Here is a 137,430-nt window from a genome sequence, read left to right as displayed (position 1 = left end):
AGGGGCAGGGCGGGGGCCGTGCGGAGGGCACCACCCCAAAGATCCCTTCCCTCTTCTCATCCCTTCTTCTAGTCTCTGGGGACCAGGAGGGCCAGGCGGAGACCCCACCGCCCTGCTCACCCTGAGAAAGAAGAGGCTTTTCCTGGAAACTAAAGCCGTCCCCGGGGAGCAGAGAGCAGGGCAGGGACCTATCTCTGGGCTCCAGTCTCGGCATCCACAACCTGTGCCTCTGTGGTCACCCACCTCAGAAGGAGACAGGGGGCCAGGGCTCAGGCCCGGCCCCAGCGCTCACGGCCGTGCGGCCCTGGCAGGTCCCTTTCTACTCCTCCAAGTTGACATTTCTTTCCTGCGCTTGCCTGCCAAGGTCTTCATGAGAACCAAGCGACACGGCGCACATGAACTGGCTTAGGAAACCATGGAGCCCGGGAGGAGTGTTCTCAGGAGCAAGCTGTGGTCTTGGCGCCCACACCGCCTACCAGACGGCGAGAGGCTGCCGTTACAGCAACAGCAAGACGGGCCCCGCGTGGCTGACCGCCTCTGAAAGCCTAACCATCACCCACCCTGAGCAGTTGGAGGGGCTGGAGGCCTTGAGAGGAGGGTTCGCTCCCCAGCTGGCAGGCTCCGGAGGCGCTATCACAGGCCCACATCACATCGGGCCTCAGCCTGTGGTCTGATCTGGGCATCGCCCCGTCGGCCCAGCCTTCCGGTGGCACCCGGCAGTTAGACGGCGATTGCGGTCTGCTTCCTGCCAGGGCTGGTGCAGCAGCTTCTCCTGGTCCTCTCCTCTCTTGGGCTGCTCACCCACTCAGGGCTGGCAGGGTGGAGGAGGACAGGTTGAAATGTGTGGATTTCAGGAGGCGCCCGCCTCTCTTCCCCTTTATTCTGAAAAGGTGTTGGTAAAATTCTAGAACCTTCGCTGCTCCCCACCCCCACCCCATGTGATCGCTGGGAGCTCAGCGCCAAGGCTGTGAGCCTTGGGTTCAAGGCCAGTTCTGCCGCTCTGCGGGCACGTCACCCCCAGTGAGCCACCTCTCGGGGCTGGGTCCCCGGTCCCCTGTAAACCGCGGACACCTTCCTGTCCACTGCTCCGAGAGTGGGGAGCACAGGGCAGATGTCAGCGTGAGTGCTTTGAAAACTGTGCCGTTTACCTGCAAGGAGCCTGACTGTCATAGACTGAGGAAGACTGGCCACAGCCCTGAGTCTGGGCAGGAGGCAGGGAAGACGGGGACAGGGCAGGAACTATGCAGGGCTCTGTGTCAAGCACAGCACGAAGCCCTCTCTGACTCTCACACAACCCTGGGGATGGGTACGATCCTCCCCATTTGCAGGGGACCACCTAGCCGCAGCAGAGTTCAGTCATTTGCCCCAGGTTCACCTCTAGGGAGGCCAGCAAGCCCATGTTAGTCTAACTCCAGCGTCTGTGATCTGTGGACCCCTCCAAGGCTCTAGACACTCCATTCTGGGTGTGGGCATAAGATTAGATAAACTGGGGTAGGAGGAGAAGAGGGCTCTGGAGAGGGGCAGGGAGAGGCCCGAAGGCGTCCCTGCGCTGCGAGTGCCTGGCCTGCCACGGGTGCAGGGGCTGCAGCCAGCCCATAAGGGGCCTTCGTGCAAATTCGGCAAAGGTAGGTGTGACCACCAGCCTTGCCTAGTTGCACTTGTGAAGTGAATAACAACTACAACTGCACACAGCAGCCCTGGGAGGCACTCTGCAATTTATTAAAGAGAAGAAAAACCAAACACATTCCAGGATAGAGATTTTGTGACTTGTTCCCCGCTCCATTTCCTGGCCTCTGAGCCCAGCCAAGGGGCCCCTCCCATGACTTCCTCCTGGCCGCCAGGAGCTGCAGTCTGGGGGCTGGCGACCCAGCCCACACCCCTGAACCAGGTGTATCTGTGCCTCTCTTCTCTGCAGGCCTGGGGACGGATTGTGCAAAAGTGGTACCACAACCTGAGGCCAGAGGCTCGTTCACAATCTAGTTATTAATTACTCTGTTGCTTATTATCTTGAGCATTGCATCAGGGGCAGGACCGTGAGAATGGCTTTATAGGCATTTACGTTAGTATCAGTTTCCCCTTCCCCGCAGACACACACAGGTCTGGATACAGCAGTAAGTCCTGCCAAAAGTCAGTCTCTCAACACTCCTGGCACGTTCAGGTCAGCCTTTCCAGAGTGGCCAAAGCTGCCCACTCAGGCAGGCTCCCCAGTGCAGACCCTGAAGGTGGGGCCTGTTGCAGAAAAGCTCCCCTCGATCCTTGGGCTGCTGCACTGCCCTGAACTCCGGAACGCTTAGAGAAAGGAGAGTCGAGATTCCACATCTTACCTCACGTGCCCAGGGTAGTCCCTCCTCCAGTCAGACTCCCATCCCTCTTGCTGCACTTCTAGTGTTTTCCCTCTTGTTTGGCCGTCCTCGTCTCTGGCTGAGCAAAGAGCGTGAGAGAATCTACTGGTGGGGATAGCGGTCTCCTCTTTCAGTCCCGCCTTGCAGTGGAGAAGTCAGCCCACGGGGATAACGGGACGAGACCTTGAGGCCTCTTGCCTAGGTCTCTCCCCTCATGCCCTCCTGCCCTTCGCTCGACCCCTCCTCCCCCCTCTCTGGAGAGTGTAGTGGCACAGCTGGCAACTAAACCCCTCTGAGCGTCTTGGCCTCCTGATCCCGGCTCCGTCCACCTGCTGCTGCTGCTGCTGCTGCTGCTGCGGGAACAAGATGAGTGAGCGAGCTCTGAGCGCCGCCTTCTACTGCCGGGCAGGGAACCACAGCAACCAGGGCTTGAGTGACTCAGATGAGGGGCCTCAGGCCCCCTGACTTCAGCTCCGCCTCCCTGGGCAGGTGCTTGACCTCAGTTTTCCCATCCGTAAAAGGAGGTGGCACCTGCCTACGTTAAAGGTATTTGTGAGAATCAAACCTGCTGATCTTGGTGAAAATGTTTGTAAGTCGTTAAGTATAGCACAGGAACGAGTAATTATCTCTCACCATCACCAGCACGCTAGCCTCAAAACCCCTGCTCAGAACTCCACTTCCCTGGAGTTATACCACTGAACTTGGATCATGTTTGACCTCTGGAATGCGGTTCTAGCCTCGACATTTTTGCACCTGCTGATGTGTTGCTGAATCATGTTTTTTCACCACTTTCTAGTTCCCAGAGAAGACTGTAACCTCCACGAGGGCAGATAGACACCTCGTATGTCCTTCCCCATCTCCTAAATTACATTGAAAAATCTGTATATAAGGGAGAGTGAACAAACATGCATTGAGATTCTCCTCTAAATGCATTATTTATGCTGTAGTCTTGCATTCTTCCCAACAAGCTTTCTGTATAAAAATAAAGACTCTGGGATTAAATGACTTGCTTGCAGGCATAAAGTGACTGGGTCCTAGCACTGAGCCTGATCGGTAATTGTTATTTAATAAATGTTTGCTGAAGAAGCGAATGCCTGGATGCACAGTAGACGGTGCTGGGTCTGCCTGATTCCAGGGCCCACACATTTTCCACCGGAGCAGCTTCTCACTGACTAGCTGGGAAAAGATCTCCAGGGGCCGTGGAGCAGGCAGAGATCTGTAGCCTCTGGCTGTCACCCCCCATTCTCCGCCCCCTTCCCGGCAGTTAGCCCCTCAGGCGGTCTGAGCTCCTGAGAGTTTTTCACTGTGACAGAATCACCTCCTTGCTCCAGGCATTTTAGAACCCAGCGCAGTTAACTAAGTGTCTTCCCCACTAAAGACTTCTAGGGAAGTGGTTGGGTTCACTCCTGGAACCCTTAGGGGGAAGGAGACAGCATCACCTTTTCCACCTCTGCTTCGCTGCCCTGAACGAGTCCCATCAAGCGTTCCACCCCCAGCTCCAACCCCTCCCGTTACTTAGGTTTCCACAACTAAGCCATCGTGGCTCCAATTCTAGGCTCCTTGACTGGGGGAATTCTGCTGATGCCCTGAAAATCTAAGAAGCCACAGGACTCAGTTCTGGCCTTTGAGAGCAATGTCGGATGGGTTTCACTGGCTCTCAGAGCTGGAAAAGACTACGGTGTTCACCCAGGCTCACCCTTACCTGGTGCCTCTGAAGTGAAGTTGCTCATGTTCAACTCTTTGTGACCCCATGGACTATAGCCTACCAGGCTCCTCCGTCCATGGGATTCTCCAGGCAAGAATACTGGAGTGGGTTGCCATTTCCTTCTCCAGGGGATCTTCCCAACCCAGGGATCGAACCTGGGTCTCCCGCATTGCAGGCAGATGCTTTACCATCTGAGCCACCAAGGTAAGTTCGGTTGAGTTCAGTCGCTCAGTCGTGTCCAGCTCTTTGCAACCCCATGAACTGCAGCACATCAGTCCTCCCTGTCCATCACCAAATCCCGGAGTCGACCCAAACCCATGTCCACAGAGTCAGTGATGCCATCCAACCATCTCATCCTCTGTTGTCCCCTTCTGCTCTCAATCTTTCCCAGCATCAGGGTCTTTTCAAATGAGTTAGCTCTTCGCATGAGGTGGCCAAAGTATTGGAATTTCAGCTTCAGTATCAGTCCTTCCAACGAACATCCAGGACTGATCTTCTTTAGGATGGACTGGCTGGATCTCCTTGCAGTCCAAGGGACTCTCAGGAGTCTTTGCCAACACCACAGTTCAAAAGCATCATTTCTTCGGCACTCAGCTTTCTTTATAGTCCAACTCTCACATCCATCCGTAACCACTGGAAAAACCATAGCCTTGAATAGATGGACCTTTGTTGGCAAAGTAATGTCTCTGCTTTTTAATATGTTGTTTAGGTTGGTCATAACTTTCCTTCCAAGGAGTAAGCATTTTTTAATTTCATGGCTGCAATCACCATCTGCAGTGATTTTGGAGACCAAAAAAATAAAGTCAGCCTCTGTTTCCCCATCTATTTGCCATGAAGTGATGGGACCAGGTGCCATGATCTTAGTTTTCTGAATGTTGAGCTTTAAGCCAACTTTTTCACTCTCCTCTTTCACTTTCATCAAGAGGCTCTTTAGTTCTTCTTCACTTTCTGCCATAAGGATGGTGTCATCTGCATATCTGAAGTTATTGATATTTCTCCCGGCAATCTTGATTCCAGCCTGTGCTTCTTCCAGCCCAGCGTTTCTCATGATGTACTCTGCATAGAAGTTAAATAAGTAGGGTGTTAATATACAGCCTTGACGTACTCCTTTTCTTATTTGGAACCAGTCTGTTGTTCCATGTCCAGTTCTAACTGCTGCTTCTGGACCTGTATACAGGTTTCTCAAGAGGCAGGTCAGGTGGTCTGGGATTCCCATCTCTTGAAGAATTTTCCACAGTTTGTGGTGATCCATACAGTCAAAGGCTTTGATATAGTCAATAAAGCAGAAATAGATGTTTTTCTGGAACTCTCTTGCTTTTTCGATGATCCAGCAGATGTGGCCAATTTGATCTCTGGTTCCTCTGCCTTTTCTAAAACCAGCTTGAACATCTGGAGTTCACGGTTCATGTATTGCTGAAGCCTGGCTTGGAGAATTTTGAGCATTACTTTACTAGCGTGTGAGATGAGTGCAATTGTGTAGTAGTTTGAGCAGTCTTTGGCATTGCCTTTCTTAGGGATTGGAATGAAAACTGACCTTTTCCAGTCCTGTTGCCACTGCTGAGTTTTCCAGATTTGCTGACATATTGAGTGCAGCACTTTCACAGCATCAAATTTCAGGATTTCAAATTCCAGCTCCACTGGAATTCCATCACCTCCACTAGCTTTGTTCATAGTGATGCTTCCTAAGGCCCACTTGACTTCACATTCCAGGATGTCTGGATCTAGGTGAGTGATCACACCATCGTGATTATCTGGGTTGCGAAGCTCTTTTTTGTACAGTTCTTCTGTGTATTCTTGCTACCTCTTCTTAATATCTTCTGCTTCTGTTAGATCCATACCATTTCTGTCCTTTATTGAGCCTATCTTTGCATGAAATGTTTCCTTGGTATCTCTAATTTTCTTGAAGAGATCTCTAGTCTTTCCCATTCTATTGCTTTCCTCTATTTCTTTGCATTGATTGCTGAGGAAGGCTTTCTTATCTCTCCTTGCTGTTCTTTGCAACTCTGCATTCAAATTGGTATATCTTTCCTTCTCTTCTTTGCTTTTGGCTTCTCTTCTTTTCACAGTTATTTGTACGGCCTCCTGACACAGCCAATTTGCTTTTTTGCATTTCTTTTTCTTGGGGACGATCTTGATTCCTGTCTCCTGTACAATGTCAAGAACCTCTGTCCATAGTTCATCAGGCACTCTGTCTATCAGATTTAGTCCCTTAAATCTATTTCTTACTTCCACTGTATAACCATAAGGGAAGTATACCTGAATGGTCTGGTGGTTTTCCCTACTTTCTTCAATTTAAGTCTGAATTTGGCAATAAGGAGTTCATGATCTGAGCCACAGTCAGCTCCTGGTCTTTCTTGTTTTTGTTGACTGTATAGAGCTTCTCCATCTTTGGCTGCAAAGAATATAATCAATCTGATTTCGGTGTTGACCATCTGGTGATGTCCATGTGTAGAGTCTTCTCTTGTGTTGTTGGAAGAGGGTGTTTGCTATGACCAGTGCATTTTCTTGGCAAAACTCTATTAGTCTTTGCCCTGCTTCATTCCGCATTCCAAGGCCAAATTTGCCTGTTACTCCAGGTGTTTCTTGACTTCCTACTTTTGCATTTCAGTCCCCTATAATGACAAGGACATCTTTTTTGGGTGTTAGTTCTAAAAGGTCTTGTGAAAAAAAAAAATAAATAAAAGGTCTTGTAGGTCTTCACAGAACCGTTCACCTTCAGCTTCTTCAGCATCACTGGTTGGGGCATAGACTTGGATTAATATGATATTGAATTGTTTGCCTTGGAAACGAACAGAGATCATTCTGTTGTTTTTGAGATTGCATACAAGTACTGCATTTCAGACTCTTTTGTTGACCATGATGGCTACTCCATTTCTTCTGAGGGATTCCTGCCCGCAGTAGTAGATATAATGGTCATCTGAGTTAAATTCACCCATTCCAGTCCATTTTAGTTCACTGATTCCTAGAATGTCAACGTTCACCCTTGCCATCTCCTGTTTGACCACTTCCAATTTGCCTTGATTCATGGACCTGACATTCCAGGTTCCTATGCCATATTGCTCTTTATAGCATCGGACCTTGCTTCTATCACCAGACCCATCCACAACTGGGTATTGTTTTTGCTTTGGCTCCATCCCTTCATTCTTTCTGGAGTTATTTCTCCACTGATCTCCAGTAGCATATTGGGCACCTACTGACCTGGGGAGCTCCTCTTTCAGTATCCTATCATTTTGCCTTTTCATACTGTTCGTGGGGTTCTCAAGGCAAGAATACTGAAGTGGTTTGCCATTCCCTTCTCCAGTGGACCACATTCTGTCAGACCTCTCCACCATGACCTGCCAGTCTTGGGTAGCCCCACACAGCATGGCTTGGTTTCATTGAGTTAAACAAGGCTGTGGTCTGTGTGATCAGATTGGCTAGTTGTCTGTGATTGTGGTTTCAGTTTGTCTGCCCTCTGATGCCCACTCTCAGCGCCTACCATCTTACTTGGGTTTCTCTTACCTTGGACATGGGCGTCTCTTCAGGGCTGCCCCAGCAAAGTGCAGCCGCTGCTCCTTACCAAGGTAAAGAGCCCTGCAAATGTTCCCGCCATGCTGAATCTGCTCAAAGCCGCTTGGGTCCTGCCCCTTGGTGAACTCACCTGTTGTCTGGCTCCCTGAGACTCTCCTCTGGTCTAGGTTGGCCCTCTGAAGCCATTCCCTTCTGACACTGACCTTGCCTGCAGAAAAGCTGACATGTTTTCATGGCAGAACGGACTTGGCATTTGTCTACCTCTGATCCCTGTTCAGCTGGATCTCTCTGCTTCGAAGGCAATTTTGGTGTCTCCCCTGATTCCCTGGGCACCTGGGTGGGGCTGGGAGGAGGACTCAGGAGGAAATTTAACTCCAGAGGAAAGTTCTCTTTGTAGAAGAGTTTCTGTTTCTTCATGGTCAGAGGGAAGTGTCCTGAAGAAAGTACCCTTAAAGGTGCTGGTGTTGTTTCAGAAATTTCCCTGTATGGGTTACCACTCAGATTGGACTGTCCCCAGCTGCACAGCGGGGACTGCGTTTGCCAGCGATTTTAAGGCTCCACCTTCTAGCAGTGACCCTCAGGGCTGCCTCGGGACCTAGAGGCCATGGTCGTTCCCCAGCTTGAGGTTTGAGAGGGAAGAGGGGGCTGTCCAGTTCTTTCAGCGTGCTCGTTTCCTCCCCTGTGCCCGAGGAGTGTTCGTGACGGTGGAAATACGGCCCAAGAGTGGGCACAGACACCCCCTTTCAAACTGCTCCATCCTATTTCTTCACCCGAAGCGCTCTAAACCTCTCAGTTAAGGAGGCCCTGGGGGTGGTTTTCGTGCTCCGGCCGCCGATCTCCCAGTCCCTAACTTCTGAGCAGAAATGGGGTGTAAGAGTCCCCACTAGGGCGCAGCCCATGGGTGATGGCTTATTCCTCTTTCTTTATTTTATTCTTTTCCCTTAAAAAATAATATTTATTGATTCTCTTCTTTCCATTTACAAAAGCGATCTATGATCCACTACAGAAACATTTCCCTAGCCTCCTGCCACCCTATCAAAATCATTCATCCCATTCACTGAAACCCAGAGTTCATTTTGGCTATGCCCTCTTAAAATCATTGCTTTTCTGTGGCTATTCACCTAGTTTTAAAAACTTTTCATTCTGTAGTACTTTTAGATTTAAACAAAAGTTGCAAAAGCAATACAGATTTCCCATATACCCTTCAAGAAGTTTCCCCTGATGTTTTGTGTAGTCGCTAAGTTGTGTCTGATTCTGTGTGATCCCATGGACTATAGCTTGCCAATCTTCTCTGTCTATGGGATTTCCCAGGCAAGAATACTGGAGTGGGTTGCCATTTCCTTCTCCAGGCGATCTTCCTGATTCAGAGATCCAACCCGTGTCTTCTGCATTGTCCCCGTTACTGCTGAGCCACCAAGGAAGCTCTGATGTTAACATCAGAGTGTAATAATCAAAACTGAGAAATCAACACTGGTGGAGTCCTATTCACTAACCTGTAGACTTTATTCAGATTCCACCAGGTTGTTTTTTTTTTTTTACTAATGTTCCGTTTCTGTCCCAAATCCAATCCAGGATATAGGACTGCAGTGTGTGGGAGCACTGATCTTCATTGTGAGATCCTTAGTTGCAGCTTGCAAACTCTTAATTGTGGCATGTGGGATCCAGTTCCCCAGCCAGGGACTGAACCTGGGCCCCCTGCATTGGGAGCTTGGAGCCACTGGATCACTAGGGAAGTCCCAGTATAAACCTAATTTTTAACAATGTACACCCTACTGTGCATACTATTTTGTGCCCAGCTATTTTTATCAGTAATATATCATAAGCATTTTCCCATTCAATTAAATTCTTCTGTTATTATCATTTTTAAATATAAATTTATTTATTTTATTAGAGGCTAATTACAATGTTATTATCATTTTTAATGGCAGCATAATGTTCCATTATGTATGGATGTGAGAGCTGGACCATAAAAAAGGCTGAGTGCTGAAGAATTGATGTTTTTGAATTATGGTGCTGGAGAAGACTCTTGAGAGTCCCTTGGACTGCAAGGAGATCAAACCAGTCAATCCCGAAGGAAATGAACCCTGAATATTCATTGGAGGGACTGATACTGAAGCTGAAGGCCCAACACTTTGGCCACTTGATTCAAAGAGCCGACTCATTGGAGAAGACCCTGATGCTGGGAAGATTGAAGGTAAAAGGAGAATAGTCTGGCAGAGGATGAGACGGTTAAATAGCATCACAAACTCAATGGACATGAATCTGAGCAAACTCTGGGAGATAGTGAGGGACAGGGAAGTCTGGTGTGCTACTGTCTTTGGGGTTGCAGAGTTATACACAACTGAGCGACTGAACAACAATGTTCCATAATGTTCCATTATTTGCTATAATTTACCTAGCCAATGGCTTATTAGTCTACATTTAAATTGTTTCTAATTTTTCACTGTCATGAAGGATGATGAGATGAACATCTTGAACATACTTCTGATATACATCAGTTCAGTTCAGTCGCTCAGTCGTGTCTGACTGTGACCGAATGGACTGCAGCACACCAGGCTTCCCTGTCCATCACCAACTCCTAGAGCTTGCTCAAACTCATGTCCATTGAGTCGGTGATGCCATCCAACTATCTCATCCTCTGTTGTCCCCTTCTCCTCCCACCTTCAATCTTTCCCAGCATCTGGGTCTTTTCCAGTGAGTCAGTTCTTTGCATCAGGTGGCCAAAGTATTGGAGTTTCAGCTTCAGCATCAGTCCTTCCAGTGAATATTCTGGATTGAATTCCTTTAGAATGGACTGGTTGGATCTCCTTGAGATACGTATCTCTAGTTATTTTGCCACAAGAGAAATTCTAGAAATCAAATTCTTATGTTCAGAGTTCTTGGGTTTCATCCCTCCCACTTCAAGGTCCACAGTGAAGATGTGGGCCAATTGGTGGCTGTTATGCTTAAAGAGACTGCTGACCCGTCACTCCGAGGCAAACAGGGGAAGAAGTAACAAGCCCTCTCCACCAGGACCACAGCCTTTGGATGGTGGAGATGGGAGAGCAGGTGGAAACATCAAGGGAACTCTAGGTTCATCATGGCTTCTCAGCCTTCGTTTTTCAGGCTAACCAGCCCCAGCTGGGTATCTTATCTCTGTAGAAAGAGGAAGACACTTCCTCTGAGCCCAAGGATAATGGGAAGGGGTTGTAGGTGGGGGATGGAGCAGAAATTGCTAATGCATTTTTGCCAGCATCTTTGGTTTCTCCAATATCCAGCCAGACTATTAGCAGTTCCCCAAGGAATGCCTTGCTCCTCACGTCATCCCCCATTTCCTATAAATGGGAAGTGGCTAGGGAGTAGGTTGTGTGTGTGTGGTATGGGGGAGGGGGAGCAGAAGAAGGGGAAAGGACACGGTGGTTTTTCCACAGCTGACTTAGTGGGGCTCTGAAACCCAGAGAAACTGTTCCTAATCCAGAACGACCCAGCATCGTGGGGAGGGTGTGGATGTTAGGACTTTTGTTTAGGCTTGGAAGTCACTGGCCAGGACTGCCTCTGCCTCGTTTCTGGGGCTCAGAGACTGTGTATGTGAGTGTGTGTGTGTATAGTATCAGCAGTAGTAATTGGACTGGGTGATTGCCTCAGTTCATCTGAAAATGGTACCCATGTCTTGCATCATCACGAGGAATGGATGAGTTTATGCATAAAATGCATTTAGAAGGGCGACTGGCACAGTCAGTAAAAGTTAACTATGATTATATGAGGCTACACCAGCAGCAAAGGGGAGGGAGCATCTTGCCAGCAGAGGGTCCTCCAGTCCCCTGCGCTGGGTGGGGCCTAGACAGTCCTCCCACCTGGCTTGGTAAAGAAGGGTCACGGGCAGTGCAGACGGGTGAGCCAGCAATCATCCAGGTGGCCAGACCCCTGGCGGGGGCCAGGATCTCACAGGACACTGTCAGCTCACTCTCCTGAGCCCTCCTCCCCCTTCCTCCTGTCACGGGCACGAAGCATGCAGGCTGTCCTAGTCAGCTGGGAGGGTGGGCTCCTGCTTCCTCTTGCACCCCCCCCCCCAGTGCTCCTCCCCCAAGCCTGGAAAATACCACCATCCACGCTCTCCTGGCTCAGTAATTTTCCAACTGACCTGGAATTCCTCCTGACTGCTGCCCTCTTTTCTGGGGCAAGAGGGACAGCAGCTCAGGGACCCAGGACTCCACCCAATCCTCTCTGCTGGCCACAAATGGGTGTGCCAAAGGCTTTGGAAAGCGATTGCGGCCCCAGAGGGTCACCTGCTGGGAGGCTGGGGGAGGGGTAAGTAAGTGTACCCAGAGAGGCAACTTATTCCGCCAGAAAATAGAGTAGGTTCTCGTTTTTCTCCCTCTCCTCTCCTGTGCCCACTCTCCTCATCACCATCAGCAGGGCTCCACTGTTCCTCTCTCCCTTCGAGATTTCCCATTCTTCTCTGCCTTCAATCGGAAGTTCCCTTAGAGACCCTCTGGCCAACTCCTTCTTACCCAGCCTCAGAATATGGAAGGGACTTGCTCCCACATCCTGCCTGGTTGATGTTAGGGCCAGCCTTGGAGCCCTGTGCCCTCCCTGGTGCTGAGCCCATGGCTACAGTCAACTAGGTCCTCCCCTTCAAAAGCATCTTCCCCCTGATTTTACAGTATTCAAATCAACAATACACATAAATTGGAGTGCTCTCCACTCCACGGAGGAAGAAAGATACAATCGGGCCCCCCACCCCAAGAGTAGCCTGGGCCCCCAGTTCTCTCCCACCTGCACAGTTCAGTCTTGTGAAAGGCATCCTGGAAACAGGCATCTTCTGGGACCTTGCTCAACAGCTGATAAAGGGAACACTGTACTGTCAACGTATCCTATCCCCTCGCCCCTTTCCCGATACACACCCTTAAGCAGAAAGAAAAAAATCTGAAATCTTTTTTAACTTCAGGAAGAGGGACTGAGTGAGCCATCAGGAAGCTCTTTCTGCTTCCGAGAACAGCAAACAGTAGGAAGAGTAACTCGGGGAGAATGCGACATCTCTTGCAAGGGCTGGTCCTGGGTGGGTGGGGTGCGGCTCGGCCCGGGGGACCAGGGGCTGGCCGGCATAGCTCGCGCGGGTAATGGCTGCAGACCCGCCGCGGGGAGCGGAGGCGCCCCGAGAAGCCGGGCAGGTACTACCTAAATGTTTTGGTGGCGAGGGCGAGGGCGAGGGGGCGGCGCACTGCCCTAGGTAATGATAGTCTGGGAGCCACGCGGGGGCTGCCCGTCGCGGTCGCGGCTACAAAGACAGCTCGGGGACCTCCCGCTTTCCTCCCCGGGGACCGGCCCCACCCCGCCCCCTCCCCGCAGCCCCCCACCTTCGGCCCGCCTCGCCCCGCCCCCTCCGGGCCGCCCCAGCGCGCATGCTCTCTCCCCCCGCCCAGTAACCTGGAGATTTAAAAGCCGCCGGCTGGCGCGCTGGGGGCTGCGGGGGGGACGAGCCCGCGCGCGGCGGCCGCGGGTGACAGGCGCCCGCCTCGGCCAGGTAGGGGCGCGCCCGCCGCGCTCCGCGGGAAGGGTCCCGGCGCGGGGAGGGGCGCGGCGCGGCCGGGCTCCGCGGCGGCGCGTGTGTTGCGCCCTCGGGGAGGGGGCGGCGCGGTGGCCGTCCCGCGCCCGCGCGCTGGCCCCGCGAGTCCCGGGGGGTGTGCCGGGCTGCGGGCTCCCGGGGCGCGCCCCTCGCCCTGCCGCGGGCGGGCTGCGGGGGCCCCCGCGGAGCCGCGCTTTTTCTCTCGCGGAGGCGGGCCGGGCTGGAGGCGCCGGGTCCCCCGCGTCCCCGACCGACCGGGCGGCGGGGCGGGCGGAGAGAGGCCCCTCCCCGGAGCCCCGGGTCTGGCCGACTGCGGGCTCAGCGGCCGCTCGCTCCGGTGGCCTTCTCCCGCGTCAGAGTTTTCTTTGGAAAGTTGCGTTTATTTTCTTCCCTTGTCTCGGCTTCACCGGAAAGGGGCAGGGTGAGTCACCGGGGCGCGCGCAGCCCTGGACCTGGGAGCCGAGGAAGGGGCCGACGGCCGGAACGCCGCGGGGTCCTCGGGCGCGGGCGGCTTGCCTGGGGGCGGTGGGGGGTTATGAGGGAGGGAAAGGGGGCTGGGCCCTTTCGCACGTTAGTCCCGGGGCTTGGTTCCGGGCCGAGAGCAGGGCTGCAGCGTGCGCGCCGTCCTGAGCCTCGGTTATCCGTCAAAAGAGCAGGAAAAAGAAAGGGCGTCCCTATTTCGCCTCCGGGGCTCAGAGGTGCTGAAAATCCTGAGATCAGCCAACAGGTGTGCTGAGGTGGTCCCCGGGCACCCGCCACAGCGTCGCAGGGCTCCGGGCCAGGCCTCCCGGGGAAGGCCCCAGGGAACTGCCGGGTCCGTGGGTGAGGACCAGCCCTGCCCCTGTCCGCTCTGGTCCCCGGCGCTGCATCACTGTGCGTTGACCTTGCCCTTGACCCCTGAATCGGTGTCTGCCTTCCTGACCGGCACTCTTGACCTGCTCCGCTTCCCGCCCTCCCCCGCCCCGAGGGCCACACCTCCCTATCTTTTTCCCCAGGGGTCAGACTCGAGGGTACGGAAGCGTTTGGCCCGGTGGGTACCTGGTGCAGACTTGTTCTTCAGCTGTAACACAGACCCCATCCCGGCGAAGCTGCCGTCTGCAGCTGGCCGCAGTCCGTGGACCAGGGCCTAGAGTGACCCTTGCTGGGCTCCCGAAAGCGTTGTTCGGGGGCTTGGTGAAGCCCTGGGGGGCTTCTGACTGCCTTTCCGGGCGCACTTCGGAGAGGGGCAGCCTTGGTGTTGGACGCCCCTGCGCGGAGGCCCGGCCGCGGGCGGGAGTATGGGGGTGGGGAGGGCAGCGCCAGGAAGTGTAGGCTGCTGATTGCCCCAGCCTTTCCTATAGAGCAACTTCTTCCAGTGTGAGATTGCAAAGTTATTTGAGATCACAGCCAACAAATGCGGTTCTCATCCTTCCATTCCTCCCTTATCTCCTCTCACCAGGCTTGTCCGAAACCAGGACTCTGTTCTAAAAGTGCTCAGAAAAATGGAACTTGAGTCCACAGGATGAATCTGAAGGTAAAAATACAGCTGTGAGTACAGCTGTGGACGTTGAGGCCCCAATTTAGTGCAGGAATGTTGAGGGTGGGAGTTTCCCTGTCTGCTCATGGAGTGTGCCCCTCCTGCTCTGCAGTGTCCTACAGGAGGATGAGGAGCTGCCCAGTGACCCTCGGGGGCCACTGAGATACCGCCAGGGCGCCAGGTGCTGGAGGGATGGCGTGAATACCCCTCTCTCAGCCTGGGCAGGGCTCTGGAGAGAAAAGGGAGAGAGGCCGACTCCTCTTGAGGACTCTGAAAGGCAGATTAAGCTTTCTTCAGGACTCTTGGAGCCTGAAACACAGTATCATAGATAACAAGCCAGACTGTCAGGTGTTTAAATCCTGGCTGCTCCACGGGCTACAGGATGAAGGGCAAGTTAGGTAACATCTTTTAAGTCTCAGTATCCCTGGCTACAAAATGGGGATGACAGTAATAATGAAAATTCCTACTCTGTAGCTTTGTTATTTATTAAATAATAATGGAGCAAATATAAATATAGGTACACATCAGTTCAGTTCAGTCGCTCAGTCGTGTCCCACTCTTTGCGACCCCGTGAACCACAGCATGCCAGGCCTCCCTGTCCATCACCAACTCCCATATCTAAAATGTAGGAAGCACTCCAGCTTTATTAAACCATGCATACAGAGCACTGGACTGTGTGCCTGATAGGTAACAAGTGCCAGTTACAGCTAACTGGTGTTAACTGTATCCATTGTATGTACACATGTGCCGTAGCAGACAACAGCACCCACCCTGGGCCTCTGTTCTTGGGTTCTGCTGTAGACTTTGTTTCGTTGGGATCAAGGCCTTCTGGACTCTGGGGAGTCTGTATGACTAGTTAAGAGCCTGGGTTTGAATTCCGTTACCTTTTATTTACTTACTTAGCTGCACCGGGTCTTGGGTGCGGCATGCAGGATCTTTAGCTCTGGCATGTGGACTCTAGTTCCCTGACCAGGGACCGAACCTGGGCCTCCTGCACTGGGAGTGCAGAGCCTTAGCCACTGGACCACGAGGGAAGTCCCACAAATTAATTTTGCACAAATTACTTCACCTTTCTGTGCCTCAGCTTCCTCCTCTGTAAGATGAGGATAGCAATACCTGCCTCGCATTATTGTGAGAATTAAACAAGCTGATGATCTCAAGCTCTGAGTACCGGCGCTGCAAGTCAGCTGCTATTGTTGGTAGCGATGGAGGCAGTCCTTGTGGTTCATGCTCAGGAACCGAAGTTTCTGAATTATACCGTATACAACTGTATGTAAGCTGTAAATGACACATTTGCAGTTGAACCTGCCCGGTGCAAAGAACTCAGCAGGACTTAACGTCCTGGTCTCTTCCCTGTCAGTACTGTGCATGGCTTGTTTTTCGATCAGTCCAGAAACCCCTGCCCTGCCTGTTTCCTCAAGTTGGAAGAAAGTGCCATGAAATGATGAAGGTCCAGTGCCTGAAAGGTTAAATGCCTTCTATGCAGAGAAGACTTTTTTTGTTCTGGTTTTTAGAGAAACTGTGTGAGAGGAGGGAGTGTTCTGAAGTTGCTGTTCTGCTCTGTCCTCCCGCCCCAGCCCTTGGAACCCTTTGCTTTCTGGAGTCAGGAAGAAAAACCCAGCCTGGCTTTCTGTGTGTTAACAGTCCGGGGCCCTGTTTGCTGGATAGCAAGGGTGGAGGCTGGACCAGTTGGTACCAGGCCCAGTGTCTTGAACGCTGATGCCACTTGACTCCCAGCAGCAGAGCTGGAGCGTGGAGCTTTGTCCAGTGTATTAAGTGTCCCCGCCTGGGGGCAGGGGCTGGTGACAGAGCCATCACGGGATGGTCCTGATGGCTGACCGGAACTTCCTGTGTAAGCCGTTTTTGTGATACATGGTCGTGTTTCCTCCCTCCTGGGAAGAAGTCCACATTTTGCCACAGACCCTGAACGACTTGTGGGCCTTCTTGCTTCCGATGTTGGAGACAAGCCTACCTCACCTGTTGGCCTTGGTTTCTGTGTCTGTAATAAATGGAGATGATTGTATCCACCTTACAAGGTTACGGTAAGAATTAAATGAGATCACCATGTTTAGCAAGGAGGCTGCACAGACCAGGTGCTTGGCGCGTTTGTTCTTTCGCCTTGTTTGTTGATTCTGGAGGTCATTCTCTAAGAAGCTGGGATGAGCCAGCCGGAATGGAGTTTGGAGACCAGCCTCTGGTCTCATAGCCTGTGGCCCCTCAGTCATCAGATTCAGGCCAGATGAATGTCTAGGCAGAGAGGATGCCCCCAGCAGCAGTCAGCCGGAGACAGCCCCCCTTCCCCAGTGCTTTCCCTTATGCCCCCGCCTCTCTCGTCCCAAGGATACTTGAGTTAGCAAATTCTGTTCAAGCTGGGAGTGCCTGACCCATCCCTGGGAGTGTGGCAATCTAGATTCCTGCTCCTGGCTCCTGTGGCTTAGAGCCGAGCACCTTCAGTGTACCTGGACACGCTTGTTGGATCCCATCAGACAGGAATCCTGAATCAGCCTCACCTTTAAGGCCGCTGGTTGAGCACCTCCCTTGGCAGGGCCGGAGCAGGGACGATGCTCCTTGGTTTCTAGGAGCTGAAGGGCTGGTGGAGTGGGAGACAGGGAAGGACTACAAGCCAGAGACCAGGAGGACCATACCCATCACTCAGTGTCCAGTGAGTGTCATCAGGGTTTGGGAGAAAGGGGTCCTTGGCAGCTCGAGGTTCAGGTAGCCCTGGGGGACATGGGGACTTCTGCTGGATAAGATTTAGGTGAAAGGGAGGGGAGGGCCAGGGCCATTGAACATAATGGCTGCTTTGTAAATAAAAACAGGCCCAGTGCTTGTGAATATCCCATGTCCCATGATTTGGAGTCTGGTGTTCTTCCCACCACACCTGACTGGGAAGGGGCTAAAAGGAGAGGCGGGCGCATACAGCAATCCCAGGCTCCCGCGGCAGTGTTCTGTGGATATTGCCTTTTGTGCATGGTTCCCGCCTGCTGACTTTCACGGCTCAGCCTCTTCCAGGAACCCTGGAGAGCACGGAGGGTGCACGTCTGCACCACCTCATGGTGCTTTGCCTGCATCTTGCCCCTTCTGAAGGGTGGCATGGGTTGTTTCCCAATCCCCAGCCCCTTCACAGCGGGGCTTGCACACAGAGGGGCTCAGTGGTGGTGGGTGGGCAGGTTTTAGTCTCACTGACATTTCTCTGGGGGAGGTGAGGTTGTAATCCATGAGGCACACTCTCTTCAAAGGTGGGCAAACTCGGGCTCTTTAGCAGCAACAGAAAAAACGCCTCTTTCTTGGAGCCGCTCACACCCTGCTCACCGCTAAGGGGACTGTTTTGAAGAACATATCCCTAGGACTGAGTCCAGCCCAGAGCCCCCTCTGGTAAATGGGGCTGGTCACAGACCCTAGGATCAGTTCCCTTCAGTTCAGTCGCTCAGTCGTGTCCGACTCTTTGCAACCCCATGGACCGCAGCACGCCAGGCCTCCCTGTCCATCACCAACTCCTGGAGTTTACCCAAACTCATTTCCATTGAGTCGGTGATGCCATCCAACCATCTCATCCTCTGTCGTCCCCTTCTCCTCCTGCCCTCAGTCTTTCCCAGCATCAGGGTCTCTACAAATGAGTCAGCTCTTTGCATCAGGAGGCCAAAGTATTGGAGTTTCAGCTTCAGCATCAGGGCTGAAAGGGCCTCAGAGACCATTGAATTTGAGATCCAGGGGTGGGACCAGCACTGTGGTCTAACTCCCAGGCCCAGGGCTCTCTGCTCCTTAGTAGGTCTGCCCAGATCTCCGTGCCCTGGTCTCTTTCCTATATCTGTTACCTCCTCAGGGAGGTCAAGCTCAGGGTGGGGGTAGGGGGACAAGGATGTGTATGGCTGGGGAGAGCCGCCTGGTCTGGCTGGCTGGCAAAGTGCAAGTTTGCTGGGAGAGAGGCTGGTCAGGTTTCACTTTGCAGGGCTGTAGGGAGCAGGGGGAGGGGACTCCCCAGCGGCCTGAATGCCCACTCCCCCTTCTCCTGTGCTCTTCTCCCCAACCCGACCCCGGGCCAAGGGGTTCTTTGTGTACCACTACCCCCGCCTTGTAGGGAAGTGTTCATTGTGGCCCAAGTAGAGAAAGAATTTAGCTACTCTGCCAGGAACAGAGTCCAGCTCTGGGAGGGAGTAGGGGAGAGGTCAGTTCTGCCCCCAGATGGGTTGGTTACTCGGATCAGTTTCAGGTGACCGCTGACCCTTGGCACTCTATGTACTTGAGCGATATGTAGGCAGGTAAAGGATGGGCTAAGTGTAGCTGGGGAACCCTTTTCCACCCGGTTGCCCTTGGCTCTCGTTGGTGGAGGGCTAGGACTCCCCCGCCAGTGCCATGCGGCATTGTCGGTGGGCGCCTGTCCATGGTGAGCACCCCACCTGGGGCCAGGGGGCAGGTGTGAGATCATATAGCTGTACAGTGGTAAAGAACTTCAGACAGCATCTAGACTAGCACTCATTTTACGGTGTGGAAACAGTCCCAGAGAGGTATTTCAGGATACACAGCTGTAAAAGTTGCTGAAACTGAACTACACTGTCCAGGCTCCTAGTTCAGAGCACTTTCTAGAATTCAGGAACGGTTTGAACTTTGCATTCAGCCGTTTTTACCTGTGCAGCCTGGGCGTGTATTTCTCTGAAACTCCCCTTTCATCCTTGTGAAATAGAATGTTAAATACTTTGTGGGATTGTGCAAATGGTATGAACTGGAGAAGATACACCAGGTACATGCAGACAACCTCCTGGACAGTTAGCAAGTGTCGGCTGATTATTTTCCGCGGCTGGGAACCACACTGTCCCCTACCTGGAAATGTTTACCCCAGCCTCCATTTCCCTTCACAGCCTCCAGCACCAGGCGTGTCTGCCCAGTGACCTCTCCTCACCTGCTGGGGCCAGCACCTGGGGAGGCGTTTACATTCCTGGCATTCTTCTAGCCTTTGGGGGCCCCTGCAGGAGCCACGTGGGTGAGGGGGGTGGAAGCCGAGAGGAGACGCAGAGTTGGTCCCCTTGCGACCTCTGCTGCTCCGGTTGGGAAGGAGAGACCCCCTCCCACGTTTCTCCACGAGGAGGCCCAGTGCTGCAGGGACTTGCAGGTCCTTGCTCTCACACACAAGGCTTCGGTGGTGGTGGTATTCATCTAAGTTTCCTCACCTGTCAAATGGGTGCAACTCACTGTAACCGTCTCATCAAGCCAGTTGGAAGACTCAAACGCTTGGAAGGGCCCCTGGCATGTAGTAGACCTCAGTGTTAGCTGCTGTTGGTCATTGTAGGTGAGGAAACGGGGGCTTAGGGAGGGCAGTGAACAAGGTCCCATAGTTACAGTGAGATGCGGAGTTGCCAGGCAAACGCAGGTCTGGCTGATTGTCAAACCTTGGCCACCCTGGAGAACCCACTGAGTTTGGGAATGTCTGGGTTCAGAGAGCTGCCAGTTGACTGACTGTCTCCATGAGGAGGGCGCTGGGTCAAGGTGGTCCGGAGGGACCTTGGGTCGGTGCTGTTTGCAGGAGGGGCGTCTGATCTGGAGGCCCGAGGCCTGGTGTTAGGTGTGTGTCCGTTTTGACCGCCCCATGGGGTTGCCAGGTGACTCTGGGAGGTGTGCTAGGCCTAGGCGGGCCCAGGTGAGGGTCGGCCGACCGGCCGCCGCCGCCCCGTGGCTGCATTGGCCGGTGGAGGTGGGTGGGCTCTGGGCCCCGGGTCCCTTCCCCTCCCCTCCCCCGGCCTCCCCGTTGCTTGTGTGTCTCAGAGCCGGGTCTGGGGCTCTCAGACAGGCAACAAAAGCGGCTTCCCTCTGTGGCGCTGCCACCTGTTGGGTTTTCACACGTCGGGAGGGAGCGGGGGGAGGGAGCCGCTGCCCTTTTCCCAGTGTCTGCGGCCGCCCCCACCCCCCACCCCAGCCCGGGGACTGGGGGTCTCTGCCGCCCAGCGTGGCGGGGCTCAGGGGCTGGGCGGGGCGGGGGCCGCAGCAGCTGGAAGGGGCCCGAGCGGGCAGGGGCCGGGGCGGCAGCCGAGGGGGAGTTTGACGGATTACTCTGTGGCCGAGAGGTCTCTCCCTAATCCCCCTTTGTGTCCCGGCTCGCAGCCCCGCGCTCGCTCTGACAAGCTGCTAAGCAGAAGGCTTCCCGTCCGAGTGAAGAAAAGGCGGCGCAGCAGGGCGGACGCTAAATCCCCGGCCCTGGGCCCGGGGGCGGCCGGAGCTGGGCTGCAGGCGGTGGGGGAGGGCCTTCTCTCTGCCGCGGCTGCAGCCCCGGGCCTCCCGCTCTGCGGCTGTGTTCCGAGTAGAGCTCCCGCACGTCCTGGGGAGCCTGGGGGTCGTGGGCCTTGGCTTCTTATGCAGATCGCTCTTGCCGGTGGTCGGGTGGGGGTTGGGGAGCAGACCCTTGCTTCTTTGGAAGCACACTTGAGCCTGGAGAATGCAGGCTGAGCGTGTGCTGGAAGACGTGGAAGCTGCGTGGAGCCTCGGCCCGCGTCCCCTTCTCCCTCGCTGCCCAGACAGGAGGAATTCCCACAGCCCAGCGGCCCAGGCAGAGAGATGTGTCATGGTGCAGAGTTCACCACCTCTCAAGCGTGTTCATCTCCCATCTCCTGTCTGGCCAGCACGGGCTTTCTGGGGTGTCCTAAGGCTCCTGTGGAGAGCTCATTTTGGGGGTGCAGGGGGCTAGGTGTTACGAGGTGGGACCAAGGGCACTGGCCCCTTGGGACTGAGGCAAGGGGCTGGATGACCCTCCCCCCACCCCGAGAAGTTTTGGTGAGCTTCCAGAGCTATTCCCTGCCCCTAGAGGATCTGAGAGGGCAACGTGGGGTGCGGCCCTGGGGTCCAGTCTGGTGTGGAGGAAGCCGGGGTACCCTGTCCTGTGTGGTCTCGGGGCCTCTACCTGTGGGATCCTCTGCACCTGCAGCCCCGGCCTGGTCTGGGGGGGTGTTAGGGAGCCTGGCGGGTGGTTGGTGACCCCACCCTTTTCTGCCGCTGAGTCTAACCCTAACCCTGCCTCCTCCCCGTTTCCTTCTCTGTGGGGAGGGGCTCCCTGGCCTCGTGAGAAGGCTCACACAGACCGCGCGGCGCGGGGCTCCGGGGTCAGGCCTGGGCTGGGGCCCTTTGATGCCTGGGCGGGTGTAGGGGCGCCAGCCCGCATAAAGAGGCCACAGAGCTGCCACCCGAGTGGCAGCTGCCCCGCTCCCTCGGCCTCTGTCGCCCGGAGGGGCCGCCTGCTACCCCAGCCCCACTTCGCCAGAGGGGTGGCAGGAGCCCCTTTGAACGGCCTTAAAGGCCTCTTTATGCGTCCCTGGACACTCCCTTCCTGGAGGGGCCTTTCCCTGGCCTCCTCCAGCCCTCTGAGCTTTGGAGAGACAGTTCAGGCCAAGTTTGGCTCCTGTTGCTCAGTTGCACTTCCTATACTCCCTGCTGAGGCCTCACCTGAGAGGGGCGAGGGAGACAGATGGGCCCTCCAGCCGGGAGCTTCTGCCATCCGCTCAGCACCCCTGGCTGAGCCCTTAGGAGCCGCCCTCTGGGGGTCGGGCTGGAGTCTCCTTGGGGTGTCTGGGCGTGGGGGCAGCACTTAGGTCCTGCCTGTCCCTTCCAACTCCCACCCTGGGCTGCTGTCAGAGTTATTCTTTAGATAAATGTTTCCCAGGCTCCTTCTCTGCTAGAGTGGGTGCCGGAAAGCTGCACTGGCGCCTATAGCCCGCTCTGAGCGTGTTGCACCCGGAGTTTTTGGGTATCTGGAGCTGGGCAGGTAAAATGCAGATTCACCCTCCGTCTAAAGGGCTTGAGCTCTGCTCCCCCAGATGGGAGGGAAGATGGCTGGGGCAGAGCTCCCTAAAGCTTTCCAGAAGTCTTGGGGTTCCTTCAGCTTCCTTGCTGTCCCGTCATCCAGGATCTGCAAAGAGGAGGGGAAATAGTTGGACCTTGAGAGGGACTTGTCCTCCTATCAGTCTTCCTTTCCTGTCCACAGGGTCAGCCCCCTTTCCCTCGTCTTCCCGCCCCCTCCCCACCAGGTGAGCCCCTCTGGCTGGGCCTCCGTGTGCCGAGGGCTCCAGGAGCCCTGGGGAGGAGGACCTGAGTCAGAAGCGTCTCTGAGGCTGGAGGGTGGAGGCGTGGAGTGGACCCTGCTGCCCTGCCTGTGTCCCTGAGGACACAGGGGGCTCTGAGAGCAGAGGGACTCAGCGGGCGTCATCACTTTCAAGCTTTAGGGAGAGGTGTTCCCTGGGATGCAGATGGGAGCAGGAGGCAGGAAGAGGGTGACAGACCGCTTCCTGGTCCCCTGCCTGTCCCAGCCTGGGCCCTAGGCTTCTCTGTGTCTAGAAGGCCCCGGGAGGACCACCGGTAACTAGAGTTGGTGCTGTGGGAGTCCTCTAGCTTCCTCCTCCTGAAGGCTGGGGTGGGGGTGAAATGGGAGGCTGGGGCACTGGGGAACGGTAAGGAAAAGAAAGGAGGGCTTTGGAAGGGAGGGTGTTCTCGGGCTTGGGCGTCTCTCGGGCAGTTCCGGGCTGGGTAGAGTCTGGGGTGGCAGGAGTGCCCGGGAGAGGGAGGCCAGGCTCAGCACTCTGAGCACAGGAGCGGCAGGGCTGGGCCCACCCACCTCCTCCCCGGGAATCCCTCAGCTGGCCCAGGCCCTGGTCCTGGGCACAGCACCTCTGGAGGGTGGAGAGAGGAGCCGGGCATGGGAAGGATTTAGTCCTCCTCAGTCCTGGCTGTGAGAAGCTGGACCAAAGGAGGGAGGGAGGCAGGGGTGGTGCCTGATGGTTGCTAGAGAGCTGCAATTTATTCTAAACAACTGGGGCAAACCAGGGTTTGGGAATGGGTGCCGGATGTGGGTGAGGCTGGGTCTGATAAAGTCTGTTTGCTCAGGGAGGACCTGGTCCCTTAAAGCCCAGGGCAGGGGAGTCTCCAGGGTGGGGAATGGAAGGGGCTGGAAGCCTTTAGACCCATAACCCTTCCCTCCAGGTCAGACGGCACTGCCCCCTGGTCTCCATGGCTCCTTGCTTTCCTCCTGGGGTTGCCGTGGTAGTGCAGGGACTAGGGAGAACTGGAGCGGAACCCACAACCCCCAGCTAAGGGTGTTGTCTGGTCCCCCAACCCACTTTTGCGACCACGTGGGTCAATGTTTTACATTTCTCCCATGCCACCCCCGTAGCAGTCCGTGTCTCTTTCCAAAGTGGATGATCTGGGTCTGAGTGGCTCTTGGAGGAGGAGGCTGCTGGTTGTCCAGCCTTGTGTGAAGTCCCTTTCTTCCTGGGCTACAAGTTGCACAAGCCCAGCAGGCAGTTCCGGGATGGACACTTCTTAGCCAGGATTGACTGCGTCTGATTTCTTTGTGGTGCAGCGCAGACAGCACCTGCAGCATGCTTTGTAACGCACAGCCCTGTGGGGCTTCGTGATGTTAGATAAGGAAGCAGAAGCACCAAGCTATGAGACGCTGAGATCGGAAGAGGGCACGGATGAGGGCTGAGGGTGCTCCGGGAATGCTCTCGGGTGGGGACGGGGGCTGGAGCCAGGCTCTCGGCCGGGAACCGTGCACTGCAGTAGTGCTTTTCAGCAGCGTTTGTGGCGCTGAGTCAGTGAGACTGGAGAAGGCACTCCAGGCTCCAGCCACGAGTGGCCTGAGGCTCTCTGTCCCCCCATCTATCCACCACGGGATGATGACAGGTTAGGGGACCAGGGCTCCCCTCTCTGCCTTCTCTGTGCAGCTGACTTGGTTTTCCCTCGTCTGTGGTCGCTTGTAAACAGAATGGACTGCAGGGGGTGCCATGGTCAGGAAGCAAGACCTAGAGGCCCACTGCCGGAGGGCTTGGGGACCAGCCTGGGTGCTTCCCTGCTGGGATCTCTGAGCAGAAGGCCCAGTGGGAAGGGCTGCGGGGATTTCTGGGCCAAGAGGGGAGCCGCCCTGGGGTCACTGGCGTCATCACAGTGGCTGCCAGGTGGTGAGGCTGGGACCTGGGAGCAGCCCCCCTGTCCCCTGATAGTTGGGCAGCTCACATGGGAGTGCTTCTTCCCCGTGGCCACCGAGCATGGAGAGAAACTGAAGAGGGGTTTTCAGGCCGAGGTTCTTCCAGTGCTTTTCAAATGGTTTCAATGACAGGCTCACACCCCACCGGAGAAACCACAGCCTTTTCTCTTCCCCTTGTCCTCCTCCTTGGGGTGGTAGTTTGGTGCAGCTTGGCTTGTGGCCAGGCAATGTGAAATAGGAAGTGTGACTCTTAACAAAGGGGAATTGAACAGCCCTGCTTTGGGAAGTGGAGAGAGAAAAACAAACCGGGCCTCGCAGAGGGTCTCCAGGGGCACCTTGATGACAGTGCCTGGGGAACTGGGAATCCAGCTGGTTTCACTATTTTTCCCCCCCTCCCTTCTATACTAGGAAACAAGGGAAGTTGCAAAGATATTTCAAAACAGAATTACTAACATCTAGTAGTCCCTGGAGCGTACTGAGGTTTAAAAATCATATTTACCTTATTAATTAGGTCAACCTTAGGCTAATATGAACATGCACTTCCTGCCTGCACGGTAGGGGGTGGCTGCCGGGTGGCAGGGCCACGCCATCAGCCCGGGAGTGAGCCAGATTCAGAGCGAATCCTAGAGCTTGGGTTCCCGGAACTTAATGCTCTGTGTGTGGCTGTCCCTGCCCTTTTAGGATCTGAGTGTTGGCATCTGCCCCTGCCGAGGCCCCCGCAATGACAGGCGGCTAGCATGGCTGAGAAACCAGACCTGCACAGAGGGCCCGCAGGAGTGGGCTTCTGGCTGAGTCCTCGGCAGTCGGTGGCAGCCAGGAGGAGAGGCCTTGGCGTCCCCAGCAAGGCGGAGACGGAGCCGTTCTGGAGCGTGTGAGCGGGCCGGAGCCCCACCTGCCCGGTCCAGCATGGTCCAGAGGCTGTGGGCAAGCCGCTTGCTGCGGCATCGGAAGGCCCAGCTCCTGCTGGTCAACCTGCTGACCTTCGGCCTGGAGGTGTGCCTGGCAGCGGGGATCACCTACGTGCCACCCCTGCTGCTGGAAGTGGGGGTGGAGGAGAAGTTCATGACCATGGTGCTGGGTGAGTCACCGCGTCCTCAGCCCCTCCTGCTCCAGAGACAGGCCTCCCGGGGAAGGAAGACACCAGTGTCTCTACCCAGAAGGTGCCTGCTGCCCCTGAGCCAGGGGGTCAGCGCTGCTGAGCAGAGGGCTGATCCCGCACCAAGGGGCTCCGAGAGAAAGAGGAGGACAGGGCTGTTCCCTGGTTACCTCTGTGTCCCAGGCCCCTACACACATATGGCCCCCTGAGACGCGGAGAAACTGCCCTTTGCAATTCAAACCTGTGGCCTCATCCAACTCCTGCAGTAACGCTTTGAGGTTACCCATTTCACAGAGAAGACAGTGGAGGCTAATGAGAGGTTAGGAGACTTAGCCCGGCTGTACTGCTAACTTAGCTACGGATAAATTGGGTTGGGGTTCCCCCCCACAACAAGCAAGGGCTCTTTCTGGCCCTCAGGGCAGGGGCTGGGCTCCTGACTGGAGACGAATTCTGCAAAAGCCACAGAAGGCAAATGGGCACCATCGTTTGGTGGTGACCAAGCAAACGGTCACTTCCTTCACTCCCAGGAAGAGGGGTCTGTTGGGATGGCAGGGTCGGGGTCAGCCTGCCTGTTGAAACCCTGCCTCCCGCCCTCCCTGGCTCCGTGCCTGTGCAACTTATCACTGACCGGCTGCTTCATGCCTCAGTTTCCTCGTCATAGCATGGGGTGTTAGTGATCCCAGTTGTGAGGAGTGTGTCAGAGTCCAGTGAAGTGGTCAGCACAGCACCAGTGTGGAGCGGGCCCTGCGTGCGGTGTCACCACATCCCTCCTTCTCGAGGAGGTCGGTCCCCGTCCCCCGCCCCTTCCAAGCCCTGGCCTTTTGCTCACACTCCTCTTGCTTCTTGCAGGCATCGGTCCGGTGCTGGGTTTGGTCTCGGTCCCGCTGCTTGGCTCAGCCAGTGACCACTGGCGCGGGCGCTATGGCCGCCGGAGGCCCTTCATCTGGGCCCTGTCCCTGGGCGTTCTGCTGAGCCTCTTCCTCATCCCGAGGGCCAGCCGGCTGGCGGGGCTGCTGTGCCCGGACACCAGGCCTCTGGAGCTGGCGCTGCTGATCCTGGGCGTGGGGCTGCTGGCCTTCTGCGGCCAGCTGTGCTTCACGCCCCTCGAGGCCCTGCTCTCCGACCTCTTCCGGGACCCGGACCACTGTCGCCAGGCCTTCTCCGTCTACGCCTTCATGATCGGCCTCGGGGGCTGCCTGGGCTACCTCCTGCCCGCCATCGACTGGGACGCCAGCGCCCTGGCGCCCTACCTGGGCACCCAGGAGGAGTGCCTCTTTGGGCTGCTCGCTCTCATCTTCCTCACCTGCGTGGCGGCCACGGCGTTTGTGGCCGAGGAGGCGGCCCTGGGCCCGGCTGAGCCTGCGGAAGGGCTCTCCGCCCCCTCGGTGCCGCCCTGCTGCCCAGGCCGCGCCCGCCTGGCCCTGCGGAGCCTGGGCGCCCTCTGTCCTCGGCTGCGCCGGCTCTGTTGCCGCATGCCCCGCGCCCTGCGCCGGCTCTTCGTGGCAGAGCTGTGCAGCTGGATGGCGTTCATGACGTTCACGTTATTTTACACAGACTTCGTGGGTGAGGGGCTGTACCAGGGCGTGCCCGGGGCTGAGCCAGGCACGGAGGCCCGCAGACACTATGACGAAGGTAAGGCCTTGGCTGTCCTGGGGGCTGCTGTGGGAGCTGCTCCGATGGAGTCGGGGGGGGAGACGCCCACGGCCTGGGCATATGGGCCCCGATTTCCCCACCTGGAAAACGGGCCAGCGTGTAGGCTGCCTGTGCAGTTGGTCAGGGAGAAGAGCGCCAGGTTGGCTGCAACCTCAGCTGAGCCTCAGGCTGTTTGTAAAATTTTGATCAGTCATTGCCCCAACCTGGCGGAAGGAGAAGCTGAGCTTATTTCAGGTCTGGAGGCCGGGCCAAGGTCTGCCTGGCCCCACGTTCTGTGTGCTCTCTGCTCCGCCGCTGCCCTGCCGTGGCCAGCCCCTTCCAGCTCAGGCGTCCCAAACTCTTCCTTTGGAGCCTCCAGCGGGGCTGTCTTGGCCCCCTCCTGGAAGCTGAGCGCTCTGAGCCCTCAGAACGGCTTCCTCGGCCGTTGGCCAGTGGCTATGATCACTTTCCCTAACCTAGGCTCCTGCTGCTTGGGGTGGGTGTGGGTTACTGGGCGCAGGTCTGGCAATGATGGATCTTGGGCAGCAGGGACCGGTGCTCCTGGTTCTCATGGGCCCTCTCCCCCTCCACCCCCAGGGATCCGGATGGGCAGCCTGGGGCTGTTCCTGCAGTGTGCCATCTCCCTGCTCTTCTCCCTGGTCATGGACCGGCTGGTACAGCGGTTTGGCACCCGGGCAGTCTACTTGGCCAGCGTGGTGGCCTTCCCCGTGGCGGCTGGTGCCACGTGCCTGTCCCGCAGCGTGGCGGTGGTGACCGCCTCAGCTGCCCTCACCGGCGTCACCTTCTCTGCCCTGCAGATCCTGCCCTACACGCTCGCCTCCCTCTACCACCGCGAGAAGCAGGTACTCAGCAGAGCTAGGGCAGGGAGGGCTGGCGGAGCAGTCCAGAGCCAGGGTCTGGCCAGAGAAGCTGGAGGAGGAGTTCTTTGACGGGAGAGGAAGCCTGTTGTGGTCCCAGGGCCAGAGACCTGGGCTGCAGAAGGAGGGTGTAGATTAGATTCTGGGAACGACTTCCTGATGTCAGGATTATAAAGCCCTTAAAGAGGATGATTGCAGGAAATGTGGAAGACTCTGGAAATCCTGAAGAGGCAGGCTAGCGAAGTCCTCAGTCTGGGTTGCGGTGTTCTGTGCAGAAGCAGGGGCTAGATCAGATGACCTCTGGGGCACCTAGCTTCCGCAGCTTGTGAGTGGGAAAGGCCTGGCGTGGGCCTTGTCCAGGGAGGGACGTGGTTACTGACCTTGCTCTGGTCTCAGACGGGGGAAGGCTCCCGACTCCGCCCTCCCCTCTTTCAGTTTATCTTCCTTTTCCTGCCTCCCTCCTTTGCCCCCTTCCCCCGCCCCCGCTGCGGATCTTGGAGCCCCTGCCCCTGCTTGCCTGGGCACTGTGTAAGTCGTGGGGCTCCTCCCTGCTTAGCCCCGCTCTAAGCAGCCCCTCCAGGGGCCTCCTCCTGTGGGAACCTTCTGAGCCCGGCTGTGTGGTCACCTCTGTGGCCTCCGCTAGCCTCACTGAGCTGCAGCCCGGTTCCAGAGTTCTGTCCAGGGGTGTCCCAAGGAAAACGAGGCTCAGCCTGCCTTCATGGGGCTTCCAGACTGCAGGGGAGACATGCTTTGCCCCTGGCAGGACACGGGTGAGGAGACACCTGGCTGGGGGGCGTGTTAACCCAATCGGGCAGCTGCAGGGGTGGGCGTGGGGTGGGGGAACCTGACCCCCGCAGCCCCTGTGGGCGCCCTGATGACCTTTATCAGCCTCCAGTCTCTCCTGCGCTGACTGGGGGCTCAGGCTGGCGTCCAGGGGCCAGCCTTGGGCATGGCCAGAGAATGTGCTGGGGTTGGTCTTCCCCTCGACTGGGAAGCATGTCTGTCCCCAGGGCAGGGCGGCCGGCCGGGGCAGAGTCCCAGGCACAGTTGGCCCCCGTGCGGCCTGCCCGCCTCCTCCGCTTCCTGGCAGCACACGAGCCTTGGCTCGAGCTCCGCTGGCGGGCTCCCGGCTCTGATGCAGCCGACCCTGAGAACGCGGTGTTCCAGGCACGCGTGGGCCCCGGAACGGCGGTCAGACGGGACTTATCCTTAGATGGGAGGCTCTGGGGCGCCCCAGGCAGGGCAGGGTCAGGGCGTGCTTGTCCCTGGCAGATGGTAGGACAGACAGGACGGCTCCCACAGGAGCGCAGCTGGGACGGGAGTCGAGGGTTTCCAGTGGCAGGTGGCAGGGACCTGGAGGAGGAGGCCAGGAAGAGCGGGCGGCCCGGCGCGGCGGGGCCCTCACCTGTGTTCCTCCGCTCCGCCGTGTCTCTCTGCCCTCCGGTCTTCTTCTGTCTTTCCTTTTTACCCTGGGGCTCTGTCCTCCTCCTAACTGGCAGTGCCGACTGCATCTGTCACACTGATTTGAGGAGAAGCTGGAGGAGACCTCGACATGTGGTTTCAGGGGTCCTCTTCTGGGCCCCCCACCCCCATTCCCGAGGAGACTCCTCTCCGGAGACGCAGACCACGCAGGGGTCTGCCCAGTTCTCTGCCCTGCTCCCGATTTTCATTGAGACCCTTTGCTGGCTTCCTCTCGGCCCTGAGATGAAGGCCAGGGCTGGTTCTCACGGCTGGGGGACCCCGTGTCTGGGTGCTGACCTGTCCTGGTGTGTCCCCCTCTCCTCCCCCAGGTTTTCCTGCCCAAGTACCGAGGAGACGACGGAGGCGGTGCCAGCGAGGACGTCGTGATGACCAGCTTCTTGCCGAGCCCCAAGGCCGCATCCCCCTCCCCCCACGGACACGGGGGGCCTGGTGGCCTGCTGGCAGCCCCGCCCGCTCTCTGCGGGGCCTCTCCCTGTGACGGCTCCGTGCGCACCGCGGTGGCTGAGCCGCCCGAGGCCAGGGCGGTCCCGGGCCGTGGCATCTGCCTAGACCTGGCCATTCTGGACAGCGCCTTCCTGCTGTCTCAGGTGGCTCCGTCTCTGTTTATGGGCTTCATCGTTCAGCTCAGCCAGTCCGTCACTGCCTACATGGTCTCGGCGGCAGGCCTGGGTCTGGTTGCCATTTACTTTGTCACACAGGTAGTATTTGACAAGAGTGACTTGGCCAAATACTCTGTGTAGGGTGCTCGCCAGGCATGGAGGGCGGAGGGCCTGCCTCCCCGGTCCGGCTCTCCCTGCTCAGCCTCCTGGGGCCGGGGCTGGTCTTGCCCTTTCTGCTGCTGCCAAAGTGGTTGGTGTGGCTCTCCGCTGCCTCCCGGTGGCAGCGACGTGCTTCTTCCCTCTCAGCCCTATGCCAGGCGGGCCGGCTGGCTTGGTTGCTCTTCAGAAGGCTTGTCTGGACTTCTCCAAGGGGAGAAGGGCAGGGCATTTAAGTAGGTCCATGCACTGGAATGCGGGACTCTGCCTGGGGATCGCCCAGGCTCAGGGTGGACATCTGGGGTCCTGGTCAGGACACACCCAGTGAAGGGATCGGGGTAAATCCCAAATTTGAGTAAATGCAGCCGCCTGTTCTAGCACCAAGGGCCTTTATCCTGCAGGTTCTCCCATTGCCGCTCCTGCATGGGAGTTTTCTACGGTGAGACTCTGCAGGATTTGCAAGTACGGAAAGGACTTGGGGGGAGCACGATCCTGAGTGGTGAAGGCAAGCTGCCCCGCCCTCCAGCACCCCCTTTCTGCTATTCCCCCTCCCCTACACTTTATTAGGACTTTGCTTGTTGGCCCCTGTGGTGCCATCACAGGGACCCTGGTCTTTAAATATTTAACTTATTTATTTAAGTAGAAGGGGAATCAAGGTGTCTAGGAGTTGGGTAGGATAAGATCCTCGGCGACTAGGTCCCCTGAGATGGTTGGTTATTGGGCTGAGGGTTGCCAGAATCTCCTTCTCCTGGAGGGATTGGTCTGGCCTCTAAACTGCCTAACCTTGAGCTTGCAAACTCCACTCATCCCAACTGATACCCCAGCTCCTGGTACCTGAGGTGGGGAGGGATAGGGAATGTGAAGGGTGGGGCTCCAGGTCTCAGCAGCCTCCCTAGAACCCCCCACCTCGTGACCCTGCCAGCCCCCAAACTCCCCACCCCCCCCTCTAGGACTGGGCCTCCAAGCCCACCTTTCCTCGCCCGCTCCACAGTCCCCTCTTTGGGGCTGTTGTGGGACCAGAAGCACAGAGTGTGGCTCTTTGAGCCTCTATCCATCTCAGCCCCCAGGGCATATCTGTGCTTAAGAACTCTAGTGCAGAAACTCAGGAGCACCCCCTGCCTGGGCTAAGGAGGTCTTATCTCTCTGGGGGGTTTAAGTGCCGTTTGTAATAATGTCACGTCTTATTTATTTAGCGGAGTAAATATTTTATGCTGTATGTGAGCAATCAGAGTATAATGTTTATGGTGATGAAATTAAAGCCTTCTTCTATGTTTCACTGGTCTTTGTGTCTTTTCTGAGGGGGAAAGACCAGCCCTTGTCAAGACCGGGTCTGGGCAGCGGCAGGTCCCAGCACCGCCAGCAGGGGGAGCCACAGACCAGCACTCATCTGTCTTTTGCCTGTTGCGTTGTCCTACCCGGGGACTGGGGAGACGCTCTGGGGGCGAAGGGGGGTAAGGCACAGGGAAGGGGCGCATTTTCCTTATCACGGGGCTCACAGTGTGGCCAAGAAGAGCCTCAACAAGAGGATGCCCCTAGCAAACTTAATGGTCTTTGAAAGCGTCTTTGCTTTCTGGCATTACCAGATGTCCCGGCTCACCTTGTGTGTTTCTTGCCGTAGATCTGAAATGAGCTATTTTCTCTAAGGGGATTGACTTTTGTGGGAAAAGGTTGTTTTCCACAGTGACCATAATGTTGGCATTGGGAGTACTTATTATTAGCTTGATCATTGGTATTAGGCCTTTTCTGTGGACCAAACTAGGGGAAAAAAATGTTTCACGTCAATACATGGTGAGTTTCTATTGATACTGCCTATTTAGGTTCAGGATTAGAGATTACATGTGTTTATATATATACATACATATATATTTTACTTCTCTAATTTCTACCACGCTGAAACAGAGCTCAAGGCCTGGCCTAGCATGCATGTGTGTGTGTGTGAGAAGCAATAAGAGCCACTGGTCTGATGTCAGCCTTTCCGTGCCGCCAGAAATTGGAAGCTGGCCCAGAGGCATGTTCACTGTTTTTCCTGGTCCAAAGGAAATGAACTTTCTGGCTAGCCCCGCACGAGTCATCTACCTCTGTGGTTAGACTTGTTCCTATGTATTCTTCCGATGCACTTGTAAATAAAATTGTTTTCCCAGGCTTCCCTTGTGGCTCAGTGGTAAAGAATCCACCTGTCAGTGCAGGAGACCCAGGCTTGATCCCTGTGGGAAGGGAAGGAAGATCCCACATCCAAAGAGCGGCTGGGCCCGTGCACCATGAGCCTTCGCTCAAAGAACCGAGGAAGTGCACCTCCTGAAGCCTAGAGCCGAGATAAGGCCCTCTGAAATTAAAACAACCTTTTTTATATAATTTCACTTACTTACTCATTGGCTATGCCGGGTCTTTGTTGCTGCGCAGGCTTTTTCTCTAGCTGCAGTGAGAGGGGGCCGCTCTCCAGGCGTGGTCTGCAGGCCAAAGATTATTTTCTTAATTTCAGAGGGCCTTACGAGCACAAATTTTCAATACTGGAGACCCGCTAAGCCAGCTCACAGGCTGTGAGGTCTTATGTTGGTAGCTCTTCAGTTGTTTTTTTTTTATATTGGATTATGGTCGATTCACAATGGTAGTTCCTCAGCTTTAAACTACATTCCTCACAGAAATGCCAGCTCACTAAGAAGTACAGAAAAGGGGGAAAGAAGAAGGAAGAAAGGGGGCTCTGGAAAGAAGAAGGAAACTGCAAGTAACCTCAAAGATACCACAAATAGGATTTACTCAGTCCTTTCCATGTGGGTCTCAGATGAGTCAAGGACACAACCTGGCCAGTGTCCTTTAAGATCATTAATTTAGATGGAAAGGAATAAGAGGTGTGATCAGGTGTCATAGATGTATCAGGTAGGATGTACGTAGAAAATTTAAGAACACAAAGCAAAGATGTTAACAGAGTTTAGAGAAAGGAAACGATTGTTGTGGAGAGAGGAGGGTCAGGCTATCCGCACCTCCCTACCTTCATCCCCCAGCGCCTGCCATCTCCCAGAACGGGATGGAGTGCTGGCTTGTGGTCTGAGCCCAGGAATTGGAGGGGGGCTGCCCCATCCTTTGTTCCTTCATGGGTCTGTCTTTCCGGCCTGGGGTGCTTCTCCCTGCAGGAACGGGAGTGGGAGGGGCGGGGGTAGGGAACACCCCCTCAGTGGGCAGCTTGGGGCTCGGGGTGCTGCTTGTGCAGCCGGGGAAAGAGCTCTTGGTTTCCAGGATCAAATTCGACCACAGCGGCCTGGCAGCTTTGTCACCGTTGGCTGGAGGGTTGTGCAGAGTTGAAACTCGCTGCTACCCAACACTGTCACGAGATCTCCACACACGAGGAGGTAGCGTGGGGTGCCCTGGCAATCCCGCCCCTTGACTTCAGTCTGCCCTTGACTAACGCCTGACCTTTGACAAGTCATTCCACTGTGTGTACGCTGAGGGGTTAGCCGACTGTCTCTGCAGACACAGCTCTGGACTCCCGCCCTTCGTGGCTCCGTGCCACGTTCTGCTCCCCAGGACGCTGTTTAGTACCCTGCAGTGCCCAGTGACCGTTCTCTCCTTCTCGTCACACAGTCTTTGTCTAGTGTCCCATGTGCTGGACCTGACGTGCACCCCGGGGCTGTGGCAATGAAGAGACACTCACTGAGCTCAGATGCAGCTGGGAGGGGGCACACCAGGAGGGCCTCCTGCCCCTTAGGGGGCTCTGTCCTGGGGAGGGGATGGCCTCCAGGGAAGCGAGGTGAGGGTCCGTCCGTGGAAAGCCGCCTGGACCCCGAGACTCCCTCACAGGCGGCCGTGACTTCTCCCAGTGAGCTGAAGAGAGCGGAGCGGTGGGAGGACCCTGGGATCCTTCTTCGCCAGGGACGGCCCCAAGGCCTGCTGAGAAGAGGTGACTTGTCCCGGGCACACTGACACGGGGCTGTTTCTGTGCTACTCATTGGAAGCGAGGGGTACGGGGGAAGACTCTGCATTATCTTTGCAGCTTGTATTATTCCAATATAAAAAGTTTCTTTCTTTTTAATGTGGAAGACTTTTGATCCCTCTCACCACCTTCTAATAGGCACCCAAAAGATCTGTTAATCAACAATTACTATTCACTGATAGGTGTAAGGCACCATTGTAGATATAACTAAGGGGGTTATGAAGATATATCAAAGGTGGTCTTTGTTCTCTGTGAGTACTGAGGCTTCTCCATGGAAAAATAAAGCTTGTTCAAATGAGGTTATTTCTAATGGTGCAAGGCAGTTTGACACGTGCCAATGATACACAGGAGTACTAGGAGGATGGGGGAGAGACCACTGCCAGAAGGATGCTTTTTCAATAGGGACAGAGATTCAGTTCAGTTCAGTTCAGTCGCTCAGTTGTGTCTGACTCTTTGCCACCCCATGGACTGCAGCACGCCAGGCCTCCCTGTCCATCACCAACTCCTGGAGCCTACTCAAACCCATGCCTATCGCGTCAGTGATGCCACCCAACCAACTCATTCTCTGTCGTCCCCTTCTCCTCCTGCCTTCAATCTTTCCCAGCATCAGGGTCTTTTCCTGACTCAGTTCTTCGCATCAGGTGGCCAAAGTATTGGAGTTTCAGCTTCAGCATCAGTCCTTCCAATGAACACTCAGGACTGATCTCCTTTAGGCTGGACTGGTTGGATCTCCTTTCAGTCCAAGGGACTCTCAAGAGTCTTATCCAACACCAGAGCTCAAAAGCATCAATTCTTCAGTGCTCAGCTTTCTTCACAGTTCAACACTCATATCCATACATGACCACTGGAAAAACCATAGCCTTGACTAGACAGACCTTTGTTGGCAGAGTAACGTCTCTGCTTTCTAATATGCTGTCTAGGTTGGTCATAACTTTCCTTCCAAGGAGTAAGCGTCTTTTAATTTCATGGCTGCAATCACCGTCTGCAGTGATTTTGGAGCCCCCCAAAATAAAGTCTGCCACTGTTTCCACTGTTTACCCATCTATTTGGCATGAAGTGATGGGACCGGATGTCATGATCTTAGTTTTCTGAATGTTGAGCTTTAAGCCAACTTTTTCACTCTCCTCTTTCACTTTCATCAAGAGGCTCTTTAGTTCTTCTTTGCTTTCTGTCATAAGGGTGTCATCTCACATGCTAGTAAAGCAATGCTCAAAATTCTCCAAGCCAGGCTTCAACAATACATGAACCGTAAACTTCCAGATGTTCATGCTGGTTTTAGAAAAGGCAGAGGAACCAGAGATCAAATTGCCAACATCTGTTGGATCATCGAAAAAGCAAGAGAGTTCCAGAAAAACATCTATTTCTGCTTTATTGACTACGCCAAAGCCTTTGACTGTGTGGATCACAACAAACTGTGGAAAATTCTGAAAGAGATGGGAATACCAGACCACCTGACCTGCCTCTTGAGAAATCTGTATGCAGGTCAGGAAGCAACAGTTAGAACTGGACATGGAACAACAGACTGGTTCCAAATAGGAAAAGGAGTACGTCAAGGCTGTATATTGTCACCCTGCTTATTTAACTTCTATGCAGAGTACATCATGAGAAACGCTGGGCTGGAAGAAGCACAAGCTGGAATCAAGATTGCCAGGAGAAATATCAATAACCTCAGATATGCAGAGGACAAAGATTATTGCCGTCTAAAAAAGTTCACGGGTTTTTGACTTAATGAACACTTTAGAAATACATGAGCACTTCAGTCAATTATATACACAGATTCTCAGTCTTCTTGTATTAGTCATAAATATCCTTCACCCTGACTGCCTCACTGCTAACCTCACTGCCCGTCATGGCGTCCTCTCCTGGACTAATTCATTAACCTTAGCCATCTCCCCTTCTCCGGTCTAATCTCCACTTACCCTGACTGCTTGGACTGCAAGCAGTTACAGGCAAGTTAGGTCCATGCTTGTCCTGCAGCCTGAGCTAGCTTTCCATGCACCGAGCTGACGGCCCCGTGCAAGGGAGCCTCACCTGCATGTGGCTCCTTCACACGTGGCTCCATCCACCTCTTTATCCCCTTCCTCTCCACCTCCTCGTTCTCCCATCCTCTCAAACACCACTCCAGCCACAGTGGGTTTCTTCCCACTCCTCAGCCAAACTTGGCTCGTCTGAGCCTCGGGACTTCTGGCCTTGCTGCACTCTCTTCGTGGAAAACCCTCTGCTTCTCTGCCTACAGCAGTTGCTGTTCTGCCACCTTTGGCTTAAACCTCTCCTCCTCTGGTTCCCTGTAGTTAATTGCTTCCTTTCCTGTCTTCCCATAACACACTGCTAACGTGCTACCCATGTATGTTAAACAAAAAAGTGGCTTATCCCACAGAATGGGTGGAAATAATGGAGCGACTGACAAGGGATTCATCTTCAAAATATATTAATATAAACAGCCCATGCAGCTCAGTAACAAAAAACAACCCAATCAGAAAATGGCTAGCAGGCCCAAATAGATATTTCTCCAAAGAAGACGTACATTGGCCTCCAAAGAAGGCCAAAAAGTACATGGAAAGATGCTCAGTATTATTAACTTTAGAGAAATGCAAATCAAAACCACAATGAGGTATCACCTCACACTGGTCAGAATGGCCATCATCAGAATATCCACAAACAATAAACGCTGGAGAGGGTGTGGAGAAAGGGGAACTTTCCTACACTGTTGGTGGGAATGTAAATTGGTACAACCATTATGGAGAACAGTATGAAAGTTCCTTAAGAAAACCAAAAACAGAGCTACCATATAATCCAGCAGTCCCACTCCTGAGCATTTACCTGGAGAAAACCATAATTCGAAAAGACACATGCCCCCTAGTGTTCATTGCAGCATTATTTACAATAGCTAGTACATGGAAGCAACTTAATTATCCATTGACAGAGGAACGGATAAAGATGTGGTACAATGCAATATCACTCAGTCATGAAAAAGAACAAAGTAGTGCCATTTGCAGCAACATGGATGGGCCCAGAGATTATCACACTGAGCAAAGCAAGTCAGGAGGAGAAAGGACAAATATTGTATGATATTGCTTGCAAGTGGAATCTAAAAACGGTGCAAATGAACCTATTTACAAAATAGAAATAGAGTCACAGATGTATAAATCAATCTTACGATCACCAAGGGGAAAGGGAGGGGGGGTAAACTGGAAGATTGGGGTTGACATATACACACTACTACCCATAAAACAAGTGACTAATAAGGACCTGCTGTTTAGCACAGGGAACTCTACTCAGTACTCTGTAATGACCTATATGGAAAAAGAATCTAAAAAATAGTCGATACATGTATAACTGATTTACTCTGCTGTAGAGCAGGAGGTAGCACACCATCACAAATCAATCATATTCTAATAAAACAAAACTTGGCATATTCATCTATGAATTCTTTCCACAAACACTTTTAAAGTAGCTATCATGTGCCAGGACTGTGGCAAGGTGAAAAGATAGGAGCCCTCTAGGAGGTCTCTGCCCTCTTGGAGGTCCCCAACCAATGAGGACTTTGGAGACACACAGAAGCAATTCAGAACGTGTAACAGTGCTGTGACGAGGGGCCCAGGGCCAGGGGAGTACACATGGGGGCCCCTGTCTGGTCTGAGATGAGGTCTGGTGGGAAGTGATGGTAAATGAGATGGGGAGCCCAGGCAGACATTTGCAGTCTGTTCTCCTATCAAGTTTCCCCAGAGCAAAACCCGCATCTCACTCATTGTTACGCTGCCCATATCCAGGTCTGTAGCTACACACAGTAGGGGCTCACTAAATTTGCTTGCTTGATCAAATGACTTGAGCAAACAAAATGAATGGGCAAATAAAAACCATCTTATTTTTAAGCAAACGGACAACCTCAGCCTAACACCCCGGCTTCTAATATCAGGTGGTTGAGCTGAGGATGAAGGCCATGTTTTGCCTTAGCATTTCATGTGGTTTATTGCGGAACTTTTTTCTTTTATTTGACCTTTAGGTTTGGTTTAGTAATACTATGTGAGTGGTTTCATGTTATTTTTTTGGAAAGAGTCTGTGGCTTTTGTTTCAGTATGCTATAGAAGTAAGTATTTAATGTCTATGAACTTTATGGAGAGATAATATTTTCTTTAAAATACTTGTAAAATTTTCTTAATGTGAAAAAAAAAAAGAAAAATTACAGTTGTGAAGTGGGACTGGAAAGAGACTGTAGGGGTGATGGGCGGGACAGTAGGGGAAGACAGACTTGGATGACCTTGCCTTTACATCCGGGAGTTAAGAGCAATTTCCCATCCAATGTCTCTCTTGTTCAAAACCAGGGCCAGGCCTTTGGAGTGACCATCATCTACTTCTGTGAGGGTGATGGTTAATTTTATGTGTCAACTTGACTGGGCTACAAGGTGCTCAACTATTTGGTTAAACATTATGATGAATCTTATCTGTGAAGATGTCTGGGGATGAGGGTCATATTTAAATTGGTAGATGGAGTGAAGCCCAAATGGGTGGGCCTCATCCAATGTTGAAGGTCTGCATAGAACAAAAAGGCTGACCTTCCTCTGCGTTAAACAGAGTTCCTTCCTCCTGACTGCCCTCAAATTGGAACATCACCCTTCCTGCCTTTGGGCTCAAACTGAAGCATTGGCGGTTCCTGGGACTTAAGACTGCCGGTCTTCAGATTGGAGCTGTGCCACTGTTCTCCGGGGTCTCAGGCCTCTGGGCTTGGACTGGAACAGCACCACGGGTTCTCAGTTGACGGACGATGAAATTGCAGCCCAAGAAAGAGGATCTTTACCTCGCACACTTTACCTACCATATTCACTACATAGCTAGTGCTTGAAATTGCCTTAACTGGAAGCCGTATTTGCAAAGGATACTTAAAATGCAAATATCCCTAGGAAAATAGTATACCGATATGGATTCATAAGAGAATATAAATGACTTGGTGGAATGTTTTCTGAAGAGCAATTTTTGGTGGGGGAAGGCCAGTGTACAGGGTGAAACGGTAGACACAGTTCTTACCCTCTTTGAGGTCCCTGATGGATGAGAGTTTCAGAGACGGACAGAAGCAAGCTGTGCACGATGGGCACATTTGGATCTTAAAAGTTTGGGACAGTGGGAGGTGGGTACAGGAGGGGCGGTTCAGGCCCCCAGACCTCACCTCCTTTGACCTCAAGCACTGCCCCAGACCACGGTCATTTGTGTTGTGCTGGGAAGTTGAGACTTCACACATCCAGGGACATGAATGGCTGGAGCTGGCCAATCCTTCATTTCAGTGAGCTTGCAGGAAATTTCTGAAAATACAGACTTCTAGCAGTAACGCTTGCCTCTTTTTAGAAATAAAATTTTGTGTGCATGTGTCTGCCTTCCTGGCTACCTTGGGATGTGTCATGGGTAGAGTGGGTGGCGGGTTATGTTGGGATATGCTGTGGATAGAGTGGGCAGAGGCTGTTTCGAGCCATGAGGTAACCAGGAGCCTATTTTCAAACCTTTTGTGTAACTTTTCTGCTTTTTGCTTGTATGAAGCTTCTGATTGAGTGTTCTCTTTATGGCAGCAGCTTGAAGGAGGAAACTGTATTATGCCCATCTGGCCAGTATCATATTTGTCCTTCCTATTTAAATTGGGGGCAGCAGGCAAGATGGTGAAGATACTTGAAATCCCACCACACGATGAAGGTAAAAGGAGTCAGGGATGTGTTTAGTTTGGGGACGAGACTCCTCAGGAGACTTGAGAGTGGTCTTCAGCTGTTAAAGAGCTGTTCTGTGTTCTCCCGAGGGCAGGGCCTGCCTGGAGGAAGGTTACAGGAATACAGATTTTGATAGTCAGGAGTACACGGGCTGTTTCAGAAGGTAGGGCGTTCTCTGCACTGGAGGTGCATGCTTGGTGCAGGGTAAGCATTAAGGGCTGATTGGCCTATGCTGTTTTTTAAATTCACTCATCTGTTTGGCTTCATCGGGTCTCAGCCGTGGTGTGTGGGCTTCTCCCTAGGTGCGGCGCCTGGGCTTAGATGTCCTGCAGCATGTGGGATCTTAGTTTCCTGACCAGGGATTGAACCCGCGTCCCCTGCATCAGAAGACCAATTCTTAACCACTGGACCACCAGGGAAGTCCCTCTGTCATCTTTAATGTAGATCTATTTTTGATGCAGATTCTGAGATTCTCTGGTATGAGGCTATAGACTGGTCAACGGTCATGGCGAGAGGAGTCTGAAGAGATTTATGTATGACCATTCATCCAATCGGAGAAGGCAATGGCACCCCACTCCAGTACTCTTGCCTGGAAAATCCCATGGATGGAGGAGCCTGGTAGGCCGCAGTCCCTGGGGTCGCTGAGAGTCGCACACGACTGAGCGACTTCACTCTCACTTTTCACTTTCATGCATTGGAGAAGGACATGGCAACCCACTCCAGTATTCTTGCCTGGAGAATCCCAGGGACGGGGGAGCCTGGTGAGCTGCCGTCTATGGGGTCGCACAGGGTCGGACACGACTGAAGCGACTTAGCAGCAGCATTCATCCAACCAAACAGGTTGGTCTGTTGTGTATGAAGCACTGTTTGGCATGAGAAACTAAAGTCCCAAAGGCACAGATGCCTTTAATACAAAGTAGAATGTTGTAGGTCTTCCCTGGTGGTCCCCTGGTTAAGAATCTGCGCCTGCCAATACAGGGCACGTGAGTTTGATCCCTGGTCCGGGACGATCCCACACGCCATGGAGCAACTAAGCCTGTGCACCACAAGCACCGAAGCCTGCACTCTAGAGCTTGTGCTCAGCAACAAGAGGAGCCGCCGCTTCTCAGTGGGAAGCCTGAGCACCCCGACTAGAGAGCAGCCCCTGCTCCCCACAGCGAGAGAAAGCGTGGGCCCAGCAGCAAAGAGCCAGCACAGCCAAAAATCAATAGACAAAGTTTCTAAAGTTTTAAAAAATACTTTTAAAAAGTGGACTGTTGTGTAGGCTGCAAGGCGTGCACTTCTCTTCTTCTGTTACATGCAGAACCTGGACAAGCAGGCAGAGTTAGGCTAGAAGCCAGGAGGTTGTTTTAAGATAGCTAAGGGGAATGGGTCAGCAAGAAACAGCAAGAGGGGACCGGATGGGGAAGGTGTTGGGGGCGATTGGTCCCACGCGGTTCAGGAGGGGTGCTCTTGTCTGCACCCTATTGTGCATTTGGAATATCAGGTTGCCATGTGCTATGGTCTGAATGTTGCTGTCTTCCCTAAATCTTCCTAACCCCCAAAGATGACGGTGTTAGGAGGTGGGGCCTTTGGGGTGTGTTTCAGTCACGAGGGTGGAGCCTTTGTGAATGGGATTAGCACTCCTATAAAAGAAAGTCCACAGAGCTCTCTTGCTACTTCCACCCTGTGGGGACAGAAAGAGGTGTTGGTTCTGGCCCAGGAAGCAGGCTCTCACCAGAACGTGACCAGGCTGGCGCCTTGATTCTGGGCTTCCCAGCCTTCAGAATGGTGAGAAATAGGTTTCTGTTTATAAGCTGCGTGGTCTGTGGTATTTTGTTATAGCAGCCTGAATGATCTAAGACATCATGAAACATTTGACTCATTCAGCTCCCTCCCTCTGCCCGTACACCGTGCTCACCAGTTAGCAGGATGGTCATGATTTGGCCTTTCACGTTAATTTCTCTATAGGACACAGCTCAGTGTTCTTAATCATTGCTTGTCCCTCTATTACCCTTGACTGAGGTTCCTATGGCCCTCTCTCTTTGCACAGGACCTGGTACTTAGCAGGCACTCATGAAATTTTTGTTAAGTGATGAAGGCTGGAGGGAACTATCACATTTAGTTGTGGTGGAAGTGGGCAGTGGGCGGAAGAAACAGAGATGTAACATTTGAGAGCTGGGCTTTCCTTGAACTGGGAGTTCCTCATGCAGCACGTGCCGAGTCCCTATCATACCAGACGCTAAGCTGGGGACACTGGGTGTACGGAGGTGACAGACACAGTACTTTTTCAAAGAATTCCATGGGATAGAGGAGACGCTCCAGGCTGCGGGAACTACACACACAAAGTCCTGGGAGTGCGTGATATGTTCGAGGGGCTCTACTATGCATGGCTGGAGATTAGCCCGAGAAAGGGCTAGACTGCAAAGGGTCACTAATCGAATCATCCTACAGGATGACATGGCCTTTAAACCTTACTCTTCACAGGCCTCTTGGGCCAGAGTTTGGACTTTATCCTGGAAGCAGCAGAAAAATCAATCACAGGACACTAAAATGGATGAGTGACATAATCAAACATGGGTTTCAGCAATGTTCCTTGTGGTAACGTGGAGGACGGGCTGAAATGCCTGGATACTGGGAGGGAAAGTAGAAGGCTACTGCAGCAGTCCTAGCAAGAGATGGCAAGAGGCTTTGGGATAGGCATGAGGAGGGAACAGGTGTGAGATATTCTAGAGATTAGGTACACCAGACCACGGTGACCAGTTGCAGAGGGTGAGGAAGAAGGAATCATTAGAGATGACTGAAATGTCTGTGGAATGCTTTCAACTGACATTGGGAAGGAGGATTTGGGGACGGTGTGGCAGGATGTATATTCTGAGATGGAGGGAGGGTCGTGAGGTCAGCCAAGGGAAAATACTCTGTAAGAAACTGGACACACGGATCCAGAGTTCAGAAGTACAGATCAGAGATAAAGGTTAAAGGTCATTAGCACTGGGGTGGTGAATAGAGCCAAAGAGAGAATGGAGTTTCTTGTGGGGAGAAGCCCAAAGACAGAACTCTGAGGCAGGGATAGAACCCATTCTTCAGAACCGGTGGAACAGAAGCCCCCGAAGAGAGAAAAACTGGCCAGAGAGATAAAAGGAGGATCACGGAAGCCAAGAGAGAACCGTGTTTCAGAGAAGGTGCCAGGAAGGGACATCTAAGTTTGCTTTGGAGGTCAGGGTATGTTTGCCTAAGGGGGTGATGTCTGAGTTAGTCTTAAGGACGGAGAACAGGATGAGGACTGGAAGGGGGAGGTTGGATCTGGCTATTAGGATGACTATAACCTTCTCTAGGGCAGAGTCAGTGGTGGGGCCAGTAAACACATTCAGTGGATTAAAGACTGAGTACAAGGTGAGAAAGCATAGGTGGCAAATATAAACATTATTTTTTGAAGCTCAGTACTGAAGGGCTTCCTTGATAACTCAGTTCGTAAAGAATCCACCTGCACTGCAGGAGACCCCGATTCTATTCCTGGGTTGGGAAGATCCCCTGGAGAAGGGAAAGGCTACCCACTCCAGTATTCTGGCCTAGAGAATTCCATGGACTGTACAGTCCATGGGGTTGCAGAGTCGGACGTGACTGAGCGACTTTCACTAAAGGGAAGGAAAGAGAGGAAAAGGTGGGCTGCGGGTTGGGGCTTCCTGAGGATGGGTGACTTGTCCCCCAGCACACTTCTCTGCATCGTGCGTGTTTGCACTGTTCATCTTGATATCTAGTCATTCTGTGAGCATTTATTGAGTAGCTCCCGGGGGGACCATTCTGGGTGCTAGACTGCGATGGGGAAGAAGACCTCTCAAGGACCTCATCCAAAGGTTACAGAGACAAATAAGAAATTTCAAGGGCTTCCCTGATGGCTCAGTCGTAAGGAATCCACCTGCCAGCACAGAAGACAGGGGTTCGATCCCTGAACTGGGAAGATCACACATGCCATGGGGCAACCAAGCCCACGTGCTGCAGCTACTGAGCCTGTGCAACCTAGAGCCTGCGGCCTGGAACTGCCGAGCCCACGTGCCCCAGCTACTGAGCCTGTGCAACCTAGAGCCTGCGGCCTGGAACTGCTGAGCCCACGTGCCCCAGGTACTGAGCCCACGTGCCCCAGCTACTGAGCCCGTGCTCTAGAGCCTGCGGCCTGGAATTGCTGAGCCCACGTGCCCCAGCTACTGAGCCTGTGCACCCTAGAGCCTGCGGCCAGGAACTGCTGAGCCCACGTGCCCCAGCTACTGAGCCCATGCTCTAGAGCCTGCGGCCAGGAACTGCTGAGCCCACGTGCCCCAGCTACTGAGCCTGTGCAACCTAGAGCCTGCGGCCCGGAATTACTGAGCCCACGTGCCGCAGCTACTGAGCCTGTGCACCCTAGAGCCTGCGGCCTGGAACTGCCGAGCCCACGTCCCACAGCTACTGAGCCTGTGCACCCTAGAGCCTTTGCTTCGGAACGAGAGAGGCCACTGCAATGGGAAGCCTGAGCACAACTAGAGAGTAGCCCCCGCTTACCACAGCCAGAGAAAAGAGCCCACGCAGCCACAAAAGTCCAGCAGAGCCAAAAATAAATAAAATTATTTTAAGCAAAAGAGAAATTTCAGGTCAGCGCCACAGACAGAGTTAGTACTGGATATGATGGGAGATACTGGAGGTCACAGACCCAGCCTGGAGGCTTGGGAGGACTCCCTGGAGCAGGTGACATCGGAGCTGAGGCCTAAAGTAGAAGATAGCCAGGTGGGGCAGGGCAGGGGAAAAGGCATTCCAAGCAGAATGTTTTTCCTGCACATTTCCCCGCCCCCCCTCCTCCACCTTTCTCTAAACCCTAGACACCCTGGATGTCCATGGAGAACACGAGGAACCTCCTGTCCCTGGTACCCTCACCTCCCAGAACTTGTTTTTTCCCCCATTTAGCATGCCTTCCTATGTCATAGTGATTTTTGCCCCCTCATCTATTAGAAACCTCTAAAGAGAAGAGACTTGGCTTAGCCATCTGTCTGTCTCCTGACACATTTAGAGCAGTTCTCATGGCTAATGCTTAAAAAAATTTTTACATGACATCATCTCAGGGCCAAGGACCACTGTCATGGCTAATGCGTTTTCAAGGAGCCACTGGCAGGCTTAGTAAACAGAGGTATAAAGGGAAAAGAAATATAGCCGGGGAAACAAAATAAGGCTTCGAGAAAAGGCTGTGGTGGGAGGCGGGGAGGAAGCAAAGAAGCGAAGAGAAAGTGGGCATAGAGTGGGGAGGGATACGGTTCCAAAGAAAATCTAACCCGAACTCCTTGCTCCACACAACCCTGCCTTTGGCTTCTCTTTTGCCATGGGCAGGACTCCTTGTCCTCCCTCTTCTTCAGGGTTTTCCGGTTGGAATCTGATTTCTAGACATATTTGCATCACAACTGGTTATAAGCATCACAACTGCATTTTTTCAGGAATGAGGAGAAGCTGAGAGAGAGAGGTGAGGAAAAACGCCCTCCGGACCCAGTAATTTTCCCACTTCCCAGGGCTGAGCCCAAACAGAATTCAAATTTCCTTCCCTTGAGAGAGGGAAGCTGGTGGCTGTGTCACACTTCTGAATTGGGCACACAACTCACAAGCTAAGTTCTCTAGCACAGCAAAACTAATTTTGTTTTGCAGCTGGATAAATAAAGTAAGGAAGAAAAAAGCAGGCATTACACATTTTTGAATTAGCACCAAGTCTTTCAAACTCCACCTCTTTCAGGAAATGTTCCTTAATGTGGTGGGAGGTGGTGATTTTATTCCCTCTCCCAATCCTGCCTCACCACAAGAAACCCTGTTCAGAGCTGCACTTACCCCGTCATTTGTCAGGCGGACTTTGCTTTGCCCAGTATCTCTGGATCCTTCAGTGAATTCTGTCTATGCCAATGGGGTCAAAAGAAAATAGTGTGGAAGAACTCAAAAGCTACCAAGGAAGTTGTACACGGTGGTAGTCTCTGAGGGTGTCAGTATCACTGATCCAAGACTGCAAGTTCCTAGAAAAAAGAACAAAGCCTCTTTGAGTCTCTCCTGCAGTAAACAGGTGAGTATTATGCTGAATAATAGTATTAGTGGTTTCTGAATTAACTGTAATTGAAAAAGAAAAATTTTCCAGCCAGTTATCATAATATATGCAAGAGAGGAAACAAAACTTCTAGTTTAAAATTCAGAGCAATACGATCCCACAAGGAGTTGGACAAGCCACCCAGAATCTTGTACGTTACACACAAAGTGGATTTTATGAGCTTTTGTCAATTGAGCTCTATCTTTGCTAAAGAGCAGTTAGGAATCGAGTTCCCTCCTCTTCTCTAGAACACACTTCATATCAATTTTCATAAGCCCGGGAAAAAGCACATTTGTCAAAGACCAAGAAAATTACTTTAGATCAAAAATATAGTGGAGGAAGAAAGAAGTAGCCTGGGTGTAGATTCTAAAGATGAAAACTATATGAAGTTATTCCTGAGGTGTATTTATGACGAGTCATTAAATATATCAGATAGTCGTTCTGCCCCAGGCGCCTAACTGCAGTAACTCATGTCTCATCATGTCCTCTCTGAGAAAAACAATGTTCTGTGTGAAGTTTACAGCTTGGGCTGAAAGATGTTGCCGTGAACTTTCCTCATAGTCTGGAAGCCACAAGCACCTTGTCCAAGGAGCTTTCCATGGATTTCTCTCTGGACCTTGAATATTCTCTGATTATAAGTCTTATTATTGGAGAGGAAGCGCTTCCCTGCTGGCTCAGTTGGTAAAGGATCTGCCTGCAATGCGGGAGACCTGGGTGCAATCCCTGGGTTGAGAAGATCCCCTGGAGAAGGAAAAGACTACCCACTCCAGTAGTCTGGCCTAGAGAATTCCACAGAGTGTCTAGTCCATGGGGTCGCAAAGAGTTGAACACGACTGAGTGACTTTCACTTACTTACTTATTTACTTGGAGAGGAAACATCTTTGTCAAGAATAATAGTCTTGGTGAAAAGACATTTCTAACTATCATTTCATTGATTGTCTCTGGTGAATTTTAGGTCCTTGATAGGTAGTGGGCTTAGCAAATGCTGCCGAATTTGATAGACAGCTAGCATGCATTTTATTTTCAAAAATAACTTTTCCTCCAAGATTTCGGTCTTCACAAGTACAGTAACCATAGGATCATTTAATAGGAGTTCAGACATTGTTTGATCAGCCATCTTTTCCTTTTCACTCTATGCACCACACACTAGAAGTGAAAGGTATGACTTTATTTTTAAAAATGTTGAAAGGGAGGCCCAGAAAAGATAAGGATGTTATTTCCTTAGATTTCCTCAAGAGGATTTCCTCAGGAGGATCAAGCTTTGGCTAGAAGCCAGAGACCCCTGGTTTTTCTTCTTTCGTATCAGACACGGAGCGATCTGCCTCAGATCCGTCCCTCCCTGGGGTTGTTGGTGCTCCTTTTGATCGAAGGTTATTTCTTCTTTATTTTGTGCGCTGTAAGACATTGCCGGGAAGACGCACAGGTCAATGGCTGTCTCCATGTTTGCTCAGTGGGTCAGGGTCCATGAAACATCTCTTTAGGAAAAAGGGATACATTCATCCCTCATGATCTGTGGAGGGCTGGTTCCAGGAACCCTGAGGATACCAAAATCTGAGGATGCCCAAGTCCCATATATAAAGTATTTGAATATAAAGTACATCCTCCCATATACTGTAAATTATCTCTGAAAGTGAAAGTGAAGTTGCTCAGTCATGTCCGACTCTTTGAGACCCCATGGACTGTAGCCTATCAGGCTCTTCTGTCCATGGCATTTTCCAGGCAAGAGTGCTGGAGTGGATTGCTATTTCCTCCTCCGGGGATCTTCCCGACCCAGGAATCTAACCCGGGTCTCCCACATTGTAGGCAGATGCTTTACCGTCTGAGCCACCAGGGAAGCCAGGAAATTATCTTTAGATTACTTATAATACTAACACAATGTAAATGCCGTGTAAATAGTTGTGTGCAGCAAATTAAAGTTTTGCTTTCTGGAACCTTCTGGAATTTTTTTCCCAGAAGTTTAGTTGAATTCATGAATGTGGAACCCCTGGACACAGAGGGCTGCCTGAGCTAACTTAGGGTAATGATGAGGTAGTGAAATAGAAGAGAGGGATCAGGAAGTTGCCTTAAGAAGAAACAATCATAACTTAACTGTTTCTTAGAAATGTCACTACATTAGGGGAACTGGAGTGGCAGGTCTGGGATAATTGACACTCTAGGACATGTCAGGCAGAAACACGTGTTTAAACACTGTATAAAATCTGCAAATTATATGTGAGATAGCCCTGAGTAGTTAAGAATGAGAATCCATCTATCTGGTGGGAAAATGACAAACAAGATAACAAAAAAGCACAGTCTTTTTGGTTGACCAACATAACCACCATGGAGTTTTCAAAAACAGAACCATCTGTTGTGTAAGGAACCATGGAGAGAGATTATGTATTTATAGAATCCTGCATGGGAAAAACAGGCATATTAATAAACTTTTTAAAAAATTCATTACTCTGAAATCCATTTTTCTTCTAGTTTCTCTGCTGTCAGCATATACTGTGTTGAAACAAACAAACAAAATATCCAGTCAATTTAAAAGCAGACAGACTTGCTATGACTAATTTAAGAACTCCCAAAGTAGGCTCTTTTCCAAAAATACACAGCAATTGACAACACTGGCAGCTCAGTCTACAGGGTTATGATACAACTAAGACCCTGAGGCTGAATGTGAAGTTTCCTGCTAGTTTGGGCACAGCAGGGTAATCTGCCACGGAGCTTCTATAGCCCTTAACTGTTCTTGGTATGGGGCTTCAAAATGAAATCTTCCCATAACCTAATGTTTCCAATGGGTGTACCTTAAATAGTCTACCTTAAGAATTCTTCTTTTTCCCTCTTGGTTTCTAAAATGGAAGTTGTTGTAAGGAAAAATCTTGTAGGGCCCAGGAGCCCTAGTTCTTTTCAGGTGTTGGGTGCTCCTTCTAAAACACATTTCTTTGTGGCCTCCTTAGCACAGTAGGCAGTATGTCAGTCTCACAAAACATATATTTCTTTTAATTTTTTGTTGAAGTTTACTTGGATTATAGTATGGTGTTAATTACTGCTGTGCAGCAAAGTGACTCAGTACACATATATTTACATTCTTTTTCATAGTCCCAAACTCCCACCCCTTGGCAACCACCATTCTATTCTCTAAGTCCCTGATTTTGTTTCTGTTTCATAGATAGGTTCATTTGTAGAATATATTTCTTTACCAACTGCACTATCAGGGAAGCCCTGTAGAACACATTTCTTTATGAAAATATGTGGTAAAATTATTTTTTAAAGCCTAACATCTTTAGGTGTTGTTGCTTTTCCATGAATACCTTTGTGCATTATAATCACTCTGTATTATGGTGGAGGAGGTTGGAAATCAAAGTAAGTGATGATTCTCTTCCAAAAGGCTTCAAAGGGATAGTAAGATCACATTTCTTCCTTCCTTCCTTTTAAATCCATAATTTTTCTAGGAACTTTTTCAACTAAGTTTTCATATATATCTTCATAAAATTATTCATAGTATTTTCTGATAGCTTTTTAAAATTAATTTTTATTGGAGTATACTTGATATACAATGTTGTTAGTTTGTACTGTACAGCGAGGTAGATCAGTTACACACACATCCACTCTTTTTTAGGGTTTCTCTCATAGTTCAGTTTGTAAATAATCCGCCCACATTGCATGAGACCCTGGTTTGATCCCGTGGGTTGGGAAGATCCCTTGGGTTGGGAAGATCCCTTGGAGAAGGGAAAGGCTACCCACTCCAGTATTCTGGTCTGGAGAATTCCATGGACTGTATAAGTCCATGGGGTCACAAAAAGTCAGACACGAGTCAGCGACTTTCACTTCACCACTGTTTTTTAACCTTCTCCCATGTAGGTCATTCCTGGAGAAGGCGATGGCACCCCACTCCAGTACTCTTGCCTGGAAAATCCCATGGACAGAGGAGCCTGGTAGGCTGCAGTCCATGGGTCGCTAAGATACGACTGAGCGACTTCACTTTCACTTTTCACTTTCATGCATTGAAGGAAATGGCAACCCACTCCAGTGTTCTTGCCTGGAGAATCCCAGGGATGGCAGAGCCTGGTGGGCTGCTGTCTAGGGGGTCGCACAGAGTCAGACACGACTGAAGCGACTTAGCAGCAGCAGCAGCAGCATGTAGGTCATTCCAGAGTATTAAATAGAGTTCCCTGAGAGGATCACATTTCACTGAGCTCAATTAATTTTACCAGGAGGAATTCCCTGGCAGTCCAGTAGTTAGGACTCCTGCTTTCATTGCCGTGGCCAGTGTTCAATCCCTGGTTGGGGAGCTAAGATCCTGCAAGCTTCTCTGCCGCAGCAGAGAAATCAACTGTGGAGCTGAGGAGGCAAACATAAATGACATCAGGACTTCCCTGCTGGTCCAGGTGCTGAAATTCTGTACTTTCAATGCAGGGGGCCAGGATGCATCCTGGTCAGGGAACTAGATCCCACAGGCTGCAACTAAAGATTCTGTGTGCTAAGACCTGGCACAGCCCAATAAATGCATTTTTAAAAAATGGCACCATCATTTATTCATACTTTATCTTCTTAGCAGTGCTGTACATGATCTTCACCTTATATGAGGGGACTGAAGTTGAGAGAGGTGAAGGGACTCAAAGCTAGTAGCTGGACACTGGACTGGCTTGTTGTTGGTTTCCTGTTAAGTGGGATACACAGTATATTTCTTGGGAGGTTTTTGTTCAGCAGTCTCTATACACCTTCCGCCTCTATACTGTTCAAGTAGTTGTACCAAGTGTGACCTGGTTCCTTAAGAACTGTGTTTAATAAACAAAGAGTCGGACACGACTGAGCGACTGAACTGAACTGATGGGCTAGACACTCCGCGAGGTGATTATACTTGGGTTCTCTCCATTTTACATATGATGAAATTGTTTGGGGAGGTAAAGAAAGTTCTTAAAGATTGGCGAGCTCGTGAGAGGCAGAGCCACGGCCGGATTCCAGGTCTCCGACTCCAACGCCAGAACGAGCTTTCCCCACTTGACCAGCGCTTCCCTTTGTCAGCCCCGGGGCTAGAGAGCCACAAGGCTGACTGAACGTCTATCAGCTGTTCACAGCGCCCTGGGGCCTGGCACTTCCACGAGCCAGCTGTGGCGGTTCCGACCTCTCCGTCCACCCTGCCAAGAAGGCAGGACGGGCGGCCTGGAGGGAGAAAGCCCTCACACTCAAGCTTCGCGACGACACACGCGGCCCCCTGGAAGCCACTCGGTGAGCGCCACCCCTTCCCTAGGGCGGGGCAGACACCGAGGCCCTCCGAAGTCCTGACCCAAGCGGCAGCCCTGGCGTGCGGGCTCGGACCGCGCGCCTCCGGGAGCAGAAACCGCTAGCGGTCCGGCGGAGAGAGCAACGCGGGGAAGCCCAGGGGGAGGCTTCCCTCACGCCCGCGCCCCTCATCCGGCACCCCGCGGACGCAGTCGGCGGCCGCCGGTAGCGCCCCTCAGCAGCCGGCCGCGCCCTTCCCGCCCCCGGAAGTGACGCGCAGCGGCTCGGGCGTCCGGGAGGGGCCCCCGACGCAGCCGGGGGGGCTCGAGAGAGGCGGCGGCCGCGGAGCGAGTGGCAGGCTCAGCCGCGGCGAGGAACGCCCAGATCGCGCGTGCCCGGCGGGTAGCGGCCCTGACGACCCGCGCCGCCGCCGCGTGCGGGGGCGGGGAGGGCGGGGCGCGACGAGCCGCGGCGGCGGCGGCGGCGGCGGCGGCGGCGGCGGCGGGAGATGCGGGCGGCTGCGGGCACCCGGCGGGCTCGGCTCGGCCGCCGGCGCCTTCTCCGGCTCCGCCGCGAGGGTCGCAGCGGCTGCCGCGCCGTCCTCGAGTTCCCGGCGTGAGGAGAGCGTCTTGTTGGAGGCGGAGACCCGGAGGGAGCCCCGCGCGCGGCCTCGGTGAGCGTCCGCGTCCGGGTCCCGCGGCCGCCGCCCCCGCCGGCGGGGCGCCGGGGCGGGGGGCTGGCCGCACCTCGGGAAGCGGGCGCGGGGCGCGCGCCCGGGGGGCCCGCTGGCGGGCCGGTGGGCGCGGGACAGACCCGCCTCGCTCCCTTCGCCCCTTATTTGGTCCCGCGAGGCCCCTGGGGCCAAAGGTGGCTGTTTTTTTTTTTATTCTTTTCTTTTTTCGCCGGGGTGGCGGAGGGGAGGGCCCGAGGGGAGCGTCTCTGGCTTTCTGTAGTGACAGGAAGTTGGAAAGTGAAAGCGCAGCGAGTCGGTGCTCACCCGGGCCCGGACTTTGATCTCCCCGGGGGCACGCGGTCTTCCGCGTTTCTTCCTCTCCCCACGCTCAGAACCCATCCGGCGTCGACTTTCAGTGTTTTTTCTACTCCTTTCCAGCCAGCCCTCTCCCCTCGTTACTTTCCGGTTAGTACACAGCTGCCGCGAGGCTTCCTTCTTGGGAAAACCAGTTGGAAACATCTTTTGGGGGCCGAAGGTTAACTGACCTGGGCAGGGACCTTGTTGACCGAGGAGGTTAAGAGATACACAGTTGGCTCCCACCCCCACCCCCCAACCAGGCTATTGGTATTTGAAGTTTAGGGCAGTTAAAGAAAAAGACTTCATTCAGAGTTTCATCCCTCATCAGAACAGTTCACCCATCTCTGTGGCTGGTGAATAAGATCCTTCTTCCTTTTCTTTGCCATCTTCCACTCACCGTCCCACTGCGTGGAAAACTTGGTGCTTCAGTATTTAAGACTGTCAGTGGCATTTTCTTTAAAACCTGTTGTGATTCAGTTTTCCTCCTCAGTAACTCTCCCCTCTTTGATTTTATTTAAACGTTAAAAACTGCCTAAGTGGAATCCATTTAGGGAAATGTTGTTTTAAAGTTTTATTATAATAGTACACTTTTAGTGTTCTGTTGGTATGGAATACTGTATAGTTAGATACACCAGGTTACTTTTTGACAGCTATAAAGATTTTAACTTAAAATTCGCCTTAATACATTTTATAATTTGTTTCTATTTTACTTAAGCAGCACTCTGAATTTGGAGACATTTATTTTTTTGGGTCTTAGCTACTGTTTCTGAAAAATAGTTAGGCCATGGGTCACCACAGCAACTGGGCTGTGTGTATGATAAACATGTTTAGGGTGGAAAAGGTTTCATTTAGTAGAGACTTCCTTTCCCTAATGAGTTACTTCCAATATGCGCCTTCTTTCCTTTTAGCACAGGAATTAATCTACTTCTAAGTGTGAGTTAGTGTTAGCCGCTCAGTCCTGTCAGACTCTTTGTGACCCCATGGACTGTGGCCCACCAAGCTCCTCTGCCCATGAAATTCTCCAGGCAAGAACACTGGAGTGGGTTGCCATTTCCTTCTCCACTTTAAGTGTTAGAATCAATTCTGTTTTCCATATTTAACCCCTCAAAAATCAGATTCCTTCATTTGGATCAGTTAAGTATTTCTCTCCCTCATTATACTACTTCTAAAAAACTCTTTAAAACTGAAATTTTGGGGGAAAACTGTAGTTGTGGAAACACTGAGGTTTTCATGAAAAGGTTTTCAAGAAAAAGGATTTGGGTTTCTTTTAATAAGAGTAAGAATAAAAGTACTAAATATTTGTGTCTCTTTATTTCACCTTTGTAATTTTAAGTAACTTCTGACTTTTTTTTTTTACTTTAATTCTCTTTTATGGCTGAAGAAATCATTGAATTTCATATCAATGGCACACTTTCAGGAACTCAAATGAAGAGGTTCAGCTTATGTGCCCAGTGGTTCACCGCCTTTTCAATCAAAGAAACATATCAACGTTGAATGAGTAAAATATTCCTTTAAAGTACCTGCTGAGGATGTCCATTTTACGTCTTCCTTAGTTTTTCCTAATAGAAAAAAAATTTTTCCAGCACTTCAGTCCAAAACCACAGTGCCCGTTTTTTCTTCACAATAATTTTCTATCCTGAACACACTGTGAAGCACTACAGAAGCTTCAGCGTTTTCCACAGTTAGGTTCTGCCATGCAGTATCCAGCAGCTCCACCAGGATTTGGCTCAGTCCACAGTTGAGTTCAGCTCAGTCGTGTCTGACTCTTTGCAACCCCATGGACTGCAGCATGCCAGGCTTCCCTGTCCATCACCAACTCCCGGAACTTACTCAAGCTCAATCCACACTTTCCCCTAATAACCGAAGGGAGAGGTGGAAATTAAACCCACACCACCTTGGGAACACTTCCCATTTGCTCAGGATGACTCTTGCGTGCTTGTTGCGGAAATACTCATGGTTATTTCTGTCGTTTTATACGTATTGCTTCGCCATTATAAACCTGTAGAGCTCAAGCATTATCTGCAAGATAGGCATAAAACTCTAGGATTTGGTTTGGGGAATTTTTCCAAAAATAAATGAAATTATAGGCACCAAACCTGTTTTCCAGTTCTCTGCTTGTCTGTCCTCTCCCTCCTCCCTTCCTCCTAGCTTCAGCATCGTCACCATCATCGTCTCTCTCACACATACTCACACTGCTGTAAGCATTCTTAACCTGAAGATGGTGTCTGGAAATGTAAAGACTTGAGTTCTTTGGTTAAGCTGAAATTTACTAGGGAATAGTTGTAACAGATTTAGACTAACAAATAATTGTTTAAGTGGGGAACATACATAGTTTAAAAGTAACTTACATAACAGTCAGCACTAGAAGAAAAGCCTCTCTGGTAAATTAAGAGAAATAACAGGGGACCCCTCCCCCTCAACTATACTTGATGGATATAGTATAAAACCACTATTTTAACCCAGCTTAAGTGAGGCTCTGAAAAGCTGTTTTCTAGTGAACATGGTTATTTAGCATTAAAGTAGTACTTCATATTTGTACGTTATTGTCAGTTATTATCTAACAATGTAATACTTCTTTACAATCCTAGGTAATGTGAATGCTCTTACCCATCTAGGAAAGTGGTTTCCCTCAGGGACAGAGTACATGACTGTGATGAAAGAGGCTTGGATTCGTGGCCGCAGTTTCTCCGTTAACTCTCTAACTTTGGGAGGCATCTCCCTTTTTCTATTCTTAAGTATTTTCTCATCTCTACTTTTGGATGACAGTATCTCTGTATAACCAGCTTCAAATTTATGACAGAATAATAGGAGGACATTTTGAATGTCTCAGAAAAATTATGAGATATTTACCAATATAGTTCCTCATCTCTGGTCTTTTTGGAAGCAGACATAGTAAAGGATCCCGTTCTTTGTGAGTTGTACATTATTAGAGTTAGGTTTCTCAGGCCTAACTTTTGTGTTGTTTTGGGTGTTTGTTTTTAACATTTTTATTGAGACATATTTCACATAGAGTAAAATTCACCTGAAGTGTACAGTTCGTTGCTTTTAGTATATTCCCAGAGTTGTATGGCCACTACCATAATCTAAATTTAGAATGTTTTTGTCACCCCAGTAACAGTCACTCCCCTTTTCTTTTCCACACCCATCCCCCATTCCCAGCCCTAAGCAACCACCAGTCTGCTTTTTTTGCCTATTCAAATTAATGGCTGGCTTCTCTCACTTAGCCTAATGTTTTCAAGGTTCATCCATTGAACTAGCCCATATCACTACTTCATTCCTTTTTCTGGCTAATATTCCACTCTGTGGTTATATGGAGGCTTTCCTGATAGCTTAGTTGGTAAAGAATTTGCCTGCAGTGCAGGAGACCCTGGTTCAATTCCTGGGTCAGAAAGATCTGCTGGAGAAGGGACAGGCTACCCACTGCAGTATTCTTGGGCTTCTCTTGTGGCTCAGCTGGTAAAGAATCTGCCTGCAATGTGGGAGACCTGGGTTCAATCCCTGGGTTGGGAAGATCCCCTGGAGAAGGGAAAGGGTACATTTTGCTTGTCTGCTCATCAGTTGATGGACATCTGGGTAGTTTATACTTTTTTGGATATTATGAATACCACTCTGAACGTCCTGCTTACAAATGTCTGTGTGGACATATATTTTTATTTCCCTGGGACATATACCTAGGAGTGTAATTAGTGGGTCATATGCTGACTCTGGGGAACTGCTGCAACCTTTTCCAAAGTGGCTGTACCAGTTTACATTCCTGTTGGCAGTGTGTGAAGGTTTCACTTTTCTCCACGTTTTAGCTGATGCTTATCGTCTGTCCTTTCTGTTTGGCTGCGCTGGGTCTTCCCTGCTGTGCTCGAGCTCTCCCTAGCTGTGGTGTCTGGGCTTCTCCTTGCGGTGGCTTCTCTTGTTGCGGGGCATGGGCTCAGTGTTATGGCGCACAGCATGTGGAGTCTTCGGGGATTGAACCCACGTCCCCTGCATTGGCAGGCAGATTCCTAACCGCCAGGAGGTCCATCACCTGCCTTTTTGATCATAGCCATCCTAGTAGGTGTGAAGCAGTATCTTGTGTGGTTTTGATCTTTATTCCCCTAATAACTAGTCACATTGAGCATCTTTTTATGTGCTTTATTGGCTACCTGTATTACTCTTTGGAGAAATGTCTTTTCAAATCCTTTGCTTATTTTCAATTTTTTTTAATTGTAAGAACTCTTTATTTTTTTTTTTATGAAGGAGCCTTATTAGTTGAAAATGCTTTCTTCCATTCCAAGGATTGTCTTTTCATTTGATGGTATTGTTTGCAGCACAGAGTTTTAATTTTTGCTGTTGTCCAGTTTATCTGTTTTTATAGTATTTTAACAGAATTGATTTGATTTAATTTCTGTTCTGATCCAGTGAGATCTAATTCACAGACTGAAAACAGAAAGGTTTTGTGTATGTGTGTGTATGTGTAAAGTTCCCTTATAGACATTTTAGGATGTGCTTATGTATATTTGGCCAGAGTTTCCACCCTAAGATTTCTTTCTTAGAAACAAGATGTTTTAAAGTTTTTTGGAGGAAAAACCTTTGAGAGAACCTTTCCCTGCTGCTCCATTGCCTAAACCAGTGGTTATTAACTGAGATGATACTGTCCCCCAGAATGTTTGACAATGTGTGTAGACATTTTGATTGCCAAATTGGGCAGGAGGTGTTGGTGGCATCTGGTTGGTAGAGGCCAGGGATGTTAAACTGCAATGCCAAAACAGCCTCCAAGAACAAAAGAATTATCTGGCTCAAAATATCAATAGTGCTGAATTTAAGAAACACTGGCCTAAACAGGAAGATCTTAAAACTTGAGATACTGAAAGGTTTTTCAGTTCCAATCTTGATAATCAAATAAAGGTTGCTAATCAAATAAAAGGATCTGGGCAGGTGGATTTCCTGCGGACAGAATGGTGGCAGAACTTGTAAATTAGGGAACATTTTGCTGAGTTTTCAGTGCTGTCAACTTACATGAAAATTACATTTATTATAATGGAAACTATTCCTCCTATCTCTGGGCCACCCTGAGACGCACAGAACATCCTGGCATATAAATCAACTGTGCCAGTATAGATAGATGCTGAAATGGTGGTCACCTCAGAGAATATGACAATGAGTTGTTTTTTAAAAAATATTTTTTTATTTATTTAGCTGCACCAGGTTTTAGTTGTGACATGCAGATTCTTAGTTGGGGCATGTGTGACCTAGTTCTCTGACCACAGATCCAGCCCAGCCCCCCTGCATTGGGAGTACGGAGTCTTAGCCCGAGGACCCCCAGGAAGTCCCGACAGTGAGTTTTTAAGATAAAATTTAGTAATAGTGATACTGCACTGGTTGGCATTAATCAGTCTGCTCCTGTAATTTATGAAACTAGCTTATCTCATAGCAAGACTTTTCTTAAGCAGTGTTGCATGTTTAAGAGTTTAGGTCTGTATTCAGATTGCCTGGGTTTAAATCTCAGCTCCACCATTTACTTGTGTGAGCTTAGACGAGTTACTTAACTTTGTAATGAATCAGTTTCTTCACATATAAAATGAGGCTGCAGTAGTATCTGTCTTATAGGATTCTTGTGCGGATGAAATGTACAATTAATAGTCTAATACATTTAAAGTGCTTAAAACGGTGAGTGACATACAGTGTTGCCTCTTTCAGCTCATTGCTATGGACAGTGCCATCACCCTGTGGCAGTTCCTCCTTCAGCTCCTAAAGGAGCCTCAGAACGACCACATGATCTGCTGGACCTCTAATAATGGGGAGTTCAAGCTTTTGCAGGCAGAAGAGGTGGCTCGTCTCTGGGGCATTCGAAAGAACAAGCCTAATATGAATTATGACAAACTCAGCCGAGCCCTCAGATACTACTATGTGAAGGTAATACACACCCACCTCAAAACAAAAATTGTTCCTCCTCCTCTGTTGAGGTTAGACATACTAATGTCGTGGTTTATTTATTTATTAAAATAACTTTTAAATTAAGGTGTAATTGATATATTGCTTTTGAGTGTACAGCATAATGATGCAACATTTGTATGCATTGTGAAATGGTCACTGTTTTGGTTTTAACTCAATTTATTTTACAGCTTCAGCAGCTTGGAATTAGAATAAAAGACGTAAATGTTCTAAGTGTATTTCTGCAAATTCGTATTCAGTACCGGGCTCCCATGCACATATTTTATTCCTAATTGCAGTTGTCTTTAAAGAAAAAACGATTATAGAGTTGGAATAAGGAAGAGGAAATTTGAGATTCTTCAGCATAGATAAATACTCTTGTTTATATCATAGTTTACTTTAAAAATTATCTCATACTGTTTTTTAGATGTACTTAATTTTTACTGTTTAGTTTAACCCAGAACAGAAGTTAATACCTTAAAGAATAACTAGATTTGATTTCTTAGTTAAAATTTTTTTGTTTAATTTCTAATTATTTTGAATACATTCTTGGGCACGGAAGTAAAATAAAATACTCAAATGAAGAGAATTAGAGTGAGAAGCTGGGATCTTAATTTCTTTCACCTTTGAGTGTTGATATTATCAGCTTTCCTGTGTGGAGAGATGAGGTAAGAAACAGCTGAAGGAAGTAGGAACCTTAGAAGTAATGTTCTAAATTCCTTTTGCTTCCTGAGGATGTGAGTGTTTTTGTACCTTTGGAGTTAAGCAATTAAAATCTTTCAGCTTTTATGCAACATATTAGTTCAGTTGTTAATAAGACATTTAAATGTTTTTAACTTGTGCTCCATAATGGTCAGAACTGTGTTTGGAATGGCTGGATAAATTTAGGTGATTTTGAAGTTTTCAAGTAAACTACCTATCAAATGGAGAACCCCATTCAGTCAGCTTTCTCATGATCTTTGGGGGTGGGGGCGGGGTAAAGTTTTAACAAATGGTCAAGAAAAGTTTAAGAAAGTCTGAGTGCTTATTTTATTTATCTACAGAATATCATTAAAAAAGTGAATGGTCAGAAGTTTGTGTACAAGTTTGTCTCGTACCCAGAGATTTTGAACATGGACCCAATGACAGTGGGCAGGGTTGAGGGGGAGTGTGAAGCTTTAAGCCTCAGTGAGCTCAGCAGCAGCAGTTCCAAAGATGTGGAGAATGGCGGGAAAGAGAAGCCACCACAGCCCGGTGCCAAGACCTCGAGCCGCAATGACTACATACACTCCGGCTTATATTCTTCTTTTACTCTCAACTCTTTGAACTCCTCCAATAGGAAGCTTTTCAAATCTATAAAGGTGGAGAATCCAGCTGAGAAATTGGCAGAGAAAAAGTCTCCTCAGGAGCCAACTCCATCTGTTATCAAATTTGTAACAACACCTTCTAAAAAGCCACCAGTTGAACCTCCTGCTGCCTCCATTTCAGCTGGCCCGGGTATTTCTCCATCTTCAGAAGAAACTATCCAAGCATTGGAGACTTTGGCTTCCCCCAGACTGCCTTCCCTGGAAGCACCAACTTCTGCATCGGCAGTGACTGCCCCTTTTGCCACCACACCTCCTGTTTCGTCCGTGTCCCCTCTGCAGGAGCCTCCTAGAACTCCTTCACCACCGCTGAGTTCCAACCCAGACATGGACACAGACATGGAATCAGTGGCTTCTCAGCCAATGCAGCTTCCAGAGAACTTGTCCTTGGAGCCTAAAGACCAGGATTCAGCTTTGCTAGAAAAGGACAAAACAAATAATTCATCGAGGTCCAAGAAACCCAAAGGGTTAGAGCTGGCACCGACCCTTGTGATCACGGGCAGTGATCCAAGCCCACTGGGAATATTAAGCCCATCTCTCCCTACAGCTTCCCTTACGCCAGCGCTTTTTTCACAGGTAACATTCTCTTTCCTTTTAGTGCCACCATTTATTTTGCTTTTTCTCACCTTTTGAAACAAATCCCGAATTTATAACCTCAGTTCTCATTCTGCTACATAGTAGTTTTGCTTTAGAGAGGTTATATGTGACCCTGTGAAAGTAACCTCATTTTTCCACTTTCTCCTAAAGAAAATAATTATATTCTCTCTCTCTCTCTCTTTGGTGGAGGCAGGGGTGATCTTATAAAACAACCAGTGACAATCTCACGTTAGAAAATAACAGATCCTGTGGACCTTAATAAACGTGATGTTGAATAACAAGTTTTACAGTTAGCTAACATTAGCTATTTCTTAACTTTTTAGTCTCATAGAACATTTAAACATGTTACTCCCAGACCTACTCATTATTAAGGGGAAAGCATGTTTGTGACTCAATTACCCATTATTTTTCCATACTTGAATTCAGATTGGTTTTGTCTATTTGACAAAAATTGTATGAGAAACAGTTTAGAAAATACTTTGACCTTTTTCTTTTCTGGGTTGTAAAAGTAATTTCCGACTGTTTCCTCAGGATAAGATTTCAGACTTGGAGATATTTGGAATGGAGAATAGGACAATATTTGGATTCAGGGCTAATTGTGTATTATTACAAGGATAGAACATAATCCTGATAAGCCATTTAGTTATATTTTTGGCTTGTATATTGCAGACACCCATCTTACTGACTCCAAGCCCCTTGCTCTCCAGTATCCACTTTTGGAGTACTCTCAGCCCTGTTGCTCCCCTGAGTCCAGCCAGACTACAAGGTGCTAACACACTTTTTCAGGTAAATTACATAGAAGCTTGTCTTTTGTAACTGGGGTGTGGTAAATGAGCAGAGAGGCAAAATCACTCTACAGTTAATCATTGTAAAACTTCTATTTAAAAAGTGTTCCTTAGATTTAGTTTTTAATTTCTACGTGTTAATTTTATGGCCTGCAAATAACCCAGATAAATATTCACAGCAGAGTTTCCTTTTCATTGTTTACTATTCCATACATTTGAATTAGACTAAGAATGGTTCAATACTGTAGTAGATTTTGAGCTCATCCAACTTTTTAAATCATTTTAAATGCTGGAAATCCTCTTTTCTAAAAAAGTGTGTGTGTGTGTGTGTGTCTGTGTGTGTGTGTATGTATGTATATTTGGGGGCATTCTCTGCACTTAGATTTCCCCTTTTAACTGAGGATTTTTTTTTTAATAGAAAAAACTCCTGAGAATAGTATTATCAAATGCTCCCATTTTCCTGTCACTCAGAATTGATACTCATCAGCATTTTAAATATACATGTATATATTTTTTAAATGAGTAGTGCATTACCTCTTAATGAAGATCTTATTAAGAAAGATCTTATAGCTGTAAACCATGATTTTGCCTAAACTATCTAGACTTTATAACTTGTCAGCTTTCTTATATTGATTCATTCACTTATTCCAGGGTGACTCCCTGGGATATTTTCTTAGATTTTGTAATTTAAATTTTCATTTGTTCTTTCGAAAATGAAATGGTAAGGGGTGGGGAAAGAAAAAAATTTTTTTAAATCTTTCTACTAATGCAATTATTTTTGCAGAAACTTCTAAATTGCTGAATAGAAAGAGTATGGAAAATTTCCCATATTTCCTTTTACATTTTTGTTTGCCTCTCACAAAGAGAGAATTGATTTATATAGAGAAAGCCATAGTGCTCATGTAGCTTCAGCCTGGAATCTCCATACAGATTTGGTCTCAGAATACATGATGGGCAGTGCTTTTCTAGGATGAGCACCCTACAACTGTTTGCAGCAGGTATGAGATGGGCATCTCCGCTGGACCTCTTTCTGACAGTGTGATTTGCTATATAATTGAATTATAGTTTACAGAGTGCATGCTGTCATTTACTGAACTTTCTATAACCATTTGAAGTCAAGTGTGAACCTGTGTAATTTAGCATCTAAGGAAAAGTATAGATTTGTTCTTTACATTCCATCAAGGTAGGCTGGAGAGTGTTAATATGTAAGACAAACTTTTTTTTTTAAGTTTTTGTGACATCATACTGTTCCGTGATAAACAGTTAGTGCCTTTGTCCTGTGAGCCACTGCAGGTGCTGCTGTGTTCTGCCTTAGGGAATGTAACAGGGACAGAAAGTGAAGTTTAGGATTGCATAATAGGATGATAATGTGTTTTATTTTCTTTCTCAGTTTCCTTCTGTGCTGAACAGTCATGGGCCGTTCACGCTGTCTGGCCTGGATGGACCTTCTACCCCTGGCCCATTTTCCCCAGATCTACAGAAAACATAACCTATGCACTTGTGGAACGAGAGAATCAAGGAATAAGGAAAGAGAAAGACATTCAAGTGAGGGATTGACACTTCACGATGCTGATAACAGACTGTTATGATTTCTCCCATTCCCCATTAAAATGCTTTTTAGGATTCCCTTTGAATAGGACTCAAGCTAGACTGTGTATAAAAATGCCTTAATTGGAGTCCAAACTCCACCTCCCTCTTTCTTTCTTTTTTAAAAATATTTTGAACCTTGTGTTAAGGAAATTTTTAATGGGATTTATGAGCAAGCTATGCTTTGCAAGAGAATTAAGAATCTTGCCTTATTGGGACCCTTTGGCAGTTATGCTTTGAGCATATTATATAAAGAAATACTAGTTAAATGGAATTAGCCATATCTTTAGGACTTACATGTGCTCTGTTGAATACTAAAAGTGAGTTGTGCATAAGCAGTGGAGGAAAAAGAATCATTCCTATTCACACGAAATAAGATCGGAGCAGGACTATTGGGGATATTCTGTTTTGCTGTGAAGTATAATGTAGGCAAGCAACTCCACAAACAGTTACCTTATTTACATTTATTCAGGGTGGTTCCCTTAGCCCTATGTATGATCTTGACTGAATATGAACAGAGCATGGAGCTAGTTTATTCCCACATAAGGAGATTTTTAAACCTGGGGCTTAAGGCAGTGTTTGGAACAAACAGTGAGAATATGGGGGCCTCATATCTGGCACAGAAATGTCATCTGCTGGTATGATTCCACACCTATGGAATACTTATGGTAAATGATGGCTTTTAGGGGGATGGACCTGGGATTTGAGAGGCTGAGGCATCTCTGAGTCAAGGATTCAACTGAAAAAACTTGAAACAACATGTAGGCGTTTCCCAGTTAGAAGATACGCAGTGTGAAGGACCTTTTTTTCTGTTCATTTTATCCCATTTCCTACTGTTTGTTGATCTTTTAAATTTAAAGTTGTTAGAGGTTGTGATAGTTTTAATTAGGAAGATGAAAAGCAAAGTGAACTCTTTAAATCTGTAGTGAGGTAAAAATATACTTATTTCTTTGATTTTTTTTTTTTTTTTTTAATTAGGAAGTAGCAAGCTCATCTGGAAGTGCTCATACATAGGGACTGGATTATTTGTATTAGTAGATAGGCCTTCATCTCTGCCAGACTTCTGAAATGTTAGCATATAGTCATCACTGCCAGGTATAGACATTTGTTGATTTGATGCCAACATCACAGTGGAGTCTTTTGGAAAATTTGGCTTCCAGGATTAGATGATATGCCTCTGCCACCCCCGCCCCCCGCCCCTGCCCCCCACCACCCTGCCCCCCACCACCCTGCCCCCCACCACCCTGCCCATTAAACTAATCTTTCAAGCCTAGAAATAGTTCCTATAATCGAACAACTTGAACTAAATGGTGTATGAAAGTAGTAAAGGACTTGAGGGCTCAAAGCGACTGCTGTAAACTAGCATCTCCCAGTTGCATATGTTTGCTTGAAATTTGTTTGACACAGTATAGAGAGACTCTGGTGTAAGATGTCTGTGCTAGTTCATCAGCAGCAGAAGGGTGGTGTTCAGGGAGCTGCCTTTATATTTGTAGTGTTGGAGACCGGTTACTGTTTAATTTGTGGTTATCAGCTGAAAAGTTCTGTTCCTAAGATGTGCAATAGTAGTGTTGAAAGGTACTGTTCAGTAACAATGGGGAACAGACATACTGGATTTTTTTCCCCACATTTGCATGCTTTTTTGAAATCAGACTGCTCAGCAGCGCTTTGGACTAGTTTTATTAGCTTAATTCACATTTTATACGTTAGATAAGTAAATATTGATGGCTTGATTTAACTAGTATTTAAATTTTTGAAAGCACAAAAAGTATTTTATTTTGAATCAAAGGAGAAAAGCCATTGGTTTGTTTTTATGGATAGTATCTTTGATAACTAACTGTTTCAGTAAAAGGGTGCCTGGGAACCAACAGCACTATTAAAACTCAGTCAAAGCAACTTCCTAGGAACCAGTTTTAGTGAGTCCTCTGCCTGTAAACCTCTCCTGGAAGTCTCTGAGAGGTGTGGGCCTTAGGAGGTTGATGATGACCTGCTTTTTCTTTGAGATCAACTATTTAGGGGAAGATGGTGTGTGTGTGTGTGTGTGTGTTCACGTTTTTAAATTAAATAAAACTGCAACCATAGTGAAGTGTATGAGGCAGGTTGTTCTATTTGTAAACTACCTCCTTCCTGGGAAAGTCTCTGATTTTGAAACATCCACAGAGTTCTTAGCATCAAAAGGTGACATACCACTTCAGATCAGTACTCACTAGAGAGACTTACATTTGGTAGCTGTAGCTGGTATCCATCACTAGTCACTTTGCCAGGATGAATGCTGGTAGGCAGAAGTAGCCCAGGTTAAAATAGGGGAGCAGGTTTAGTGACCTTTAGCAGCTTCTGCTGTGATTAGCTTAGCTTTTCATTTGCTCTGGCCAGTATCTAAATCAGTTGTGTGCTGGGAGGTGTTTAACCACCAGCCTGTCTGAAGGGGAAAAGGCCTTAAATTGTCGCATTTGCTGAGTCCATTCTGTGGTGTAAGTGACTCCCCTGTGGCTGACTAGCACCACCTTGGAGCTGAGAACGGATGCCCACAGCGGGCTCAGTGCCACACATTCAGCCAGTGAACCCCTGCGTTTATTCTGCCCTCGGCTGGATTGTCGCCTAATTTCTAAAATATTTTTTTCCGTTTGGTTTGTCATAGTGCTTTTGTGATGTAATATTCTTCATGGCCATATTTTTGTATTCAAAGAAAGATGGAAATTTCCATTGATTTTTGAAAAAATTTATACATGATGGAAGAATCCAAAAACCCTCAAAAGATCCATCTTAAGCTTCTTAGAGTTAAAAGTTAAAATACAGATTCAATTTTTCTATATTTTGGTGGCTAAAATACAGGTAATGTGACTTTTTCTTTAGATTTTGATGGGGAAAATAAGCCCATGAGCCTATATAGTAAAATGGAACTGGATTTTTTTTTTTTTTTACACTCAAAGAATTCCTTGAAGATTTACATACTCTTAGAGATTTTTTTTTTTTCTTAGAGATTTTTTAAAAAAAGGTTAGACTGACTGTTTCATCTATTTACATGGCATGATTTCTAGTTTTTTCATCCTGTGTGTCACTTAGGTTTGGAGGGACATGTAAATCAGAGGCTTGGAACTGCAGGCTGGTGATGTCACACTTCAGTGCCATTCACACCTGTAATTATGTAATGTCCACTCTAATGACAGCATTTCATGCTGATCTCAGAACTTGTGTTAGGATTCTAAAGTTCTCAAAGTCAGTTCTAATGAATTTAGGCCCATTAGAGCCACTCCTTGGCATTTCAGAAAAAGATTCTCTAAGCTTTTTGAACACACACCTTGATCAATAAAAGGCTTTGAACACAATCCCCTATTGCAAATTTGTGTGTATGTTTGTCAGGTCATATGTATACTATAAGACATACACAAAACCAGAAATTAAGGATGATATAAAAATAAATCTTGAGCAGAAATTCTGATGTTTTCCCTGCATCCAGCAGATGGTCTTGTGTGCCCTCTGGTGCACACTCTGCTTTAAAGACCCCTGACTCAGCTATTGTTTCTCAGTCTGACCTTGAAAAAAAAAGTTTTGGTTGTGATATATGGGGAAATCCTTTTACATATTTGATCTGACTTTTATGTAAAATCTCTAGAAGAGATTAAGAATTTTTCAGCAGAGTTTGTCATCAGCTTTCTGAAATCTCCTGTTTCTTTTTCATACTTTGGTAAATAACCCATTACCAAATGTTTTACAGAGCTTCATGCTTACTATTTGTTGACAGTGTGGTTGTCTCTTTTCATATTAGGTGTGGCTTTAAAATTTACTGGCCACTCGCAAATTTCTTTTGGCCTAATATTATTGTTATATTTTACCAACAATTTCAGAATTACTTCAAGTTGCTTTATTTTAAAATACGTAACAACTTCTATTTTCTTGCCGCATTAGTCAGTTGTTGTTATTATTTTGGTAATATTTTGGTATCTGAAGAAATACTTTCTTGATGAGCCTGTTCTGTGTATCACTTCATTTACTGTATATTTGTTATTTGCCTATGCCAGAAATCTAGAATTGTGCTGAGGTACCATTCTTAGGTATGTGAACAAGTATGGTGACAAGTGTAGGTCTCTGTGCAGAAGCCTGGAGTTCTGAGTGAAGGACCACTTTCCAGTATGAAAGCTAGACTCCTCACAAAGTTTGTGGTCTGTTATCTGAGGGTGTGATAGGATGGAATTGAGAAGTTAATTGTTCAATTCATGGTAGTGAAGTGGAGGCCAGCCATAATTGTTTCAGGCAGGTACTCTGACCAGAGAATCAGTTGGGTGGAAGGTGTTTTGTTAGCTGTCTTCCTGGTTTGGGGTCAGCAGAGTGATTTGTTCCTGTTTCTAATGCTGCTTGCATTGCCTGAAACAAGGTGCCCTGTTACTCTGTGTCAACAGAACTCTGCTTACTGAGGTTGAAGTTTTAATCTTAGAATCTAGAATTCTTGTGGGTGGTGGTGTATTAAGCAAGAAGAGAAGGCGGTTTGATTTCATTTCTCATACTTGGTGGAACCTGTTAGAAGGAAAGTCATGTTTTTACCTGTAAATGGAGCAGATCTGAAAAGGTGAGTTGTTGATGTAGTATAAATGTTCCATTTGAAGCTGCTGGTTTCTTCAAGCTCTTTTTCTGGAGGAAAAAAAAATTGTGATAGATTGACAGCCTGGCAGAAAACAGTGATCTCTAGGGTGCTGCCGTCTGCACTTAGCCCTTATGAAAATGGAAATGAGAGTGGTTTATCTGAGAGGGGCAAGGTTAGCTCTAAGCTTTCTGTAGAAACCAGGAGATTCAGGTGGTTGTTAACATTTTAAATGACACCTTTAACAAAAAAATTTATGAGGGATACAATCAAGCATAGTAAGTCTGTTGAACTCTAATCTTTTGAGTATAACACACATCAAGAAGTTTTATGAGGCTTAAATTTTTACTTTAAAGTATTTAATTGGGAAACCAGAACATTTTTTTCCAAGGTGTTCTGATTGGCCGAGTGCGTGTGCATGTGTACTAATCATTGACTGAGTGTGTGTTTGCACGTGTGTGTATGAATCTATCTTCCAGAGGGAGCGTGTGGCCATCCTAGCCGAGGGTGGCTCCTAAGCTGTTTTCCAACTAAACCTTAAGGGAGCATGGGCTGCGTTTTGCAGCCGTCACTTTTAAGAAGATTAGCGCCTTGCACATTTCCATTTCTTAAAGTGCATAGAGTCATGGGCCTTAAGAATTGCTTGTCAGCATTTTAGAGACGCTGTATAGTGCTGCCTGTGACATGCTTTAAGCAAAGTCGCCATAAACTGTTCTCTTATGTTCATGTATTATTGAGCAAATAAGGATGTTCTTTCTAAAAATTTCTACATTTTTGTGTAAAATCCTTGCAATATTGCATTCTAAGTTTCTCAGAGAGGATGTTTATACCAGATGTAGTATTTCTAAAATACAGATCTAACCATGATTGAGCTAGTGGTGGAGAAATTCTGGCATTGTAGCCTGTTTATCCTTTTGAACTATACATAGAAAGCATTCACAGAAACCTCAGTATCTTGGGCTGAATGTTCTTAGCTTTGCCTTGTTTCCCATCTCATCAGGGCCCATTCTGGTTCTTGTCCCCTCCAAGGATTATGAGCCCTGCGAAGACAGGCCTGGGATCTTCTGGACAAGTTTGGGGGTGGGGGTGCCCTGTGGCTGGGCCTGACTTCTAGCTAGTGGAGTCATTCTAAGCCTGCCTAGAGTTCAGGGGTGGGAATGCCGTGTACTGGAGTGACATTACTTGGCACTTTGGGGGCACCGTTATTAGCACTGCTTTGTTTTTTAATAACTGGAAGCACTTAATAATTATTTTGTTTAATTTCAACTTAAGGATATTGAGGGTCAGGGACATTAAGGTTTATTGTTTATACTTTCTGGAACTTAAGACTATTTGGAGAAGGGATAAATGGATTATCCAGTGAACCATTCTAGGCCCTGTAAGGTAGGCTGTTTTGACTAGGATGCTTTTAAAAATTTACAAGCTTTTAATATTGTGCTTTTGTAAAAATGTATGACTTTTAATAATTTGCAGTTGGTGGATTATACTCAACTTTGTGAACTTGCCAACTTTCTTTTCTGTTTAATCATTGTTGCTTATTGTCTATCACGTAGGGGACATAGTCCCTTCTGACACATTTCATACTTTTTGTTTTTGATGGCAGGATTACCAAGGGTGTTTATATGTACATTACATTCATTGCTTATGGGATAAAGGAACATATGGTATGAACTTCCCTGTTCAGTATTAGTGAAATTAAGATACATATATGTGAAATTAACTAAGATGCATATATGTAAAGGCAGAAATGAATACAACTAATTTTTTATTACTGGAGGCGTATTTATTTGGTTTGGCCATTCAGCCTTTTTCTAGTCACAATCATAGGTAATTTTTTCACTTTTACCTTCTAGCAGTTTCGTTTATCTTTGTGGGTAGAGAAGATTAAATATGAAACTCAGTCCAGTCATTTTGCTACTGATGGGCTTTGGATTGAGGCAAATACATTTTCGACTAAAACTAGTTTTTAGAATGAAAACATTTTTCACTAGATAATCAAGTCAACTTTTAAAAAAGTGTACAATCTTGTGTTTTGAAGAACAAACTTAATAATTTTCTATGAGTCCTACTGGATCTTCAAGTGTGGACATCACTTGAAAATTAAATAATGTTAAACTTTTGGTTTTCACCCAATGAATCTGTAAGTCAGAAAAAAAAAAAAAAGCGTGTCTGCTGTGGTGTTAACACAAAGAGGTGTGTCCTTTACATCAGTGTGTCTCAGTTTGCCTCCGTGGTAGTGAGAACTTGTCAGGGTGCTTTCCTCAGACTTTGATTCATTCAGCTGGGAAGACAGTTACTTCATTGTTTATTTTTCCCTTTGTTTATTCTGTTGAAATCTGTCTGTCATAATATCTAGTATCCTCTACTTGTGTATAAACAGAATACTTACATAAAATGCCAGTGCACACCTACCTACCCAAAAGACTGCATTACTGTTAAAGTGTCATTAATAATTTGTCTTGATTAACTTCAGTGTAACTTACATGAGGGAGACCTTCAAAGTATTAAAACCACATTTCTTTTTCCTAAAACAATTCAAGTGACGGTAACTGCCTACGTTTATTAAAATCACATCAATCGTTGATGCAACTGGAGAGAGACTGCCACCTCTCTAGCTGAGCTGTCTGACTTAGCTGTTGGGAAACTAAAGGGTGTTGTCTTAAGGTGATTAGGATTAGCCAGAGCCTTAGCTCTATGTGTGTGTGGCAGAGAAATTTTACAGAATCTAGGTTGGTGAGAAAGAGCCTGCGCTGACACTTTGAGGGCTTCAAAATATGCTGCTTTTAAGAGGAAAATATGGAGTTAATACTCAGTGCATCTCCAGACAGAGTAAGGGATTGCTCTGAAAACTAATCAGGTGATCTTTGTTTTCTATTGCTTCAAGTTTTATACAAAATATTGTTAAATTCTGTAATGATGATATGCATCTTTTTAGAAAATACATTTTTAAAAACTATTTTATGTAAGAACTGACAGAGGAATTTGCTTTGTGTAATGGCAACTGGCTTTAAGAAAGCACTGTATCAAATATACTAGTCCCAAATTATATAGATATGTTAATAGATGTATGTGCAACTAGATATGGACAATTGTATTTTTTTAAATAAATATTTTTAATAAAATGAGTTTCTGAATTACTTCCCTCCTTTCTCATCTATTGAGGTAGTCTCTATGTATTAAATTTCCATCTGTGCTAAACGTGGATGAGGAAAGTTTAGCTTTTCCAAAGGTTATCATTAAAACCTGGCCTTCAGCTATTTGATATATATCTACATTAAAATATTTAAAGCCTGTGTTGAGATAGGTAGTGAAAAGAGGAAATTGTAATATGATTGTTGATATAAAAAGGAATTAAAAGAATACTAACTGGCTAGAAAAATTATTTGCCTTGTGAAATCTTTTTATTTTCCTTTTAAATTTTACTTACATTTTTCAGTTCAGTTCAGTCACTCAGTCGTGTCTGAGTCTTTGTGACCCCATGAAGTGCAGCACGCCAGGCCTCCCTGTCCACCAACTCCCGGAGTCCACCCAAACCCATGTCCATTGAGTTGGTGATGCCGTCCAGCCATCTCATCCTCTGTTGTCCCCTTCTCCTCCTGCCTTCAGTCTTTCCCAGCATCAGGGTCTTTTCAAATGAGTCAGCTCTTCACATCAGGTGGCCAAAGTATTGGAGTCTCAACTTCAATATCAGTCCTTCTGGTGAATATTGACGACTGATAGCCTTTAGAATGGACTGGTTGGACCTCCTTGCAGTCCAAGGGACTCTCAAGAGTCTTCTCCAACACCACAGTTCAAAAGCATCAATTCTTCTGTGCTCAGCTTTCTTTACAGTCCAACTCTCACATCCATACATGACTACTGGAAAAACCATAGCCTTGACTAGATGGACCTTTGTTGGCAAAGTAATGTCTCTGCTTTTTAATATGCTGTCTAGATTGGTCATAACTTTTCTTCCAAGGAATAAGTGTCTTTTAATTTCATGGCTGCAATCACCATCTGCAGTGATTATGGAGCCCAAGAAAATAAAGTCTGCCACTGTTTCCACTGTTTCCCCATCTATTTGCCATGAAGTGATGGAACAAGGTGCCATGATCTTCGTTTTCTGAATGTTGAGCTTTAAGCCAACTTTTTCGCTCTCCTCTTTCACTTTCATCAAGAGGCTTTTTAGTTCTTCTTCACTTTTCTGCCATAAGGGTGGTGTCATCTGGATATCCGAGGTTATTGATATTTCTCCCAGCAATCTTGATTCCAGCTTGTGCTTCATCCAGCCCAGCGTTTCTCATGATGGATATAAGTTAAATAAGCAGGGTGACAATACACAGCCTTGACGTACTCCTTTCCCTATTTGGAACCAGTCTGTTGTTCCATGTCCAGTTCTAACTGTTGCTTCCTGACCTGTATACAGTGTTTTCAAGAGGCAGGTCAGGTGGTCTGGTATTTTCCCATCTCTTGAAGAATTTTCCACAGTTTATTGTGATCCACAGGGTCAAAGGCTTTGGCATAGTGAATAAAGCAGAAATAGATGTTTTTCTGGAACTCTCTTGCTTTTTCCATGATCCAACAGATGTTGGCAATTTAATCTCTGGTTCCTCTGCCTTTTCTAAAACCAGCTTGAACATCAGGGAGTTCACGGTTCACGTATTGTTGAAGCCTGGCTTGGAGAATTTTGAACATTACTTTGCTATCGTGTGAGATGAGTGCAATTGTGTGGTAGTTTGAGCATTCTTTGGCATTGCCTTTCTTAGGGATTGGAATGAAAACTGACATTTTCCAGTCCTGTGGCCACTGCTGAGTTTTCTAAATTTGCTGACATATTGAGTGCAGCACTTTCACAGTATCATCTTTTATGATTTGAAATAGTTCAACTGGAATTCCATCACATCCACTAGCTTTGTTCATAGTGATGGCTTTCTAAGGCCCACTTGACTTCACATTCCAGGATGTCTGGCTCTAGGTGAGGGATCACACCATCATGATTATCTGGGTCGTGAAGATCTTTTTTGTACAGTTCTGTGTATTCTTGCTACCTCTTCTTAATATCTTCTGCTTCTGTTAGATCCATACCATTTCTGTCCTTTATTGAGCCTATCTTTGCATGAAATGTTCCCTTGGTATCTCTAATATTCTTGAAGAGATCTCTAGTCTTTCCCATTCTGTTGTTTTCCTCTATTTCTTTGCATTGATTGCTGAGGAAGGCTTTTTTATCTCTCCTTGCTATTCTTTGGAACTCTGCATTCAGATGGGTATATCTTTCCTTTTCTGCTTTGCTTTTCACTTCTCTCCTTTTCATAGCTATTTGTAAGGCCTCCTGAGACAGCCATTTTGCTTTTTTGCATTTCTTTTTCTTGGGGATGGTCTTGATCCCTGTCTCCTGTACAATGTCACAAACCTCCGTCCATAGTTCATTTTTCATAGTTACATTTTAAAGAAGTATTTAAATTTTAATCAGACTTTTTTTAGTCCTTTGTAAGTAGCAGCTTTTGCTTATTTCCACTCTAGGCACTGTTTCTTCGCAGTTTTTCAAATTAGAAACTAGAGACTTCAGTTCGTTTAGCAAGTGAAATTAGGCCTTTTTAGAACTGGTATGATAAACATGGGTGCAGGTGGGGTTAATAGGTGTAAAATCACATTGGAGGTCTGATGTGTCCAGATGAAAGTCAGGAACACACTGCTCTTAGGGGCAAGGCGGCCCTGGTGAGACCTCTCTTCAGACGGGGGGCAGTGTTCCTCAGCACAGTGGGTGGTACCTACTAGTGAGGCCTGCTGGATTCTCCTAGACCAACGTTCCGGTACCTAGAACAGTAGTCCCATGAGGGCGAATAAGTTTGGGAAATTGGGTCTTTACCTCTTGGAGAGTCAGAAAGCCTTTTAGAATACTAAAAGCTCTAAGGAGTCCTTTAGGAAAAAAGCTTGCTTAATCCACCACTCTAATCTCTCTGACTGCTGACACACCCTCTTTTGAGAGCCATAATGTCGATTTTGTAATTACTTTGTATTTCACAGATGCATCTAGAGATAAACAAATATCCTAATATTGGGTAATTTCCCAGGGCTGGGATTATTAGGTAGGAGAGGATCATTAACAGTTGTAAGATTTCATATTGATTGTCACTAAAGCACTGCACTTACTGGAATACGCAGTGTGACCATGAAGGAGTCCATGAAGTTGACTTCATTTGGAATAGTTTTACAGTAAGAGGGCAGTATATAATGAAAAATGAAACAGGAACAGTCATTTCTAGTGGCTGCCCTGGTGGCTCAGAGGTTAAAGCGTCTGCCTCCATGTGGGAGACCCAGGTTCAATCCCTGGGTCGGGAAGATCCCCAGGAGAAGGAAATGGCAATCCACTCCAGTATTCTTGCCTGGAGAATCCCATGGACGGAGAAGCCTAGTAGGTTACAGTCCACGGGGTCGCAAAGAGTTGGACACGACTGAGCGACTTCACCTTCGCGCAAGGTTAGGTGGCAAGCACTGGTGTCAGGGAGGCTCCTGGGACATCAGACTTGATTTCATGATTCTCATATGCTTTGAATACACCATCATTTGATAGGAAACCCTCTCTAGTCAAGGTCACCTTCTGTATCGCCAGATCCAGTGCCTGGTGTTCAGTCCACGTGGGACCTTGCGGCAGCACTGGTTACTTCCTCCTCGAGATACTCTTCACATGCCTTCCAGGAAACCACATTCTCTCCTGAACTTCCTCCTGCTTCTGTGGCTTCTCTCATTTGCTCTGCTGGAGCCTGTTCTTTTTCCAAAGCTCTCCGTGTTACAGAATCCCAGGGCTCAACCTTCGAGCTCTACATTCCTCTCTGGAAGATCTCATTCCATCCCACGGCTTTAAACAATCCATATGTATATATATTTCATGGTCACCTGTATATACCGTGAAATTTATACCTTCAGGCTTGACTTTTCAGCTCTAGATTTGATATCTATCAGCATTCTTGACATCCAAGATAGCATCGTAAAAGAACTGTCCTGAGACAACTGTTGAGCAACCCCATTGTCTTCCAGTGTTAAATGGCGTCATCACATGCCCCTTACACAAGTCAAATGCGTTGGGGTTATCCTTGATTCCCACCTTTCTTTCAGGCCCCCAGCCTGATTTATCAGCATATTGTGAGTTTGACTTTCAAAATACACTTTAACCCAATCGCTTTCACCACTTCTGATGCTACCGACATTGTCCGAGCCATCACCGTCTGACTCACACGGTTGACTGCAGCTGTACCGTTTCTGGTGTCCCGTTTTATCCTTGTTGCACAGTCTCCTCTTCTCACTTTTAAACACGTAGATCATGAACCTCGCCTGCCCGGAACTCTCCCAACGAACGGTCACGTGACCAAAAAACCCCCCACGTTCCTACCATGGCTTGTATGATTTAGCCCCCAACTCCCACCCTGACTTACTTCCTGCCAGTCTTCCGCCTTCCTCACTGCACTCAGCCACATTGGCCTGCTCGCTGGCCCTCAGATTCTTCGAGCATACTCAGTCTAAGGGTCCAAGGCCTTTGCACGCACTGTGTGCTCTGCCTGACAGGATCTTCCCCGGGTGCTTGGGTGCCTGATCGTGTCTTTTTGGTTCCTTCATAAATGGCACCTCTTTAAAAAGGCCATCTGGAGCCTCTCTTGACACGCCCTCTTCCCACCCCTCTTCCCTACTTTATTTTTCTCTGTGGCACTTGGTAGTCACTCACCCTGAAGCAGGTTATTTCTCTGTGTACTGTCTTTGCAAGGCAGGGACTTCTCATTCTTTGCTGTATCTGCACCTAGATCAGTGCCTTAAACCTAGCAGGTGACCAGCAAATCTTTTTAAAATGAGTGAATGAATGCTCTAAAAGACTTTGGTCACTGTGTCTTCCTTTTGCGAATCTGGTACACTGATGGGTTTGATTCCAAGTAGTAGAAGGAAATGTAAGAAGAGGATGAGTCCACAGCACTCTGAAATGTCAAAACCCACCGAAGAAGATCAGGAAGAGAGCCCTGCTTTCTCTGCACCTGACACGGAAGTACAGTACAAAAGCCTTTGGCCTCTCCTTATTCTGAGTCTATGTAAGAGGGAAGAGTGGTTTTCAGTCCCCCGTCTGAGAATTTTACTTCTGAACTATCAGCCACGGGTATGGTTGAGAGAGACCCATCTTCAGGGAGCACTGGATCGTTGCTCAGTCATGTCCAGCTCTTTGTGACCCTGTCAACTGGAGCCCGCCAGGCTCCTCTGTCCATGGATTCTCCAGCCAAGAATACTGGAGTGGGTTGCCATTTCCCCCTCCAGAGGATCTTCCCGACCCAGGGATTGAACTTACGTCTCCTGCGCCTCCTGCATTGGTAGGCAGATTCTTTACCACCGAGCCACTTGAGAAGCCCCCATTTGCCTTTGAGCATATATAAAAGGATCGATTGCCCATAATGGACAACAGGCTTATTAAATTTAAAATATTTTATTTTAGGAAAGATACTCTTAGATTGGTTTCAATCTTGTTTTTTATATTCACAAATTTAATCATGATCACCTTAGATATAACCATTGATTCTTCTTCTAAATCTGTATGAAAAGGATGTTTTCTTGGAAAAACACAAGGAAAATATAGCTGCTTTCTTCTTCCCCAGGTCAGTCACTCAGTAAGGTTAGATTGCACATACATAAATTTGGCTGTCATAAAATAAGTATTCATGGACATAGTTAAAACTATACCCCTAGGCCACCAGCTTTCAAAAGATTTTGAATCTGTTTGATTTACAGTAAATACATACCAAACATATGAACAGTTTCTAAGCTGCTAATGAGGGGGTTTTCAAAATAAAAATTGCTCACAGTTATTAAGCAAATTTCTATGTCAGGCATATAATAACTGCTTTACACAAATGTACTTCTTTCGGAATTCCTTTGAGGTAGGGCAGTGTTCTTTTAGAAATATCACTTTACAGGTACAGAAAGCAAGGCTGGAAGGGCCTCAGTGATCTGTGCAGGGCCACACGTCCACAGGGTGAGGCCAGGGCTTGAACCAGGATTCTCTCTTTAGCCAGGTTCTCATCACCACGCTGATGGCAGATGGAGCTGGCTTACATGACCATGCCCATGGCTCCAGGATAAACCTTTTAGTGTGGGGCAGGTAAATGCTCCACCTGGACAGGCTGTTGAAGGTCATGACCCACTTATTCTGTATATTTATATGCATACATTTGTATTTACACAGAGGAAGTGCAGGTAAACTAACAGCCCCTGTGGTGGCTGTTCCACTGCTTCCAGAAGTCTGCGCACCCCCAGCTCCTCCAGGTTGCTGTGTCTGCATTCTCTGTCTGTGGCTGCAGGACTTGATATGGACAAGAGCTGGTACTCCTTAACTGAACTGCTTCCACTATACTGCGCAGCTCAAGTTGTTCAGTCATCCAGGTTTTGTTAAAGAAAAGAACTCTGACGTGGTATAAATATTTTTTTCCCCTATGGAAGATGTACAGTTTAAATTAGATATTTTTTGAGAAATTCTTAGTACTGTTGCTATGCCTTTTCTAAGCTATTCAGTGTCAGTAAGAAAAGCAGAATCTCCATCCCATTCTCTCAGACAGCTTCTAGACCAGTTAGCATTGGTGATTAGCAGTGGTATGCTGGTAAATGTTATCAGATGATTCTCCAAGGAGACAATAAAGTCATGATTTTGTAGCTTTTGCCAATTTCTCACCATAAATACTCTCACCATGGCTGATCTCAAGCCACCAACCTGTTATCACTGAAAGTGGAATTGGAAAGATAAACACCGAAGGATACCTTTATATAGTATTTCTGCCCTGCAGGTACAATAACTAAGTCTCAAGAGCATAGGTATAAAAAAATTAGGAAATGATGTCTTTTGAGTGAAAGTGTTGGTCGCTCAGTCATGTCTGACTCTTTGCAACCCCATGGATTGTAGCCCGCCAGGCTCCTCTGTCCATGAGCTGCTCCAGGCAAGAATGCTGGAATGGGTTGCCATTCCACTCTCCAGGGATCCTTCTGACCCAGGGATTGAACTCGAGCCTCTTGCATTGCAGGCAGATCCTGTACCATCCGAGTGCGTGCGTGCAAAGTCACTACAGTTGTGTCCAACTCTGTGCGACCCCGTGGACTGTAGCCTGCCAGGCTCCTCTGTCCATGAGATTCTCCAGGCAAGAATGCTGGAGTGGCTTGCCATTTCCTTCTCCATTACCATCTGAGTAGTTATAAATTACATTAAAAACAAAGGCAATAAATTTATCTAATTTTAAATAATAGCTGTGCTTAACAACTAGCTCTCAAAATGAAAACTTAACAATTGGCTTTTATAAGCTGGTATGAGCTAGGCCAGCATACCGCTGAATTAGTGTCCCAAAGGTAGCAAGATTCAACTTTCCTTTCGATGCTTTTTAGACTATAGATGAACTACTGATAGCAGGGGTTGGAGGGATTTTGGACGATTAATAAGTAAAAGCACAGTCCTTTCAGCATGCCAAGGAATAACCTGGGGTTTGTTTTGATTAACTTAAAATCTGTCTATATATAGCAATGATCATTGCTGTTTATAATTTCAACTTATTTTTTTCAAGCTTCAACCAAGAGTGATCTTCAGACTCAGGGTGTGGTTCATGCAGAAGGTGGCCAATGGCTGAAGCATCTCGGTATCTTGCTTTCCAGCTGGGTATCTTGACTCACTCTCACCAAAAGTCTGAGCCAGGGAAGAGGAGAGCAACTTGAACAGCCAGGTAAACATCTAATGATTTGCCCAGGGAGGTCCAGGTACAGAACCCAATTTAATTTCTTTTACCCCACCCAGTATCAGTGAAGGTGAGAACCAAAGCGTCGAGAGGTGCCTCCGCTGCCGCCCTGGCTTCTTCAGCCCTTTGAGCTGAGCTGCTGCTCAGGAGGCTGGACGTCGCCGCCTGCCGCCGCCTCCTAGCTCTACCTCTGGTAGCTCTCCAGGCTCTCCATTCCAAGTGCCTTGTCTTGAGTAGGACCTACCGGAGAGAAAACAGGTAGCACGTTGCAGCAGCTCTGATTAGCCCTTATTTACTCCAAGACCTCACCCAGGCTTTTTGTTACCCTGCTATTCACTGGCTCACATCAGGGAGCCGAGTGGAAAGTCAGACCTACTAATTCTGGCAAGCTAGTTGGTGGAGGCAGTTTGTTGAGACTAGTGTCTAGGGCTTGGGAAATATATACTTCTTTTTGTCTTTTGTGAACAGGGAACTCATTTAAGTGTTACTCCTTGGATATTCAGCAAAACTTTCTTGAACGGTGGCTTAACTGAAGGCACCGTGCCTAAGGTTGGACTGGACCACACGGGTACCTACCACCTCCGGCTCAAGGCTGGAGTGGGTGCTGACTGGGGGCCCTCACACTGATGTTTAAAGGGAGCTGTGTCCACCTACTGAGGGACAGGGCTGAGGCTGTCTGGCCCTTCAGTCTTTGTGAGGGGTATTTTGCTTTCAATGAGGAGGAGGAAGGTTTGCCCAGGCAAACCTTCTCTTAAGAATTGGCTACGTGCACAGCTGGTTCAGTTGCTGGGATTTTGAGAGCTCTGGGTGGAAAGGCAAGGAAATAGCTTTGGGACTTCCCCTGCCTGGGGGCTCCAGGAGCGAGACTGTTCTTAGGGGGTGCCTCTGTCCTGAACAAGCTTTTCTTTGCCACTTGGCCTGAGGACTTCTTTTTGAGAAAGAGACTTGGACTGGAGTCAAATCCCAAACTGCAAAGAGATGACCAATTAGACTGCTGGGCCAAGTTCCAGCCAAGGAGGCAGGCTCTGCCTCTCAGTGCTCGGCCCAGGCTGGAAAGCGATTCTTGGCCCACGGTCCCCTGGCCTGGTGGGATGCAGGAAGCCAGGTCACAGACCATGGCCCACTCCTGATGGAGAAGCCATGAGTCAGCCTCTCCCGCTCCCTCCAGCCCTGGGAGCCCAGAGCGGACAATCGCAGGGCAAAGCAGGAAGGGGGAAAGGAAGCTGTAGAAAAATAAACATTTCCTTGCATTTTACTTGGAACAGAACATCATTTGTGGCGTGCTAAGATCCACGGCATCTCCCACACACCCCCCTGCTTGCTTTTCCTCCTCTTGTGTAGAAATAGATTCTTTCCTTACCTGATGAGAGTCCAGGGTGCATCCTGTGGAAAAACAGGAGCAAGATATAGAAGGTGAAAGCCAAGCCACCAAAGATCACACCGCAGACCAGGAAACTATAGCTGCCCTGAGCCTGGAATATCTGCCAAAAGGGAAAACACAGAGATACAGGCCGTCAAAACCTCACATGAAGATGTATTGGAGGAAGCGGCCTTCTCCGGCCGTGGCAGGGTTTTCAGTCAAGTTCAGGCCCGCCACACCTATAGACAGAAACACAGGTAGGAGGGACATCTCGGCCTTGTTTCAAGGTTATGTTTCTGGAGGTAGCAGAAATCCTGCTGTGCAGCAGCGGTTGGACCCGCTGACCCCTGCAGTCCCTTTCAGCTCTGTGTCCTGGACCCTTTGAAAATTTCCATCTCTTCCTTAAAACTCCAATCATATTAGGTGTTTCTGTACCCACAGGCCCTGAGCAGAACTCTGCAGAGAAGGTGTGTATATATGTGTATATATATATATATCCTGTTATTATGGAAAATGTAAAACATATGCCAGCGTGTTTTATGGCGTTCCTATGGACCCATCACCAGCTTTAGCAATTAGCATGTTTGCTCTGTACCCTTCATGTATTCCTGCACTAGATTCCACTGTGGTGAACCCCAGGTATCACCTTATTTCAGCGTAGAGGGTGTCATAAGGGGGAGCTCTTCCCCTGGTCCAGCAGGGCGAAAGGAGAGGAGAATCGCGCAGTGGTTAGAGGGATTTCAGAGACTGAAAGGCCTAACTCTGGACATCATCTCTGTTGGTTATTAGAAGTGTGACTGAAGGCAAGTCGCTTAATTTCTGAGTTTCAGTATCCTCTCTGAAAAGAAGCATCACAATGTCTACATTATAGTCTATGCTAAAAAGCAGATGGATTTTTTTTCCCTGCTGAACAAATGAAACGTGGGTATGTTTGAAGGGAACTGGGCGACTTGGCCCTTGATCAGGCAGGAGTCGGGCAGAACGCTGGGCCCTTTGTAGGGTGGCCAGAGGTGAGGAGAGGTGGGGCAGAGAAAGGGGGCTTAGGGGGATGGGAAGGAGCTCCATTCTTGGGCCTGCAGCCCAAGCCTGTCCCAGGCTCTGAGAGCTAAACATTCCCACGGGGCCCCTGGCCCCGCTCCCAGACACGGCTTGTGTTTGCTTTGGACCATGCCTCATGGCCCTTCACATCTCCAGTCCCGCATTTGGAGGCTCAGCTTCCAGGGGTGGCTCAGAAGCGGAAACAGGTGGCACAGACGGAGTGGGCCCTGCTTGCTGTGCAGGAGGCCCGGGGAAGGGTCAGCCGGGTTCAGGAGGGGCTGGCTGCATCTTCCCACTGCCTGGAGGGGCGCGCCCCTCATCCCCCCGCCCTGGGTCTCCCGACGTACCGAACCGACCAGCATCTGGAGGACCATCTCTCCGACGCCCGCCCCCGTCACCAGCACTGTGGTCGCACAGCCTGAACAGGAGAGAAGGACCGGGCTTAGTGACGGCAAGTTACGGAGACACGTCCGCTGGCATAATCCAGGGGGACCCCTGAGGTTTCTCAGATGTGAGCCCTTGACCTTGCTTGGGTCTGTCATTATATTATCCCCCAGTTCTGAAGCCTTCAGTTACTCACGATTATCTTCAGCATTTATTCCAAGTTGCTTAGCCTGGCATTCAGGGCCCTTCCCAGTGTGAACACCAACTACTTTTCCAGGAAGATTCCTGCTCTCCCCTGCCAGGCAGGCCTCACTCCCCTGGCATTGCACTAACCAGCCAGCTTCTGGTCAATCTGGCCACGTGGCACAGGCCTTCAGAGCCCAAGCTTCAGAGTCAGACCCGGGTTCCAAGCCTGCTCCGCCACCTACTAGCTACGGGACCTTAGGCAATTCCTTCCCTGTCTCGGTAAAATGGGCATAGGATCTCCTCGGGGCTGCTGTGTGGATAACCCTGATGCAAACACATGTGAGCCCTCAGCCCAGCGCTGCCCACAGTAAAGCCTCGAAACCAGGCCGGTTCTCTGCTTAAACCCTTCACGCTGCCCTCAGGGTCAGGGCCAGATGCTTTAATGTGGCTTGCATGGGCGCTCTTATCACCTGCCCCACTGCAAGCTCCGACTATCACACTGTCTGCTCACAATCCACCCTCCAGCCAGGAGAGACTCCTGCGTCTGCTGACCTGCACACACGCTCACCGCCAGCTTCTGACACGCGCCTTCACCCCCTCCTGAACCCTCCTCCTCCTCCTCTTGGTCTAGAAAATTCCTTCGTGTTTGGAGATTGCCTTCATTATCATCTTCCCCAGCCCTGAGCCTGCATTAGCTGCTCCTCTGTGCTCCCTCTGTCCCTAGCTCCCCGCTCTCGTGTAGTGCCCCCTCCGCCCGCCCTGTCTGCCAGGCAGCCCACGAGAGAGTCCGCGCTTTGAATTTTAGTTCAGCCTGTCACCAGCACCAACGTTTGCTAGACACTCAGAGATCAGCGTCATCCCCTCCGGCATTCCAGGCCCCCGTTTTTCTCACGTAGGTGTACCCCCATCTCAGCCCTTGCCCTCACAGTGCTCACTGCCCTGCCTCTCCCTTCCCCAGCACGCCCTTCCTCTGTGACTTGACCCACCCTGGGCCAGCTCAGTGCTCCGTCCCCTCCGTGAGCCTGTCTCTAGATGGTCCGTAGCACCCATGTGAGTGTCTACTCTCCTCAGTAGCGTCTATGGGCAGGTACTGTGCTAAACCCTGAGGGCACTCAGGTGACTCACCCGAGTTAACATCTATACTGAGCACCTGTGAGCACCTTACGCTGTTGAGTCAAGAGCTTTGCATGCCCTCCAATGCACAGGACAACCCTAAAAGGAAGGTGTTGGCATTCTGATTTTGCACAGAGAAAAACTGAGGCTCAGAAGCAGGGAGGAAGATGAACTGCGCAAGGTGACAGAGCCGGAAGGCATGGAGGCGAGGCGGACCTTGAGGTCTGCTGCTGACCTCAAAGCCAAGCTCTGGCCTCCGTCCCTCGCTGGTGCACTCAGGGTGCATGTTGAGGAACGGCAGGTAACGTTAGGACAAAGGTGGGACGGACAGGCGGGGCGAGGACAGGGAGGGGGCTCGCCTTCCCAGTGGGGTCAGAGGCTCCCGAGGGTGTGAAAGGGGCAGGGCGCCAGCAGGCAGATGAGAGGGCGTTCCGGGTGAGGGTCCCGCCTGTGCCAAAGGGTGGAGATAGACAGCGGGTTTTGTGCCATCGAGGGGTGGCAGGTGATTGAACTAGGCGGCCTCAGGGGAAGCAGGCAGGTTGGCTGCAGAAAGGGAGAGAGCTCCAGAGGAAGGCATGGGGGCTGTGAGCAGCTCTGCGTTTCCAAGCAGTCCCTCTGCGTCTGCAGAGGGTGGCGGCCCAGGAAGCGGCCCTCACCCTGGCTGCACGGTACCATCACCCGGCAGCTCGAGTACATCAGACTGTGTGGAGATGAAGCCCAGGCTCTGTTACAAGGGCTCCGGGTGATTAGAATGTGGAACCACACTGAGAACCTCTGATGGAGGCAAATTGGAAGGCCAGGAGACAAGCCAAGAGCTGCCATGGCACAGATGGGGGTGATCAGAAATCATGAAAAGGTGGGCTCCATTAACTATTCCAAGCAGGTGAGAGGTTGATAAAGGCCTGAACCAAGGCAGGGATGGTGAGAAAAGAGGAGAGATTGAGTGACTATCTGCAGCAGAACCAACCGACATAACCTTGTTATTATCATTAAACTCTAACATTTGCTGATCCCTTTAACCTCTGTGGGATATACTAGGTGATATGTAATGCCCACATCAGCTCATTCCTCCATTTACTTCTTTGAAGTTTGGGATTTCAAGGATCCTGGTCTCAGGATCAGCTCAGCAGATGGGTGGGCTGTAGCACTAATTGCTCTGATCCCGTCTTGCCCCACACTCCAGCCCCCAGACACCAACTGCCCCCACTCCTGCTCCAAAGAAATCACTCATCTTTAGTGGTGGTTTTCCAACATTCTGGGGAATCTGATTACGTCTGAGGGTAACATTAAATGTTCAAAACATAATAATTTTTAATTAACTTGTTTTTCTGAAAAAGATCTTTGCTATGCACACTCGGGAGGCTACAGAAAGGGAAGCTTAGTTGAGAGAATCAGAGGTTTTCAAAAAGGCCATGTCACAACCGTGAATCAGGTGTGGAGTCATTGTTCCAATCCTCTGTTTCCAACAACATCCACAAGAAAACAAAGCAAGCAGGTACTTTTACTGATAAGTTATAAAACTCTTTCCCTGTGCTATAATTTTTCCCATGCATATTTGCTTTTCCTTGAACTTGGAATTTCCAGCCCATGCCTGTTACCCAAAATGCCAGCTGTGTAACATGCTCAGTTGGTAAAGAATCTGCCTGCAATGCAGGAGACTTGGGTTCAATCCCTGGGTCAGGAAGATCCCCTGGAGAAGGAAATGGCAACCCACTCCAGTATTCTTGCCTGGAAAATCCCATGGACAGAGGAGCCTGGCAGGCTACAGTCCAGGTCACACAGAGTCGGCTGAGCGGCTAAACCACCACCACCACCACCAACCACTATGGGGAAAAAGAAGATGGGAAAGAGGCGCTCACTGCTTGTCTGTGGTCTGAAATCTCCGGATCCAGCATATGTTGAAAGAAGGGGGCCACGCGGGTGGGAACAACACTGTTTGTGAGCCTTTCCCACATTCAGGCTGTGAGGCCCCGGGGAGAGGGTGGGCGCGGAGGAAGGAGGGGCTCACCTCTGTACTGCAGCACGTCCTCGGTGTAAGCCAGCATGCTGGGGAAGGTGCTGCTGAGGGACAGACCCAGGCTGGCCGTCCCCACGAACAGGAAGACCACGTTATGGGAGAAAACAAGAAGCACCAGGAACGTCACCACCACGCCGACCTGTCACAGCAGAGAAGGGGGCGCTGAGGAGCTGGGGAGCAGCTGGGAGGCCGCTGAGAAAGAAAAGCCGGTCCGTCTCCAGACGAAACGCCTCCTGGCCCCGGGCGGGCTGTGTGACTAGGGCACGGCCCTGTGGAGTGCGCGGGAACTGCACCTTCCCCAGCTGCGTCTGCCAAGGAAGGAGACCGCCGAGGACAGGAGAGACCCGGAGAGGAGGGCCAGCAGCCCCCGGCATCGCGCGGACGGCCTGCCGCGCAAGCTTAAGGAGCGGTCACCTCCTGCTCCCCTCCGCTTACACCAGGCCTCCAAGAGTCACCTGAGAATCGCTACACTTGGCACGTTTGAAAAACACCCAACTCAGGGCTTCGCTGGCGGTCCAGCGGTTCAGAACCTGCGCTTCCATTGCCGGGGGGCGTGTGTTTGATCCCCGGACTGGGAACTAAGATCTCACACGTGGCGAGGTGTGGCAAAAACAACAACAAACCGCACCTCTCTCTTACGTTAGCCTGATTGACAGAAGACGCAGGATGCCAGGGCAAGTTAGCAACTCCGCCCCCACTCGGCGTGCCCCGCTCCCCAGCTGCCTACCAGCTCCTCACCCTCGCCTTGCCTTCCAGCCAGGACACAGACTCCCTCTCCCCATCTTCTTCCCTAGCCAACTGGAAGCGCCCTAAAGCCAGAGAGCTCCACTTAGAGAATATGGCAGCCCAGCCGTTCCCTGCAGGGCCCCGCACACAGCGTTGAGATCCAGGAGAACATCAAGAGCAGAATAACCCTTAACCCTTAATTTTAAACGGAGTGGAATCTGAGAAGAAACCGCGGTGAATTTGAGACTTGGCAGCTGCACCCCGTTCAGGGCGGTTCAGTTATGGTCCCAGCAACCTGCCGAAGAAAAGCACTTAAAGAGCTTAAAAACAACTCAGACACCCGGGTTCCACTCCACTCCCCGACTCCCCGGGGCCAGGGCCCAGGAATCTGTATATTCCAAAAGCACATGGGGTTGAGGGGGCTAATGTATTTGGGAATCACTTGCTGTAGGATAGTGTTTTTCCAAACTTCTTGATGACAGGAACACCCCCACCCTCCAACCCCCGCCCTCGGGTGTCTGTTGACGGTATAGATTGCTAGCCCCTACCTCTGGACATTCGGATTCACCAAGTCTGAGTTGGACCCAGAAATCTGATTTTCCTCTTTAAACCCAGCACCCCGGCTGAGTTTATTGCCAGTGTCTGAGTCCCGTGGATGCCTCCGACTTCCTGCTTTCTCCCAAACTCAGAGTCACTCTGTCTTTAAGCAGCTGGCCTCGTGTGCTGGAGAGCTGGGCCACCAGCAGCCTCTGTACCCTCATCTTCTCCCCCAGGGGGACCTGCATCGCGCCACCCCTGTTCCACACGCTGCCCTCCGACCCCTCGCCTCTCCCTGGCCTCCCCATTCACGTCCCCTCTGACCCCGTGTCCTCACAGGCTCCCTCCCTTTCTCCTCTGCCTGCAAATGCACTCACACCACCCAACTCTTGTCAAACAAGCCTGTTCAGCTCCTCACACGTCTACTACCTTCTCTCCCTCTCCCTTCCCTTCCCTGCTCTCAGCCCCCATCAAATCCATGCCCCCTGCAGTAGAAGCAATGAGTCCTCACCACTAACCCACACCACCAGGGAATTCCCAAACTCTTTGAGTTTGGCTTCTACGCCACCCCCACCTCCCAGCTACATTGAACAAAAGTTCTTTCTTTTAAGTCATCAGTCAGCACAAGGCCCAATCCAAGGGCCTTTCTTGGAGCTCATGACCTTTGGCCTCTATGGTGGTGGTGGTGGTAGTCGCTCAGTCGTGTCCGACTCTTGCGACCCCGTGGACTGTAGCCTGCCAGGCTCCTCCGTCCATGGGATTCTCCAGGCAAGAGCCTCTACATTATTTCCCCACCCTCCTCTAGAAACTCAAGAAAGTACATTCTGACAGTGGATTGGACTTCTTGGAGAGGTGGTGAGTTTCCATTCACTAGGGGTGTTTAGACAGATTTTAGACCGCTTGGAAGCAGTATTATAGAGGTGATTTGAGCCCTGGTCAGAAGTTGGGCTAAACAACCTTACAGGAGTCTGTAATCTGGACCTCTTTGTCATAGGTGGTGGCAGGGATACACATCAGGATGGAAAGTCTTAACCACCTCTCAGGCCCAGACCTCCAGAGAGACTAGCTCCTTGAAGGTCATCCTACGTGCTACTCTGGGAGAGCTGCAAGATGCAAATTCCCAGGCGCCATCCCCGAGATGGTGCCTCTGCCGGCCACAGCGCTCTGACCCCCTCCCTGGGCACCAGAGTGAACCAGGAAGGATCAAAGTCAGCCCTGCTTCCCTCCTCGTCCGGCAGGCTGTCAGCGGGGACCTGCTCCCGACACAGCACCAGTCACTTCCCATAGCCCCTTTCTTCAGTGGGTACAAAGTCTGAGCCCCAGAGAGAGGAAAGGGCTTTTCCAAGACCATGCAAGTGGGCCGCACGCCTTGGGTTTCCACCCCAGCATCTCTTTCCCACCCTTGTACGTCGACATTCCACCCCCGCCCCCCCCCACCCGGGGCAGAGTCCAGTCTGAGAAGGTGTCCTGGGGCAGGGCTGTGGCATGGGGTGAACGGTTCTTCTGGGTCTCCAAGCAGTGAAAGGGGCCGCTTACCACATTGATGAAAACCATGGTGGCTGGCTTTACTCTGGAGGAGACAGGAATGGAGATGAGCCGGCCCAGGGTGATGAAGCCCCAGAAGAGGCTGGGGAGGTAACCGGCCACCTTGTGTCCCACGGACAGCGGCTTCTCCACTGCATAGCTGTACACGAAGGCGGAGTATGCGCCCTGTGGGGAGATGGGTCCCGCTGAGCACACCTGCAGTGTTCCCAGCTGGGTAGGCGTGGTCTGGGCCAGTGGGGACCAGCCCTGCTCCAGAGGCCTGGAGCCGAGCCCACCGGCACACATGGGCCTGAGCTGAGGCTGGAACCTGAGCGCCACAGCCCGCAGGCGATGGTGCCCACGGGAAGCCTGCAGATGGCGCCCATGGGAGCCGGGGGCTCAGGAAGGCATGTCTGGGTCCCAGAGGAGCCCCACGGGGTCCAGGCAGGCAGGCAGGCTCTGCCCCCCTCAGCCAGAGCAGAATTTCACTACATGCCCCATTTAGGAGGATTCCACAGAAGGCTTTTTGCTAAAGGAAGGGTGCCGCAGCTAAAACAGGCGTGTACAGGCATCTCATTTTACAGATGAAAGGGCGGAGGGAAGTGACTTGCCCAAGGTCACACTGAGCATTGGAAGTCAACCAGTCCTGTCACGAGTACTTTCTACCAGGTCATCTAGGCCTTCAGGGCCTTTTCTTTGGAGAGTCCCTCATATGGCAACCAGTTAGTCAGTCAGCCACTGCAAACAGTCCTAATCTAATCCTGCAGAGGTTTCTGGAGAGAAGCAGTGAACACAGTGACAGGGGTCACTGGCGGCCGGCTGGGCCCGGATACTGCCCGTAGCTTGTTTACCACGTGGCTTGAGAAGCCGAGGCTTGGAAAGTGTTCCAGGAAGCAGAAAGCCCTAGCGTCTATATGGCATGACCTCTACCTGGGGGAACAGGGCACTGCCCCTTTGAAGAACGTGTGACACACCAGAGTCCCTTATCCACAGGGTTCGTGAAAAGAAAAACGGAACAACACAGAGGACCAAGGTTCCCAGAGGCTGTATTCAGTTCTAGAGAGGCTCTTGCCTGGGACTTATACTGAGTTTAAACACTTGGATCAACTGTACTAGAGGTGCGGTCTCTAGGAAACCTTGATCCACCTCCTTTCTCTCTCCACACCTGGACTTGAGGCTCAGGGGGTGCCCCATGAGGGGCGCCCTCCAAGGGCAGGCTCACCGTCAGCCCGTCGGTCATGAACAGGACCAGGGCAGCTGTGATGTGGATGGCGAAGAAGGAAGAAGGGACCCCTCTGAAGTTCTTCCTCTGGCAGCAGCTGAACAGGTCCTCGTGCCCTGGATGGGACACAGGAATGGGGGACAGGTCTCAGTTCTGGCAGAAAGGAGACCACTTCCTGCCTCCCACCTTCTCCACCTTCCGACGGCTCATGAGGACAGCCCCTGTCCATTTCGCAGGGCGGTTGGAAGCAGGGCTCAGAGAGGCTAGGCAGCGTGCCCGAGGTCACACAGGCAGGGTGCCCGAGGTCACACTGCCAGGGTGAGGCAGGGCGGGGGTGCGAGCTGCTCTCCTCTCCTTCTGTCCCGTTTGCTCCATCTCTTGCCCCTCCCCACACCCCGAGACCAGCAGGGCCAAGGGTTTTTTCCCAGCCATGACCACCTGTGATCCACGTCTGCCCTCTGGGCGGGAGGGCTTAGCAGGGGAGCCTCGGAATGGGGCTTTGAGCCTGAGGGTTCCTTACAGTCCCCACCTGGGTGGAACTGGGGGGACAGCGAGGATGCGTCTTCCTTCTCAGGAGGCTGTGTCTCCAGGGTGAGCTCGTCCGCAGACAGCAGCAGGGGCCTCCTCTGAGGGCAGCAGCCCAGCAGGCGCTCTTTGGACAGCAGATACAGCACGGCCAAGGGCACCGGGAGCTGGGGGCGGGCAGAGGGTCAGAGCCCGCGCCCCGCCAGGCGGCCCGTTTCCCAGCCCGGCCTGCTGCACCCCCTCCGCCCGGCTGTGCGGCCGAGGCCTGCACGGTCCTGGGAGACGACGGCTCCTTCCACAGGGTGCCCCCTGAGAGCCAGCCCCAGCTAACTCTACCAGGTGCCTTGACCCCTGCAGGCTTGCTGTAATTGCTGCCAGACTTCAACTGCAGTCATTTCCCTGAACAGACAGGTGCTTCTCACACGCAAAGCTTGGACTCGCATGGGGCCTCTGCTGGCACCGGACGTGCAAGAGATAAACTCCTTTCCAACATCCTTGTCCTGAGCAGGGCTGGAAATGGCCCCTCACACTCATTCACGCTGGCAGAGTATGTGATGCTTTAGAAAGGAGTTTGGCTTTTGTTCATCACAGTTCTTTAAAATGTGCTGGGGGAAATCATTAAACCTACTTTCCAGGTGGGGCAACTGAGGCTCGGAGTTATCACTTAGTCTAAACCTGCTGCAGTGGGAAGGTCTGAGAGCATTAGTGTGGGCCACATAGCTGACTTGAGGCAGGATTAGACTGGCGCCCAGGCATCCTGATTCTAACCAGTGCTGTCTCCATGTCAGGGGCTGTTCTGGGTGATATACCTCACAAAAGCACAGGGGCTGCCCTCAAGGTAAACAGAGGCAGGGCCTCCTTTAGATTGAGAAATGCATGCTACGAACAACACGCACGCAGAGCCCAGAGTCAGGTTGACTGACACTTGCGTTAAGTCACTTAGGTTTTATGAACCCCCCAGAGCAATGAGAACTGTCTCCTCTCCTGGAGTTGCCTCCACCGCCTCCCTCAGGTGCCTTGCCTGTGTCTGACCACCCTTGCTGCCAGGAAGTCCTTTGTCGAGTCTAACCTCTGCCCTTCCTGCTGTAACTGCACCCTGGCTCCTTTTGCTTTAGAAGAAGAAGCCCAGGGAGCTATGGAAGTGTCCCAGGGGCCAATGGGCTCCTCGGGGCTCACAGGCAAAGCTGGCACAGACATCAGCTAGCTGCCAGCCTCTGCCTGGCACTGCCCTGGGCAAGCCTCTACCTCGCCTGGAGACAGGCTGGCTCACACAGGCATTTCCCCAAGTCAGCTAAACACCACCCCTGTGCTGGCACCTCCTTGGGGGCACTTTGGGAGCCTCCTTCCCCTTATTAATGTCAGTCAGGCAGACCCCAGCAGCATTAGAGCCATAAACCGGGCCTGAATGGAGGAGACGGCCCTTGCCTCCGGAGTCCTGGGTCTGATGCGGGAGGTGAAGCCCTCTCTCCAATCTGATGGGGGAAACAGGAAACCCACATGCAGAGGCCTCTGGCAGCAGAACGCCTGGGTGAAGGCCAAGGGGAAACAGCTGTGAAAGAGGTGTGCTCACTCAGGTTGGGCTTTCCAGAGAGGTGGGTGGTGGGAAGGACTTCACCGGGGTTGGCTGATGTTGCCAGCAGGAACACACTGGATCTTTATTAAGAGCCCATTCAGGAAAGAGAGGCTCCACCTTAAAAGCCAGAGGATGCCAGGTGGGCTGGCCTGTGTGCTTGCATTTGCCCACAGGCATGCTTAGCCCATTCTCTTCTGGGGTGGACTGTTTATCTCCAGACACAAACCAATGGAAAAAGTCCGGAAACCCTGCAGCAGACAAAGTGCCTCCAGTCTGCGCCTCGTGGAGCAAGAGAAAACAGACCTCGGGCTTAAGCTGGCTGGACGTTCCGGCTTCCCGGTCCAGAGTCTCAGCCTTGACATTGTACTGACAGGGCCCTTTGCCTTCCTAGGTCCCCCTTGGAGGACAAGGCCCAAAGCTGCATTGTTCCCCGAACAATGATGGCCACGGGAAGGAAAGGGAAGGAGCAGAGGGAGAGGGGTGCGCTTTTGAGGCCCTCCCGTGAGCACTCTGGTGCAGGGAAAGTTGCAAAAGAGAAAGGAAGTGAGCAGTCGATTACAGGGCAGCTGGGAGGGCTTCGTGCCGGAGGCCAGGGTTCCAGCCTGGTCAAGTCTCTGACTGGCCCCTTTACAGGCCCTGGAGCCAGTGACGGTCTGGCTGTTTAGCGGGGCTGCTGCTGCTGCTAAGTCGCATCAGTCGTGTCCGACTCTGTGCGACCCCAGAGACGGCAGCCCACCAGGCTCCTCCATCCCTGGGATTCTCCAGGCAAGAACACTGGAGTGGGTTGCCATTTCCTGCCTTCTCAGTTAGTGGGACTGGGTATCCTCAAAGGCCTTTTTCAATACTACCTGTATGGCGCCACTCTGAGGCCTAGCCTGCCTGCCTCGGCACGGGTGACAAGACAGACTCCAAGTCAGAGTGACAAACGATGAGGCACCTGCACCCCACAGCCAGGCAGACCCCCCCCAACCCCAGCGCCTGCTCCACCTCCACCCCCACCCCAGCGCCTGCTCCACCTGCACCCCCCACCCCAGCGCCTGCTCCACCTGCACCCCACAGCCAGGCAGACCCCCCCCACCCCAGCGCCTGCTCCACCTCCACCCCCCACCCCAGCGCCTGCTCCACCTGCACCCCACGATCGGGCGGACCACCCCACCCCAGCGCCTGCTCCACCTGCACCCCACAGCCAGGCAGACCACCCCCACCCCAGCGCCTGCTCCACCTCCACCCCCCACCCCAGCGCCTGCTCCACCTGCACCCCACGATCGGGCGGACCACCCCACCCCAGCGCCTGCTCCACCTGCACCCCACAGCCAGGCAGACCACCCCCACCCCAGCGCCTGCTCCACCTGCACCCCACGGCCGGGCAGACCACCCCCACCCCAGCGCCTGCTCCACCTCCACCCCCCACCCCAGCGCCTGCTCCACCTGCACCCCACAGCTAGGCAGACCCCCCCCCAACCCCAGCGCCTGCTCCACCTCCACCCCCCACCCCAGCGCCTGCTCCACCTGCACCCACAGCCAGGCAGACCCCCCCCAACCCCAGCGCCTGCTCCACCTCCACCCCCACCCCAGCGCCTGCTCCACCTGCACCCCACAGCCAGGCAGACCCCCCCAACCCCAGCGCCTGCTCCACCTCCACCCCCCACCCCAGCGCCTGCTCCACCTGCACCCCACAGCCAGGCAGACCCCCTCAACCCCAGCGCCTGCTCCACCTCCACCCCCCACCCCAGCGCCGCCCACCCCCCCCACCCCACCCCCCACCCCAGCGCCTGCCTCCACCTGCACCCCACGGCCGGGCAGACCACCCCCACCCCAGCGCCTGCTCCACCTGCACCCCATGGCCGGGCGGACCACCCCCACCCCAGCGCCTGCTCCACCTGCACCCCACGGCCGGGCAGACCACCCCCACCCCAGCGCCTGCTCCACCTGCACCCCACGGCCGGGCAGACCACCCCCACCCCAGCGCCTGCTCCACCTGCACCCCACGCCGGCAGACCACCCCCACCCCAGCGCCTGCCCCCCCCCCCCCCCCCCCCACCCCAGCGCCTGCTCCACCTGCACCCCACGATCGGGCGGACCACCCCCACCCCAGCGCCTGCTCCACCTGCACCCCCCACCCCAGCGCCTGCTCCACCTGCACCCCACAGCCAGGCAGACCCCCCCCCACCCCAGCGCCTGCTCCACCTCCACCCCCCACCCCACAGCCGGGCAGACCACCCCCACCCCAGCGCCTGCCCCTGCTGCTCCCAGCCATCAGCCCTAAGCTGGCCAGGAGCTGGCGGGGGTTCCCCATCCTCTCGCTCTGGCCCCAGCCTGGGCTAACCTAGGCTGCAGGGCCCCAGGGGGCTTCCAGCCAGGTGCGAGTCAGCCCTGACTTGGCAGAGGAGCATGCGAGCTGGGGTGCAGAGGGCCCCGAGACCTGCCCTGGCCACCGTGTGGTGGTCTCCCCGTTCTGTCCCCACCAGGGCAGCCACCTCATGCAGGGCCCCTTGGAGGTCATCTTGTCCATCCTCCAGCCTCCATGGGGGCCCACCTCACAGCAGGAACAGGAGAAGCCCACTAGTGACTGAGGACCCCAGAGGGGAGCCTGGTGTGTCCTGCAGGGCTCTGTCCCGAGGTCCACTTCACCTGCCCTTGGAGAAGAAGAGCTGGTTGCCTTAGGGGAGCTCCGAGGACTTGGAAGTCAGCCCTGATGTCATGGCGCTAAACCTGCTCACTGTTTTACCTCCTTGGAGAATCTCAGTCCCAGGGTGTCACAACTGAAGGGCCTTAGAGGTGACCTCCTGCGACTCCCTGTGGTCAGGATCCATCTCTGGGGGTCAGCTTTCCCCTCTGCCTGAAGGCACATCTCAGCCCCAGTCCATTTCTCAGAAACGGAAGAATCTGTACTGGGAGCTCGTATGGCCTGGTAGGGGACTGTCCACTAGCCCTCACCCAGCCCTGCCCAGGGGCACTCACGTTGATCAGAGCCATAATCCAGAAGGCATAGGACACACGGGTCCCTGCCCCATCCTGCGAGGGCAGCCCAGGCAGCGTCCGGTTGGACCAAGGCTGGGCCTCAGGGTGCTGGCGGCCCAGGACCCTGGAGGCATGGAACAGATGGCTGCCGGAGGTGGCATTGGCTGTGCTGTTGGCAGGCAAGCAGTTGGCCTCAGACAGGAAAGGGTCAGCGATGAGAGGGCTCAGCAGTGCACCAAAGCCCACAAAGAAATGGAGAACCTGGGGGGGAAGAGAATTGGGGGTGGTGAAGGCATGGCTCAGGTTTTGCATGACCCCACCATGTGCCCCATCTGGGGAGCCCCTGCCTGGATGCAGCAGAGGGTGGGAGGCAGAAGGGGTGAGGAGTGAAGCTCCTGTCCCCACCTTCCTGCCTGAGATAACTTGGGGACAGTGGCCAACGCCTCCCTCACTCCCTTCTTTCCCAAAGCTTAACCCTCAGCTGGGACTATCCCCATGCTAGAATCCACCAGGTAACACCCCAAAGGGAAGAAGGGTTGATAAAGCGAAGGGCTGGACTAGAGTCTCGGGCAAGAGGGGGGAGAAGGATGGAAGAAGAAACACAGGAGACGAGAGAACAGCAAGTCCTTCCATCACGCCCCTTCCCAATTTACAAAGAGCCTTTTCTCATTAGCACTTAGATTCCTGTGACTCTCTGCACACACTGGTCATCACCCTGTTTTAGAGATGAAGACACCCAAGTCCAGAGATAACAGCCAGTATGGCCCAGCTGGAAGTGGTCACTCTGAACCTGACCCTGCTGCTCTTTCCAGGTCACTGTCCTGGCCGTGAGGAAGGGACACCCGGCCCGGGCAGGGGGCTGAGGAAGCTCCTTTGAGCCCTGCCCCGCCCCAGCCCCAGGCCCGCCGGGGGCTCACCTGGAGGAAGACGGCCGAGTCCTTCTGGTAGATCCTCACCAGCTGCATGTTGGCCACGGTGTCGATGCAGCCCATGGCCAGGCCGGCCAGCGCCATGACGGAGGCCAGCACCTCCACGTCCCGGCAGAAGGGGATGGTGGCGAACACCAGGGAGATGGCCAGGGAGGAGGTGAAGAGGGCCCACAGCGACTGGGCCAGGCTGCAGGGTGGGGGGCGAGGTCAGTGGACGGGGCTGCAGCCCTTCGCGTGAGGACCCGCTCAGCCCCATCTACTCATCTACTCGCTGGGTAGGCCCCCAGGGAAGCCGAGACATTCCTCTCATCCTCTGGTCCGAGGGTGAAGGGAGCTGTGGCGCTCTGTCGCTTAATAGCTATAGGTTGTGGGCAAGATGTCTGAGTCTCCTCCAGTGACAGTCCCTGCCGCACAGGGTGGTCGTGAGAACTATGTAAGGGATGTTTCACAAGGCATAACTGCTATTATTGGACTTATAAAAGTGATCTTGTATCATTTGCTTTAAACTGTTTGCTGATAAACAATTATGATGTGAAGATACCTCCATCCCTCCCAGGGAAGGTGTGGGGTGAACCGGTTCTGAGCGTCTCCGGGGAGCTGTGCCACATATGTGAGGCTGGAGGTGGGCCTGGGAGGGTGGCCAGGCGTATTTACACGTCAAGACTAGCATTTCCAGCTCACTGACGACAGTGAGAGGCCCCAAGAGACACCTCAGACTGTCTTTTCCTAGGAGTTCTTGCCTCTGACCCTTTTGGCGCTCAGCTTTTCATCTCGTTCCATCTTTGATTAAATCCGTTATCAGAAGGGCTCTGCTGATAGTAGCGGATCGTTATTTCCTTGTTTTCTTGTTTGCAGGCTGGTCTACCCATCGTGACCACTGCCAACTCCCAGCTCAGAGCTGTGTGTGAGAAGGCAGGGGAGCCTCAGCTGCCAGAAGCGGAGTAAGAGGGGGTCGTGCTGCGGGGAGGCCTACTCGGGCCCCCACCCCAGCCCCCGTCCTGCTCCGCCCGCACCCCTGGCCTCCGGCACAGACAGCCGGCCTGCTCCCCGAGCTTCACGCGTTTCTGCTTCCTGCTCCCCGGTGGGTCGTCTCCAGGTACTGGCACCGAGAAGACGGCCACACCTCGCAGGCCGACAGGCCTCTCAGACGGCTCTCTCCCCTTCCTTTCCCTGCACGAGATTGACTGGGCAGCCTCCGGGGTGGCCTGACTTCCGGGGTAGCAGAGGGTCCCCATCTCCTCCTCGAGGTCTCCCCTCTGAGCTACTCCATGGCCTGGCATTGCGACTTCCTCACTCACCACTTTCTGGTAAAGCACAGATGCTCCGAGTACAAAAAGGTGGAGTAGGACCCTAAAGGATTACTCCTAAAGCTCTCCGGAAAAACACTATCATTCCTGTCCTGAAAAACCTGGATGAGAGTGGTTAAGTAGCCAGTAGTACCGTCCTGGGGGCACCTGACGTGGGGGCGGTGAGCTGAGAGGGGCGGGAGCGTGGGAAAGTGTGGGGAGAGAAGGGAGAACTGACGTTAGGTGGGCATGGGAACAAGGACACTTCTTCCCAGCGTCCACGACGCTTGGTGCACACGACAAAGCTGTGAGCTAGGCCCTGCAACTGGGCCTCGTGTGACTCACAGGAAACGGAGGTCAGAGAGGGATCAGAGACGGCCAGGAGAAGGGCTAAGAGAGCAGTGGACAGATCCCAGACCGCCCCCCAGGGCTGCTGACTTGTTCTCTACGCCATGCTGCTTTCCCATGGAGGCGTGTGCACACACACGTGTGTGCGTAAAAAGGCAGGTGCTGGGCCACAGACCCCGCCAGGCTGAGAGGAGAGCGTGAGGCCAGGTTCTGCAGAGCCTTGGACTTAGGAGGCGCAGCAAACGGCCGAAGTCGCTAGAAACGAGTGGACTCTCTGCTTGTGTTCCGGGAGCTCCAACTGCTTCCCAATAACGCTGGCTCCATCGCAAGCTTCCTAAGGACACTGCTGCCTTCTGCTCTTTGCGGGACCCACTGCTGGACTGTGCCTGGACCCCATCCCTGAGGCGTTTGATCTGGGGTTGCTAAATATTGCCAGTGAGATGGGAATGCTTGAGGAAGGCCTGTCTTATCACCCCACGCAGCACGGCCTGGACAAAGGGATCAGAGACGGTGAGCAGGCTGATGGTATGGTGACACAGAGAAGGACACAGAGGTAAACAGTCTAGTGGGCCAGGTGGCCCGAAGGTGCGGAGTGAAACAGCAAGCGGCTCGGGAGACAGGGTTGGGGCTCAGAAGGGCTGGGGGCCAGTGGGCAGCCCTGCCAGGCCTCTCCTCTCCCCAGCGGGCACCCTCTCGATTTGCTGTTCTAGAGAGGGCCACTCAGTTTCCAGAGGGGGGCCTTTTGTTCCCAGGCCCAGGGACAGACAGGAGAAAGGGATGGAAAGAGAACTCGAGGAAAGGAAAGGCTGGAGGTAGACTGGCCTGGGAAGTCCCTTCTGCTAACCCCGGGCCAAGCCTGGCCAGCTCCTGCCAACCTCAGGCCATGGTTTGGGCTTGCAGCCTGCCAGCTGGGTTCCTGGGGTACCCTGGGGTGGGGTGGGGGCAGCCAGGGGTGAAGACCAGTTCCCAGGAAATGGGGACAGCTGCAACTCAACGAACATTGGGTTTGCATCCCAGGCTGCTTACCCTCCCCAGCTGTTTTGGTGGGGCTGTGCCCAGTCATTTTTAAAAATCACCCTGAACTAATTTCTTTAGGATGGTAATGTTGTTATCAAGAAAAAAGGAGTCCTAGAGACATCCTAGAGCCAGACTGAGATACACTAATTGGCCTGGTCACAATGATTTGGTCAAGGGTCCCTTCCAAGAATGTGGGTAGTTGAAAATCACAGAATAGCAATGTCATTCCCTGGTGGCTCAGACAGTAAAGAATCTGCCTGCAATGCATGACACCTGCGTTTGATCCCTCAAGAAGGGAGTGGCAACCCACTCCAGGATTCTTGCCTGAAGAATTCCATGGATAGCGGAGCCTGGCGGGCTACAGTCCATGGGGTTGCAAAGAGTAAGACATGACTGAGCGACTAACACTTTGCACTTTTCTTCAAGGTCACTGCCACTTTGGCAGCACGGATGTGTTTGTAATCAGAAGACTGGTCCTAGACCCACCTTTGCTAGTTCCCAGGGAGTGGCTCGGGACAAGGCATTTACACTTAGCCCTTCTGAGCCTCAGTTTCTCTGCTGTACATCGAGGATGGTGAGCACTGCCTTGCAAGGCTCCTGTGCGGAGGGAGTGAGATGTCCGCTTGTCCCCCTCTGCTTAGCTGTCCACCTCCCTCGCTCCGCCATCTGCAGCTCACCTGCAGGGCCCAGGCTGCTCCAGGGGGACACACTGGCCCGCTCAGCATTCAGGGTCAGAGGCCTGGAGCCAGCTCTTGCCTGACCCCTGGCCCCGCACCTGGTTCTCGCTGCCAAGCCCTCTGGGGCGATCCTGTGAGGCTGGCCGGGAAACTACCAGAGTGGCACCAAGGACCGAAGAGCCCTACCCTCATTTTACACATCGGGAGGCGGGCCCAGACGAGAGACAGGTGTGAGACAGGCCCCGCGGGGACCCAGCTTCTGACCGCAACCTGGGAGAAGGCCAGTGTGGTATCACTGCCTGTCCCTCCCTCGTTGGGGTTCTGAAGCCAGTGTAGGCTGGTGGAAAGAAGGGCCCTGGTCCCCCAAGACAGTCTGGGGAGCCCTTCATCAGGAAGCCGGGGAAATGTCCAAGTTACTTATTAACGGCCCCACACAGGAGGTGCAGACAGGGGCAGGAGCAGAGCCAGGCCCTCTCCGCGGGCAGTGCTGAGCTGCCACCCACCTTGGCCACGTGACCTTGAGCACGGCTGACTGCTCAGCCCGGGGCTCGGCCTTGCCCAGAGGGCACCTGTGACCCCCACACGCCCGCGCTGGCTTTTCTGGTTCTGTGATAAGAGGTGGGGCTGCCTGGCTCCGAAACAGGGGAAGGGCTTGAACAGGCAGATGTCAGCCAGGGTCCCACCCAAGACTGCCAGGGTGTGGGGAAGAATGCGGCCTCATTCCCCTCACAGTTCTACCGCAAGGGAGTCCCTCTGTCCACCTTGGACAAGCTCCTCCCTGAAGGGCAAGGGGCAGAAGGCAGACCCAGGAGGCGTCAGAGGCATCCAGACCTTCTCCACCCCACAGGGGCAAGGGTGGGCTGCAGACTCTGGTCCAGCCCAGGAGAAAAGGGAGGGCTGACACCCAGTAGGAGTAGCAAGGGAAAGCCCTCCAGCGGGGTCGCCCCCACACTCACACCCCAGCCTGTTTGATACCGTCTGCTGAGGGGACCCTGAAGGAAGAACAAGGGAGCCTGACTTGGGAGGGATCTCAGCCAAAGGCGGCTGCCCTATTAGACCCAGATCATGGCAGCAGCCTCGCATGACGACGTCCCCTGGCCCGGCAGGTGCTGGGCCCACACAGAGTGCCCCCTGCACACCAGTTAAACTTGTAGCCCTGTCTGCCTGAAACGCCTCTCCCCACACCCTTTGCTTGCACGGCTCTCTCCTGCAGTCAAGTGTCAGCACGGAGAGGTCTTCCCCACAGAGCTAAAGTAACCCCAACTCTGTAACTCCACATCCTTACCTTGCTTTATTTCCTTCATCTCACTAAAATCGTCCTCCAGAATATAAGCACCTTAGGAGCAGAGACCTGTGTCATATTCACCCTGAAAACAGGGTCTGGCTCAAGAGATATTTGTTAAATTACTGAATTAAAGGGTAGGATGGGTTTTGAGATTTTTTTAATTAAAAAAAATTGAGATATAATTTACATGCCATAAACTATCTATTCAAAGCACACAATTACATGTTTTTTCAAAAATTTATTCAGAGTTATGAACTCATCACCATGATCTATGAGCATTTATATCACCCCCAAAAGAAACCCTTCACCCATTAGCAGTCACTCCCCGTTCCTCTCTGCACGAACCCTTAGCCCTAAGAAACTACTCATTTACTTTCTGTCTCTAGAGATTTTCCCAACTCTGGACTTTCATGAAAATGGCACCATAAGAGTGCGTGGTCTCCTGTGACCGGCCTCTTTCACTTAGCATAACGTTGTCAAAGATCACCCATTTATAGGAAGAGTCAGGACTTCGTGCCTTTTTATGACTGAATCATATTCCGTTGTGTGGACAGACCACATTTTGTTTGCCCATCCATCTGCGGATAAACATTTGGCTGTTATGAACAGCTGCTATGATGCTATATAATGCTGCTATGAACACTCATGTACCAGTTTTCGTGTGGACATGTTTTCAGTTCTTTGAAGAAAATACCTAGGAGTGAAACTGTTGGGCCAGACGCTATCTCCCGTGGAGACAGATTTTTAAAGCCCAGGTCTGCTGCACGCTGGAAGGTGGACAAGCTGCTGGCGGGAGAGGAGGAGGCTTTCTAGATGGGAGACCAACCCGGGTCTGGCTCATAGAAGGGAACTGGCTTTCGCACTGTGTTCCCAAGACCACCTCTGAGCCACCAGGGAAGCCCAGATCCCCTGGAGAAGGAAATGGTAACCCACTCCAGTATTCTTGCCTGGAGAATCCCATGGACGGAGAAGCTTGGTAGGCTACAGTCCATGGGGGCGCAAAGAGTCAGACACGACTGAGCGACTTCACTTTCACTTTCCCTTTCCCAAGACCACGGGGAGCCAGCATCCTGGGGAAGTAGGTCAGAGAGTGGCCTGGGGAAATGTCCACGGACAGCGGGTTCCATGCAGTGGGCAGGGGAGAGTCAGAGGTGGGTCTTGGGAAGGTGGGACTTGTAAGAAATTGAGGGAAAAAAAGAAAGGTAGAGAAAAAGATAGTTAATAGAGCAAAGAGAAGATGGGCTCAAGCCTTTAATTAAGAGCACACACACAGAGGAAACACCCAGGCAAGGCTGGGGAAAGGTTGGGGAGGCTCTGAAAGTCATTTATCTGCCCTGATATCTTTGAGATCAAGGGGTCTCCCAAACTGCCCAGAGTTGTAAGACAGGTCCCCGTGAAACCAGGAACAAAACCCCAACCTTTTGTCTAAATACCCACCCCTTCTTCCAGTCTGACAAAGCACATATCTACACACCCTGCCAGCTAGGTGGCTTTGGGCTTTTTTCTGAAAAGTTTCCTGCTCTTGATAACATTTTTCTAAGGAAGGTCGTGTCCAGCTTCTTCTAGCCCTAAACATACCCTTCTCCCCTCTCGGCCTACATGTAGTGCCTCCTTTGAGCTCTCCGACGGTGTCAGAAGAGAGGGAGAGCTGGTCCCCTGCCTCCCCCAGAAGAGGGCTCCTGCCCTCCTCTGCGCCCAGGCTGATGTTGAGGCTCTCCACACCCAGTCCCTCCAGAGCACGTCCCCGTGGAGGCAACCAGAAAGCCGATTCAGCCCTGCTCCTCGGTGCAGGCCAAGGACTGGGCAGGACCGGAGCAGGAGCCCTGAGAACGGGCGCTGCTCTGACTGTCCCCTCCCTGGCGTGTGCCATCCCACACTCTCCCCGCTCCCTCGCAACAGCTGGCCCTCCCGTCCCAGTTTGTCACGCCAACCCCCCACTGCAGAACTCGAAGCACACTTGCAGTAATCACTTAAGCTGAAAAGCACCAGCAGCGGTGGTATTAGCATTTTAGCTCGCGGTGAGGCCCGAGCTCAGGAGTCGAGGCTGAGAGGCCGATTTCAGGCTGGCAGAGGTTCTGTTTGCTTTGAGGATGGAGGACTGTGGTGAGCTGTCCAGCTCTAGGTAGGTGATGACTCCTGTCTGTGCACAAGCCACTCCTGTGACCTCCCTCTACTTCCACTGACGTCTACTTTGCTCTTAACCAAGGGATAGGATTAGGACATGTCGTCTTGTCATAGGAGGACTGAGGTTCACAATTTTAACCTGAATCACAGGTGGGACACATTCCCCGTGCCCTACCCGACCCCCACCCCTCACGTCCCAGCAGGAGGCCCCAGAAGCCCACAGTGTCCTCCCCGGGAGTGTCCGCTTAAAAATCCTCAGCCCATGAGCATGGACCGTATGCCTCTGCCTGGAGAGTATACGGTATAACTTGTACCCTGCAGAGCTGAAGCTGACTACTATGAGTCAGCTTGCTTTTTTATGAAAAAGCAAGAGGCATTTCCAAACTATCTGGTTCTAGATACAAATGTGTGGGTTCATATCCTGGCCAGCTTAATAGCTCTGTGAACTGGGGCAAATTTCTTAAGCTCGTTGTGATTTGGCCTCCTTCTGCACAAAATGGAGATAATAGACCTTATCTACCGATTGTCATGAAGGTTAAAGTTGATACAAGAACGTTACTAAGAAAGAAGTATAGGCTTGTGTGCTCAGCCATGTCTGACTCTTTGAGACCCTGTCAGGCTCCTCTGTCCAAGGAAAATTCCTGGCAAAATACTGGACCGGATTGCCATTTCCTTCTCCAGGGGATCTTCCCCACCCAGGTACCGAAACTGTGTCTCCCGCATGCCATCACTGGCAGGTGGATTCTTTGCCACTGCGCCACCTCAGAAGCCCAAGTAAGAACAGTGTGTGGCATGGCCTAAATGCTCAAAAAAGCAAGCTATTATTGTTACCATGATCATTCTCCTTTTCCCTGAGCCAGTTTCCTGTGCCAAGACCCTTCCCACTGCCTGTTTAGAGCCCCTCATTGAGTAAGGAGCCCTGAGGGAGGTCCTGAGTAGGTAAGGAAGAGCTGGCCCAGTTGGGTGTGTATCTTTGCTGTTCTCACAAATCCTGGCATGCCAACCTGCCGTTTAGAATGATCCTCATTCCCTTTCCTGTTCTTTGCCCTACACAGGTTTCTAAAAAGTTCCAGGTAAGGGAGCTTTGGTAAGTCAAAATACTTAAAAACAAAAACAGAAAAATACCCTGAATGATTTCTAAAGAAACCCGTAGGCAGAACCAGAAAGAATCTTAAGCTTTTTCTCAAGATTTTCTGAGTTCTCCACGCATCCACTCTTGTACAAAACCCACAGAAACACTAGTGTCCATAAGGATACTTGCTTCTTAAGAGGAGACTTCTTTGGTTTACAGGAGGATTTTGGCCGTGGGGATAATCACTCGTGAATCAATCATGCTTGGTCAGCTGGGCGGCATAAAGTGAGGTCTCCCACTTTATGGACACTGTACTCCTCTCCATCAGCTCTAGGGGACCCGCCTCACAGACACTTCTAGCAGTGAGCGGAAGGGCAGAGCTTCTGCCCAGAATCCCACCCCCACATGCCCCCAGAGGCTTCCACTGTGGCTTGGTTCCCAGGCTTCTGCTTGTCTCAGGCCATGCAGTCCAGGAAACCACCCAGCCAGAAGCCAGGACTAGGGACGCCTCCAGCAGCCTCTGGCTCGCAAGTCATCCAGCCCCTGCTTTGAGTCTCCTCTCCCCCGTGCCCCAGGAGAGTGGATCCTGCCGCCTTTCCAAAGGGCTGCATGGAGGTGGCCCTGTCAAATTCAAGCCTGGAGAACGAGGCTCTGCAATGGTAGGCAAAGGGGAGCCTCTGGGGGCCATGCCAGACAGAGCCCAGAGCCCTGCCCTGGGGCAGACACTGGGCAGGAATAACATGGGGTGGGAGAAGCAGAGGGAGACCCCAGGCCAGAGGTGGAGGGTCACCTCACTAAGCTATGGGTGGGTCACCGTGCACCTCCCCCTTCGGTGAACACAGCGCTAAGGTCCTGCTTGTCTCAGAGGCGGAAGGGTGCTGCCTGCAGGGGCCAACGCAGGAACCCTGGCGCCCCCAGGAGCAGGACCACACAGGACCCACCAGCCCTGTGGTCACCAGGGAAGGGACACCCTTTGTTGGCTGCTCTGGAGCTGAGGATCTGAGTGGAGCTGCCCCAGGGCACTCTGTCCGGCTGCAGCCAGCCCTGGCATCGAGCACAGCCCCTGAGGTCCACTCCGTCTCCTGCCACCTCACTTCCAATTCCGCCCCCAGCGGCAGGGGCTACGGACAGACCTCAAACGGGTTGTGCCAGAGGCGACCCCGCAGCCTCTGGGAGCTCGCTGCCACTCTCCCTAGGGGGTTGGGGTGGGATAAGCAGCATGAGGGCTGGGTCTATGAGTAAGGGCAAATAAATAATCCAGAAGTCACCTTCAGTCTCCGGAGAGAGTTTTGGGGAGAGAGCTGGGGAGGGGGTGGGTCGGGAGGCAGCCCTCCGGCTAAGGCAGGGCACGGCTGGCAGGGCGGGGAGGGGTGATCGCGGCCTTCCGGAGGCAGGGGCGACCCCCGGCGCGAGCCCCGCGGGGGGCAGAACGAGGGCGACAGGAAGGGCCGGGGGCTGGCACTCACGTCCGCTTGAAGACGCCCCCGAGGGCGCTGCCCAGCAGGAGGCAGAGCTGCTGCGAGAAGAGGACCCAGGAGATCTCGGGCAGCGAGCTGCGCGTCTGGCAGCGCAGGTCCAGCAGCGTCGGCCCCAGGAAGGCGATGCACAGGCCGAAGCTGAAGAAGACGCTCCAGTAGGTGAGCGTGGGCTGCAGGTTGCGGCGGAGCAGCCCCGACACCCGGACGTCGCAGCCCATGGCCCCGGCCGGCGGGCTCGCGGCTACTGGTGCGGGCGCGCGCGGTGCCCGAGTGCCGCTTCGCCCGCCCGCCCGCCGGCGGGAGGGCCAGCCGGGCCGGGGAGCCCGGGGCCGGGGGAGGGGCGGGGGCGGGCGGGGAGGGGCCGCCCGGCGAGGGGCCCCGCCCTCGGGCCCAGGGAGCGCCCGGGGCGCCGCGCCTGCCGTGGGCACCGCGTCCGGGCCCGCGCTTTCCCCGCGCGGTGCCGGGCGCGGGTCTCGCCTCCTCACCACACCCAGGTTTCCGCTCGCCCCCGGCTACGGGAGATCCTCCGGGAGCCACTTGTCACCCCACCCCGTCTCCCACCCAGCTCCGTGTCTTTCCAGTCTCCCTATCCGGCCCCCCAGGGTCGGAGGGCCCTGCACGCCCATTGGCGAGCTCGGCAAACTGAGAGCCTGCGACGTCCAGTAAGGACGCCTGGAGGCTGGGGAGCGGGGTCTTCCGGCGCTTCTCTGAGGCTGGAGCTGCTAGCCCCCCTCAGACAGCGTTCTGGGCTGTGCTTTCATAGTGAAGGGACCCCGAGCCCTCCCCGCTAAACTAGGGGCTTCGCTGATGGACTTCGGGCGTCCGACAGCGCCCGGTCTCCCCCTGGAATAGAAGGCAAAATCTCCTGCATACGTTTTTTCTCGTTAGAGTATTCCTGGCTTTCACCCCAAAGATCGCTCTAAGCTCAGCAGAAGGGCCTGAGACACATCTCCTTGGTGCCCAGTCCAGGTGGGATGGAGGAACACGGAGGTGTTCTTCCGCACACATCTCTCTCCTTCTTATTGAGAAGGGGGCGAGAGGAGGGTGGGAAGAGCAGGGTAGTGACTTGGAGGAATTCTAAAATCGTCCTTGAGGGAAAGAAGAAAAGAGTTTTGGGGAAAAATGCTTTTTTTTTCTTCACTGGAAGAAGAGCTGGCTGGGGGGTGGAGTGGGAGGGTGTTAAACTCCAGACTGGGAGTCCTTCCAGGAGCCTGCAGTTGACACAGGCTGTTCCTCCCCCCAGGTGGCCACGTGGCTGTTGGGTCCTGTGTGGTCCTGCTCATGAGGGAGCCAGGCACCCGTCCTGCACTGACCTCTGGGGCAGAGCAGAAAGGCCCCTCAGGTCACGCTCTGGTAGTGGCGGAAGCCATGACGTCATGACCACTCGCCCCCCAAGGGGGACCAAGGCTGAAAGGGCTGAGGAGATAAGGGGGTGGGTGTCCCCATGATCGTTTGGCATGTGGTGGAGGCAACCAGCTTCTCTTGCAGGTGCCTGTCCCCTCTCACTGGGGCACCCTAGCATCTGCTCCGTCCTCCCAGTTTGTGGGCACCGGGGTGGGGAGCCCCAGGGTCCCTCTGGCTTGGTTGGTCTACAGTTGATGACAGTTACTTGTTCAGTAGTGATTATGTTGGGCCTGCACAGTACTTGCAGTTAAGTAAAATGTTATCCTCCGGGGAGGGGGGAGAAAAATAGAGTCCTCTCTGCCACTCTCAAAGAATTCCAGAAGCTCAGAGTTGGAAGGAAGTATCTCCAGTTGAGTCCCCTGTTCCCACTGCTGATAAACGCTCATCAGTACAGTGCTTGACTGATGCCTCTTAGTGACAGGGCCCTCACTTATCATTTCTGGGGGGCTGCTTTCAATTAGAATCAGCTGTGGTTGTAGGAAAGGTTTTATGCTGAACTAAAATGCTTCTCCCTGTGGCTCCCCACTGCCACCCACAGGACAAGTCTAATTGCTTTGTGCACGCTAGTCCTTCACACACATAATGACCTCACCCCCACACTTGGCTTCTCCAGCCCAAATGCTTGAAATTCTTTCATAATTCTCTTAGATGGTACTTCCCAGATATATCATCCTACTGGTTCAGCTCTTGACAGTGACTCTGGTACAGTGAGGAAGTCCACAGTGTCTGGAATGCTAGAAGCTTTCTATAACTTGATCTGGGGGTTGGTTACACAGTTGTGAACATATAAATATTATACCCCACCTTGAATGCAGCACCCAGCCACCTTACAGTCAAATCTTTCTGCCTGCCTTCTTTCCTTCCTTACTTTCTTCCTTCCTTAGGTGTGAGGCCCTTGAGAGGAGACAAACAGGCAAGGAAACAATGATGTACACTCTGTAATAGGAGGCTTTGAGAGCCTGGGGGAGGGGGCAGCCTGGGAAGGCTTCATGGAACAGGTGATTACTAAACTGGTTCTGGAAGGGCAAGCAAGTGAAAAAGTTTTGCTTATGTGCTCTTTCTTCTCTTTCTCTGTCTCCTCTGTTTTCCAGCACCATCACATTGTCTACCTCCTCCAGGAAGCTTTCTCAGAAAAATATCTCTCTAGCTCCCAAGTCCCAGCAAGCCCCCTCCACTCCTTTTGCCCTGCAGTCTTTGTAATGGCAGCTGTTATATTTCACCACGTGGTAGCTTCCTGTTCCTGCCACCCTGCCTCTCCTGCGGCCAATTAAACAGTGAGTTCTTAAGGACTGCAACTATATTTGCCTCTATTTCTAACTCCCCATCTTTGCCTTCTTTGGGGTTGGAGTGAAAACTGACCTTTGCAAGTTCTGTGGCCACTGCTGAGTTTTCCAAATTTGCTGGCATATTGAGTGCAGCACTTTCACAGTATCATCTTTTAGGATTTGAAATAGCTCATCTGGAATTCCATCACCTTCACTAGCTTTGTTGGCAGTGATGCTTCCTAAGGCCCACTTGACTTCGCACTCTAAGATGTATAATCATAAGGGATTTGATTTAGATCATACCTGAATGGCCTAGTGGTTTTCCCTACTTTCTTCAATTTAAGTCTGAATTTGGCAATAAGGAGTTCATGATCTGAGCCACAGTCAGCTCCTGGTCTTGTTTCTGCTGACTGTATAGAGCTTCTCCATCTTTGGCTGCAAAGAATAGAGTCAATCCAATTTCGGTGTTAGCCATCTGGTGATATCCATGTGTTGGGTTGTGGCTTGTGTTGTTGGAAAAGGGTGTTTGCTATGACCAGTGCGTTCTCTTGGCAAAAGTCTGTTAGCTTTTTCCCTGCTTCATTTTGTACTCCAAGGCCAAACTTGCCTGTTACTCCAGGTATTTCTTGACTTCCTACTTTTGCATTCCAGTCCTCTATGATGAAAAGGACATCTTTTTTTGGTGTTAGTTCTAGAAGGTCTTGTAGGTCTTCATAAAACTGTTCAACTTCAACTTCTTCAGCGTTAGTGGTTGGGGCATAGACTTGGATTCCTGTGATATTGAATGGTTTGCCTTGGAAACAAACAGAGATCATTGTCATTTTTGAGATTGCACCCAAGTACTGCATTTCAGACTCTTTGGTTGACTATGAGGGCTACTCCATTTCTTCTAAGGGATTCTTGCCCACAGTCGTAGATATATGGTCATCTGAATTAAATTCGCCCATTCCAGTCCATTTTAGTTCACTGATTCCTAAAATATCGATGTTCACTCTTGCTATTTCCTGTTTGACCACTTCCAATTTATCTTGATTCATGGACCTAACATTCCAGGTTCCTATTCAGTATTGTTCTTTACAGCACTGGACTTTACTTTCACCACCAGACACATCCACAACTGGGCGTTGTTTCCTCTTTGGCCCAGCCTCTTCATTCCTTCTGGAGCTATTTCTCTGCTTTTCTCCAGTAGTATATTGGGCACCTACTGACTTGGGGAGTTCATCCTTCAGTGTCATATCTTTCTGCCTTTTCATACTAGCCATGGGGTTCTCAAGGCAAGAAAGCTGAAGTGGTTTGCCATTCCGTTCTCCCGTGGACCACGTTTTGTCAGAACTCTCCACCGTGACCTGTCTGTCTTGGGTGGCCCTACACGGCACGGTTCATAGTTTCATTGAGTTAGGTGAGGCTGTGGTCCATGTGATCAGATTGGTTAGTTTCCTGTGATTGTGGTTTTCATTCTGTCTGCCCTCTGATGGATGAGGATAAGAGGCTTGTGGACCCTTCCTGATGGGAGGGACCGGCTGCTGGGAAAACTGGGTCTTGCTCTGGTGGGCAAGGACAAGCTCAGTAAATCTTTAATCCAATTTTCTGCTGATGGGTGGGGCTGTGTTCCCTCCCTGTAGTTTGATCTGAGGCCAAACCTCAGTGGAGGTTATGGCAATAATGGCGACCTCCTTCCAAAGGGCTTATGCCAGCACACTGAGCCTCCCAGGACTGCTGTAAGTCAGTGCTCTGACCTCACGGAAGGCCACAGTCAACCCGCATCTCCATCAGAGATTCTGGACACTCAGAGGTAAGTCTGCCTCAGTCTCTTGTGGGGTCACTGATCCCCAGAGAGCAAATTTCCAACATCCGTTGGACCATAGAAAAGCAAGAGAATTCCAGAAAAACATCTACTTCTGCTTCATTGATTACACTAAAGTCTTTGACTATGTGGATCACAACAAACTGTGGAAAATTCTTAAAGAGATAGGAATACCAAACCACCTTACCTGCCTCCTGCAAAACCTGTATGTAGGTCAAGAAGCAACAGTTAGAACCAGACATGGAACAACAGACTGGTTCAAAATTGAGAAAGGAGTACATCAAGGCTGTATATTGTATTATTGCTTCAGTTCAGTTCAATTCAGTCCAGTCACTCAGCCGTGTCTGACTCTGCGACCCCATGGACTGCAGCACACCAGGCTTCCCAGTACATCACCAACTCCTGGAGCTTGCTCAAACCATCTCATCCTCTGTCATCCTCTTCACTTCCTACCTTCAATCTTTCCCAGCATCAGGATCTTTTCAAATGAGTCAGTCCTTCGAATCAGGTGACCAAAGTTTTGGAATTTCAGCTTCAGCATCAGTCCTTCCAAAGAATATTCAGGAATGATTTCCTTTAGGATTGACTGATTGGATCTCCTTGCAGTCCAAGGGACTCTTATGAGTCTTCTCTAACGCCACAGTTCAAAAGCATCAGCTTTCTTTATGGTTCAACTCTCACATCCATACATGACTACTGGAAAAACCACAGCTTTGACTAGACAGACCTTTGTTAGTCACCCTGCTTATTTTACTTCTATGCAGAGTTCATCGTGCAAAATGCCAAGCTGCCTGAAGCACAACCTGGAATCAAGATTGCTGGGAGAATTATCAGTAACCTCAGCTATGCAGATGACACCACCCTTATGGCAGAAAGTGAAGAAGAACTAAAGAGCCTCTTGATGGAAGAGGAGAGTGGCAAAAGCTGGCTTAAAACTCAACATTCAGAAAGCTAAGATCATGGCATCTGGTCCCATCACTTCATGGCAAATAGATGGGGAAACAGTGGAAACAGTGACAGACTTTATTTTCTTGGGTTCCAAAATTGCTGCAGATGGTGATTGCAGCCATGAAATTAAAAGACTCTTGCTCCTTGGAAGAAAAGCTATGATCAACCTAGACAGCATATTAAAAAACAGAGACGTTACTTTGCCAACAAAGTTCCGTCTAGTCAAAGGTTTGACTTTTCCAGTAGTCACGTACGGATGTGAGAGTTGGTCCTTGAAGAAGGCTGACTGCTGAAGAATTGATGCTTTTGAACTGTGGTGTTGGAGAAGACTCTTGGACTGCAAGGAGATCAAACCAGTCAATCCTAAAGGAAATCAACCCTGAATATTCACTGGAAGGACTGATGCTGAAGCTGAAGTTCCAATACTTTGGCCACCTGATGCAAAGCACTGGCTCATTAGAAAAGACCCTGATGCTGGGAAAGATTGAAGGCAGGAGGAGAAGAGGGCAACAGAGTTGAGATGGTTGCGTGGCATCACCGACACAATGGACATGAGTTTGAGCAAGCTCTGGGAGATGGTGAAGGACAGTGAAGCCTGGCATGCTGCAGTCCATGAGGTCTCAGAGTAGGACATGACTGAGTGAGTGAACAACAGCACCCTTGCCTTATGCCTCACAGAGCACCTTGCAGATAACAAGCCCTGGATACATAGCTGTGAATTGAATTATTTACATAACACCTTTTTGATTATTTTTTTAATTTTAATTTACATATCTTAACTCCTAGTAATACCGAGTTTCCCAAGGGCAGAGTCTGTCTTTTGTGCTGTGTATTCAAATGTCTTGCCCTATCTAGTTACCCTGTGGTCATTCTTAAATTTGAAAGAAAACCTTGGGTAGTCCCAGAGCCATTCTCTGATTAACCTCCTCATAAACTGGAAAGAAACTACCCCTGTTTCTCACAAGCTTTGGAAAGCAGTTTGAGACCTCAAAATACGAAAAAAGTGACCTGGCAAAAAGAGTGAAGAGTTCTCAGATTCTTGCTTGAAACCTACTCTTTTGCTTCAAGCGTCACCCTCTCCAGGAAGCTTTCTCTGACTTTCCTAGGGTCCCTCCTTGGGGCTCCCAACGGAAACCATTGATAATGACCTGTTTACTGCTGCTGTTCAAGGCAAGGGTCATGGGGCTTGTTCTTCACTGGGTGGGAGGATTGACTCCTGGTGAGAAGTGTTTGCACTGCACTTATTCCTGCCTGCACTTGGAAGTTTACGAGCAATAAACCAGTGGCTTGTCCTGGACTATGGATAGGTGATCTAAATCCCGAGAATACTCGAAGCGAGAGCAAACAAGATAATGTAACACAGTGTGAAGTGAGAGCTAGACACCCTCACCATGGTTCTTCCACGTGCGTCACAGCGCCCCAGATTGCTTAGTGTGTAAACCTACGGTGTATATTTTGTTTTTGTTACTGTTTCTATTAGCATTGAAAACCTTACATATTACAAAATGAACAAAGAGAAAAGGTCTGATTAGAGCAATCTAGAGGGGGAATTCCTGGGACTTGGGCCTAATTACATGCTTGGCAGAATCCTCTACGTGACCACGGAGACCCTGTGTCCCCAGGGCCCTCTGTTCTTTGCTTCCTAGATTCTCATAAGGCTAGGCAGGAGCAACAGAGTTAAGTCTCTGTTCAAGATCATTAAGCATATCTTGCAGTTCCTCTGGCTTTTCCAGGGCATGAGACTGGCCCTCCCCCACTTCTGGATTTTGTCTACTTGTCCACATCCTCACCTGGCTGGCCAGACTGTAGGAAGTGGGTTGGCAGGCTGTCTTTGGGATTGGCACAGGGCGGTTGGGAAACAGCTTGGTACAAGGACTACCCTCGGATGACCCAGCCACCCTACCACACATGTAGCAGAGAGCCTTCTTTATCAAGTATCCAGGTGAATTGAGTTTTCATCTTCATGGACGGTGAAGAAGGCGGTTGCTGCAAGGTGCCAAGAGGGATAGGAGGGACAGGAACAGATGAAATGGCCCAGAAGCATCTTAAAAATTAGACCAGTGGCCAGACATATCCTGGGGAGAATGTTGCATAGAACCTGACATTTATTCGGAGTTTAAAAGTGTTAGTTGAAGCTAATCGAACTTTGAAAGTTGAAAGGACTCTGTGAAGTTATCTAGTGCAACCTCCCACTCAGAAACAGAATTTTATTTACAGCATCCTTGAAGGTGGCCACAGCTCTAGTGTGCTCAGGCTTGCTGTCAGAAGAATCTAGTCTAAGCTATAAGACCTGTGAAAAAGGGAGCCTCCGTTTGTTTCCTCTCTAAAATGGGAGGAATAATTCTTCCCTTACTGAGAGAAACTGTAGACAGTGCATAATACAGGAGCTAGTACACCAAGTTCTCATTAAATGATAATTATTATTATTATTATTATTATCAACACCAATTCAGACTGATCTCCTAGTCTTGTATGCTAAAACAGTGGCTGATGAGGCCAGTCTGCCTAAAACTGAGTCCCCATTCTGAGTCCTCTCTGTCCAAAAGGATTCCTCATCTTATCCCTTCTGACCTCAATCCTGTACTAACTAAGCACTAATCACCCGGAGTTAGAGGACTAAAATTGCTGTTGACAATACCATTGTTAATGTACAGACTCAGATTGTTTCTCCAGACAAGATGAGCTAGCAGAGCCCTGGGTCATGGGTCACCAGACCAGAGGCTCATAACCCTTAGGCATCCTGACCCCTAAAACTACGAACTATGATTAAGAAATGTCCTAAGATGATGCTTAATCGTTTCCTTCCCCTTTAACAACCCCTAAATTAGAGACTTCCCGGGTGGTCCAGTGGTTAAGACTCCCTGTTCCCAATGGAGGGGCCTGAGTTTGGTCCTTGGTCAGGATCCCACACGCCACAACCAAAGATCCTGCATGCCACAAAGAATGTCGCAGATCCCACGTGCTGCAACTAAGCCCCGTGCAGCCAAATAAATAAATAAATATATTTTTTAAAAATTAAAAGAAACCGAACAAAGCTCTTAACTCAAAAGACCCATGGGAGTGGATCCGAGGCTTGTCCCCCACTGCCTTGTTTGACGCCCTGCAGTAAACTCTTAGTCTGCTGCAAACGTCTGCTTTCAGAGTTCGGCTTTCTGAATGGTGGGCTCAGAGCCCTTCGGCGAGGTTGTAATTTGGCTATCATAAAGGGACCTCCCAGATTCCTCTGAAGTTAGTGCCTGTGGTCTCAGCCCTCTGCCAGTGTGGAGCTTCCCTTAGCAGAGCCAGCAGCTGAGGCTCTTTTGGCCAAGAAATCCAGCCAGGGAAGTCCCTTTCTGACCAAGCATCAGCAACCCTAGGCAATAGTCCAGGCTTGCAATGAAGGAATGGTTTTTGGATTGGAAGACCTCTATGGTAAAGAACCAGCACAATGCTATGGGCTGAAAACTTTTATGTTTGTAAGTTGATGCCCTCCTAGGTCCATTGCTGGGTACTGAAGGATGAATTGGGTTAGATAAAAGTGTGAACCTGAGACTTCTCTGGTGGCGCCGTGGATAAAGAATCCTCCTGCCTGCCAGTGCAGGGGACACAGGTTCGATCCCTGGTCCGGGAAGATTCCATATGCTGGGAGTAACAAAGCCTGTGTGCCACAACTACGGAGTGGGCACTCGAGCCCGCGGGCTGCAACTCCTGAAGCCTATACGCCCGGAGCCTGTGCTCCGCAACCAGAGGAGCCTCCGCAATGAGAAGCCTGCACGCGGAACCAAGAGTAGCCCCGCCCCTCCCCCCGCCCCGCCCCTCCCCCACCCCGCCCCCTCCCCACCCCCGCCCCTCCCCCACCCCCGCCCCGCACAGCAAAGAAAGCCCACGCACAACACGGACACCCCGTGCAGCCAAAATAAAAACACTTTTTTTTTTTTTTTAAATTATAAGCCTAAAGTTTCTTTTGGAATTGGTTTGGCTTTAAACCTTTGAGAATTGGCTTGACTTCAGTCTTGTGTGTGTGTGTGTGTGTGTGTGTGTGTGTGTGTGTGTGTGTGTGTGTCTATTTGGCAGACACGGGAAACAAAAGTTCACTTTCTAAACATAGCCTTTTAGGATATACTGCAAAATTAGACCCCCTTTACTTATGGTTCCCCCAACTGGGTTACTGACTTAATAAAGCATCTTTTCAGTGTTCCAACTCTAAGGGAACAAGCACTTTTAGGAGGAACTTGCTTTTTTCTACTTATGCCTTCTCTGCATGTAAGTGTTCTACCAGGGCTCTCAAGAAATTTTATCTTACTCTTATCTAGACCATCTCCAACTCCTGAAACTGAGAGGGGAAAGGGGAAAAGAGACCCTTTTAAACTTAACTTATTCCAACAGTTATTTATAAACAGGTGAGTTTTGTATTATACCTGATTCTTGACTAAGTTTTAAAATGAAGCTATGAGATCTCTGGTTGTGTCTGTCTCTAAATCTGTGTGTGCATCACAAATATATATCTTTACATTTTGATAGTACTATCGAAGTTAATTTGTAAGTAAACTATTTCATTGGCTTAAAGGAAATTAAGCACTTATTTAAATTCTCAGAAATACAAAAGAAACTAACCTGAATTAATTAAAGTCCACATGATTTGTGAAATATTCAGTATTAAATTGATACCTGATATTAAAGTTAGTTTAAGCTTGTTGGCTTAACTAATGTAGACGTGTCTTTATTTATTTTTTTAATATTTATTTTATTTATTTAGCTGAGCTGGGTCTTAGTTCTTGCATGTGGGATCTAGTTCCCTGACCAGGAATTGAGCCCAGGCCTCCTGCACTGGGAGCATGGACTCTTAGCCAACAGGGAAGTTCCTAGACATGTCTTAAGAATCATCAACATTAAATATAATACTTTTATTGTACCTAGGTTTACTGAAAGTCAAATAAGATCTTATTCCTTTCTGCTTTCTCTTTATTTAATTAAGGTATTGTTGATTTATGATATAATGTAAGTTTCAGATATACAATGTAGTAGCGTGCAATTTTAAGGTTATATTCCATTTATAGTTATTATAAAATATTTGCTTTCCCTGTGCAGTTCAATATATCCTTACAGCTTATTTATTTCGTAGCTTGGACCTCTTAATCCCCTGCCTCCTCCCACCCCTCTCCCCTCTGGTGACCACTAGTTTGTTGTCTATATCTGTGAGAGATCTTATTATTTCTGTTACAAAAATTTGTCATTAAGAAAAATAACATGATATAATGAAGTTTTATAAGCAAATTAAATGTAAATGAAATGAGAGTTTTTAGGTAAACTCTTTAGAAATAATTGTTTTAGGAATGTCTGCTTAAAAGCAGTCTCTCCAGATTTTTAGTAACTTGAAATTTTAGAGTTTTGCTAAATTAAGTTAACTGATGGAAGTTTATTAAATATCTAGGTCATTCCCCCCAAAAATAAGATACTGGAATATTAATAACTGAATGTAGGCTTCCTTTTACAGAAAAGCTAAAGATAGTTAGGACTATTAATAAATATGTTGGTGCCATACTGAGATATTTTCTATAAGAAGGCATGTGTTTTTTGAAACCATGAAGAGTATTTATAAGTTTGCAGTCTACGCAATGATCATGTGAAAGGCAAAAGGTTTATATGATCTGAAGAGAAACTCAGGTCTACTGAGTTCTACTCAGTATGGGTAGAATACTAACATAAAAGACAAAAACTGCTTACTTTTAAGTTTTTGTTAGAAACTAGGTTTTTAAAGGTTAAGAATTAGAAATAATATCTGTAATTAAAACTACTAAAAAGTAAAAAGGAAAATATTTTTGTATGCAAGAAAAAAGAAGGTATAGGGAATGGAAACGTTTTTTGTTAAAAGAAAGTGATTTTGTCCTAAAGCTGATCATTTCTAAGTGCAAAAGAAAATAAGGAAAAAAATAAAAAATAAAATAAAATAAAAAGAAAATAAGGGACAAATTAATATGAATATAGAAAGTATACAAGGTTTATAAGAAAAAAAAGAATCATTGGAAGGGAATTCTATGTATGGTCAGGACTGACTAAAATTAGAATACATTTAAATGGATAAATGAATTTTAATATTAAAGATAAGATGGTACTCAGCTAGAATTTGTTTTCCCTTTATTAAGAAGACAAAATTTGCTTGGAAAATTGAGCTACTTTTGATAACAGATTGTAAGTTTCTTTACATTTTAAGTGATCTGTTATGACTTTCTGTATTTGCCTTTGAATTATTTTATGATCACATTGGTTAAGTAAGGAAGTATAGTTTCACAGTAAACCATGATTCTATTCTTTCAAGTGTTTTTTTTCCAGTTATATATATGAAAGTGAAAGTGTGGGTCACTCAGTCGTGTTCGACTCTTTGCGACCCCGTGCACTGTAGCCCATCAGGTTCCTCTGTCCATGGGTCTTCCCAGGCAAGAATATTGGAGTGGGTTGCCATTCGCTTCTTCAGGGGATTTTCCCAATCGAACCCGGCTTTCCTGCACTTCAGACAGATTCTTTACTACCTGAGCCACCAGGGACTTTTAGTTGTATATGTGTATGTGTGTGTGTGTGTATGTGTGTGTGTGTGTGTGTTTGTATGTGTGTGTGTGTGTATGTTATATATTTATTTATTTTTAATTAAAGGATAATTGCTTTACAATATTGTGTTAGTTTCTGTCATCAGTTCAGTTCAGTTCGGTTCAGTCACTCAGTCGTGTCCGACTCTTTGCGACCTGATGGACTGTAGCACTCTAGGCCTCCCTGTCCATCACCAACTCCCAGAGTTTACTCAATCAAACTCATGTCCATTGAGTTGGTGATGCCATCCAACCATCTCATCCTCTGTTGTCCCCTTCTCCTTCCACCTTCAATCTTTCTCAGTATCAGGGTCTTTTTAAAATGAGTCAGTTTTTTTGTATCAGGTGGCCAAAGTATTGGAGTTTCAGCTTCAGCGTCAGTCCTTCCAATGAACACCCAGGACTGATTTCCTTTAGGATGAACTGGTTGGATCTCCTTTTAGTCCAAGGGACTCTCAAGAGTCTTCTCCAACACCACAGTTCAAAAGCATCAATGCTTCAATGCTCAGCTTTCTTTATAGTCCAACTCTCACATCCATACATGACTACTGGAAAAACCATAGCTTTGACTAGACAGACCTTTGTTGGCAAAGTAATGTCTCTGCTTTTTAATATGCTGTCTAGATTGGTCATAACTTTTCTTCCAAGGAGTAAGCGTCTTTTAATGTCATGGCTGCAGTCACCATCTGCAGTGATTTTGGAGCCCCCCCCAAGATAAAGTCAGCCACTGTTTCCACTGTTTCCCCATTTATTTGCCATGAAGTGATGGGACCAGATGCCATGATCTTTGTTTTCTGAATGCTGAGTTTTAAGCCAACTTTTTCACTCTCCTCTTTCACTTTCATCAAGAGGCTCTTTAGTTCTTCTTCACTTTCTGCCATCAAGGTGGTGTCATCTGTATATCTGAGGTGATTGATATTTCTCCTGGCAATCTTGATTCCAGCTTGTGCTTCTTCCAGCCCAGCATTTCTCATGATGTACTCTGCATAGAAGTTAAATAAGCAGGGTAACAATATACAGCCTTTACGTACTTCTTTTCCTATTTGAAACCAGTCTGTTGTTCCATGTCCAGTTCTAACTGTTGCTTCCTGACCTGCATACAGATTTCTCAAGAGGCAGGTCAGGTGTTCTGGTATTCCTATCTCTTTAAGAATGTTCCAGAGCTTGTTGTGGTCCACACAGTCAGAAGCTTTGGCATAGTGAATAAAGCAGAAATAGATGTTTTTCTGGAACTCTCTTGCTTTTTCAATGATCCAGCAGATGTGGGCAATTTGATCTCTGGTTCCTCTGCCTTTTCTAAAACCAGCATGAACATCTGGAAGTTCACGGTTCACGTATTGCTGAAGCCTGGCTTGGAGAATTTTGAGCATTACTTTGCTAGCGTGTGAGATGAGTGCAATTGTGCGGTAGTTTGAGCATTCTTTGGCATTGCCTTCCTTTGGGATTGGAACGAAAACTGACATTTTCCAGTCCTGTGGCCACTGCTGAGTTTTTCAAGTTTTCTGGCATATTGAGTGCAGCACTTTCACAGCATCATCTTTCAGGATCTGAAATAGCTCAACTGGAATTCCATCACCTCCACTAGCTTTGTTCGTAGTGATGCTTCCTAAGGCCCACTTGACTTCACATTCCAGGATGTCTGGCTTTAGTTGGTGATCACACCATCGTGATTATCTGGGTCATGAAGATCTTTTTTGTACAGTTCTTCTGTGTATTCTTGCTACCTCTTCTTAATATCATCTGCTTCTGTTAGGTCCATACCATTTCTGTCCTTTATTGAGCCCATCTTTGCATGAAATGTTCCCTTAGTGTCTCTAATTTTCTTGAAAAGATCTCTAGACTTTCCCATTCTGTTGTTTTCCTCTATTTCTTTGCATTGATTGCTGAGGAAGGCTTTCTTATCTCTCCTTGCTATTCTTTGGAACTCTACATTCAGATGCTTATATCTTTCCTTTTCTCCTTTGCTTTTCACTTCTCTTCTTTTCACAGCTAATTTATAAGGCCTCCTCAGACAATCATTTTGCCTTTTTGCATTTCTTTTCCTTGGGGATGGTCTTGATCCCTGCCTCCTGTCATAAACGTCCATCCATAGTTCATCAGGCACTCTGTCTATCAGATCTAGTCCCTTAAATCTATTTCTCACTTCTACTGTATAAGGGATTTGATTTAGGTCACACTTGAATGGCCTAGTGCTTTTCCCTACTTTCTTCAATTTAAGTCTGAATTTCGCAATAAGGAGTTCATGGTCTGAGCCACAGTCAGCTCCTGGTCTTGTTTTTGTTGACTGTATAGAGCTTGTCCATCTTTGGCTGCAAAGAATATAATCAATCTGATTTCAGTATTGACCATCTGGTGATGTCTATGTATAGAATAATCTCTTGTGTTGTTGGAAGAGGGTGTTTGCTATGACCAGTATGTTCTCTTGGCAAAAGTCTATTAACCTTTTCCCTGCTTCATTCTGTACTCCAAGGCCAAACTGGCCTGTTACTCCAGGTATTTCTTGACTTCTTACTTTTGCATTCCAGTCCCCTATGATGAAAAGGACATCTTTTTTTGTGTGTTAGTTCTAGAAGGTCTTGTAGGTCTTCATAGAACTGTTCAACTTCAGCTTATTCAGCATTTCTGGTGGGGGCATAAACTTGGATTACTGTGATATTGAATGGTTTGCCTTGGAAACAAACAGATATCATTCCGTCGTTTTTGAGATGGCACCCAAGTACTGCATTTCGGACTCTTTTGTTGACAGTGATGGCTACTCCATTTCTTCTAAGCATCGGTCCTTTCAATGAATATTCAGGACTGATTTTCTTTAGGTTGTCAGCATGAATCTATACCTATATACTAATTATATTTATTTATTTATTTTTAATTGAAGGATAATCGCTTTACAATATTGCATTAGTTTCTGTCATATGAATCAGCCTTTGGTGTACATTGTTCCCTCCCTCATGAACCTCCCTCCCACCTCCCACTGCATTCCACCCCTCTAGGTTGTCACAGAGCCCCCGTTTAAGTTCCCTGAGTCATAGAGCAAATTCCCACTGGCTGTCTATTTTACGTATTGTGGTGCATGCGTTTCCATGCTAGTTTCTCCATCCGTTCCGCCCTCTCCCCCGCGTCCCTGCCATGTCCACAAGTCTCTTCTCTATGTCTGCGTCTCCACTGCTGCCCTGCAAATAGCGCCATCAGCACCATCTTTCTAGATCCCATATATATGTGTCAATGAATTCTCCAGGCCAGGATATTGGAGTGGGTAGCTAGCTGCTCCCTTCTCCAGGGGATCTTCTCAACCCAGGGATCAAACCCAGGTCTCCCACATTGCAGGTAGATTCTTTACCAGCTGAGCCACCAGGGAAGCCCATATATGTTAATGTTTGTTTTCCTTTTCCTGACTTTCTTCACCCTGTATAGTAGGCTCTAGACTCATCCACTTCATTAGAGCTGACTCAAATGCATTCCTTTTTATGGCTGAGTAATATTCTATTGTATATACGAACCACAGCTTCTTTATCCGGTCATCTGTCAATAGACATCTAGGTTGCTTCCATGTCTTAGCTATTGTGAATCTTGCTCCAATGAGCACTGGGATACATGTGTCTTTTTTAATTATGATTTTCTCAGGGTGTATGCCCAGTAGTGGGATTGTTGGATCATACGGTAGTTTTGTTTCTGGTTTTTTAATGACTCTCCATACTGGTCTCCATAGCAGCTGTATCAATTTAAATTCCCACCAACAATGCACAGTGGTTGCCTTTTCTTCACACCCTCTCTAGCTTTTCTTCTTTGTAGGTTTTCGATGGTGGCCATTCTGACTAGTGTGCGGTGATATCTCATTGTAGTTTTGATTTGCATTTCTCTAATAATGAGTGATGTTGAGCATCTTTTCATGTTGTTGTTCAGTGGCTCAGTTGTGTTTGACTTCTTGTAACCCCATGGAATATAGCATGCCAGGCTTCCCTGTCCTTCACCAACTCCCAGAGCTTGCTCAAACTCATGTCCATTGAGTAGGTGATGCCACCCAACCATCTCGTCCTCTGTCATCCCCTTCACCTCCTGCCTTCTATCTTTCCCAGCATCAGGGTCTTTTCCAGTAGGTTAGTTCTTTGCATCAGGGGGCCAAAGTATTGGAGTTTCAGTTTCAGCATCAGTCCTTCCAATGAATATTCAGGGTTGATTTCCTTTAGGATTGATTGCTTTGATCTTCTTGCACTCCAAGGGATTCTCAAGAGTCTTCTCCAACACCACAGTTCAAAAGTATCAATTCTTTGGTGCGTGGGTTTATCTCTGGGCTTTCTGTCTTGTTCCATTGATCTATGTTTCTGGTTTTGTTCCAGTACCATACTGTCTTGATGACTGTAGCTTTGTAGTATAGTCTGAAGTCAGGAGGTTGACTCCTCCAGCTCCACTCTTCTTCCTCAAGAGTGCTTTGGCTATTCTGGGGTCTTTTGTGTTTCCATACAGACAGTGAAATTGTTTGTTCTAGTTCTGTGAAAAATGCCATTGGTGATTTGACAGGGATTGCACTGATTCTGTAAATTGCATTTTGTAGTATAGCCATTTTCACAATATTGATTCTTCCAGCCCAGGAACATGGAGTATCTCTCCATCTGTTTATGTCGTCTTTGATTTCTCTCATCAGTGTTATATAGTTTTCTGTATATAGCTCTTTTACCACCTCGTGCACCTTTATTCCTAGGTACTTTATTCTTTTCTTGCAGTGGTAAATGGGATTGATTCCTTAATTTCTCTTTTTTGACTTTCTATTGTCATAGGAGTGTATAAGAATGCAAGTGATTTCTGTGTATTGATTTTGTGTCCTGTGACTTTACTAAATTCACTGATTAGCTCTAGTAATTTTCTGGTAGTATCTTTAGGGTTTTCTATGTATAAGTATCACGTTGTCTGCAAATAGTGAGAGTTTTACTTCTCCTTTCCCAATCTGGATTCCTTTTATTTCTTTTTCTCTCTGATTACCAAGGTTAGGACTTCCAAAACTGTGTTGAATAACAGTGGTAAGAATGGGCGTCCTTGCCTTGTTCCTGATCTTAGAGCAAGTGCTTTCAGTTTTTCACCATTGAGAATAATGTTTGCTGTGGGTTTATCATATATGGCCTTTATTATGTTGAGATTCCGTCTATGCTTACTTTTTGAAGTTTTTGTCATAAGTGGGTGTTGAATTTTGTTGAAAGCTTTCTCTGCATCTGTTGAGCTTATCATGTGGATTTTAATCTTTCAGCTTGTTAATATGGTGCAGCACATTGATTGATTTGCAGGTGTTGTAGAATCCTGGCATCCCTGGAGTAAGTAGTGTATGACCTTTTTGATGTGTTGTTGAGTTCTGTTTGCTAGAATTTTGTTGAGTATTTTTGCATCCATGTTCTGTATGTCCTGTGTTTTGCATCTGTGGCCTGCAATCTTATTTTTTTGTTTTTCTGGTTTTGATGTCAGAGTGATGGTAGCCTCATAGAATGAGTTTGGAAGTGCTCCTTTCTCTTCAATTTTTTGAAAGAGTTTCAGAAGGATAGTCATTAGCTCTTCTCTAAATGTTTGATAGACTTTAACTGTGAAGTCATCTGGCCCCGGGCATTTGTTTAGGGAGAACTTTTCTCAATCACAGTTTTCAGTGCTTGTGATTGGCTTGTTTGTAATTTCTCTTTCTTCCTGGTTCAGTCTTGGAAGGTTGAACTTCTCTAAGAATCTGTCCATTTCTTCAAGGTTGTCCATTTTATTGGCATGTAGTTGCTCATAATACTCTCTTATGGTCCTTTGTATCCCTGTATTGTCTGTTAACCTCTCCTTTTCTATTTCTAAAGTTGTTGATTTGATTCGTCTCCCTTCCCGCCGTGCTGATGAAGTGAAGTCGCCCAGTCGTGTCCGACTCTTTGCGACCCCGTGGACTATAGCCTACCAGGCTCCTCTGTCCATGGGATTTTCCAGGCAATAGTACTGGAGTGGATTGCCATTTCCTTCTTCAGGGGATCTTCCCGACCCAGGGATTGAACCTGGGTCTTCCACATTGTAGACAGATGCTTAACCGTCTGAGCCACCAGGGAAGTCTCTGTATCGTCTGTTAACCTCTCCTTTTCTATTTCTAATGTTGTTGATTTGGTTCGTCTCCTTTTTTTTCTTGATGAGTCTGGCTAATGGTTTGTCACTTTTGTTTGTCTTCTCCAAGAACCAGCTTTTAGTTTTATTAATTTTTGCTATTGTTTCCTTCATGTCTTTTTCATTTATTTCTGCTCTGATATACATGATTTCTTTCCTTTTAACTTTGGGGATTTTTGTTGTTGCTGTTGTTCTTCTTTTTCCAGTTGTTTTAGGTATAAAGTTAGGGTGACTATTGTATATTTTTCTTTTCCTTAAGGTAGGACTGTATTTCTATAAACTTCCCTCTTGGAACTGCTTTTGCTACATCCCATAGACTTTGGGTCGTGTTTTTACTGTCATTTGTTTATAGGAATTTTTTGATTTCCCTTTTTATTTCTTCAGTAACCTGTTCATTATTTAGAAACATATTGTTTAATCTCCATGTGTTTATGTTTTTTAAAGTTTTTTTTCCTTAGCGGATATCTAGTCTCTTAGCCTGACTGTTGTAGTCAGAAAAGATGCTTGATACAATTTCAATTTTCTTAAATTTACTGAGGCTTGATTTGTTTCCCCGGATGTGGTCTATCCTGGAGAATGTTCCATGTGCACTTGAGAAGAAAGTGTTGTTCGGTATTTGGTTGGAATGTCCTAGAGATATCGATTAGGTCCATCTGGTCTGATGTGTCATTTGAGGCTTGTGTTTCCTTATTAATTTTCTGTTTTGATGACCTGCCCATTTGTGTAAGTGGAGTGTTAAAGTCCCCTACTATTATTGTTTCTGTCAACTTCCCCTTTTATGTCTCATGTATTGGCATGCTCCTTTGCTGGGTGCATAAGTATTTACAATTGTTATGTCTTCTTGGATCGATCCCTTGATCATTATGTAGTGTCCTTCTTTGTCTCTTGTAATGTTCTTCATCTTCAGGTCTATTTTGTCTGATATGAGAATTGCTACTCTGGCTTTCTTTTGATTTCCATTCCATTTGGTGGAATATCTTTTTCCATCCTCTCACTTTCAGTCTGTATGTGTCTCTAGGTCTGAAGTGGGTCTCTTGTAGATAGCATATATATATAAATATGGGTCTCATTTTTGTATCCATTCAGCCAGTCTGTGTCTTTTGGTTGGAATGTTTAATCCATTTACATTTAAAGTAATTATTGAGACATATGCTCCTATTGGCATTCTCTTAATTGTTCTGGGTTTGTTTTTATAGGTCTTTTCCTTCTTTTGTGTTCCTGCCTATAAAAGTATCTTTGATGTTTGTTGCAAAGCTAGTTTGGTGGTACTAAATTCTCTTAACTTTTGCTTGTCTGTAAAGCTTTTGATTTCTCCATCACCTTTGAATGAGATCCTTGCCAGGTAGAGTAATCTTGGTTGTAGATTTTCCCCTTTTCCAGAAGAGTTTCTGCTGAAAGATCAGCTGTTAAACATATGGGTTTTCCCTTATATGTTACTTGTTGCTTTTCCTTTGCTGCTTTTAATATTCTTTCTTTGTGTTTAATCTTTGCTATTTTGATTGGTATGTATCTCAGTGTGTTTCTCCTTGGCTTTATCCTGTATGGGACTCTTTGTACTTCTTGGACTTTGACTATTTCCTTTCCCATGTTAGGGAAGTTTTTGACTATAATCTCTTCACATATTTTCTCAGACTCTTCCTTTTTCTCTTCTTCTGGGTACCCTATAATTTGAATGTTGTTGCATTTAATATCGTCCCAGAGGTCTCTGAGACTATCCTCAATTCTTTTCGTTCTTCTTCCTTTATTCCATTCTTTGGCAGTTATTTCCACCATTCTACCTTCCAGTTCACTTATCCCTTCTTCTGCCTCAGTTTATCTGCTATTGATTTCTTCTGAAGTATTTTTGATTTCAGTAATTGTATTGCTGTTTCTGTTTGTTGATTCTTTATTTCTTCTAGATTCTTGTTAAATGTGTTAATTGATTCTTGCATTTTCTCCATTCTATATTTGAGGTTTTGGATCATCTTTACAATCATTATTCTGAATTCTTTTTCAGGTAGTTTGCTTATTTCCTCTTCATTTATTTGGTCTGTGAGTTTTTAGCTTGCTCCTTCATTTGCTCAATATTTCTCTGTCTTTTCTTTTTTTCCCCCTATCTTACTGTGTTTGAGGTCTCCTTTCCCCAGGCTTTAGGGTAGTACTCCCTCTTTCTTTTGGTTCTGCTCTTGTTGGGTTAGTTTGGTCCAGTGGTTTCTGTAGGCTTTGTGTTGGGTGGTACTTGTGCTTGCGTTCTGATGGGAGGAGATGAGTTTTTTCCTCCTCTGATGGACAGGGCTGTGTGAGGTGGTATTTTGGGGATGTCTGTGAGAAGTGGGTCTGCTGATGATTGGGTTTTGTCTTGCTTGTTGTTTGGGTGAGACATCCTGCACTGGGTGCTGCCCGCAGTTGAGTGATGCCAGGTCTTTGATACAGGTGGAGGCCTTCATGGGGGTTCTCACTAATTAATACTCCCTAGGGTCAGGAGTTCTCTGGCAGTCTAGGGTCCTGGACTCAGCTCTCCCACTCCAAAGACAGGGCCAGTCTCTGGCCAGGGAACCAAGATTCCACAATCCATTTGTTATGGCATTAAACACACAAAAACAGCAAGAAATAAAAGATGAATCCCAGACAAATGGTAAATACGAAATCAGACAAATAATAACAAAAACAAAGGAACTCTCTCTCACACACACAATACCAAAACACTCCAAAAAAAAAAAGAAAGGTGAGAAAAGAAAGTGCAAGAGAGTGACCTGGTGAGCAAAGGAAGCCAAAAATGAAATCAGCCAGTTAGAGACAAAGCTAGCCAAAACGCAAACCTGGAAACAAAGCCAGACCAGAGTGCCAACTGGGAAACGGAGCAAATAAAACGAAACAAACACTCGAACATGGTGAAATAAAGAAAAGAAAGCAATAGAAAAGCAAAGTTAAACAGAAGTATATAAAAAAGATTCATATAAAGTATAACCACAGAACGAAAAGAACAATAAGAAAAACAGAGAAACAAGAACAAAAGCAAAAACAAAAATTTTAAAGGAAAACCCCCCGCAGAACTGCAAAAAGCCAACATAGTGGTAAAAGTATATAAAGAAAATTAAAAGTGTGATTTTTTTTAAAAAGTTCTCAGAAGCTTAAAGTTAACAGTGATGATAAAATCAATAACCACAGCAGCAGATTAAAAAAAGAAGAAGAAAATCCAGAACCAACTATAGAACAAATCAAAATATAAGGATAGAAAGAAACGTTTTTCTTGGGTCTCAGCTGTCAGCAACCTTTCCTTCACTGTACGTCACAGTCCACCTCCACCTCCTTCTTGCTGCTGCTGCTGCTGCTAAGTCACTCCAGTCGTGTCCGACTCTGTGCGACCCCATAGATGGCAGCCAACCAGGCTGCTCCGTCCCCGGGATTCTCCAAGCAGGAGTACTGGAGTGGGTTGCCATTTCCCCACAGCAGGTCCAGAGACCAGTCCAGTATTAGAAGGCAGCCACCTCCCTAAGATGCCTTCTAATACTGGACTGGACTCTGGACCTGCTGTGGGGACAGCTTACTTTACCATGGCCCTACTCCTGTGTGTTCTTGCCGCCAGTGTCCGCAGCTGAGAGAGCTACTGTGTCTGTTTCCGTGTGTGGGAACTCTCATTGTCCTTTTATATATTCTGTAGATTCAGAGTCTGCCTGCGTGGATTTAATTTTCAGCTTGTACAGCTGGTGGGAAGGCTTTCGATTCTTTTTGTTAGCCACATTGCCGTGGCATTCAGCTGTGGCTTTATCCCCACCTCTGCATGTGGCTCATCCACAGGAGTTTACTGCTGAGGCTCCCCTAGAGGACTTGGGTCGGCCCCAGTGAGTATCTGGTTGGAGGTGGTGCAACTGCTTGGTTTTCAGGGACCCTGGAAGCACCAGGTATGCAGGGGAGCCAGCAGTCATTGACACAGGAGATACGGTGCTTTCAGGATTTTTTCCTAGCCTCTGGCAGCTCTGCCCTAGTGAGGACTGAGTGTGGAGGTGGTGCAGCTGCTTGGATCACAGAGACCCTGGTGGTACCAAGTGTGGAGGGATTCCAGCTGCCTCGAGTGCTGGGGCTATGGCACTATTAGAGCCTTTTGCTAACCTCTGGCAGCTGATACCCAGAGTGCCTCCCTGGCTGGTCCTTCTCTGCTGCTTGGAGCAGCAGGTGCTCAGAGGCCTCCCTGGCTGGGGTCTCTCTATTGCTCTGTGTGTCAGGCACTAAAAGGGCCTGGCTGACCAGGGTTCTTCTCTATTGCTTCGGCACCAGGCACTTAAAGGACCACCCTCTCTGGGGTCTCTCTATTGGTCAGCTGCCAGTGCTGGTGGGGAGAGAAAAGCTACAGTGATGCCTCCACCTCTGCGCATGACTCAGCAGTATCACCTCATCTCCATGGCTGCCTGGCTTTCCTCCAAACATTCCCCACCATGATCTCCTCCCTCACACCCCCTCAGGCCGTCTCCCAGCAGTCAACAGCAGACCTCCCCCTGGGACTGCTGTCCCATCCCTACGCTCCAGCTCCCAGCTGCTTCACATTCCAGGGGACTTGCGTCCCTGCCCAGGGTGCATAGGGCTGCAGCAAGGATTGTCTGTGTGGTTCTCGCTCCGTTCAGACTGTCACAGATCAGCTGCTGTACTCGCCGACAGTCTCAAATGCTTCTTCTCTGTCCCGAACGGTTACCCCGATATGGAGATCTGACCCCTGCTTCAGTTTCCCACAGCTCAGGTGCAGCAGGTTCAATCCTGCTCACCCTCCCTCCTCTTTTTCCCTTCCTCACTTGCCTTACCGAGTTTTGCGTGGATCTATATGTTCCTTTCTGGTGGTCAGGATCTCCTGCCCGTTCTCAGCTGGTGTTCTGCATCTAAAGGTGTATTCCTGATGCATCCACAGACAGAGATGGACTCCACATCCACCTACACCTGCGCCATCTCGTCTTCTCTTGGCCAAGTAGCTTACAATTTTGCTTTCAATATTTTTGATAAACTCCCCAAATATCAAATGCTAATTGAATTTCCTTTTGACCTCCAGTTAACTTTGGGATGTTTCCAAGGACCTCTGAGGCATCTGAGAGAGATATTAAGCTAATTTAGGATTACTTGAAATGTTAAATTGCATGAGAACAATGTCAAATGAGTGGTGATAAACATTCTTAAGTTATATTGTATAGACACAATATTAATGACATTAATATAAATATTCTAAAAATTATATGAAATTCCTAAGATTTGAATATGTCCTGGTATGATGTTAAATTGTTTTAATGGTTTACATCTAATGTTTTACATTCTTTGTCATTGCAATGGAATCAGATCGTTCTGCCGTTTTACGTCCCTTGTCATTCATGGACAGTTATTGTTTTACTCTAGTGCTCTTACAAAGATGCTTCATCTTCAAGAAGATTTATATAAAGGACTTTTTGGCAAGTAGAGATTTCTTTCGTTGTTGTCTGTTTGGCTGTGCTGTGTGACTTGTGGCATCTTAGTTCAATGACCGAGGATTGAACCCGCGCCTACAGCAGTGAGAGCATGGAATCCTAACAACTGGACTGCCATGGGATTCCCAAGTCCAGATTTTTTAATGCCTTTTTTTTTTTTGATCTGAAATATTGCTGGCTTTTAACCTGTGTTTCAAGCTGGTTTTAGAAAAGGCAGAGAAACCAGAGATCAAATTGCTAACATCCGCTGGATCGTCGAAAAAGCAAGAGAGTTCCAGAAAAAACATCTATTTCTGCTTTATTCACTATGCCAGAGCCTTTGACTGTGTGGATCACAATAAACTGTGGAAAATTCTGAAAGACATGGGAATACCAGACCACCTGACCTGTCTCTTGAGAAACCTATATGCAGGTCAGGAAGCAACAGTTAGAACTGGACATGGAACAACAGACTGGTTCCAAATAGGAAAAGGAGTACATCAAGGCTGTATATTGTCACCCTGCTTATATAACTTATATGCAGAGTACATCATGAGACATACTGGGCTGGAAGAAGCACAAGCTGGAATCAAGATTGCTGGGAGAAATATCAATAACCTCAGATATGCAGATGACACCACCCTTATGGCAGAAAGTGAAGAAGAACTAAAGAGCCTCTTGATGAGAGTGAAAGAGAAGAGTGAAAAAGTTGGCTTAAAGCTCAGCTTTCAGAAAACGAAGATCATGGCATCTGGTCCCATCACTAAATGAGGAAACAGTGGAAACAGTGGCTGACTTTATCTTGGGGAACTCTAAAATCACTGCAGATGGTGACTGCAGCCATGAAATTAAAAGACGCTTACTCCTTGGAAGGAAAGTTATGACCAACCTAGACAGCATATTAAAAAGCAGAGACATTACTTTGCCAACAAAGGTCCATCTAGTCAAGGCTATGGTTTTTCCAGTGGTCATGTATGGATGTGAGAGTTGGACAATAAAGAAAGCTGAGAGCCGAAGAACTGATGCTATTGAACTGTGATGTTGGAGAAGACTCTTGAGAGTCCCTTGGACTGCAAGGGGATCCAACCAGTCCATCCTAAGGGAGATCAGTTCTGAGTGTTCATTGGAAGGATTGATGTTGAAGCTGAAACTCCAATACTTTGGCCACCTAATGCGAAGAGCTGACTCATTTGAAAAGACCCTGATGCTGAGAGGGGTTGGGGGCAGGAGAAGAAGGGGACAACAGAAGATGAGATGGTTGGATGGCATTACCAACTCGATAGACCTGGGTTTGGGTAGACTCCAGGAGTTGGTGATGGACAGGGAGGCCTGGAGTGCTGCGGTTCATGGGGTCGCAAAAAGTCAGACATGACTGAGCAACTGAACTGAACTGAAACTACGTTTTCCAGATATAAGGAAACCTTTCCCTTTATGCTAATTATGACTTACAGCAATTTAGCAAATTATTCCTTTATATGCAGAATTGAAACATTTACCTTTTCTCTCTACCTGATCCTTGTAGAAATTGGAAACTCTTAGGTTTCCCATAGTTTTAAAAGGCGAATAAGAAGGGCCACCTTCCTACTGGTGCAAGAATCTCAAGATAGTTTAAGGAAATTGAAAAGAGAGGAATTCAGCCAAATCTATAGGTATCACAGACAGAATTTGATGGCAAGTTCTTGGTGTAGCTTTTCTTGCCTTGGGGGGCATTTTAAAAGCTCATTCTGAGTTCTTGTTGTTAAGTCATTAAGTTGTCTCTGACTCTCTGCGACCCCATGGACTGCAGCACACTAGGTTTCCTGTCCATCCCCAACTCCCAAAGTTTGCCCAAGTTCATGTCCATTGAACTGGTGATGCTCTCCAACCATCTCATCCTCTGCCACCCTCTTCTCCTGCCGCCTTCAGTCTCTCCCAGCCTCAGAGTCTTTTCCAGTGAGTCAGCTCCCATCCAGTGGCCAAAGTATTGGAGCTTTAGCTTCAGCATCAGTCCTTCTAATGAGTATTCAGGGTTGATTTCCTTTAAGATTGAATGGTTTGATCTCCTTGCTGTTCAAGGGACTCTCAAGAGTCATAGCTTTCCTGCCTAGAAGAAGTCACCTTCTAATTTCATGGTTGGGATCACCATCTGCAGTGACTTTGGAGCCCAAGAAGAGGACTCTGTCACCGCTTCCACCTTTTCCCGTTCTCTGTGCCATGAAGTTGCGGGACTGGATGCCATGATCTTAGTTTTTTTAATATTAAGTTTAAGCCAGCTTTTTCACTCTCCTCTTTCACCCTCATCAAGAGGTTCTTCAGTTCTTCACTTTCTGCCATTAACGTGGTATCATCTGCATATCTGAGGTTGTTGACAGTTCTCCCAGAAATCTTGATTCCAGCTTGTAATTCATCCAGCCTGACATTTCACAGGATATGCACTTTAATAAGTTAAATAAACAGGGTGACAATAAACAGCCTTGTCATGCTCCTTTCTCAATCCTTGAACCAGTCAGTCCACACAAGGTTCTTATTGTTGCTTCTTAACTTGCATACAGCTTTCTCAGGAGACATGGTCTGGTATTCCCATTTCTTTAAGAATTTTCCACTGTTTGTTATGATCCACACAGTCAAAGGCTTTAGTGTAGTCAGTGAAACAGGTAACTGTTTTCCTGGCATTCTCTTGCTTTCTCTATGATCCAGCAAATGTTGGCAACTTGATCTCTGAGTCATTTGCCTTTTCTAAACCCAGCTTGAACATCTGGAAGTTCTAAGATTCCTCATGAAAAGTTCCAGCACAGCTAACTTAAAAGAGCCTTTGTGAATTCCCTGGTGATCCAGTGGTTAGGATCACTGCAGGGGCCTAGTTCAATCTGTAGCTGGGGAACTAAGATCCCAAAAGACACGTGGCGTGGCCAATAAAATAAAATAACCTTTGTGTTCAGTAACATATATGAAATAATCAGACCAAGCTTGAAATCAGACTACATTACAAACAAATGTGTCTTAATTTGGCTTTATTTGGTAGAAATGAGGGTAATTTTAGAGAAAAAGATTGTGTTTCAGTGAATATTAAATTCTGGTTTTGTCAATTAAGCTTGACGTTTACTGCCTAAGACTCACTTCCCAGACAGCTCTTTGCTGGTATGTCACATTATTGTAAAGTTTGATTGAATTCTTAAAAGTGCACTCTACGTTTGTTTCTGAAGCTTATCACAGCGATCTATGTTTGGATGAAGATCAGATGCCCCATGACCTATAATCACGAGATTATGTATATGGGAAAGGACTGCTCCAGCCTAGAAGAAAATCTCCTTAATAGTCTTAAGTAGCTCAATCTCAGTAAAACTGAAGGAAATTGACCCTTGACTTCGTATTTCCCATTTAAGAAGGGCCTATGCCCTGAACAGGTCTATAGAAAGGACTGCTAATCCCAAATGACACCAGCATAAAATGGTGACAGTTGACCGAAGAATCCAGACCTGGAAGACCCATCCTACCAGTTCAGCTGAACTTCTTAACAACTGTATGTCTCTCTGTCAAAACTGGAGGTTATTCTTTTACTTCCAAGCATGCTATTGCCTTCAATGTTCAGGAGAGAAAGAAGTTTCTCTAGTGAAGTTCTCACAGGGTATAACTACCCACAGCATGTATCAGAGCTTGCTGTAAGTCTATTGCCAGAAGCACATGTACAATGCTTGGGCAACAATTTGGTATAATTGATAAAGAATAAGTAGCGTATAAAATGTTTTCTGATTAGTATGCCTCTAAGCTTGTTCACTATGTCTTATTAGTTTTCTCTCGATATGGATAACTAGGCAAATATCTATAAGCAAAAAGTAGGCCCAGCACCAAGGGATATGATGGACCCAGGGCAGGTAGCAACCACCCTGGCACTGGGGACAAATATTTTTGATGATCAATATAGCATACTCAGGAGAAGGCAATGGCACCCCACTCCAGGACTCTTGCCTGGAAAATCCCATGGACGGAGGAGCCTGGTGGGCTGCAGTCCATGGAGTCACTAAGAGTCGGGCACGACTGAGCGACTTCACTTTCACTTTTCACTTTCATGCATTGGAGAAGGAAATGGCAACCCACTCCAGTGTTCTTGCCTGGAGAATCCCAGGGATGGCGGAGCCTGGTGGGCTGCCGTCTATGGGGTCACACAGAGTCGGACACGACTGAAGTGACTTAGCAGTAGCAGTAGCATAGCATATTCAAAAGCAGAGACATTACTTTGCCAACAAAGGTCTGTCTAGTCAAGGCTATGGTTTTTCCAGTGGTCATGTATGGATGTGAGAGTTGGACTGTGAAGAAAGCTGAGCGCCGAAGAATTGATGCTTTTGAACTGTGGTGTTGGAGAAGACTCTTGAGAGTCCTTTGGACTGCAAGGAGATCCAAACAGCCCATTCTAAAGATCAGTCCTGGGTGTTCTTTGGAAGGACTGATGCTGAAGCTGAAACTCCAATACTTTGGCCACCTCATGTGAAGAGCTGACTCATTGGAAAAGACTCTGATGCTGAGAGGGATTGGGAGCAGGAGGAGAAGGGGACGACAGAGGATGAGATGGCTGGATGGCATCACCGACTCGATGGACATGAGTTTGGGTGGACTCCGGGGGTTGGTGATGGACAGGGAGGCCTGGCGTGCTGTGATTCACGGGGTCGCAAAGAGTCGGACACGACTGAGCCACTGAACTGAACTTTCTATTGAGTGACTTCCCCGGTGGGCCAGTAGATAAGAATCTGCTTTCCAATGCAGGGGATGTAGGTTCGATCCCTGGTCGGAGAACTAACACACTACATGCCTTGGAGCAGCTAAACCCTGGTGGCACAGCTGCTGAGCCTAGGCGCCTCAGTTGGAGAGCCTGCAAGCTGCAAACTGCAGAGAGCATGCACTCCGGAGCCCACGGCATGGCTGGAGGAGAGCCTGTGTGTCCGGAGCCCATGGCACGGCTGGAGGGGAGCCTGTGTGCCACCACGAAGACCCGAGGCGCCAGAAATAGGTGAATAAATAAGTACATATTTCGTACTGAAAGACTTGCCAACAAAGCTGCTCCATCTTCTCTAGAAACTTTGACAGCCACTTATTGGGTGCCACCGTCTGTGCCAACCACGTGACATACAAACACTTTTTGTTTACTTTTTTATTGAGATTAACTTTATATACATCAAAGTGCCCAAGCCTTAAGCGAACACATTGAATTTTTACATGTGTATTTACATTCTCAGGTGACTGCCACCCAGATTAAATTATAGAACACTTTCAGCACCCACGCCAGAGACAGTACTGTGACTGTTCAGTGTTATGTCTATGAGGGTAGTCGTGCTTTGTTTTTCGTTGATATGTAGGACTCCTTTATATGCATATATCACATTTTTTTACCCTGTCTACTATTGATGGCTATTCAGGTTGTATCCGGTTTGGTGCTATTGTAAATAAAGCTGCTGTGTACATTTCATGCATTTGTCTTTTGGTGGACGTAAGCTCTCATTCTATCGAGATGATGCCCAAAAGTGAAACTGCCAGGTCATGGGACTGGTTTAGCTTTAGTAGATGCTGCCAGTTACCAAAGTGATAATATCAGAGTGCAAACATACTAGTTCCAGGTGCTCCACTTCCTTGTCAACACTTGGCATTGCCAGTTGTGTTCACCTTAATCGTTGTGTTGGTGGTATCTCAGTGGTATCCACCAGTATCTCAGTGGTTTTAACTGACACTTCCCTTGTGATAAATACTGTTCAGTATCTTATCAAATGCTTATTGACTACCTGCAGATCATCTTTTGTGAAATGCCCCTTCAAGTCTTCTGCCTACCTAAAAAATTGGACTGTCTGTCTTTTGAAAACTTATTTAGGGGTTCTTGATATATTGGACTATAGCCCACCAGGCTCCTCCGTCCATGGGATTCTCCAGGCAGGAATACTGGAGTGGGTTGCCATTTCCTTCTCCAGAGGATCTTCCTGACCCAGGGATCGAACCCTGGTCTCCCACATTGCAGGCAGATGCCTTAACCTCTGAACCACCACTGCCTGCCAATGATATATTCTGGGTATGAGTCTTTTCTCTGATAAGTGTATTGTAAACAACTGCTTCTTATCTATACTTACATTATCTTTAATCTGGTTGCCGAGATGGTAAAGAATCTGCCGGCAATGCAAGAGACCCGAGTTCGATCCCTGGGTGGAGAAGATGCCCTGGAGAAGATAATGGCAACCCACTCCAGGATTCTTGCCCGGAGAATCCCATAGACAGAGAAGCCTGGTGGGCTACAGTGCATGGGGTCACAAAGAGTCGGACACAGCTGAGTCTGAGCGACTAACTAAAGATCGTGTGAGATAGGCATTGTTAACCCTATATTATGAATAAAGAAACTGAACCCAGGAGTGCACAGTTATCTTGCCCAAAGTCACACACTTAGAAAATGATGACACTGAGTTTTGGGCCCAGGTCTCCTGATTCCAACATCTGACTGCTTCCCATGATATCATTTGCCTCTTATACTCTTACTTACACATCTAAGATGTGTGCTTAAGCTTATAGCTGTTAATATTTTCACCCACAGGAACCACTGTTGAACTAAGTCTTCCCATTTCATTTATGAGCAGTTGATGTCTTGAATCCAAGTATAAGCCTTGGTATACATGGAATAACGGGAAGAACCTGGACCTGGGAGAAGGTCAGGCTTTCACCAGGTTCTGGCTCCACACTTGGCTGTGTCGACTCGGGGCCTGCCATTATAAATCTAATTTTCTTCAGTGTAAAATGTCAGATTCTTACAGTGTTGTGGTGGGATGAAATGCGAGCACACGCACCACAGCTTGCAGACTCTCCGTGGTGCTGCTCACACTTCTCGGTTGCCTTCGCCTGTTCCCGAGTTTCAGTTAGTTTTGGTTTGAGTTCCTCTCGCCTGCAGCACGCTTTGGGTTACAGTTCAGCCATGTAGCAGAAGAGCTTCTCCTCCAGCTGCTCCAGAGGAAGGATGGCAACTCACATTCATAATGTACACTTGCTAATACAGTTGACCCGCGAACAACACAGGTTTGAGCTCTGAGGGCACCCTTACAGGCAGATTTTTTTTCAGTTTAGTGCAGCATGATCCATGGTTTGCTGAATCCTCAGATGCAGAAACTGGGATATGGAGGGCTGACTCTGGGACTTGATAATCCACAGATTTGTGTATCGATGGTAGGTCCCAGAACCAGGAGTGTCTGTACTCATCCAAATCATTGAGAAAATTATTGAACACACTGCACCATTCTCCACCCTTCTCTCTTATTGAATCTTTCCTTCAGGTCTCAGATGAGCTATACATTCTACTGGGAGCCCACTCAGGGCTGCCTCAGGTGCCTGCCCTGTGTCCCCCTCGTCTCCTCACTTACCTCCCTTTCTTGTGTCCCCAGCTGGAGTGTCCATAATGTGGATCCACTGTCAGCTCCTTGAGGATGGAAGCTGGGTCACACATTAATTATCAAGGCATTGTACAGCAAGCACCCAGCATACGTTAAGTCGTTTTAGTCGTGTACAACTCTGTGCGACCCCAGAGACGGCAGCCCACTAGGCTCCCTCGTCCCTGGGATTCTCCAGGCAAGAACACTGGAGTGGGTTGCCATTTCCTTCTCCAATGCATGAAAGTGAATAGTGAAAGTGAAGTTGCTCAGTCGTGTCCGACTCTCAGTGACCCCACGGACTGCAGCCCACCAGGCTCCTCTGTCCATGGGATTTTCCAGGCAAGAGTACTGGAGTGGGGTGCCATTGCCTTCTCCGACCCAGCATATAAGTGGCATCTAAAAAATATTAGCTATGCAAATATGTGTTTAATTATCATAACCTTGAATTTACGAAAAACTGAGGCAAGAAATAATATTCATAGAGGATCCCATGAGGGATGTACAACTCATCTATTTAATCAGTACTTCTCAGACCTGGCTATACAGATCCTGTTCAACTTATGATGGCGTTACGGCCCCATAAACCCAAAGTGGAAGATATTATAAGTCAAAAGTGCACTTAATAGAGAGTTTCCTGGTGGCCTAGTGGTTAGAATTCTGGGCTTTCACTGCCATGGCCAAAGTTCAATCTCTGATTAGAGATTTAAGATCATGCAAGCCACATGGTATGGCAAAAAAAAAAAAAAAGCATTTAATACACAACCTACCGAACATCATGGCTCAGGTTACCCTACCTTAAACATGCTCAGAATATTTACATTAGCCATTGGGCAAAATCATCTAACAGAAAGCCTGTTTTAATATTTATTTATTTTAGGTTGCATCCAGTCTCAGTGTGGCGTGCAGGACCTTCGCTGGGTCATGAGGGACCTTTGGTCGTGATGCACGGCTTTTCTCTAGTTGTGGCGCGTGGGTTCTCTTGTTGAGGTGCCTAGGTGTAGCTGCCCCACTGCGTGTGGGATACCAGAGATCAAACCCACATCCCCTGCATTGGAAGGCAGATTCTTCACCACTGGACTACCAGGAAAGCCCCAGAAAGCCTATTTTATAATAAAGTATTGAACATCTCTTGTAACTGAATGTTGTACTGAAAGTGAAAAGCAAAATATAACTACATCAGTTGTTGACGTCTGTGATCCCACGGCTGATTGGGAACATTGGCTCACTGCCACCGCCTAGGATCAGGAGAGGATATTGTACTGCATATTGGCAGTCCGGGATTCAAAATTCCGAGTATGGGTCCTCCTGAGCGCATATCACATTGTCAAGTCAAAATGTCAGAAGTGAGCCATCTTAAGTTGGAGCGTATGAATTAGAATAATTTGAAATCTCAAAAATGTCAGACTTTCTGGTTCATGGAGTCTTGTGTGTGATGTTGGCAGTTTGCAAAAACTCCCCAGGGCTTTCTAATGTGCAGCCAAAGTTGGAAACCACTGCTCCAAAGAATCCACATTTTATCAACAAGAGCTGCTTGCATATCATGCACCATTTAAGCCCCACATTACATTGCCTTTATTGAATTCTCCTCGGATTTTATGCCTAGTTTGAGCAGCTTGAAGATGTGTGACTGGAGTTATAAAGGTAGGGATGTTGTTGCCAATGGACCACTATATGAAGACATACAGGAAAAAAGTTGTGATACTCCTGAGCAACTGGCTTGTGTCCATCTTATAGATGCTGGGAATCATCTAATTGACACTTTTCTGAACTTGTTGTAGCTGATGGAAAGCTCGTGGTCAAAGTCACGATCCGCCTTCATCACGTATGTAGAATTTCACGGTTTAGGTGTTGTGTGTTAACTTAATTCCTCTTGAGTTTTTGCCTTTTGCATCCTCCTTTCCTCATTTTCTCCCATAGTAATGCTTCTTGAGATATAATTCACATACTATAAAACTCACTCTTTTAAAGTGTGCAATTTGTGATTTTTAGTATAGTCACCACTGAGAGCAGCGCCACTAACTGACTGCAGACATTTTCATCCCCCAGAAGAAACCACCCATCGGCAGCGGCTCCTCCTTCACCCTCCTCTCAGCCTTTGGCAAGCAACGGTCAACTTTCTGTCTATGGTCTTGCCTCTTCTGGAGACTTCACATAAATGAAATCATGTAATTATGTGGTCCTTTACGTCTGGCTTCATTAATTTAGTGTAATGTTTTCAAAGTTCACTTTGTATCAATACTTTTTTCCTTTTCATAGCTGAATAATATTCCATTGCTCAGAATGAAAGTACCACATTTTGGTTTTCCATGGACATTTGGGTTTCCACTTTTTGGCTATCGTGAATGCTGCTGCTTAAACGTTCATTTAGAAGTTTTTGTGGCCGTGTTTCTGTTCTCTTGGGTATATACCTACAGGTGGCCTTGTCAGGTCATATAGTACTTCTATGTTTAAATTTTTGAGACTCCTTTCTCATTAAAATTTTTTTATCTTGTTGTATCGTATGTGTCTCTGTAAGCCACTGCAGATCCTTCTTTTTGCAAGGAGGCAGAATATAAATAAATAAATAAATAAATCACAAAGCACTCTCAAGCCATCTGTTTAATAATCTGTGCTAGAATTTTGCCAGGATTCTGTGTTGAGCCATTTGGTCTATAGTTTCCAGAAATACCTTCTGTCTCTTTGTGAAAATCAGAACATTTTCTTATCTCCAATTTCCTCATGGTTTATCCACGTTGTTTTTCATTCCTGCTTGCAAGTTCTTTCATGACCCTATATCCAATTCATCTGAATCTGGCCCTCAGAATTCATCTGCAGCCACATCAGTTCACCGCTGTCTTGTGATGGACTTAAATTTTTATAGCCAAGTAATTTGTGTACATGGTTAAAAATAAAGCAGAACAGAAGAGCTTACAATGAACAGTCCCACCTCGTTCCCTCTCCCTGTAGTCCTGCTCCCAGAGGCAACTGCTTCTAAGTCTTCAGCACTTTATTCTGGGAAGGACATCAATGTCTCTAAATAACGTGCTTATGTGACTATTTCTGGATTTCTCAGTTTAAAATATCCTTTCGTTGTTTATAACTATAAAAGATAAGAATTTATTTCATACACATCATCCAAATAACCCCCTTACTCTACTCGCAACGTGGTTGTATAGCGGTTTTTATTTAGATCTTCTAAATAAAATAAAAATCAGTGTGCTGATCATCTATGCTGCTTTAAGTAACACATTTACGTCTTTATGTCTCACCCCATCCGCTGTTGACAGCAGTCTTGACCCACTGTTTTGTAGGATAAGGATATCACTCCCACCTCTCTGTTTGGCTTCCCTCCCCAGCTCCTGTCTTTTCAGGTTTATTTTAGA

The 137,430-nt window shown here is 49.0% G+C and overlaps 3 protein-coding genes across 9 annotated transcripts; 2 read left to right on the top strand and 1 right to left on the bottom strand.

Moving 5' to 3' along the window:
* Positions 12,967 to 31,695, top strand: SLC45A3 (solute carrier family 45 member 3). Of its 6 annotated transcripts, none has more exons than XM_018060056.1 (6): positions 12,967 to 13,060; positions 14,541 to 14,615; positions 25,258 to 25,654; positions 26,522 to 27,304; positions 27,902 to 28,167; positions 29,973 to 31,695. In XM_018060056.1, exons 3-6 carry the CDS (start codon positions 25,483 to 25,485, stop codon positions 30,402 to 30,404), a joined length of 1,653 nt encoding a protein of 550 aa, XP_017915545.1. In that variant the 5' UTR covers positions 12,967 to 13,060; positions 14,541 to 14,615; positions 25,258 to 25,482; the 3' UTR covers positions 30,405 to 31,695. The 6 variants fall into 6 exon arrangements, with proteins under 6 accessions (XP_017915545.1, XP_017915547.1, XP_017915546.1 ...); XM_018060057.1 differs by lacking the exon at positions 12,967 to 13,060 and adding an exon at positions 13,366 to 13,523; XM_018060058.1 differs by lacking the exon at positions 14,541 to 14,615.
* ELK4 (ELK4, ETS transcription factor) lies at positions 51,801 to 63,737 on the top strand. 2 transcript variants are annotated; one of them, XM_018060055.1, is made up of 5 exons: positions 51,801 to 51,967; positions 57,995 to 58,210; positions 59,272 to 60,147; positions 60,838 to 60,954; positions 62,344 to 62,587. In XM_018060055.1, exons 2-5 carry the CDS (start codon positions 58,004 to 58,006, stop codon positions 62,440 to 62,442), a joined length of 1,299 nt encoding a protein of 432 aa, XP_017915544.1. In that variant the 5' UTR covers positions 51,801 to 51,967; positions 57,995 to 58,003; the 3' UTR covers positions 62,443 to 62,587. The 2 variants fall into 2 exon arrangements, with proteins under 2 accessions (XP_017915544.1, XP_013825470.1); XM_013970016.2 differs by lacking the exon at positions 51,801 to 51,967 and adding an exon at positions 57,566 to 57,632 and having other exon boundaries at positions 62,344 to 63,737.
* On the bottom strand, positions 75,535 to 103,516 carry MFSD4A (major facilitator superfamily domain containing 4A). The gene is made up of 10 exons (XM_018060053.1): positions 103,205 to 103,516; positions 93,918 to 94,116; positions 93,001 to 93,261; positions 88,471 to 88,633; positions 87,942 to 88,057; positions 86,732 to 86,905; positions 83,924 to 84,071; positions 80,580 to 80,650; positions 79,195 to 79,315; positions 75,535 to 78,074 (listed from the first exon to the last, which is right to left on the bottom strand). Exons 1-10 carry the CDS (start codon positions 103,432 to 103,434, stop codon positions 78,019 to 78,021), a joined length of 1,539 nt encoding a protein of 512 aa, XP_017915542.1. The 5' UTR covers positions 103,435 to 103,516; the 3' UTR covers positions 75,535 to 78,018.

This window comes from Capra hircus, chromosome 16 (assembly GCF_001704415.2).
Source record: "Capra hircus breed San Clemente chromosome 16, ASM170441v1, whole genome shotgun sequence".
Lineage (NCBI taxonomy): Eukaryota > Metazoa > Chordata > Mammalia > Artiodactyla > Bovidae > Capra > Capra hircus.
Note: the sequence above shows the minus strand (reverse complement) of the source record. Positions and strands in the feature narration are given on the sequence as shown.

Excerpts from the sequence above, each read along its gene's own strand:
- SLC45A3 (XM_018060058.1), top strand. The coding sequence starts at position 25,483 with ATGGTCCAGAGGCTGTGGGCAAGCCGCTTGCTGCGGCATCGGAAGGCC. Across the intron at positions 25,655-26,521 it reads GTTCATGACCATGGTGCTGG|GCATCGGTCCGGTGCTGGGT; the intron begins GTGAGTCACCGC and ends TGCTTCTTGCAG. Across the intron at positions 28,168-29,972 it reads TCTACCACCGCGAGAAGCAG|GTTTTCCTGCCCAAGTACCG; the intron begins GTACTCAGCAGA and ends CTCCTCCCCCAG.
- ELK4 (XM_013970016.2), top strand. The coding sequence starts at position 58,004 with ATGGACAGTGCCATCACCCTGTGGCAGTTCCTCCTTCAGCTCCTAAAG. Across the intron at positions 58,211-59,271 it reads TCAGATACTACTATGTGAAG|AATATCATTAAAAAAGTGAA; the intron begins GTAATACACACC and ends ATTTATCTACAG. Across the intron at positions 60,148-60,837 it reads CGCCAGCGCTTTTTTCACAG|ACACCCATCTTACTGACTCC; the intron begins GTAACATTCTCT and ends TGTATATTGCAG.
- MFSD4A (XM_018060053.1), bottom strand. The coding sequence starts at position 103,434 with ATGGGCTGCGACGTCCGGGTGTCGGGGCTGCTCCGCCGCAACCTGCAG. Across the intron at positions 93,262-93,917 it reads ACTCGGCCGTCTTCCTCCAG|GTTCTCCATTTCTTTGTGGG; the intron begins GTGAGCCCCCGG and ends CTTCCCCCCCAG. Across the intron at positions 88,058-88,470 it reads GTCCCCCCAGTTCCACCCAG|GGCACGAGGACCTGTTCAGC; the intron begins GTGGGGACTGTA and ends TGTCCCATCCAG.